The 144,179-nt window shown below is 45.6% G+C and overlaps 2 protein-coding genes across 2 annotated transcripts; one reads left to right on the forward strand and one right to left on the reverse strand.

The window, feature by feature from the left end:
* The first annotated feature begins 21,218 nt into the window (after positions 1-21,218).
* Positions 21,219-24,014, forward strand: LOC121835048. The gene is made up of 7 exons (XM_042288968.1): positions 21,219-21,258; positions 21,342-21,605; positions 22,161-22,226; positions 22,821-22,907; positions 23,438-23,517; positions 23,587-23,865; positions 23,982-24,014. The coding sequence occupies exons 2-7, from the start codon at positions 21,446-21,448 to the stop codon at positions 24,012-24,014; spliced, it is 705 nt and encodes a 234-aa protein (XP_042144902.1). The 5' UTR covers positions 21,219-21,258; positions 21,342-21,445.
* Positions 24,015-49,997: 25,983 nt separating this feature from the next.
* Positions 49,998-113,791, reverse strand: LOC8032685 (oxytocin receptor). Its single transcript, XM_029985581.3, has 2 exons — positions 112,825-113,791; positions 49,998-50,785 (listed from the first exon to the last, which is right to left on the reverse strand). The coding sequence occupies exons 1-2, from the start codon at positions 113,789-113,791 to the stop codon at positions 50,337-50,339; spliced, it is 1,416 nt and encodes a 471-aa protein (XP_029841441.2). The 3' UTR covers positions 49,998-50,336.
* Positions 113,792-144,179: the final 30,388 nt, after the last annotated feature.

Consider the following 144,179-nt stretch of genomic DNA (forward strand, 5'->3'; position numbering starts at 1 on the left):
ACTATTCCGTTGACCGCACACAGCCCCTGCTCCGTAGCAAAGTAGCGCAGGGTGCTGACTGGCATAATTGTTTATCCAACGCCCACTTCCCTCTCTCCCTCTCTCTCTGCTTCTCTCATCTGTTGGTAGAGCAAAATGTCTGAAGAGCGAGCGCTGGCGTGATACTCGTCTTGCGCGACATAAACAGTGGCGCAATCAAGATAATTTTACTCTGCGGTCAGGTTGTGTTGTTTCGCGTTTTAATTTTGCGGCCGGTTGCTGTTTCCTGTGCCCGAAAAAAAGAAAAGCAAGTGATAAGCAAGCGCTTTTCATATCTTTGGTCAAGGGCGGTTAGCTCTGTCAGCAGATAAGGAGCAGGGCTTTTATGCGGCAAACGGAATAGCGTAGCGGACGACGCTCGCGCAGTAAAGATCTCTGTGCACACGTGCCTAATCTCCCCCGTATCACCCCACCGCTCCGCGGCACGGCGCTGGCCGGCCCGGTGGTCGATGCTCGCGTGATATTAGGGATCTTTAGCAAACGTCGCCGTGCTCCGTGTGCCGCACTACCGGGAGCCTTTGAAGCTTGCTTTTAAGCGCGCGCCCCGCGGTCATGGTATCACCCTGGCGCGCGCTTAAACGCATGCTTCAAAGGTTGAGGTAGCGCGGTACGCGGAGCACGGCAACGGTTTGCTAAAGATCCCTATTATTAAAAACTTGAGCCACTGTACAGCCCATACAAAGGCAGCCACCACTGCCATCAGGTTCTTGCTCAGTCGACAGACTCCTCCTGTAACCCATCCCAAGTAGTTGATCCGATCCCAAAAAAGATCCCTACTCCGCTGCACCCCAGTCCGTTCAGGACGTTGCCTACCGTTATTCCGAGCTCCTCTATTTTCACAAGGATGTCTTCTTCTGGACTTTGAAGCTCTTGTTCGCAGATAGAACGCGTCTTCATTGGCGTCTATACCTCGTATATCTGGCAGTTGTGATCATTACGCAAAACTGCCTGCTCTCTGCGGTGCGATTGTTCCTTAGTCTTGCCACCGAACACTCTGACGGTCAGAACCTCCATCCCGGGATGCTTGGAACCAAGTACCCTCGAGAGCTCTTCCGCAATGAAGGAGCGCTGACTACCGCTGTTGAAAAGAATACGGTCCAACTTCCTTCTGGTCTTGCTTTGCACCCACGCGGTAGCCGTTTGTGGAAGGGCAGCCGGTTTAGCCTTTCTCGCTCACACGCAGACTGAGGGGTGTCTTGTCTTCCGCGTTTCATTCGATCCGTTGACAGCGCGTTCCGGCAAATAATCTGGATCACACATCGTGGGTACCCGCCTCCCTCAACACCTTTCACAACAGAGCGTACCGCGACACATTCTTGCCGTGTGGTTCGGCTTTGTTCACCAGAAGCACCTCTGGTCGGCCTGCAGCCTGCTCTTTCTTTTTACTTGGGTTCGATATTTGGGTTGCAGTCTGGTGTGATGTGCGCCTTTGATGTGCAAAGAAAACACTCCATGCAGTTCATCCTGCCATGAAAGACCGTAGCGGTAGCGTTTCGAGTCTTGGCATAGTTTGGATGCCTCTTCGGCAGTTCATGCATGGGAAAACAACGTGTACGTTTACCGCCGGCGTCTTCGGGTTGTTCCTTGGATGTTTTCTACCGGCTCTTCACCTCGATCTTGAGAAAGTTGAACTGAGCACGCACATTCTTAAGGGGTCCTGGCTCCATTGCTGAGTCGAAGCCAATGTCGCTTGCTGATGTCCCTCATGATCGAGGCGTTTTCGGCATTGCCCGAAGACATATTTTGATTGAACTCCAGCCTCATGTCGTCCGGAAGCCCCCGAAGCAGGACCGGGTAGAGCATGGCACAGTAGGAATGACCCGCCGCACCCAACGCCCGAAGGCCCCGAATATCTGCCTGGCTACTGTCGTAGTAACGTCGCAGAGCTCTGACGCTGCGCGATGACGGTACCTGATTGATGTCCATGAGCCTCTTCATTTTGCCCTGTATCAGCACCACCTGGTTCTCAAACCACTGCTGCAGGAGCTCAATGGCGTGGGCGGTTGGCTGCAGTCCTGCGATGGCGGCTGCTCATCCCCAGTAAGGGCTGAACTCAAGTAGTTTAATTTTTCTGATGACGAGAGTCCGGATTCTCATGGATGACGGTCTGAAATTGCTCCTAGAATGGCATCAAGTTTCTTTGGTGTCCATTAAACTTGATGAGCTCTAATTTTGGAAGCCTGGATTTTTCTGTCACTTTTCTTTCTCCCCGCTTTCGTTCGATTGTCCGCTTGTTCGTTGGTCGTCCTCCGGGCTCTTTACTTGCCTCTTGAGCTTCGCTAGGCACGTGACGATCTTGTCAGAATAATCTATCACTTCCATGAACTCTGCTTCTGCTTCTTTTTTCGGAAATCAAGGACTCGATCACGGCATCCACGTGGTTGAGTTGGTCCCGAGCGAGGCTTCAACGCTCGATCAAAATATCGAGATCATCGATGGTCGGCGTGATGAGCCTCGTTACCTGCGTTCGATGCGTTTTACGTTTTCTCTTGAGGACATCCATTGCCGTTCAGTCCTGGCTTGTCGTCCGGCTTGCTCGTGTCGGTCTATCGTAGATGTTGCCATCGATTAAAAGGGTTCGCTCGTTAAGTCGTCACGTTCCCTTCACCGGCTACCGGCGATGCGATCACACGTTGCTTGTCGTCTTTGTTTGTACTGCAGAAGTTTCATTCCGGGTTTTGGCTCAAAATGTTAGAATTGCCCCCCCCCCCCCCCCCCCCCCCATCTTTCGTTAACTTCCCTTTCAACACTCGATAGCTGCGGATAAACCAATAACCTTGTAATATTTGAAGACGTAAACATGGCAAAGAGAAACATTCAAATGCGACCGATCGCGCTCGTCCCAGCATTCCCACTATCCGTCTCGGCTCCCGGCTGGATGCTGCATCCGGCCGCTATTGTACAAAGTTCAGTCCACACCTTGCGGCCGATCGTCTCCGCAGAGGCAAGCCGATGCCGTTGTCTAAAGTTCCACCAATTCTATTGCCACGTGTATAAGTGAACTAAAGCATTATGAGTTTATGTTTTATTCGGCTCTGGGGTTCGACAGCCACAAAACGTTGTGGTTCACTCATTCCTGCGAATGTTAGGTGCCGTATCTGTCATAACAAATGAATTAAAACAAGCAACCGCATTTTGCACATTGTTACGTTTTTTACTTATAATAATAATAATAATAATAATAATAATAATAAATTTTTATTGGAACACGCATTTAACAAGGCAGATACACGGGCCTGTCAAAGCCAGAAGCGGCTTTTGGGACAGCACCCTACAATTCATGCTTGAAAGAGTCCCCACAAACAAGAAGTTCACAGCTCAAATTCAACTACAGATGCAGAACAATGTAGGTGATGATGGTCATTCCAACATATACAAACAGAAACATGCAGTCACAACTTCTCCCTAATACCTTGAAGTGATTCTTTCAATTTTTTTAATAATAATAATAATAATAATAATAATAATTTATTCCAGCATTTGATTTTTTTCATTATGTTAGACTCGGGTCTGTCGAAGCCAGGGTTGGCTTGTGTGACACGACCCAGCACTGATGTTAGCCAATGTGAGCGGTACACGGGCGTTCTTGGTATTGCTAATAACAGTCAGTTTAGAAGTTCAAAAATAGTTCACAAATGGCAGTCAGTATAGATATTTGAAAGAGTTCACAAATGTCAGTCAGTATAGATATTTGAAATAATTCACAAATGGCAAAATAAGAAGCACAGAGAATTACACTATACCATCCTTCATGACAAAGTAATATTTAAACACATGGATAAATCAATGTACACTTTCAAAAAGTAATAAAAAAAATAAATGTTTGCAAAAAAAAAAGCCGGATATGTGTATACAGGCATATATCACACAAAGATGCACAGAGACATATATATATACACAAATTTAGATCTACAGATGCGTTCACGGATACACAAATATACAGTACTCACAGCATAGACACGGATAAAGACACAAACAAATGCCTATGTGGATTCAGCACCAACTGAAGAAAGGTCCAAAAAGTTCAAAATGTTATTCGCAAAAAAAAAAATGCACACATGGTTTTTAGCACATTTTTTTCAGGTGCTTTTTTAAAGATCCTAGAGAATCGAGTTGATTAAAAACGTCTGGTAATTTGTTGAAGATGTCAGGCACGTAAAATGAACGTAGACTCTTTCCGTAGTTGGTGTATATTCGAGGAATTATAAAGCGTTCACTATTTCTTATAAAGCGCTGAACAAAATGAGGCGTTTTAAACGGGCTATTCCAAAAATGCTTTAAGATGACACATCGTTGAAAAAGAGGAAGAAAACGCGGTAGGCCCACTGATGCGAATACGTCACCATCCTGTATTAATTTGGGATCATAGGCAACGTTTTTGGCGATGCTCTTAAGAATGACACCTATTTTTGTTCTCCAAAGAGCTGAACAGTTTGCGAAGATTGTAATTCCGTATCGCAGAGCTCCATACGCGGTAGCATCAACGACCATTTTTCTGACGGAGATTGGGAGGAAGATTTTGATGAGATATAATAAACATGATATATTTCGTAGTCTCTTAGCCAAATAATCCAAGTGTGTATTCCATGTTAAATCGCTATCGAAATAAATGCCCAAGTATTTTACTGTATTTACGTATGGTATAGGCGTACAGCTGCAAGAGACACAAGACGATGAATGTAATATAAAAGGTATGTCTATGCATGTCCGCTTGAGTGGGTTACGGAAACAGACAAGTTTTTTGCACATTCACAGATATTCGATTTGCTTCAAACCAGTTCATGACTCTTGTAGAATTTATTTGTAGCATGTTGATTGCACAGCGCAGGCTGATATGAGTAGATAGCAACAATGTGTCATCTGCATATTGGTAAACTGTACATCCTGATGTTGATCGGGCGAGATCGTTCACGTAAAGATTAAACAGCAAGGGAGACAGGACCGAGCCTTGTGGTACTCCCTTCTGTAGGCATACTTTGGCGCTTGTTTTGTTGCAAACCAATACTTGTTGCGATCTGTCAGTCAGAAAGTTTTGAAGCAACGAAAAAAATGGACCCCGAAATCCGTAATTGCAAAGTTTCTCCAGCAGTATTTGGTGATTGATAGAATCAAACGCTTTTGACACACCAAGAAAGAGTGCGCACGTAAACTGATTATTATCAAATGAGGTGTGTAAAGTATCAGACATATCCTCAAGTGCCGAGATGGTGCTGCGGCCTGCGATAAAGCCCTATTGGTTAGGTGATAGAATATTGTATTTTTCAAGGAAGGCGGTCATTGTTTTAAAAATATGTTTTTCAAAAACCGATGCCAAACAAGGAAGAATAGATATGGGACGATAGTTTTTTACAATGTCACGTGCACCATTTTTATAAAGAGGTCTGACAATTGCGCTTTTGAAATTTTTGGGAAAAACTCCGGTGTCTATAATTCCGTTTAGTATGTGGAGGAGAACACGTTTTAAGACATTAAAATTGCGAATAATAATAATAATAATAATAATAATAATATCTATTCCGCCTCAGGGCAGCCGCGACGCCACAGAAAGACCGATAACCCATACCGTAGAGGTACGGGCATGAGAGTAAGACGTGTATCATCTTCACCATGTATTTATCAGACACGGCATACATCAGATGAGGGAATAAGCGTCACAATAAGTTGATTAATTAAATCAAATATGTTCATTAACTTTTTTTAATTATTGGCCTTAGGGATCAGGTTAGAATTGCAATATTTATGGCAATTACTCTTAGAGGCCAGACCAACTTAAAAGTTTCGCGAAAATCTGATGAATTTTTTTGGTATTATTTTATTAACTTTCGCGTTTTTGAGAGCGATTTAAGAATTGCGCGCAGCAAGAACGCTTCAAGCCCTGCCCACGATGAGGCTTAGAAAATTGACGTAGTCGATTACGTCGCGTCGCCCCTGGCGTCGTCGAACGCAACCACCAGGGACACGTTGCCGAGGTAGGGACGACAGGATCGAAACGACGGCGTCACTCTTCCCAGGGTCCCTCTGGGAAGAACTTACGACGCTCTTTCGAGGCGAAATTTACAAATCGGGAGAAAAAACGGGAAAATGCTTCTATTAATATCTCGGAAAGCATTACATTTTCACAACTTTTTTTTATATTATTAGTCTGCCGTCAACACTGCAATTCCAACATGACATCTGAAACCAATAATTAAAAAAAAGTTAAAATCTAAAAGCAATAATTAGAAAAGAAGTTAATGGAGGGATTTTAGTTAATTAGTCAACTTTCTGTAACGATGATCCTTTACTCCAATGTCCGCCGAGCCTGATAATCACGCGACAAAGAAACAACCTGACTAGCTTTCACCACCCATTTCTACACAAATATGTTCGAATTAAAATCAAGAGCCCTGGCCCCTGTATTAGCGGCGAGATGTTTCGGTGGCACCCTCGTTCGGTTACTTTTCGTGTCGTCATTACCTCGCGAACAATAAGTTCGATGGTGTTCGTGGAAGACTGAAATCATAGCGCTCTACACTGCCAACACCGTCAAAATTGAAGTTCTTACATTCCTCTTATTTCCGTCGATGAGACATCCTTTGCTGACGTCATAGTTAGCATTCGGCCAAATGTGGTGGGCCGAAAACAGCCATGCTTTCGATCGCTCACGTTGCCAAAACAGGGTATTCCATGTAATTTCAGCCAAAGCTTTAAAATATTTTGGTGCATTTTAGAAAACCAAAACCAAAGGAATAATTTTGTTTATTGCTTAGCGCACGTCACGCTATTTTTTGTGTTTTTAACTATTTAGAACAAACGTTCCAATGGCGAAGTTGTAGAGTGTCTTCAGAAACATCCAACAGACCTATTGCTGAATTACCCCAGCATCAAGGAGAATGCAGGGATTGGTGTTCCACGTGCCACACGTTGCAGGCCTTCCCCGTATACAAGATTCGAAATAAATAACCAAAATAAAGCGTTGCCGAACGCGCGTGCAAGATGCAATTTGTTTTAGGCATTTTCTTTCGAATACTTCTGCTGAGGGCAGCACGTGCGGCGTGGGGAACACCATTCCCTGCATTCTCCTTGATGCTTGGATAATATAGCAAGAGGTATATAGATCTATTCAGTGGTTTTTGTCAAGAAGTCCCTACAAGCTTCGATTTTCCGGGCTTCAAAAAAAGCGCGAATCATAAAAAAAAAGACAAAGAAAAACACGAAAAAACGTGAATCCATCAACGGCTCCTTGTCAACAGTGGTCTATTCAGCATGCCGGCCTAGTTTATTCAAGCCATGCCTGAGAGCGCAGCAATACAAGGCGCGCAAACGCAGTCACGTGTTTTCTTTTTTTTTTATTGCAATTCGTTTTTTTTTTAGTTTATAAAAATAATCATATTAAGGTTTCTTTATAAAAAAAAACACTCAATCGGATGTTTCTGAGGATGCTATACAGCATTGCCGTTAGAACTTTTGCACTAAATTGATTATATCAAAAGCTTAATAATTAATCAATATTTAATTTGGCAAAATTCAAAAATAGCCTAAGTTGCTCCAAGCAATGATCAAATGCATTTCTTTCGTTTCGTCTTTCTAAAATGCACTGAAATATTTTTAAACTTTGGCTAAAGTTACGTGGAACACCCTGTATATTCCAGCTAGAATAAGCATCAGCTGTTTAGAACGTTCTTTCTAAAAATATCTCATTGAGAGTCGAACGACAGAAAAACAGATTTACTTCAATCTTGAAAGATTTTTACATAAAGAAAGGAGTACGCTGTTCAATCTTTGTGATTAGTTTAGAATTTGTCTGTGCGCTGAGCCTGAAACAGTGCTGGATGAAAGGGGATGTCTTGGTTTTGTTTAAGACCCTGCGCTGCTTGATCAATTATCCCAGCCTAGGGTGCCTCAATGTCCTTCTGTAAAGGGTGATGCCACCCTTTGTAGTACCCGATGCCGACAGCACGCGCTCACGGGTAAAATACAAAGAAATCGACGAAAACAAAATGTCGCCGTAGCACAGTCAGCGCCACGAGCGCGTGCAGGGACACGTTCTTTCACGCGCTTCTGAACAAAAAATAAAAATAAAAGTGTGAGACAAAATGGCCAGATGTCTCCACCCTAAGCACATGAAGGCACCCTATCCCAGCCTGCTATCAAAAGTGAGTCTTACGTGTTCTGTCGAGACCGGTTATACCAAAGTCGGTTATAACAAAATAGCGGCTACAGCGAAGCGATCACGATTTCCCATTTCCGTTTGCACTTCTTCAATGTATTTGTGTGTGCTTAAAGCGAAGGAAATGGAGCGGCTCCCGCAAATATAAAAAAAAAAAAAATTCATTTCTTTATAACTAAAAAAAAGAATGAAATTCGGAAAGTTTACTAAGTTGCGGCCAAGATGCCACTCAGTACAGGCTGCAGAAGATGCTGGAAACCCCCCGGCGGCAGTCTCTCCAACGTCGTCTGCTTCCGGCTCCTTATCTGTGCAGCGGCTCAACCGTATCTCAGGCTGAGAAGTCGTCGTGGCATGCCGATAGGGCCGTTCGGAGCGCTAGCAACTAAAGCCCCTCTACTAGCAACAACGTACCGGCGGAGATGACGGAAAGAGCCTAGATCTAAGAGAGGGAGCAGTAAGTACGCCTGTATTCGATTTTAGCGTGGCCAGCGTGGCGACGAACTGGGCGGAAAGGCGGAAACGTTTGCAGAAGGTGAATGCTTTTGACTTTTGACTCCGAGTTCTTGCATATGCCGCAGCTCATTTTGCAAACGCAGTGTACAAACCATGTGACCTCAATCAAGCAGTTGCCCTGTCTCTGAAATCTAGGCTCTCTATACCGACGACCGACGAGCTTGAGCGCGAACTCCGGGCCGTGCGCGCCTCTTTGTTTGCTTCGTGATCCGTGTCGGCGTCTGGTCGGTGAGGTCACTCTTGCGCGAAAGTCTACTTCGCTCAAGCACCGATTCGGCGAATCATCGCCACTCAACGATGGAGAGTACCGGCACCGCCGGCACCTTGACGGGGAAGACGAAGCCAATCTTCTTAAATCAAAGGCTTGCCATCCTCGACGGAGTGCGCATGAATGCAAAGAATGACGTCTTCTGCCTGCGTCCTCCGCGGGGCCGTCGCAGCTGACGACATGGTCCGTACGTAGCAGGATCCTTTTTCCGATCGGAGCTTCTCGCAGTTGGCGAGATGCGGCTCCGATCTAGCGGAGGACGGGTGCCGGGAAGCCTCGACCGCTTTCTGCAGGCTCGATAAACATTTGGTTGTGGCAATCCGTGACTTTTTTTTTTGTCTTCATGTTATTTGCATGAGTTCATGTATAACGAAGAGGTGGATATAGTGAAGCGAATTCAGATCCCCGTTTACTTCGTTATAAGCGGTCTCGACAGTACTTACACTACTCCACGTCATCCTTTTATAATATCTTGTAGCACTAGGTATGATTACTCTGTTAAAAACTGCTCATGCTGGAAAAGATCCGAAACGTACATACCTGCGTGTCATTACGATAGCAAATTATTTTCCTTTTGCTTCGAACATGTACAGTGCCCCAAAAAAAAAAAAAAAAAAAACAGCGTTGTCTGTGGTTTCGTGAATATACAGTTCCATGAGAGATCCCTGGAGTAACTAAATGACGGAGACGTATAACGACTCTAGCGTCGAGTAACTGTTTAATTTAGCCGTATAGGCTAGAGTAACTGAATATGCATGCTCCTGGAGCTGAGCATACGCAGTTACTAGGTCACGTGCTGCAGTGTTCTATTTCGTTTCGCCGAGCACTGTACGCCATGGTCGTGTTCCTGTTTTGTGATTTTGGTTTGGCTTGAAGGTCTGACACTAACCCTCTGACTTTGTCTTTAGGTTAGCGTCAGACATGTGGACTGATTTCTGCTTCTGCCCTTGGGTTTGTTCGCGTGTGAGGTTTTTAATTAAGTTGTCCAGCGTGCGCACAAATGGGTTGTTCCCGAACGCTAATAAACACTGATTGATGGAGTTATTGCCTCTTTTTTATGCCATATATGTGGCCTCATAAGATATAAGTTTACATAACGACTACGTGTTGTTTAATTTCACAAATATATCTTAAAGTACTAAAGTACTCTCGTTTAAAACAAAATCACCTTGAACCAGTTTGTGAGAAAACATATAAACCTGCCATATTTTTAAGCTTTCATAATTCCTTATTTTCAAAAAGAACTATGCAAATAAAATATAAAAGCTCTCATTCCTAGTCTCATAAACGTATTGAAAAGCCTATCCCAGAGCGGCGTATTTAGCACGTTTAATCCAGTAAATATTAATTATCATCAAAGGTCTAGGCTGAGAATCTTTGGCTCTCAAAATGCTTTGTGAATATATTACTAAAGATAAATTGTCGAGCCGGCGCCGTATTTAAGGCTGCCAACTCCCCAGAACCTAAATTTGTTTCCCTCTTTTATTTAGGTGGAGATTTCAAAAGAAGAGGATAAAGCCAGTAGTAGCGGCGCCCTGCTTCATTGATTAATCTAAAACTGTTATCAGTCGGAAAATCTGATCTATTCTTGGAGATTTTTGTGTCCTTCGACGCTTAAAGTCGTCCAGACCCCGCCGATACCAAATTTTCCACGGTGGGTGGATATTTTGCCAGTTTTTCAAGAAACTTTTTGCTCGACCACGCCGCGGACGCAGTAAGTCTCACATCATAGGCCTACAATCTAAAAAAAAAAAAAAAATGGAGGAAAACGGTAGCAACGGCGCGTCTTCCTCCCTTCTACTGACGCACCCCCAAGCGGGCACGAGAAAAAGGGAGGAACGAAACGTTTCTCTCCTTCTCCGAGCAGACGGGACAAAGCGTTCGCCCTCCCGACTCATATTCTTTCGATTTCGTTTTTCGAGCAGGTCGCGCACGTTGTTTAGTAAATGCTGTTGAGTTGATTGAGCTTCAGCGGCAGCGAAGGCCGCCTGTACTTCCGTCTGGTACACTCTTAGAAAAAAGGGTATCGATAGTCCTCCCTAAGGGGAGGAACGGTCTTCTAACCTATGTTTCTTTAGAAAGAAAGAAACTGTCGTCCCTGAAGCAGGGGAGAAAATAGTTCCTCCGTCGCCCGCATCTCAGTATGGCGGCCCTGAATCGAGCATATCGAGCTCAATAAGTCTTAACGAGGACGCTACGTATCTTGCACGGGACGGGAGGAGCAGGAAATAAAAGCGTAACACGAGCTTTTCGCGAGCTGTGTTTATTTCCGAACCCCCGCAGGTACAGAAACTTCCGGTTCGAAAGCAGCTACTCAGTCTTCTTGTCGTCAGCACTGCGATGTTAAACAGAGACAACCAACACCCAGTTACTTCGCGCCCTTTACGTCTTAACTTTGCTCTTCCTCGAGTCACAATTCCTTCGTAAACCGCATATCACGGAGGAATGGAAAACCAATCCGCGAAACCAAAAGCCGCTCTCAAAAGAACATACTCGAAGCCGCTGTTGATCGCGTAGCGTGAAAGAAGGTTACATCGCTTGCCACCAGATGGCAAGGTCGAGCAGATTAATTGCAAGTAGCTAGGGTAGGTGGCACTAGGTACCGCCCATTTCATGTTTTACAAAAAATATTTTTATTTCCTAAGGCCATCATTACGCATCGGGATCTTCGCCAACCTCTACTATACACACATGTAGACATATTACGCATACTACAAGCATCATGTGAACATCCATTGAGCGTAAACATACACAACGGCACACTAACCCGAACACTACACCCGAGCTCTGCGTTTCCGTCTTTTATACTGGTCGTTTTGAACGTACGGAATATCTCCGTGACTCACTAAGCAATAAAAAATATTCCCAGCATGTTTTTTTTTTTTTTAGCAATGTCATATCTCTGAGAGCATATTAAATGGCTCAGGGGAAGAATATCTCATTAAAAAGTAAACGCTCGATCATGCCGTAATTATTTGAAAGCCAATAACCTGCTGTCTGCGCCCACAAGAGCAAAAAGCACGATACTGAAGGTCTTCTTGTAATTAAAATAAACGGATCCAGAGTTCGGAGGTTTGATAATTGTGACATGTTTTCCGTCCAGCGCTCCAACACATTGCGGAAACTGCCACCTTTTGTAAAAGTTCTTCATTACTGCAAGCCACTCACCTTTCGTCCGCGGGGACACCAGATATTTTGGTCCCAGCATTTTGTAAATGGCGTCACAAGTTTCAACGAGAAACCCGTTGACGGCGCTGTGGCTTATGCGGAACTGCCCGCTTAAGGAATGTTGACTTTCTTCTGAAAATTCGCAAGAAAACAAGAAACACGGCTAAGTCGAGCGTAGTTCTCAAATTTGCTGAAACAAGGACAAAAGTAAGAAGAATAACCACACACCTGAAGCAAGAAACCGCAGGGTCAGTTGAAGTTGTTTTTGACTGGGATGGCTGGACGGATTTCAGTGTCGAGTTTTTGGATGCATGGTGCAATTGACGAGAGAATATCAGCAAACTGGTCAGAGTTAACGCGCAGCAAGCGGCGGTACTCCACGGGGTCGCTCTCCAGAAGTTCTTGATAGTAGGTTTTGTATACCTAGTTTCTTCTTGGACATCCATGTTTTAATCAATGGCTTTTTTGCGTGGGTATCAGGTGCTTCTGCGACTTCCTGATCCGCCAATATGAGGGCACAAGCCACAACAACTTGTGAAGCCTTGTTGGCCTCCATGTTGGAATCGAAAACAATTTCCAGTCGTTTTCTTTCTTTTTCTTTTTGGCTCCTCTTTTCACTATGCGCAGGAACCCTCGAGCATCTTCCACAGCTGTAGCTCGTGCGTACTAATCGTACTGGAAAATGAGCAAAAGACCATTCGTGTACGAAAACCGTGAGAGGCATATACAAAAAAAAGAGAAAACCACTCGTGCAACTAAGTGTACCACAAGCACTTCCACGCCATCGGTTCCCGGGCTTGCCCGCGGAACACAGCGGAATTGTGTCGCGTTCAAAACCCCTATACTCCTGGCCCGGCAGGTCCGCAGACATATTCTGTGACGTTCGCCCACGTGATACGCAAGATACATCAGGTCCGAGGACAGGTTCTTCAGGTCCGTAGACATGTCTATTGATTTTGCTGCTGTTTTTGTCAGAAACATGGCCGATTTCATACCACAGAAGAAGTGACGTCACGCCTTTGGTAGGAACTAGTCCGCGGACAAAGCCCTTCGTGTGAATACACTTCAAAGGTCCCTATTATAAAAACTTGGGCCACTGTACAGCCCATACAAAGGCAGTCTCCACTGCCGTCAGGTTCTCACTCAGTCGACAGACTCCTCCCGTAACCCATCCCCAGTAGTGATCTGATCCCCAAAAAGATCCCTACTCCGCTGCACTCGAGTCCGTTTAGGACGCTGCCTACCGTTATCCCGAGCTCCTCTATTCTCACAAGGATGTCCTCTTCCGGACTTTGAACCTCTTGTTCGCAGATAGGACGCGTCTCATTGGCGTCTACCTTGTATGTCTGGCAGTTGTGATGATTACGCAAAATTACCTGACTTTGCGGTGCGATTGTTCCTCAGTCTTGCCACCAAACACTCTGACGGTCAGAACCTCCATCGCGGGATGCTTGGAACCAAGTACCCTCGAAAGCTCTTCTGTAATGAAGGAGCGCTGGCTATCGTTGTTAAAAAAAGAATACGGCCCAAGTTCCTTCTGTTCTTGCTTTCTACCCACGTGGTAGCCGTTTGTAGAAGAGCAGCCGGTTCAGCCTTTCTAGCTCACAAGCAGACTGAGGGACGTCTTGTCTTCCGCGTTTCATTCGATCCGCTCGCAGCGCGTCCCGGCAAATAATCTGGATCACACATCGTGGTACCCGCCTCCCTCAACACCTTTCACAACAGAGCGTACCGCGACGCATTCTTGCCGTGTGGTTCGGCCTTGTTCACCGGAAGCACCTCTGGTCGGCCTGCAGCCTGCGCTTTTTTTTTTTTACTTGGGTTCGATATTTGCGTTACAGTCTGGTGTGATGTGCGCCTTTGGTGTGCAAAGAAAACACTCCATGCTGTTTATCCTGTCATGCGAGACCGTAGCGGTAGCGTTCCGAGTCTTGGCGTAGTTTGGATGCCTCTTCGGCAGTTCATGCATAGGAAAACAACGTGTACGTTTACCGCCGGCGTCTTCGGGTTGTTCCTTGGATGTTTTCTCCCGGCTCTCCACCTCGATCTTGAGAAAGTTGAACTGAGCACGGACTTTCTTAAAGGGTCCTGGCTCCATTGCTGAGTCGTAGCCAATGTCGGTTGCTGATGTCCCCCTTGATCTCGGCGTTTTTGGCCTTCTCCAAAGACATCTTTTGGTTAAACCCCAGGCTCATGTCGTCCGGAAGCCCCCGAAGCAGGACCGGGTACAGCATGGCACAGAAGAGATTACCCGTCGCACCCAACGCCCGAAGGACCCGCATATCTGCTTGGGCACTGTCGTAGAAACGTCGCAGAGCTCTGTCGCTGCGCGATGAGGGCACCTGATTGATGTCCATGAGCCCCTTCATTCCGCCCTGGATCTGCAACGCCTGGTTCCCCATCCACTGCTGCAGCAGCTCGATGGCGTGGGCGTAGCATTCAGCGGTTGTCTGCAGTCCTGTGATGGCGGCTGCTCATGCAGTCAGGGTTGACCTCAAGTCGTTTGATTTTTCCGATGACGAGAGTCCGGATTCTCATGGATGACGGTCTGAAATTGCTCCTAGAATGGCATCCAATCTCTTTGGTGTCCATTAAACCTGATGGGCTCTAATTTTGGAAGCCTGGATTTTTCTGTCACTTTTCTTTCTCCCCGCTTTCGTTCGATTGCCCGCTTGTTAGTTGGTTGTCCTCCGGGCTCTTTACTTTCCTATTGAGCTTCGCTAGGCACGTGGCGATCTTGTCAGAATAATCTATCACTTTGATGAACTCGGCTTCTGCTTCTTTTTCGGAAATCAAAGACTCGATCACGGCATCTACGTGGTTGAGTTGGTCCCGAGCGAGGCTTCGACGCTCGATCAAAATATCGAGACCATCGATGGTCGGCGTGATGAGCCTCGTTACCCGCGTTCGATGCGTTTGACTTTTTTTCTTCAGGACATCTATTGCCGTTCAGTCCTGGCTTGTAGTCCGGCTTGCTCGTGTCGGTCTATCGTAGATGTTGCCATCGATTACCAGGGTTCGCTCGTTAAGTCGTCACGTTCCCTTCACCGGCTACCGGCGATGTGATCACACGTTGCTTGTCGTCTTTATTTGTAGTGCAGCAGTTTCATTCCTGGTTTTGGCTCAAAATGTTAGAGTTGCCATCTTTCGTTAAATCCCCTTTCAACACTCGATAACTGCGGATAAATCAATAACTTTGTAATATTTGAAGACATAAACATGGCAAGGAGAAACATTCAAATGCGACCGATCGCGCTCGTCCCAGCATTCCCACTATCCGTCTCGGCTCCCGGCTGCATGCTGCATCCGGCCGCTACTGTACAAAGTTCAGTTTACCCCTTACGCCCGATCGTCTCCGCAGAGGCAAGCCGATGCCGTTGTCTAAAGTTCCACCAATGCTATTGCCACGTGTATAAATGAACTAAAGCATTATGAGTTTATGTTTTATTCGACTCTAAGATTTGACAGTCACATAACATTGTGATTCACTCATTCATGCGAATTTCAGGTGCCGTATCTCGCATAACAAAGGAATCAAAACAAACGGCCGCATTTTGCACATTGTTTCGTTTTTTTACTTATAATAATAATAATGAATCAATCAATCAATCTTTATTATACAGTGCCCAGGAACAACCCTGAGGTGTTGGTGCTGGTACACTCGTGGATAAAAAAAAAACAAAAAAACAAAAAACAAAAAAACACACTATACACATCTCCGCAGAAAATAAGATACATTTTTAGCATAATACTAGGCAGTACTCGAGTAATTAGTACAATGAAATAAAAGCGAGGCAGTAACAGTAGAGACGGAACACAAGACCGAAGGACAACAAGTGCACCACCAGAAAACACGACATGGAGATGACGACATTCAGACATAACAAAGAAATTCAGCAATGCTCATCCTGCACGGGCAAGTTTTTAATAGAAAGGACAAACGTCCTGTAGCAAGGGTTGAAAATATCAAGTTTTTCAGAGTAATGATTTAAACGCTGAGCCATTCTCACAATTGGGTTTACCGGACTAAACGTTCTAGAAACATAAAAAAGATGACAGAAGACGAGTAGGCACACGTGGGACCCTAAGGCACAGTTCAGATAACAGGCTCGGAGAATTGATGAGTCCATGCAGCGTTTTAAACAAAAATAGTAAGTCCGCGTTCTCCCGACGCCGGTGCAAGCTAAGCAAACCAACACGCTCTAACGCACTCATATGTTAAACAGTGAACATCCTCCTTTATGTAGCGATGTTTAAAGATAGAAACAAACTTTTTTTGCACACGCTCGATCTCCAAGGAGTGACTTTTAGAAATTCCATTCCAAACAACTGAGGCATATTCTAACTGTGACCTGGATAGCGAGCAGTATAACGTGATAAAAGCCGTCGGGTTTTTGAACTCCCTGGTTAAGCGAGAGGCAACACCCAACATTCGCAAAGACGAGTTAACCAGCCTACCAACGTGATCAGAGAAACGCAACCCAGAATCAACAATGACTCCGAGATCTTTCATTACACTTACTCGAGACAAAGTCTCTCCTTGAATATTATATGCAAAAGAGATATTGTGAGTTTTCCGAGAGAGCGTCATGACCTTGGTTTTGGACGGGTTCAAGAAAAGGTCATTTTCAGAGCACCATCGGTAGAAAGAACATGCATCTTCCTGGAGCTTAGCACAATCACGTTCAGTAACTATTTCTCGATAAATTTTTATATCGTCAGCATATTGCAGGAATGAAGAATTTAAAACAGCAAAAGAGACGTCATTTACGAAAATTGTGAACAGAAGGGGTCCTAAAACAGATCCCTGAGGAACGCCAGAGCGAGTCCTGTACAACGAAGAGTTCATGTTGTTAACCCGGACATATGCCTCTCTCTCTGACAAGTAGCTTTTTAACCAGTCATGTACTGAGCCACATACTCCATAGGAGGAAAGTTTGGATAAAAGAATTATGTGATTGACTACGTCAAAAGCCTTACTTAAGTCAAAGTAGACAACGTCTAACTGACCTCTGTTACATATTACACGAGATGCAGCAGACATAAAGCTAACAAGATTGGTAATATAATAATAATAATCATAGTAATAATAATAATAATAATAATAATAATAATAATAATAATAATAATAATAATAATAATAATAATATATATTCCGCCTCAGGGCAGCCGCGACGCCACAGAAAGACCGATAACCCATACCGTAGAGGTATGGGCATAAGAGTAAGACGTGTATCATCTTCACCATGTATTTATCAGACACGGCATACATCAGATGAGGGAATAAGCGTCACAATAAGTTGATTAATTAAATCAAATATGTTCATTAACTTTTTTTAATTATTGGCCTTGGGGATCAGGTTAGAATTGCAATATTTATGGCAATTACTCTTCGAGGCCAGACCAACTTAAAAGTTTCACGAAAATGTGATGAATTTTTTAGATATTATTTTATTAACTTTCGCGTTTTCGAGACCGATGTAAAAATTGCGCGCAGAAAGAACGCTTCAAGCCCTGCCCACGATGAGGCTTAGAAGATTGACGTAGTCGATTAAGTCGCGTCGCCGCTGGCGTCGTCGAACGCAACCACCAGGGACACCTTGCCGAGATAGGGACGACATGATCGAAACGACGGCGTCACTCTTCCGAGGGTCCCTCTGGGCAGAACTTACGACGCTCTTTCGAGGCGAAATTTACAAATCGGGAGAAAAAACGGGAAAATGCTTCTATTAATATCTCGGAAAGCATTACATTTTCACGACTTCTTTATATTAGTCTGCCGTCAATATTGCAAAGGCCGTCAATACTGCAATTCCAACATGACCATCTAAAACCAATAATTAAAAAAAAGGTAATATCTAAAACCAATAATTAAAAAAAAGGTAATATCTAAAACCAATAATTAGAAAAGACGTTAATCGAGGGATTTTAGTTAATTAGTCAACTTTCCGTAACGATTATTCCTTACTCTAACGTCCGCCGAGCCTGATAATCACGCGACAAAAAAAGAACCTGACTAGCTTTCACCACCTATTTCTACACAAATATGTTTGAATTAAAATCAAAAGCCCTGGTCCCTGTATACAGGGTATTTCACGTAACTTTAGCCAAAGTTTTAAAATATTTTGGTGCAGTTCAGAAAAGCAAAAGCAAAGGAATAATTTTGTTTATTGCTTAGCGCACGTCAGGCTATTTTTTGTATTTTTCCCAATTAACTATTTAGAACAAACGTTCCAATGGCGAAGTTGTAGAGTGTCCTCAGAAACATCCAATAGACCTATTGCTGAATCACCCAAGCATCAAGGAGAATGCAGGGATTGCTGTTCCACGCGCCACACGTGCAGGCCTTCCCCATATAAAGGATTCGAAATAAATAACTGAAATAATGCGTTGACGAACGCGCGTGCAATATGAATTTTGTTTTAGGCTTTTGCTTCAGAACAGCTACCACTGCTGAGGCCAGCACGTGCGGCGCGTGGAACACCAATCCCTGCATTCTCCTTGATGCTTGGATAATATAGCAAGAGGTATATAGATCGATTCAGTGGTTTTTGTCAAGAAGTCCCTAACACGCTTCGATTTTCCGGAATTCAAAAAAGCGCGCGATTCATAAAAAAAAAAAAAAAAAAAAAAGACAAAGAAAAACACGAAAAAACGCGAATCCGTCAACGGGCTCCTTGTCAACAGTGGTCTATTCAGCATGCCGGCCTAGTTTCTTCAAGCCACGCCTGAGAGCGCCGCAATACAAGGCGCGCAAACGCGAAATCACGTTTTTTTTTTTTTTTGTAGTTTGATTTTTTTTTTTTAGTTTATAAGACATAACCATATTAGGTTTCTTTATAAAAAAGCCACTGAATTCGATGTTTCTGAGGACGCTTTACAGCATTGCCGTTGGAACTTTTGCTCTAAATGTATTACACCAAAATTTTATTAATTAATCAATATTTAATTGGGCGAAATACAAAAATAGCCTAAGTTTTTAAACTTTGGCTAAAGTTGCGTGGAACACCCTGTATATTCCAGCTAGAAAAAGCATCAGCTGTTTAGAACGATCTTTCTAAAGATATATCATTGAGAGTCGAACGACAGAAAAACAGATTTACTTCAATCTTGAAAGTTTGTTACATGAAGAAAGGAGTACGCTGTTCAATCTTTGTGATTAGTTCAGAATCTGTCAGTGCGCTGAGCCTGAAACAGTGCTGGATGAAAGGGGATGTCTTGGTTTTGTTTAAGAGCCTGCGCTGCTTGATTAATTATACCAGCCTGCTATCAAAAGTGAGTCTTACGTGTACTGTCGAGACCGGTTATACCGAAGTCGCTTATAACGAAATAGTTGCTACAGCGAAGCGATCACAATTTCCCATTTCCGTTTGCACTTCTTCAAAGTATTTGTGTCTGTTTTTAGCGAAGGAAATGGAGCGGCTCCCGCAGATATAGCAAAAAAAATTATAACTAAAAAAAAAAAAGAAAAGAAATTCGGAAACTATATTAAGTCTCGGACCGCCGCCCTTTGCTGCCGCGGCCAAGATGCCACTCAGGACAGGCTGCAGAAGATGCTGGAAAGCCCCCCGGCGGCAGTCTCTCCAACGTCGTCTGCTTCCGGCTCCTTGTCTGGGAAGCGGCTCTCCCGTATCTCACGCAGAGAAGTCGTCGTGGCATGCCGATAGGGGCGTTCGGAGCTCTGGCAACTAAAGGCCCGTTCACACTTTTGCGACCGAGTACGGTCGAGAGAGGCGAGACCTGTTGAAACCTCTTAACATTTCTTAGGACGAGGGAACACACTTAAAGTCCCTCGATGTTTTTTCACTGCGTCTTACAAGTACCGTCATTCTTTGCCGCGCCGACATCTGTTTCTATTGGAGGAGAGCGATGTCACGTGATTTCCGGAATCGTCGCCACTTCCGTCCGCCATTTGCTTCCAAGCTGCTCGGCTGCTCCGTCCGCTCGCGTGTTTCGTGATACTCGCCGACGACTTCAGCTCGACGTCCTGGTGTTTCTGGACCGTAATGAGGCAAGTGAAGTAGTAAGCATTTGTGTTAGATGACGGGGTGTTGCGCTTTTGGGTGCAGCCAGAGTTCTGGTAGTGGAAAAAAGTTGTTCGCCGTTCCGCTTCGGAAAGCCGATCTGAAGAGGCAGAAGGCATGGCTCCACATGATTGGGAGGAAAAACTTCGTCCTTACCAGAAGCAGCAAGCTTTGTGAGGTGAGCATTTCTGGGCTAGTTACCTCTTCCACACACGTTCACATAGGTACACATGCAATGTTTTTCCTGACGCGCCTGACTGCCGAACTCGGTCTCAGCTGAAGTGCGGCCTCGATGCTCTGCCGTTTTAGCCCGTTGTTTTTCACTCGAAAACCCGGTTGTTCGCCGGCAAAGTTTTTCGCGTAGTCTGAGTTTTTAAGGGACACGATATGAATAGATGACGCCGCCGATTGGCCGCTTCAGCTGTGAGTGTCTCCCAGTGAACCTCTAGGAAACACGAAAAGCTACTACCGAGGACCAACATGAGCCGAAAACGCCTTTCATGTTTCTTTAACTTACACCTGTTTTTGAGAGAGCTGTAGTCCGAACTAGGAATAGAAAGCGAAGTTGAGGAATAATGGAGCTTGTGGGAGTCGCAGAAAAAGGTTGGATCGGGTGCTCCAGCTCGTACTGTCCGCGCGCGTGGAGGGCGTACAATGCGCGGCACTGTTAGCGCGAACAGAGCATCGGTGTCTCTACGTATTTTACTTCCATGGAGTGTTGCTTTGCGCTAAATTTTACCGCTTAGGTTAGCGTCCCAAATTAGCCCTTCCCACCGCGCTAGCAGTTTTGATGACGAATTTTTATTCCGATAGAGAAAAAAAGCGGCGATCGCTCTTCTGTACTAACAGTGTGACGATCTCTACCTCCAAACAAAGTCGAATTTTTTAGTGTTCTCAGTGCACTGTCCCGTGAATTGCAAGTTAGCCCTGTTCATTCTCGACAGAACCATTTTTCACCGGATCAGTTTGAACCTCGGATCTGGCAGAGCCATGGCATCAAAAAACTTAAACCAGACACTGTCACAGCAACTTTAGCCATAGGCTGCCAAAGCCAGTTCGATGACCACCGCGAGAAAGGGAATTGGGAAACATCCAAGGTAAGTTGACACAGTCAGAGATGGGGAATTTGCAGTCACTTGGTTGCTAGATTTGGTATTAAAATGCTACCTATTTTAAGCAGGGGAGCCAATGTAGGAGGAAGACAGCATCCAGACGCTTCCATCTCTGCATTCAACTGCTGCTCTCACAGGTGTCGTATTTCCTCCTTCACAGATTATTGAGAATATGCTTGTCCAAGGTGATGAATTAATGCAAGTAGCATTGAACTGCATACTGACAAAGTTTACAATTTCAGCACAAGCCTTGCCCTCGCACACAGAGGCACAATCCAGCAAAGTGCAAAACTGCGACCAGGAGTCTGTGCCTCAGGCGGGCCCCCCGGTTGGTGAGTCACACGGAATTCCAGCATTTAGTAGCCGGGCACATGCAGCGACATGCAGTCAAAATCATCCTTAACTCGAGCGTGTGCCAGGCATATTCTGGGCTAATTCTTCTGTTCCTTCTTTTTCGGCTTGTACTTGCCCATCTCAAATGTGGTAAGTGCTTTCTTGGGCATTCCTGCAACAATTGACTATTCTGCCATGCGTATATGTGCAGTATGTACCGAGGACATCATAAACAAGTATTGGAATTTATGTCAGCATGCTCTTCTGTGCTTTGGGTAAGTGTTGATTTGCACCATGTATGCGTCCCTGCCAGGGGCGGATGCAGGAATTTCCTGAGGGGGGTTGGGGTCAGCGTACCATACGTTTAGGAGCCCCCTCCCCCTCGTTTCACGTCCTAAATTTTACACATGCAAAAATCGAGAGGGGGGTCAGGACATCCTGACCCCCCCTCTAAATCCGCCCCTGGTCCCTGCTGTAATGAACAGCGTGAGTGGAATTTACCTGCCTGCTGATGAAATTCGCGGCTTCAGCACGAGCCTTGCCCATACTCACAGCCGCCCACTCCAGCGAGATGCAAAGCTGCGACAGGGAGTTTGTGCCCAATGCGGATGCTGCAGTTGGTGAGTAACATGATGGCCAGACACAAATGCCGCATGACATTGTTAGTGCGAGTACAACTGCGGCGCTCTTTGCATTTTACTTTGAATTAGTAAATGCTGGCACCAAATAATAGGGTGCAACTTTGTGCCCGATATGAACATTTTTCATCCCTTGTTTTCATTAACAGTGTCGCACTATGTTAGGTCAGAACCATCCTTAACACCAGTGGGGTGAGGCGTACGGAATTCATGCCATGAACCGGTCTCACCAGCCAGTTTGACTACGCGCCACCGCTGTTGCAATGCATTGAGGGAACTTCAGTCTTTCTGCGCGTGCCCGAAACACTGGAACTCTGCGCGTGAGACAGCACAAGCCGTCTCGGGCACCACCGTCTACCTATTGTGAACTAAAGTTATGGCGGCTTCATGTATGCGCCGAACGCTTGGTGAGGTGGGTCTATTGGTGGCAGGACGAAAACAATTTCTTTCTTTTTGTCTCTATTGGTCCCTCTCAAAAGCAAATGCATTTCTGTGACCATTGACTACTCTGCCATACAAATGTCTGCTGCATGCACCATATTGTGGGCTTTCATTTTGTGCCTACAAAATTTACAGGTTCACTGCAAGTCTCGGTACAAAAATCGAAAATGGCAGGCTCCATCCTAATAAGAACTGTTGGTCAGCGCTCTGTGCTTAAACAAAGTAAGTCAATGCCAAAGGGTGCAATATTGCTTTCGCATGAAATTACACACAGAACATATAAGAGCTTTATGCCCATTCTCGATTAATGCTGCAGGGAGCAGCTCCCTTCACAATTATGAGCATTCCTTATAAAATTACAAATGACAGCCGTGTGTAGAAGTGAACGACAGGACTGATGCTGGCTGTTCCCTTTGCTCGATACTCCGGAGCGATCCCCTCATTCCTGGCAGCAGGCTTCTCCGTCCAGCCATGTACACCGCAGGGGACGACTGCCTCAAAGGGTGATACGTTTCCCTGATTGAATGACAGCCATGTGTAGAAGTGAACGACAGGACTGATGCTGGCTGTGCTCTTTTCTCGCTACTCAGGTGCGGTTCCCTCATCCCTGGCAGCAGGCTCCTTCATCCAGCCGTGTACACCGCAGGGGACGACTGCCTCGAAGGGTAAGACATTTCCCTGAACGAATGACAGTCGTGTGTAGAAGTGAATGACAGGACTTACGCTGGCTGTGCTCTTTGCTCGCTACTCAGGAGCGGTTCCCTCATTCCTGGCAGCAGGCTCCTTCTTCCAGCCAGGCACACCGCAGGGGACGAGTGCCTCGAACGGTAAGGTGCGGTTCCCTCATTCCTGGCAGCAGGCTCCTCCGTCCAGTCATGTACACCTTCCCTGGGTCCAATAGGTCAATCAATTCCTGGTGCTCCCCTTCTTCGTCATCGGTTGCCCAGATTCCTCGCCAGAAAGTAAGCACCTGATCAACATCAATGTTCTCGTCTATCTCCTTCTGGTCTTCGTCAAGTTTCCCGCAGAAGGCAGACCGATTGAGCTCGAACAGCTTGTTCGTTTTCCGATACTCAATCCGGTTTGCCGCAGTGATCGGTTTTTTGTGAAAGACTGCCCTTTCCTCTTCGATCTGGTCCTCAAGCTTCTTCAACTGGTCCCTGTTGTTAGAGTGGTACTGGTTGGCTTTGCAAATTCGTTTTAATGCTCTCGAGGGAGCTTTGTTCTGTTTGACTGGTGACAATTTGCAGCTGTTGACTAAGCTCCTTTATCTTCATTTTAATGGCCTCCTTTCAGTTCAACTTCCTTTTGTCACCTCCTCATATGTGAGCTGGCAAGCGCAGATCAAATCATTCAGCTCTGCTAGAATATTCACCTTCTTTTCCAGCTCAATCCCGATGACCTGATAGTTTACTTCCTGACTGTATACCTTTCTTGCTCTCTTTCGGTCAGTTTAGTGATTAAGGGCCAGCTCAATGTTACTGGCCAGCAGATTCTTTATATTGGTGTACAGTTGGCTGTTTGTTATGGTCGCTGGCAACGGCCATTCTCTTTCTTCGGCCACCTGACCACTGCCCGATTGAGTAGGCTGTTTCGACGTTTTGCACTGGGTATGCTTGTTTTTCATCGTTGTCGACGTTACATTCTGGTTATGCTTCCGATTATACTTGATTGTTATTTTTGGCCACCAACCATTGGGCATCCGTTCATGTGGTCCTTTACTTCGCTCGATCACCAGGGCCAACCATCTTTCTGGTGTTGTCTCCCTGTCGGCTCGCCTCACAATCGCTGGAAAAGCCACTTCTCTGTCACTGAAAATTTTCATCATCATCGCCATTCAGGTCGGTTGGTGGTCATCGCCGGTTGGATTGGCACCTTTGTTATCATCGGCAATGGCTGCTGGGGTTCGTGCTGAATGCGTCAGTGGCCGTTGCACTCGCGAGACGTCGTTGATTTCGGAGGAGTTTTCAGTTTCAACGCTCGGAGAATTTTTATTTAGCGTTTCCATCCCTGTTTGGCAGTGACACAGTCGTTGGTTTTCCGATAAACACCAGAAATCCAGTATCTCGGCACTCAAAAAATTGGAAATACAACCACCATGGACATCTTTATCTTTTTGAAGTGCTAATAGGAGAAAGGGAGGGCACACTTATGTGAAGAGAAAGACGAGGACTTGATCGCATGCAAGAAAAGCATTCATGGCGTCTTCTCTATTGTAAGAGTGCTGGTAGAGTGGGCTGGAGGGGTATGGTGTGCTCATTTTCTGCTTTGGCATAGAAGTGATGCTGTGGGTGCTCTTCTTCACACTTCCATCCTGGATCACTAAAATGAAGCGAAGTAGGCAATGAGCACACCTCCCCCTCTAGCTCACCCTAGTAGCTGTTTCTCTTTGTGTTATCTTTTATTTTAAGCATATTCTCCTGATCTCCTGTGGGATGACTTGTTCGACTGGAACATTGATCGCTTCCTAAAAAGATCTTCAATAAAAAAATTTTTAAAAATCTGCGTTGTCTTATCCAAGACACTTTCTTCATATCTTCACTACCATGAATACACAAACTGCATACATATCATAACATCTGGCAGTTCAATTAAATTGCAACAAAGTTGGGGTCTTCCCATATTTACTATTTATGTGCTTTGCATTTGCGTGAACCCAATTACATTAATTATATTTTACTGCACTGCTCATGAGTTTCAACACTTGTCTTTTGAGATATACAGTATATATAATCGCGCGACAAGAGCTGAAATAAACAAAAATGTCTGCACAATGCATGTGCTTCGTGTTGTGTTGTCCTTCCTTCCCCCACTCTCGGGGGTTTTGTCTAAAAAAATATCTACGTGGATGTTACAGTGGAAGCTAGGCAGAAAAAAGTAGACAGAGACATTAAACACGTTCATAACGAATTCCTTGAACGTGATCTAATAAAATTGGTCTTGGATTCACCGTTTAATGTTGCAAAATAATAAAAGTTGTATGCAACATTTCTTCACTGCACACTGAAGGTATGCTATCCAGCAATCAAAAACAGCGAAAGTTGCCAGCTAGAATCCTTCACAGGGTCATTTGAGACCAAACACGGCTCTGTAGTAGAGGTTCGAGGACGAGATTGCCCGTTATCGCATGTGGGGATAACACGTGCGATGGTGTAACTTCACCCGAAATATTGTTTGGATCTCGCACCGATCTCGCACCGTCCAAACTCGTCAAGGTCACTACTTTGCACGACGTTTGTTTTCCATCCAAACACTGCTACTAGTGCTTATAACAAAATGCGTGTTGAAGTCATGTAGATACACCCCAAAATAATGAGTTCGAGACGCGTTTGCGTCTACACCGTGCACACGTTTGCGTAGCATTACCAACGCTCGCCACAAGGGAGAATGGTTGCAAACAAAATAGAGTTCTCACAATAGCTTAACCATGCGGCTCTATCGACGACGGAATGAAATTTCACAAGGTATTTGTCTTTATTACAAATATAAATAGTTTATTGTAACGCAGGCGCGCACATATCTAGCATCGCCGAGAGCATTGCTCGCGAAAGCTCTCGCTGCGGTATGATAGGGATTACAGCAAAATATTGATATATAGATATATGTGCTTTTGCGGAAATAACCGCTTACCTTCGATTCACGTATGTAACCCGATGATATCCAAATTAATTTCATGCGCTGGAAATTACCAAAACAAGGAAGACTACGCTACTGCTAACCACGTAACAACACAGCGGAACCGCCCTCCCGTTTGACGTTAGGAAGCGAATGACGGCGCTAGAGAGGGAGAGGGGAAAATTTTTGGGGGAAAGAGGAATTGTAGATGGAAAGGAGGAAAGTTGTCGCTACCTGTAAAAACGCAAAAATATCCAGGGACGTTAAACACACTGGAATCCTGGCGCCATCTATGCGGTGACCCTGGAACTGCATTTCACAAGAGCGAAGGTTTTGCGGGATTTCCGAGGTCAAATGTGCGTAATACCTATAAGAAAGGCTCGTTTATAACGTTGACGAAAGTTTTTCGAACCAAGAAAGAAAGGATAATGCGCGAGAAATAGAAAATATGCCGGACCGCAAAGTTTACACGGCTACCCAATAGATGGCGCCAGTGTCTCCTTTCGTTGTAAGAGGTTTCAAGGCTACTAGTTCTAAGAGGTCGCAAAAGCGTGAACGGGCCTTAGAGCCCCTCTACTAGCAACAACGTACCGGCGGAGATGACTGAGAGAGCCCAGATTTAAGAGAAGGAGCTCTAAGTACGTTTGTATTTGATTGTCGCGTGGCCAGCGTGGCGACGAAACTGGGCAGAGAGGGGGACACGTTTGCAGAAGGTGAATGCTTTTGAGTTTTGACTTCTTGCATACGCTGCAGCTCATTTTGCAAACGCGGCGCACGAGCCATGTGACCTCGATCAAGCAGTTGCCCCGTCTCTTAAATCTAGGCTCTCGATACGGACGACCGACGAGCTTGAGCGCCAACTCCGGGCCGTGCGCGCCTCTCTGCTTCGTAATCCGTGTCGACGTCTGGTCGGTGAGGTCACTCTTGCGCGAAAGTCTACTTCGCTCAAGCACCGATTCGGCGAATCATCGCCACTCAATGATGGAGAGCACCGGCACCGCCGGCACCTTGACGGGGAAGACGAAGCCAATCTTCTTAAATCAAAGGCTTAATTGCCATCCTCGACGGAGTGTGCATGAATGCAAAGAATGACGTCTTCTGCCTGCGTCCTCCGCGGGGCCGTCGCAGCTGTCGACACGGTCCGTACGTAGCAGGATCCTTTTTCCGATCGGAGCTTCTCGCGGCTGACTAGACGTGGCTCCGATCTAGCAGAGGACGCGTGCAGGGAAGCCTCGACCGCTTTCCGCAGGCTCGATAAACATTTGCCCGTGACAATCCGTGACGTTTCTTTTTTCTTTATGTTACTTGTATGAGGTCATGTATAACGAAGAAGCGGATATAGCGAAGCGATTTTCGATTCCCGTTTACTTCGTTATAACCGGTCTCGACAGCACTTACATTACTCCATGTCATCCTTTTATAATATCTTGTAGCACTAGGTATGATCACTGTGTTAAAAACTGCTCATGCTGGAAAAGTGCCAAAACACATACCTGTGTGTCATTACGATAGCAAATTATTTTCTTTTTGCTTCGAATATGTACAGTGCCTAACGAGAAGAAAAATAAACCAGCGGATTCTGTGGCCTCATGAATATACAGTTCCATGAGAGATCCTAAATGACGGAGCCATATAACGACTCTAACTTCGAGTAACTGTTTAATTTAGCCGTATAGGCTAGAGTAACTGAATATGCATGCTCCTGAAGCTGAGCATACGCAGTTACTAGGTCACGTGCTGCAGTGTTCTATTTCGTTTCGTCGAGCACTGTACGCCTTGGCCGCGTTCCTGTTCTGTGCTTTTCGTTTGTCTTGAAGATCCGACACTAACCCTCTGACTTCGTCTTTAGGTTAGCGTCAGACATGTGGACTGAAAACTGCTTCTGCCCTTGGGTTTGTTCGCGTGTGAGGTTTTTAATTAAGTTGTCCAGCGTGCGCACAAATGGGTTGTTCCCGAACCCTAATAAACACTGATTGATGGAGTTATTGCCTCTTTTTTATGCCATATATGTGGCCTGATAAAATATAAGTTGACATAACGACTACATGTTGTTGAATTTCGCAAATATATCTTAAAATACTCTCGTTTTCAACAAAACAAAAATATCACCTTAAACCAATTTGTTAGAAGAGATTTAAGCCTGGATTTTTTTCTTTAAGCTTTCATAATTGCTTGTTTTAAAAGAGAGCGATAAAAATAAAATATAAAGGCTCTCATTCGTCGTCCACTACACGTATTGGAAAGCCTTTCCCAGGGCGGCGTATTTAGCAGATTTAAACCAGTAAAAATTAATCATCATCAAAAGGTCAAGGCTGAGAATATTTGGTTCTCAACATGCTTTGTAAATATATTACTAAACATAAATTCTGGAGCCGGCGCCGTATATAAAACTGTCAACTCTCCACAACCTCAATTTTTTTCTCTCTTTCATTTAGGTTTTTTTTTTTTTTTTCACTGGAGTCAATAATATATCCGACGTACTGCCAGATCTTCCTCGGATATTAATTATAATCGGTGACAGTTTAAGAGTGCAGTGGAAACTCCTCCCACCTCTTTCCACTTTAGCAGAGCGAGCGCTGGAGTGTACGCCGCCTCCATTCCAACGTTCGCTCTGCTAAAGGGCAAATAGGTGAGAGGACTTTCCGCTCCGCTCTTATCCTGGCACCGACTATGGACGCTTTGCAGCAGCCGTGCATGGGCGCCGCCATGGCCGACCTTCAGCTTTTGTTTACACTTGTTTCGTTTGCTTGACTACTTCATTACTATGGCAAGCCAGGTATTGCCATTTTAGATTCTTCTGTGTCCTTCTCCCCAGCTTTGGCCTTTGTGGAAGCTCGACAACGCCCGTTTCAATGGCTTGGTATCTCGGCGAGACAAGAGAAGGTCAGGCATGGCGGCTGTAATCTGGCGCGTGTGTGAAGCGTCTATAGAATGTTTTTTTTTGTTTTTTGTTTTTTTTCAACTCACCGACTATAAAATGTTTGCTTTTTTTCAACACCCGCTTTGACATGCACGTTCTTACAAACCGCGAAATATTGACTTCGAGCCCTTTCCTCTTCAATATTCGTGTACGATTACGAATCTTCTGCATGTCCGCAGCTGTTTTCTTATAGCTCTTTGCTTGAATGTCAGCGACACTTGAAATTGCCTTTCGAGCTTGTTCGCAGAAGCCTGCTTGTGGAATGAATTAATCAATATGCAGGAACCGAATCCGCGCTATTTAAATTAGTTGGGTTCTCTGTATCTGGGTATTCTCCCCCAAAAAAACTTGTGTTCGCAGACGCGACTCTTTTTTTTTTTTCTGTTGACAATACTTTTGGCATGGATGAAGAAAGAATAAACAATTAAAACAGGGACAACACAACCACATCTTTCAACTAGCAACAGACGAGTAAACTTTCAACAGCGAGCAGCCGACTATACCCAGTGGGAGTAGGGGAGAGAAGGGGAGAGAAGGGGAGAGAAGGAAAGATAAAACACGCGAAGTGCAAGTCAGAGTGGTAGGGTTATCTCGGATTTTAAAAATTCAACCTCAGTTTTCGTCAGCAGGAGGGATGGGTTTGACACGTTATTTTTTGCTGTGGTCATGGCGAATGGTTCTATGATTTCCCTGCCGAATCTACTGTCATGCCCCCCAAGGATTTTTGTGTCATCGATTTTAAAAATAACGTGTCAAACCCAACCCTCCTGCTGACGAAAACTGAGGTTGAATTTTTAAAATCCGAGATAACCCTACCACTCTGACTTGCACTTCGCGTGTTTTATCTTTCCTTCTCTCCCCTTCTCTCCCCTACTCCCACTGGGTATAGTCGGCTGCTCGCTGTTGAAAGTTTACTCGTCTGTTGCTAGTTGAAAGATGTGGTTGTGTTGTCCCTGTTTTAATTGTTTATTCTTTCTTCATCCATGACTTTAACCAACACGCTCTTCTACCAAGAATACTTTTGGGTTGTTATTAAAGCGGTACAGGGCGGCATTCGCTGGCGGCCATAGTTGAGCCCTTGGCTCCGTTTGCCCGAGTCGATTGGTATAGGCCGCTGGTTGCTTTCCAGCGTTTTGAAGCGCCAAAAAAAAAAAAAAAAAAACGAATGCTTGCTTAGTTAGTCGAGGTCGTGGGATCCAGGTATATTCGCGCGGTTCTTTCAAAGCGCTCTCAAATGGGCGGATCACGCCGTCTTCCGACTCGTATCACTGTGAGGCAAGGCTTGGCAGTATGGCGATAGTATTTCACAAATACATTTCGCATCCGCATTTCTGTATTGCAATACATTTTTTTTCATCAGTATCTGTATTTCTGTATCAAAATACATTTGGAATGTTTCTTTTTATCGCAATATAATCAAGATGAAATGTATTTCGTTACACTTACTGAAAAGTACCCCCCCCCCCCCCCCCCCGAAAAACAAAATATAAGTCCGAACGCCATTTTTTTTACTTTTGAGGACGCCAGGGTCAAGGAGATGCTGGGGCATGCATTGTTATACTATTCTGACCAAGGTTCCTTCCGATTCACCCAACTATTTTTCTCTTCCGAGAAGTGTTGCGTTGTCGTGGACTTGAACCAGGTAGCGTTCCAAGAGTGGAATCGGAGGTCCTTAGATAGAGATTTCATGAGCCATTATTTGCTGGCATCCAACGTTACTGAAACACTCAGTTGGGAAACTCGCCGTCGAAACCTGGGCCGCTGGCGTCCACCGAGACCGAGCTAAATGCGACAACAGCGCCACTCTTTATCGTTTCTCTGCACTGTGGTCATCTTGAGCTTTCTGAGAGCCTGTTTTTGCGTAAAAACAAACGGAAAACACTCTTTTTGTATGAAATTTATTGGAGTTCTGTACCAAATGAAGGGACTGTGATGTTTTTATAATCTTTAGTTTGCAAGGATTTGCGAAACAATTAATATTGTTTTTATACAACCATGCCTCAGCGGGCCTTTCAGGTAGCACGTCCCGCCCTAGGTGCATTTTAAGTTCGGTAGCTCACCGAGGCGCGTCCGCCGGGGAGACGGGGGTTCACCCCTGTCAAAGCCAAAAATAGAAGTCACGTGCAGTTTCTCGAGTGGCCGCTGCGGGAGAAATGGTGGCGTTGTGTTCGTCATTAGCTCGGTGCTCGGAGACAGTTTGGGGCCACTTTTTCAAAGCTGTCTCTATGGGAGTTTCCCAACTGAGTGTTTTAGTAACGTTGCTGGCATCCAATACCCTCTGCTTACCGTCTTTCTCGCCTTAGCGTTCACAGTACACCCAGCCGGCAAAGCTGAGTCACAGTTCGTTACAGCAAGAGCCTGGCGGAGGTTGACTTGAAATAGTAGGAAGACACACGCAGTGAGGTTCAACGGATATCCGAATGCGTCTGCGCCCGTAATCGTAGAGATCATACATACTAAATCTAGAGGAAACAATCCGCCATTTTCCCATGCATTCTGACTGACGCAAGCGGCGGAGCATGGAGGCAGACCTTCGGCGGTCCATGGTTACCAACTGCCTTCGATTTCACGAATATAATTCAGAGCAGTTTCATAAACTTCAACAATCCACGTACTTACCGGTGGAAAGATATTCGCGTTTCTTTCGAAGCTTTCTTTTGGCATAGCGCGCAGGTGTACTTTCTCCTGTCAACACTAAACTAAACCAGATAACCGGCTTCGCGGGTGGGGCGCGAGTGGGCGCGCCCCAGGAATACGAAACCGCGCAACCACCAGATATCCGAAATTTCGACAGAAGGAAAGTTAATGCAGCGTAATGAGCATATCGCTTTTTATAAGCGTTAGAGTAGTCCAGAATTTACCTTACAACATTAAATTATCACTGTTTATATTGCTGAGCATTTTCAGTTTTCGCGCGTCCTTCAGCTGGCAACATTGGTTTCTTTCTCTCGTGTTCTGTCGCTCTCTTTCGCGATCTTTCACGTGGGACTCCTGATGTCGGCGCACAGGATTTTCCGCTCCTCCTCCATCCACCTTTACCCCCCTGCCCGTAATTGCACGGCTCAAGGGTACGTCATCAGTCGTCGTAAACGTGGCCTGCTGCTGATCCTCGCTGTGCCGACCCAGACTTCGCACACCTGTGACTCGTCTAGAGCGTTCTGTTTCTTCGAAAGATAGCACCTGTGCCGGCAATCTCAGGTCGCAATCCACGAAGGTCTCTGTTTGGACGACGCTAGGCGAAACTTGGGGATTGCCACTCATGCGTCATAGCGTTGGCAGGTCGGCAGGAAGGACCGTCACAACAATGATGCCACCGTGTCATTTTTTCAAACGTAACAGAACAAATGTGTTCCAGGATGATTCAGGTGGTCCACTGTTCTCAAAAATTCCAAATGCAACTACCTGCACGATCTTCAACGAAGTCACCTACAACGAAATTACGTATTGCCCTTTCATACAGCAGCCTGGGTAAATGTTCATGTTCAAGGCCACACCTACAGATACAAAAATACCAGTTCATTCCACCGTGACGTCATGTGGTCACTGTTGACAGGAGCGCCCTTATTGAACTGGAGCGTGGTGACATATTGATGGAATTTAAGGTGGCATGGAATTTATTTAGAGGTCGAAGTCTTTTCGCATCACTCATCAGACAGACAGATTGTCCGGGAAGGGACCGCGCGGTCAATCCTTGATGGAACGTTTTAAGCCCATTGAAGACTCCTCTTCGCTTGAAACCGCAGTGGTTCCAAGCGAAGAGGAGAGAAGGTGAAGTTCCAAGCCTGTGGGAAAGTAATTTAGGAATAAAAAAAAAAACTTCTACTTTAGACTTCCAAGTTTAATCTCAGTTGGCGTCTCAAACGAATTTGTAAAAGGTATGGCAGTATCAGTATTTCAGTATTTGCATTTCTGCCCTCACTAAAATGTATTTCTGTATTTGTATTTCCGAAGCCTTTTAACCTATATTTAAAATATATTTCCGATACGTATCGCAATACATTTTTACAAATATATTTATGTATATCAGTATTTTTGCTCCAATTTTCATGTATCCCAGTATTCTTATTCGAAATACATTTTTGAGTATTTCTGCCCAACCCTGCTGTGAGGCGCTTTGGCTGCTGCTGTGACCGAGCGGGTATCCGGGACTTGGAGTACCGCAAGGAGTCGAGCCAGGGCAGGACCTCATAAGGAAGCAAGAATCGGGTAGGACCAGGGAGCAGGAGGAGTGTCTCATAAAACTCTGTTTATTCACATATTGACAGGTTCAACTTGAAAACACACTGAAGCAGCTGCCTGCTGATCTTTTTACAGTGCCGCATTTCCCCATATCCCAGCAGGGAATTTCCATGGTCAATGCCTCGACCAAAGCGGTGCAGCCATTGTTTCTAACGTCCAGGCATGCCTCTCCCCTCTCCTTGATGCACCGCCACTCGCGTCACGCACAACGATGGGCCAGACGTCATTAGTCACGGTGTCGCCGGTCAATCGCGGGTGGTCAACGGCGCCATCGTTGGAATAAAGTCTGGATGGAAGACGAGAGATAGTTCTTCCTAAGTGCGAGCGTCTCAGCTTCGGTGCAGTAGGAAAGTAATCCTGTAAACACTCCTCGCTGGAGAAAGGACGCGAAGCCCCTCCTTTGTCCATTAGCGGCCCAAGGCTTTCGGGGCGCCATGCGTCGCGGCCAGACAGAAGCAGCAGGAGAGGTGCCCGTTGGTAACGACATCTCGTGTTGACACTGCCGTCGATCAACTTCAAAACCAAGAATGGAGTCGTCTGGTGACTCAAGGTAATCCTTCGTTGAATTCCCCGCCATCTTTTCGTGCGACGAAACATGGCGCCTCACGCTTTGCTTCCGGGCAGAGCTCACCGGAACCACCCGGCGACGACGCTCAAGGCCGTGCACCTGTAGCGATCCGACTGGACGGGTGAAAATTGTCTCCGGGGTCTTTCACTCTGCGAAATGGGAGCGGTAGGAGAGCGCGCGAGAGCACCGGTCACGTGACTCCAGTCACACTTGCTGTTGGGTTAAAAAAGGAAGGAGCCGACAAGGCACAAAAGCAGCCGAGGACAGCGCCGCGCTTGAACACCGTATTGATCCCGTTTCGTTGTGCAGTCGGGAAGGGAAAAACTCTCCCTCTATTCTTTCTTTCCATTCGAGAACGAGGGAGACCAGTCCTCCTTTCTGCGGGCTTGGAGAACCCGCTCCTGTGGGGAGAGGAGGAGAGAAGAGTGCGAGAGACAATGGAGACAAGGAAAGAGGCAACTGGTTTTATTCCAGGCAGAAGACGATTCAGTAGGTCGGCCTTTAAAGGTCGGCCCTTAGAATTTTTTCTTTAAAGAGACACTGACAACCCCAAATATTTGTTTCTTGATTGTTTGCCAGGTGGTTTAATATGGTTGTCAGAAGACTACCCAATTAATATTTTGCTACAGAGTCACGTTTATTTTTAACAAAGCCAAAAAATGCAACTGCTCAAAACCGAAACCAAAACCTGCACTGGGAGGTCGGAGAAATATCGAGGAGGAGAAAGTGCCGGAAGTCACGTGGCTACACCCGATCATGCGCTTTTCTTTTCCCCTGCGTTTTTCTTTTTTATAGCTTTTACTGACCGTACGCAGCAGATGACATGCGTTGCGGGAACCGTTTACCTTGCGATTACTTTGCAGTTATGTCTGTACCACTCGTTGTTCTGCACTTCAAGATGAGTTGTTTATTTACATTTAAGAGTTGGGAATAAGTAGTGAGAGCCCGTGATCGGCATCCGAAGAGAATGCCCCCAAGATGTGGCGTGAAGAGCTGTCTCACAGGTTCTGCATCCCAAAGTGGCATTGTGCGGCAGAGTCTGCACACGTTTCCGAAAGATCAACAGGATCGGGACCAATGGCTGACTGCAATTCCTGTAGAGCATTTAAGGGCCCTTCTGAATGCGGACGCTACCCGATTCATATGCTCCTTGCATTTTGTGGAAAGTCACTACATTGAGTTCACAGGTGTCAAAAAGGGAATCCCACGCCATTTCGTTCAGCGACGTTTCGTCCACAGCATTTGTTTTTTTCAGTGATAATTGAAAAAAAAATTGAGTAACTATCGCAAAATGTTTGACAAGAAAAAAAAAACAAAAAACAGTGCACCCACACTTTGACTCGAACCTTGTTCCACTGCGTATGAGGCGGACACCTTTCCACTGAGCTACCGGAGGAACTCGTTTGTTCGTATACTTCGTTTCAGCTTCGGTCCAGACGCAGCCGATGCTACAAGCGCGAGCATGTGGCCCAGAACAGTGCTTGCACTGCACGAGCGCGCGTGCTTGGCAGGGATGCTGAAAGCCCGGAGCTCGCGCTTGTAGCTTTGGCTACGTCTGGACCGAAGCTGAAACGAAGTATAGTAATGCAGCCCGTCGACTGTAGGTCAGAAAGTTCGCTGCCGACTTCGCTCCACCAAGGGCACTCCCCATGCCCGAGGTCGGGCAGCACCACGCATTGGACAGATTGGCACCTAGTAAATAAATCGTACACGTGCATATTCAAACCGAAGTACGCACTTCCTGCTTGACGTTTGTGCGAGCGACGTCTTCAGCCACGAGAAGGGACGACGGCTCGGCGACGCCTTCGTGTAAATTGGCTTGGTGGTCGGGCGTGTCGTACGGAATGAATACCAATTTTTTTGATCGGTCCGAAATTTCTCTTTTGAGGGAAGACAGATTCGACTGTACCGCGAACGACAGCTCTGAAGCAGAGGTCCCACGCTCGTCGTCCGCTGCCATCGCCGCCCAGCCTGCAAGTCCCACGATACGCGATACGACGCCATGTTGAGAATTACGCAGTGAACGCACAGAATGCTTCCGGTTTTTTGTGTAACTTTTTCTTTTTCAATCAAAGTATTTGCAGCTTTTTAAAAGCCACAAAATATATGTTTCGTACTTTTCCTATTTTAATATTGAGTATATGCCTTCAATGACCCACGACTTTGCTTAAATTTGGTGGTTATGTCTAAACCGTAGAAAACGGCTTGTGACTACTGAGAAGAGAGTTAGCGCGACTCGAACCGGTCAGCTCTCGATCGGTGACTTTCGGGTGGAAAGAAACCGAATTTCGAGCCGCAAATTCTGTTCTGGGTAGTTGAGCTCTCATATTTCATGTACTATCGGGGAAAAATGAAATGCGAACAGAGGAACGCGTGGCTCGCGGTACAGGCTGCGCCGCCTGGAAGTGAACCTAGGGGCGAGGGTGCGTGGCCTACCTCGATGTGTTCACGCCCCTCGATTGGCGCTCCCCAAGCTTCAGCACTGCGCCTCGTAGTGCGCTGAAGGCTATCACCGCTATCTTTGCTGGCTCAGCGCGTGCGGTGCAAAGAAGCTCGCCGCACTCGCCGAGCAGGCAAAGATAGCGATGACAGCTTTCAGCGCACTGAGAGGCGCACTGCCGAAGCTGGGGGAGCGCCAATCGAGGGGCGTGAACACGTCGAAGTAGGCCACGCACCCTCGCCCCTAGGTTCACTTCCAGGCGGCGCAGCCTGTACCGCGAGCCACGCGCTCCTCTGTTCGCATTTCATTTTTCCCCGATAGTACAACTCAAAAACCTCGGCGAGCATAAATACCCCCCTCAGTGTCCCTTTAAGCACTGCCTGTTGTTGTTGTTGAAAACTTGCAATTAAACATCACAGGAAAAGACAGGGAAGGGAAGGGGGAATCAGAAGGATAGTGTTGTATAATAGTACCGAATAGCCGGTGTGGCGATCTGTTTGACTAAGAACCAGACTTGTGCCTATCTCCAATACTCTGCTCACGATACTGTATTTCAAACACTTCTTGAAGTATCTTGGTATCTTGCAAATACCTTCGATCGAGAGTATTTAATACCCTATTTTAATTACAATTCTGAGTATCTTGTACTCAATATCTTAAATACATTTTTGACATTCCGCCATTTTTCGGTGTGAACTGGCGAGGGCGTGGCACGAGCAAACGTGAACGTTCTTTCAAGCAACCAAATCCTGTTGCTATCTTTGCTTAGCTACGGTAACTTTGATTGAGCTCGTGAAAACATTGCTTTTTTGCCGATTGTGACTACTATTTCAGCCCCAATGAAGGTTCTCCCCTCGCCTTTCCAAAGGCGCCTTTTGTTTCCATAGAGTTTCCCCCCAAAAAATTTGCAAACAAAAGGTGTGGTCTTACGAAAGTAAAGATGCCACCCTGAGGCACAACGCAGACCGGGAAACGACCTATGACAACAAAGCAGACTTGAGTGTCAAGAAAATAACAAATAGAAGAAAATGAGAAGTGGCCACTCGCAGAAAAAAAGAAGACATTTTTGTTTTGCTTTTTGTATATTTGACCCCGCTAAAACAAAACATCAAGATTTTTTGCTTTGTTTTTCCTTTTCTTTGTGTCGTCATTCCGGCACTTATTGCTCTCGCGAACACTGTCTGTAAGCGAACATTGATAAGCAGAGAACAGAACAGGAAACGAACGTTGAGTGCCTTTCTGAACGCAACCTGCTTGAAGAAGGTGCGACCACTGCCGTGTCTATTATGAGGGTTCTCTTTCTTATCCATTCATTCTTATCCGTATCCCAGGTTCGTTTATAGTGAACTCCCCATATAGGGAATATGGATTGTGGTTAAACGATGCGTCTAAGGTGCGCCGTAGGACGTGATATTCTGGCCCGTTTCTCACCCCCACACCTCGGTGTTTACCCAACAAAAGGCCTGTGCACATGCCCACAGGCCTTGTGGGCATGTTTATGACAGCTTTTTTAATAAAGCGCGGGCACAGTATAATGAAAAAGTACCAACAATTAGTGAAAAGACGTTAAGTGCCAGATCTCTCTAGAAAGCAGTTGTCTGAAGATGCGAGCTTGACCCACTTGGGTTTTTGGGCTGAGCTGGGCATCGTGCATGCTGCATTGTTCATGCAGGCCGGAGTGGTAACAAAAGAGCCCCTTCTCCACCTCACCGGAGAAAACGAACTCCAGCCGAACGCTGACGCCGCGTTCGGTTAAGTCATCCGAGCGCAGAGCCATTGTATTTGTTGTTCGCATCCATCTATAGTCGATGATTGGTCAAGAACGAAGTGGAAGCTCGTCCCACCTCTTTCTCCTTTGGCAGAGCGAACGCTGGGGAGGAAGTATCCTCCTCTCCAGCATTCGCTCCGCTAAAGTGGATAGAGGTGGGAGGAGCTTCCGCTTCGTTCTTCACCTGCCACCAACTATAGTTCTAAAGTTAACCGTTTGGGGCGCCACGGTCTGATCTCCTCCCCAATAGCTAAAGCGACCTTTTTCTTGTTGTCCCAGAAATGTTTTGTAACATCTATCAGTGATATTGCCAGCGCGTTAAGGGGTGTCCAAACAGGGCACTACAATACACACGACTCCGACAAATCGTGAAAATTGAAGCGGACGCTTCTATTTTTTACGATTTGTCGGAGCCGTGAAAATTTTTCCAGGAGTCGTGAAAATGATCACGATCACGACTTCTCTCCTCGCCTGCTCCACTTTTCTCTGACGTCGGTGCTCGTCAGATTTGACGTCACACGCCACCTGCGTCTGGCTCACCTCGCCAACGCCCTCGCTACAGTCTGTACCCTCGCGTACCGCCGTCGCATAGGCTCGAAGGCCAAGGAGGTCCGGCTTCGGGTGGATTTGGGGCATTCCTGCGTCGAAGGGTGCGTTTCGGCCGCCCTGGCTCAGCTTTCTTTGTCAAAATCCACGTTCGTAGCTCGAACCAAATAAATAAAGTGCAGTGCGCAACAGTGAGACTTTTAGTTGTATGTAGAAACACTGAGAACTTAAGAATATATCATTTATTTTATTAAACTCCAAACCAACCAGGTTTGTTTGTCTATACGAAGTACGTTAGGAACAAGAGCCGCGGGAATCCAATCCAATCCACAGAACTGCTGGAAGATGACGCGACCTTGGATGAGGGGGCAAGCCAGGCGCGCTCGCCTGGCTTGCCCCCTCACACTCTAATCTTCCCTTTCCCGTTTTCGGGACTTCCAAAGCGGCGGAGGCCTTGAGCGATTGACCGACAGCCAACACCGGACCCACGTGATGAGCAGAGCAAGCCCGCCGTGGAGGAAGCGAGGGGGAGGTTTGACGGGGGGTTCCCCCCGACGGCCGGAAGCGGAGCGCTGCACGATTTGCCGAAGTCGTGAGTTTTGTGGTATCCTGTTTGGACAGGCCTTTACCCGGCGAGCGCGTGGCCGAAGGGAGTTCGCTTCCGGCTTTCATCGAAAGCGGACGGAAAATGCAGCGCTCCGATAACAGCGCGTTATCGGCTCCCGCGAGCCGAGGAATCACCGATGCTGCAACCGGCGTTACCGATAACTATCGTATTCTGCTCCCCGTTTTCCGGACGGAAAGATGCGCATGAATTCCGTGTTTCTGCATGCCGACCTCGCTGGCAGACCGCACAGAGCTGTCGACTTCCGTGACGGCCTCAAGGAAATCGTCGAGGGCAGCGACGTGGTGTCGTTGGTGGGCCAGTACCAAATGAGCCACGTATGGACGTTGACCCTGGTCGCAGTGACCTTCTCGTTCTGGGAAAGTTCGTCACAGACTTTTTTGTTATAGGGAGGGAGGGATCAAACTTGTCGCAGTTTCAAACTTGGCCTCTCCTTTTGCTCGTTTGCAGGGGGCGGTTGGGGTCGGCTTTTTGGTGTTATCTTTACTTACGACGTTCCTTTGTTATTAAACCCTTTTCGGAAGCTTTGCTAGGTCGGAACTTATTGTGCAATGACAAAGCAGAGGTGCGGTATGCAGACCTCCTCACCAGGATGCTAAGAAGTGTAGCAGTTGGGTTTCGTTCTTTGGGGGCGTCTTCTCTTTTTTTTATATCTACTCCAAAGGGGTTTTTCGTTCGAAGTGGCTTCGAATACCTATATATATAGGGGTGAAATGTGCAGACCTTCAGAGAGCACGACCGCATTTCGTATGATGAACCGAATTAAAACCCAGCGTGACGTTCCCATGCTGTGTGAAGGGTATTCTTACACACTTAGCCGAAAAGAACCCGACTCTGTGTACTTGGTCTGTAGAGATAAAAAGCACTGCAAAGGCCAAATCCATCACCCTCAGATGCACCATGACGACTTGCCCTACTTGATGTGTTTACTTATTTATGATGAGTTCGCTTGTGATCAGTTCTACTAGACCCAATATTTTCATGTTTCAGAGTCGTTACAGTCAATCATTAGCCACTGAGTTTGCCTCCCTTGATAGCATGAGCGCGCACGCCCAACCAAAGCACGGCGGAAGCTAACGTGCGCGTTCTTTACTTGTTCCCGACAATATACCATTCTCAGGTACGGCCCAGTGTGCGATATTTACAGCCCAGCACGCGCGTGTTTCTCGCTTCGGAAATCGAGCAAAGCACGCGCCATACGCACAAACTCTTCGGGATGGCAGCAGAAGCTCCTTTTGAGAAAAATATATACAAGACCACGTCGTGCTTTTATTTTATAGTTGTAAATTAACATTTGTCATCAGTTATCGACGCCGAATTGCAAACGCAAGATTGGCGAAAAAGGTAAACTGTGACGAAATGGACAAGTGCCCAGTTTCCCTCTGTTACGACTTCCCCGTGTACGAGATGCCCTATGCCGGCTTGCCCTATTTGACGAGTTTACCTAGGACGAGTTGGCTGCGACGAGTTGGCTTGTGACGAGTTCTCCTAGACCCGTGGCAGTCACGTTAGGAGTTCTTGTGAAACGCATGCACGCACGGTTTTTCAGCAAAAGCTACGAATTAAAACACTGCCACTTCGCTTGCTCTTCCACTTTTATTTACCGATATAATATAAAACCATGGCCTGCGCGTTCTGCATGCGAGCAGGGCCATGCGGCGCACTTCCAAGCAAGCAAGAGCGTTTCGGTTAAAGTCAAGATTTGATTGTTACAGCTTACCTGAATTGTTGAGTGCCTTAAAACGTGTATACGGGTTTCTGTGTGCCACAAGTAAAGCGAAAGGCTTCTGCGGACCCTGCTTCTGCTTGACGTGTAAAGCTATCCCTATAAGCCTATCCCACACACAGAAAGGCGACGAAACCGTCGCGCGTCAATCTCACAACTCCAGAATGCTCCAGCGTTCCGCAATAAGCGAAGAACAGTACACAACGTCAGGTATATATGCTAGTCGATAACAGCAGATGAGTTCGGTTCATCCACAGTGAGCCCGCCTAAGCCTTCCTGCCAGCGCCATTGCAAACCGCGCACTGATTCGCGCTTGAGGAGCAAGCTGACGTCACTTCCAAACATGCGCTTGATTGGCTCTGGCGGTACGTAGCTTTGGCTCGGGGTCCGACGTAAGGTGAAACGGAGTATGGTACCTGCTCAAAACGATCATGCACAACATTAAGCACGGGTGTGTGATCGGTTTAGCCGCGGCACGATCGAAACCGCACAAAAAAGCGACGGGCGTCGTAAGGCTTCTTGGTTCCGTCGGATCGTCGGCTGCGTTCCGACAATAGTGTGAAGCAGAGTATACGCCTTTTTAGAGCGCAGCTTTTAGGCGCCCGTTTCCGGCTTGAGGGGCGTCGGTGTCACCGTCGTCGTCGGCGTAACCGCGCGGTGCATTATGGGACACGTGACGTCACTAATGACGTCATCAGTGACGATAAAGATGGCAATGCCGATGCCGATGACGTCATCAGCGGTGGCGATGATGACGATGACGTCATCAGTGACGTCACTGGTTATGACGATGACGTCACCGTCATCGCCATCGTCATGTGACCTGACAGGGGCACGTAACCGCCATGAGGTCACGTGACCCCGGTGACGCCACGTGACCCCAGTGAGGTCACGTGCCCTCGTAAGGTGACGGCGTTCCGAGGGAGGAGTAGCAGACAGGATGAGGAAATGAGGAGAAGGGAGGAGGGGTATACCCTCCCCTCAGTACCCTTCCCTCCTCCTCCTGTAGAGTTGCGCTCTAATTCGGCGTTACAGGGAGTTGTCAACGGCTTTCATTTTTTACGACTGAAACGCAGTTAGGACCTTTGCAAAAATCGCCTTTTGCGCGCTGCCATCTTTGTCTGCTGGGTTGTGGAAAGCCCTCTGAGCATACGCTGTTGATCGAATGTGCGGTAGATCGGACGCTGCGCATGCATACACAGCTCAGTGACTCAGCATTTTTAGCACGGGTGATAAGCGATGCAAAGGTTTATAGACCCCCTTTTGAAAGTCATGTGACGATTATTAGAAGGTCGGAACCGCTACAAAATTGGGGAACGTCTGACATCACGGAACGCGCGAGTCATTCCATAATACAGCAAACGTCGGAGTGTAGCCAACACTACACTCTAAGAAAAAAGATGGTCTCAAAGGACTAACGGCAGCATTTGGTCCTCCGAACTCACATTTGCTCCCCGAAGAGACCACCTGGTTCGAGCTAGGTACCGTGCGCAAATGCTGGGGACTATCTGTATACTCGACCTGGGGCCCAAATCTGGACACTTGGCGAAAATGTCGGCGAGGAATCTGGCGGCCGTGATTGGCATACGCCGCACTTGACCTTGACGCCGGCCAATCAGAACCGCCGGATTTCTCGCCGACTTTTTCGCCAAGTGTCCAGATTAGGGACCCAGGACTAACCGAAAGGTGCGCGGGAGCAAAAGCAGCCGCGAGTGCAAAAGCGCAGGAGCAAAAGCAGCAAAAGGCGCGGGGGAGTAGAGCGCGGGAGCAAAAGACGCGCGGACAAGATGGCGGCGTCTCTTCATCGTGGCCAGCGTGAGCGACGCACTTACTGTTTCGAAACGTAGGAGGAGGTATCCCCAGGCAATCGTAGCATCAAAAATTGCAAGAGGGGGCATGTTTAAGGGTTGAAGCTGACTTTATGACGATCGCAGCCTCCGTACCAGCACGTCGTGGAAGCCGCCGCTGACTCAAGCGCAGCCATTGTTGATGCACTGGCCATGCCGGTTTTGAGCATTGTCCTGGCGTCCTTCCCCTTTGCATACTATTGAACGTGCTTTGAAAGCGTTTATATTTTCTTTTGGTTTAACTGGAATGTAGAAAAATATTTTTACCACTTAGCACGTGGTAAAAAACGTTTCCAAAGACAAAAGACATAAATTCTGGTTTCTTTCCTTTTTGTATTCTTTACAATCTTTTTTTTTTTTTTTTCGCAAGAGACGATGCGGTTGCCACGGAGACGCGCATGCGCAAAGTAGGGAAGTCTATGCGGGAAAGCGAGAACATGCCTGCCGGGAGCCTATGGGGACGCTGTTTTATGGACTGTCACAAATAATCACGGTGTGTACCGTTACTTCTTAGTAAGAGATGCACTCCTTGGAAAGTTCAGCAATAATATTGGGGGACAATATTGGTGCGAAAGCAGCACCATATTTGTACCGTCGTTCACGGTTGAGATGGTCACTGACAAAACGACTCCTCTCATATGATCAGTATAAAAGGCGCATGGGTCGGCCCTGGGGTGGCGATTGAAATAGCGTGTCGTCGCGTGTGTGTTGTGCGTGTGTTGTGTGTGTCATCTGTGTTCTAATTCTTTGTCCATGTTAAAATGTGTATAACGTGTCCAAATGTGAAATAAGCGTTGTTCGTATGCGAATGCAATGAGCGCGGAAAAGATCTACCCCAGGATGCTATATTTTTTACCAACTTTGAATTTGACGTTGTCTAGCGCAACCTGGGTGTATAAGCGCGCAATTTGGTACTAAATAAGGTAAAGGCGCAACATTTAGTCCCAGGGGGCTAAATGCAAGGGTGCAAAAGTTACTCCTGGGGGTTCAACCTTGAGGGACTAACGATAGGGGATCAAGGGTTGTTCCGGTCACCGTTGCGCCCCTAGGGGACCAATGGTTGTGTCAGCGCATTTGCTCCCTCGAGGGAGCAAGTCACGCTCCCTTTTTTCTTAGAGTGTTCGAGCCGACCAGCCAATCAAACTGCGTTGAAAGTGCATCTTCACCACGTTCATTTTCTTTCTTTGTGGGTCTATTGGGCCTTCTAATGCAATCAAATGCACGAAGTGTGCCGTGACCTTGCGATATTAGTCCGCCATTGTGCTGGGATTCCACACCTGCCAACAGAGGGTAGCATTTCGAACGGGATCTATTGTACGCAAAGTTTAGAGTTCGCTGAAAATGTCAACGAATATTTTTTACGCACTGCTGGATTTTTACTTTTATGCGACACAAATCAACAGCGCTAAACGAAGCTTTGTAACTGAAAGCCCGCCTACCGAGAAATTAACGATGAAAACTAAAACAAATATTATCTCGTAAAACCTTTCTGTGCGCATGAAAAAATTTCCGCTTCCCCATAACTAGGGTGTGCATTTTCCGGTTTTAACCGAAAAACACCGATAAACATCCGTCGGTGACGAAAATATAAAATCGGTTAAAACCGAAAAACACCGGTGGTTGGATATTTTCGCCCTGGTTAAAACCGAAAAACACCGGTGGTTGGATATTTTCGCCCTGGTTAAAACCGAAAAACACCGCTCGTTGCTAGTTTCCGACCTAGCGAAACCCCTTCCCCGTAGAGGTTCGTCAAACGTGTTATCTCGTGGATCCTGCATTCTTCCAGTGTTTATACATGGCTTGCAGGTGGTGTCAGTCCGCCCTCCTTTCTGGGGGTCAAAAGCGTCTAGTGAACGCAGTGGAAGCTAAGCTTTCATACGCCTTTCCCCTATTGTGTCTCCCAAGGCTCCCTTTCGTGGAAAAATTAACGCAGTAGCGGGTAGGCTCTCACGTGCCTTTTCCTCATTGTGTCTGGCCAAGTGATGTCGGTGCAAGCCATGTATTCAGAGGTTGCTGTGGTTCCTGGAAGACACTGCCAACGTCCGTGTCGTACAGGAGCGTGCGTTTTCATAATTGCGGGTTGCGAACCGCAAGGAACGTGCTGCCATGACGGCAGCACGTTCCTTGCGTGTAGATGCAAGCATCTACACGCAAGGCATGTATGCTTGCATATACTATAATGCTTTCATCTACTAGACCAAGTGTGAGAAATAGTTGCTGCCTAGAGAAGAAGTGTATGAACTATGTGAATAAACTTGGAACCCTCTGTCTGTGATCAATCGTTTTTTTTTCACCGATAATCACCGATTTTAGCCTCGCCGTGAGACGTTCTACCGAAATACACCGGTGTTTTGAAAATAAATAAACACCGAAAAACATCCGCCGATTTTTCTCACAAATAAACACTGGAAAGTACACACCCTACCCATAACCTATAAACATTAAGACCCTGTCTTGAGAATATATTAAATCAGTGGGAAATTCGTAGTGCGCTCAGGTTTCCGATTCGGCAAAAGCGAGCACGTCCAAAAACAACAACATAAAAACTTTTTTTTTCGCAAACGCACACGCATCCCAGGTAATGACCCGCTACAGAGCGCTGTACGCGGGCGATAACGTTTTTTTCACAAACGTTGCACCTGCAGAGAACCGTCGTAATTTTTTTTATTTATTCTTCATTTTGTCGCTTATAGGGATCTAGAAAAAAAGGTATAAAAACATTTACATCTTGCTAGGACCAATACGGATCCGCCAAGCCGCGCATTTCAGTAACGGGAAATCTCGCTGGTCTTTCCCAACGGCGTTTAATATGCCTAGCCCATTTAGAACACCTTTCTTCACGTCCGCCCAAAACCAGTCTTTCGCGCACATTGCGAACCGCACCGAACGGATTGTCTGTAAACGGGCGCTTGAACCGCCGACCGTTCCGCTTCGCAATGGAATCTGGCTTCCTGTCGCTACTGGGCCTGGCGCTTGAACCGCCGGCCGTCCCGCTGTGCAATGCAAACTGGCTTCCTGTCGCTACTGGGCCTGGCGCCAGCTCCTTTTTGCAGCCCCATTCCTCGGTCCTCCCTCATCACCCTGCGAGCTCCGTTGTCGCTCCCACCCCGCTTTGGTTGTGCACAAAACAACTCAAGCGAGAGTCTTGAATAATAATTGGGTTGTGTGTGTGTTTATACAGCCTAGAACTTGGTCTGCCTCACAGGGGCGACGAGTCTCCCAGCTGTAGATGAGAAATTTAGCCAGTGCGGTACAGCCGCTAGCCTGGGGTCTTTAACGTGCATCACGCAGTAGTGATACACGACCGCACGCCGGTACGATGCTCATCCAGATCGAAACGGGCAGGGGTGGGGCTCGAACCCAGGATCCCTGGGTTCTGCAGCGCGAGCTTTCGCTCCACGTGCTCCGAGCTGGTGTGCGCTAGACCACTCGGCCACCGATCCCCCCGAGAGTCTTGATAGCACGTGGAGTCTGCTTTGCTGCCGCCGGGTGCACGCCTAGTAAAGTGTCCACTCCAAGAGTAGTCGCCGATTTCCGCCGAGCATGAAATCGGCGACTGCGCGGTACGCGCTGCACGCTGCACGCTCTATCGGAGTTGCTCCTCGTACTCGGACACAAAATCCCTGGAGGATGGCCCGATAAATATTATGCGTTGAATAACATGTAGTCAAATATGTCGTTCTCTTTAATGTTTATTCCGGTGTCAATTCAAATCGATCGATTAAAACTGTCGTGATAAATATATGGTTCTTTGACTGTAAAGGCCCATTCACAAGGGAGCGTTTGCTTGTGTCTTGTTACTTAACGGTATAAGTCGCCGAAATATCCGTGCGTTTGAGGTCGCGTACAAGGCAACTCCTTGAACCGATTGCTACAGCACATATGTCCCGGTGACTCGTGACGTAAGCAGACGTGAGCTGCCGTAGCATAACGCAACGTAAGCAAACGGTTCTGAGAAGACTGGCCTTAAGAAATTAGCGCGTATCAGTACTTTTTTTTTTCTTAGCCGCTACTCAAGCCCAAACAATCAGTGTAACGGTGATTAAAAGAAGGAAGAAACAGTTCATGAAACCAAAACAAAACTGCAATAACATGGAAGATTATAGAATGTACTCACCCTCGCTTGGTTTTTTGGGCGTTGCTTCTATCGCACGTCCTAGAAAAGACAACTTTGCAGTGTCCAACGCCTGAATTAATACGATATATCGCGTATTTTAAGTATACCATTGAAAAAAATGAATACATAAAATAATTGATCACACTACAGGTGTCGATTTGTTTCCAAACCATAAATGAAACAAATGTTTGTGGTTCAGTTATTGGTTACGTTCTGGGTAAATACCCAGCATCAGAAATGCGAGTGGTAAGACCTTTATTATGCACAAAATTCGTCATCATAAAGTTTATACCAGATTTTCAATTATTTACAATACTGCATTTTAATACTATGTACACAAAGGGTGAAAGGAATTAAAGCAATGAATTTTTGACTCGGGGGCCACAGTGACACATTTTCCAATAATCTTGCACACTCTCCTGTAGAAACTTTAATAGCAAATTCTAGACACTCTTTTAAGGTCACGGCTATACGGTGGGAAGTAAAATTTGTAATGTTTTAAAATGATCATAAATATATTTACAATCAACTCACGAACGCGAATGTGTGTGAGACCCTGTTGTGTGTTTTGACCTGCATGTTTGTCGTCGTTTGATTAACTTTCACAAGCTGTGTTTTGCCCTCACATTTCTCCAATGAAATGTATCTCGAAGGCATATATCTATAATATTTGCTTGTCAGCTACTATGCTAAGCTTTTTTAGCATAGATAACCACCGCTTACATGCCATTTTCCGATAGTTCAAGAGCTTTAACTGATATAACGTGATCGTAAAAGCATCACAAACTTGTCATGCGGGTAAGTTATATTGTCCACATGTTGAGCCTTGTATTAGTTATCTGGACGCAAAAGTCTTCAATTACATGAACAGACAACAACTTCTTGCCTAACACACACACAAAAAAAACAAACAATGATGGGGTGATAAAATCTAGTGTGTGCCACATTCATTACATTCTTATAATGCAAGAATCTAGTCTTATTAATGGGCGCCACTTGCACGACTTCTGCTGGACGCTAATGCTTAGTTACAACACTGAGTGAGACACATACTTAAGTTACTGTCAATCCGAGAAAAAAAGTCAAAGGGATTTAAGGCTGGATCACACAGTTCCGTGTGACTTAGCTGCTAATTGCGTTGTGATTTCTTGTAACCGCTTTACACAGTGGCACACTGGTGACAGCTATCGGAAGGTCCTGAAATTCTGAACTGCGTGTATACCTTTAAAACTTTTCACTCATAATTATTTTACCGCGGGTTCGAAATAATATAGTGAATTTTATAACCGACTATTTCTCGTAATTAATGCATTAATTTGGTCTCGAAAAGCCTTCAAAACTCTCAGTCTGGCTGTACACAGGTTGAAAATTCTCTAGGTCTACCCGATAGGTGGCGCTAGTGTGCCACGGTGTTATGCGGTTACAAGGCACGGCAACGCACTCGGTCACTGTCAAATGCAAATGTGTGAAACAGCCTTTAATGCAAGCCAACTAAAATAACAAGATTGCGTTTAATATATGAGCAAACCTCCACAATTTGGAGTAAGAAGATGGCGAGTATATAGAGTAAGTGAACTCTAGGCCTGTTTCTCGAACCTCGAAAGTTGGTCAGTGTGAGGGTTCTGGGAAAGACGACTGGCTTCTCGATCGGACGGGCGACGGTCGTCTTGTCTGGCGGCGTGTATGCTGCTTCCCCTCGGTCACTTTGTGTGGTTTTGTTCATCTACGGAGGGACCGCGTAGGCTTTTCCGCCGACGCGGCCACCCTGGAAAGCGGCTTCTTGTGTCTCCCCCATCGGGATGACCCCTCGGGAACGGATGGTGTTTTTCTTTTGAATCTGGAGGATTGCGCATTCTACGGGGCTTCTTGGGTTCCAACCTGGGGGTTTCGGAGAGGCGCCGCCGCTGTGTCTACAACGGGATGCATGGACGAATTTATGGAGCTGCCGGCTGTAGACCGTCGGCAAGTTAACGAATGTCTATCGACGCCCTTGCCAACTATTGGACGGTGGATATCACGTGGCTCCAGCAAAACTTTGAAACGATTGGTTTATCCGCGCCGGAGAGTGAGGGGGTCAACGCCCTGAAAAGATCGCGACTGAGGAGAGAGAGGACCCTTTCTGGCTTGGACTTGGACTAATTTAGAGGACGGCGAATTTCCATTGCTTTGTATTTACGTTGTACAATAGCTCGTAACGTATAAATAAAATGTTTAAACAAAGTTTTCCCGCATCTGTCGCACTCTTCTGATCACCCACCGAACAAGGCTCATCAAACGATTGTCCCCGCGAGACACCGTAGGGCAGTCTACATCTATTCACCTAAGGGACGAACTTTTACTTTCAGGTTATAAATATAGGCTTAAAAACTTCATACACTAGCTGTACAAACGAACAAGCTAAACTGTAAATTAAAAGTAACAACAAAAGGGTCCAGTATTTTTTCTTGTTTTGTTAAGAGCTTATAATTACTTTTATGTTTTACAAAACCCGATTCATGAACCCTAAAAAAAAGTTCACAATTACAAACTTCAAATCCTGCTATACCAGTTTTACAAACAAACAAGCTAAGATTTAAATATAAAGTTAAAAAATGTGTAGGGCAGTTCTTCTCTCGCACGGTTCCTTTCAGCCCTAAGTTACTAATTACTTTCAAAGTTTTCTGAAATCCATTTTCCGAACCTTAACTACAGGTCACATTTTAAGACGTAAAATGCCCTTCATACAGTAGTTTTACTAAGAAACAGGCTAAACGAATATTCGAAAAATGTGCGGTGTGGTCCTTCCTCGTACAGATTTCTTGCAGCTTTAAGTTAGTAATTAAATTCAAGCTTCAACAGACCTCCTCTCCGAACCTCAAGGACAGTTCACAATTAAAGGCTTAAAATCTTGATATACGACTGTTAAGAACGAGCATGCTAAAGTGTAGATAAAAAAGTTGGAAATTATGTGGAGTAGTATCTTACCACGTACCGTTTTTCTCAACCCTAGGTTTCTCATTACTTTCAGTTATATTAATGTCAAGTCACAGTGCATTGTAGCCGCATTCATCTGCTGAAACCACAGTAATACATTAAAATCTCTCGTCAAGTTGCATGTCCAGACCAGAGCCGCTAGCTGAAAAAGAGAGCATAGTGACATCAAACAAGAACACCGCTTTAACAATTGAGCATTCGACTAAATCACCAAATACATAGGTCACCCTGCTCAACAGCCCAACCAATACGCCCGTTGCCCAACTTTCAAGAACACACGAAGTCCTGGTACGATGTAGTTTTCCTCACAAGCACAATTTGTTCGTGCCATGGAGCCGAATCTGCAGACTTGCAGACCACGGCCATCATCTCAATCTTGTCTTGGCCGTTGTCCCTTCCGGCTAGAAGCCTTGGCGGTTCCAGAAGCTTCTCTGGGACGATCGTGGGTGCAGTCCTGCGAACCGTTGATACGATGGGCGAGTTTAGGCGACTCAGGGTGTTCCCCGCGTCAGTGCCCTGCGTGGTCAGCTCCGCCACGATGCCCGTGGATGGGCAGCTGCTCGCGGTGCAGCTGGTCACTTTGGCGTTCTTTTCCGGGCATCTGCAAACCTGGTACCTTAGGGCATTGACCAGGCTGCGATTGAAGAAAAGGTAGATCCAGGGGTTGACGCAGCTGTTGAGGCTGTTGAGCAGCATCAGGATAGTTACAGTGGCATCTGCACAGAAAATACAAAGTCAGCACATAATTTGGCGTGGAAGCAGATCTTTGAATATGCTACTCGTTTTTAAATTGTCTACATTTTTTTAAAAATATGCAGAACTGTTCTGAATGTCTGTGGTGTGTAGAGGAAAAGGCAGTTCCTTCCCTTTGTGCCTACCGACCTAATCAATCCAACAAGACTTCGACGCTCTGCCGTCCCAGGGCGTTCTCATCTCCTCCTCTCACTCTGCGTCTATATGTATTGTCACATCTCACAACTATCTACAGCGCAAACAAAGACAGAGACTGATGAACCTAAATCGTACGAATAGGCACTTCCCAAAGCGTGCTCGCGCCCGTCCCTTTGTCTGCACTGCAGATGCCTGTGAGATTAATCATACATGTATTTGCGCTTTTTGCATGTATATATCTGTGCGTGACCGAAAAAGCAGCAGCCGAGTTTAAGGGTTAGAGGTTTTCAATCTTCCTCGCCCTGAATTCCATCGGTCAGAGGCATTCATAATAAAATCGAGTTTGGTTCTGCTCCGAAACATGTTCATTGTCAGTGACTGCATCTTCATTGAACCATTGCAAGTTGCAATCTACCTTGTTTTGTGAGGCTGAGGGGACAATGAAACGGTGGCAAAGCGGTACGTGTCAGAGCAATGAAGCCTGAATTACACGGACCTGAAGCACGCGCTGCCCAACCATGATCAAAATGTCGTCTTCTTTCGCACTGTCCGAACGCAAGCAGTGCCACATCTATAGTCACTGGCAGAGCAAGAACGGCAGGACGTGCCTTTCGAACGCTCGGCCTCCAGCACGCGCTCCACGCCTTCCGCCGTCCTCCCGCAGAGCGCACGTGCTCCCGCAGAGCACGTGCGCTCTGTGGGAAGGATGACTGCGCGAGCAGAATGCTCGCGCTGCAGGCGGTATGACTATTAAGATCCCTCCTGCCGTTTCCACCACGTCTTGTTCAGCACTATCTGAACAAAAGCATTTCCGAAGCTGTGTGGTCACTAAAGGCCGAGCCCCACCGTAGCGATAAACATGAAACAGAAATAACACGATTGCACCCACAGCGCCAACGACCCTTATATTGGCTAGGAACGCTTTCAGTACGAACCTTTTTAAGAAACACTCAACCCCAGGGGCACCAAACCGTTTTCGAGCCCAGTCACTGGGTTTGAGGCCAGACTCTCACCGGCGTCCCTGCTAACCCTAACCGAGTGGATTGTGATTTCGACACGCGCAGCCAATGTAGGCGCAGTTTCAAACACTGCTGGCAGCTAAATTCTCGTCTTCTCGCGCTGCATTCTGTGTTTCATGGTGTATGTATTTTCCAGATGACATTGAGAAAGCATTGTAACACTTAAAAAAAACAGGAAAAAAAAATACTGTAAACTATTTTTGTTGGGTACGCGGTCGACTGAACGAATGCGTTTGAAATGTTAGTTGTTATTTTTTTTTTACGGTAAGTTTTGACGGCGCCACCGATTAGCCGCGTGTCAAACGACAAAGTGCGTATTTGTCGAAAATAAGTTACAACAGAAGATAGCCGAAAAGCATGCATTTGTCACGCTCACAAATAGCGTGTTTATCGATGAACAGGACGCGGATATACTATTTAGCCAGATTTAACATTCGAACAATATATTGTACGTACCACACGATGCAGTGTTAATTTATATTTATATAATAATTTATTTAAGAAATATCTCAAATAACACAGTTACAGTCGACGTCAGTCACATCTTGACGATCGGACGGAATCCAAGAAGACTTCGGTTTGGGGCACGTTTTGGGGAGAGCTTCCTCCTTCCACACCAGCACCGAGGCCACGGTGTAGGACCGAGGCGAAGGAACGGGCGCGACTGACTGCAACCGGAACAACTATTTCTGGCAATGAATGAGAAGGACTCTACGAGGATTATCTCTGGTACAGGGGAGAACAGTTGTCATTGTTCGCAAAATCGCGTCAAGGGCCGTTCGACGTCCTTCCCCTTTTTCCTGTCCCGTGAATGTCGAGCAGAAACGCTCGAATGGCCCAGTGGCGGATCCAAGGGGAGGGGGGGGGGGCGGTGGGGGCGATCGCCACCCCCCCCCCCCCAAACGCCTCGCCAGGCAACCGCCCCCCCCCCCCCCCCTCCCCGGGGTTCTTCGTCAGCTCGAAGAAGAAACGTGGGCAATCGACGCGAGAAACAAAAGATTAAAACAGCGGTGGGTGGACGCGGCTGCTGGGCGCTTCCAAAGTGGAGTTTATCTCCGTCAAGGTCACGGTACGTCTTCCCGACAGGGACGGCGCCAGGAGTTTCGAAGTGGAGAGACAGTGGGGAGGCGCACCAAATATCAGGATCCTCGACTGCAGACACACTTCCAAACAAGGCCAGCACGTCGAGCACGGGGGGAAAATACCTTCAACATATCTAGTCCCCTTTCTCTCTCTCTCTCTCTGTCTCCCTCTCTCTCTTTGGGGGTTGTCTGCAAAAAATTTGTGCCCTGAAAGCTCCCAAACACAGACGCCAAGCAGCCTTCCTCAAGGGTAGCGGATTATCCTTCCTCTCTAGCGGCCGCCTTTTCATCACTTCTCGTTTGATAGTTTCTCTGTGGTTCTGGGCTTGTCTTTTGGCATGTCTTTTTTGGCTTGCTTTGAGATGCTGTCGCCCACTGGCTCACTAAAGGTATCTTATTGGCACGGTGTGCTCATTGCGAAGGGAAGTGCGGAGGGGACGTACCGGGAGGAGACATTCCAGGGGGGGGGGGGATGCAGCTTGTACAACCAGGTGACCAATTGCTTTTCTTCTAAACTGAGAGAAGAAGCAAATGCTCTGGGTACAGTGTAGTCTGGGTCTGAGCTTCTTTTGAAGACGCTCCGGACTTCCCCACGACTTTGCCTTAAACATTAGCCCACCTTCGTCCTCGCCTCCATCCCTCACTGGGGATCAGCGCTGCAGCGCGGAATACAGAAAGAAGCCGCCGAGTGCCAGAAGGGGAGATGTTTCCTCTAATGGGCTTCTTACTGCCTGCGGTACGACTTCTCGTGGCGGGAAGCTAATAAAATAAATATAAACGGTACGAGCACTCTAAATGCTGGAGGCTGCTTACACGGTGTCCTCAAGCCGACGCCGTAGGCATTTATTTGCATACAATGCCGTTTCAACTTAGGGTGGTGGGACATATTTTAGGAAAGGCGCCCGCTACCCCTTGTCTCCCCTTGGCGCCGTCTTTTCCAGTTAAACGCGGCTTCTGTGGATTGACGGCAGAGTTTTCGCGCGGCTTTGCAGGAGCGAATATGTGTGTGTCGAACGGACTTGGGGAAAACGAGCTCTTTCAAAGATGTGACTATACATAAATTAAATAGACAGTGCCTGTCTATTCGAGTGAACACCGACTCCCAAATATCCATGCTGCAGTCGTGATCGGCCTTTAGCCCAGTTGAGATTCGCCGACCTTACAACCGCTCCGCCCTATCATATCTCTGCACCTGTCCTCTCGACCCTGACGAATGAGCTAACTACCCAGAAACAAGTAAGTGTTCCTTTGATACAAAAAATATCCAGACGAAATGCAATTGAACATAATTAGGAAGGATCCATTGCTGGTTTAAGGTCTTGTCTAAGTTCAAAAGTTACAGTTGTCGAACTATAACATTATGCTTCCAGAATTCTGCGCTCTGGATATTCCAAATATACGGCGAACAACCGACGAACTTGCATGGCAGCGTTCGTTTCGCTCGCTGAGTCAACAGTGTTTTGACGCCGCGAGCAGCGTCGAAGCCGCCGGGCCATTTTTGTCGCTTGTTTGCAACGTACTCGCTCCGCTGATTTAAGCCGCTCTTCCCGTTGCCGCAGCAGTTGAACACTAGCTCCAACCAGAATGTCTGCCAAGGCAATGTCTTTAAGCTGCCCTAAATCGACTGCTCACGTAGTGTCGGTCTGAAACCCATGTTTCAGAAAGGATAGTGTCACCACAATTTTCGAGATACTTACCTCTAGCGTGGTCACCCGAAAGGTTTTAATTCAAAGAGTTCATCCCCGACAGGTAAACTGATACAAAAGCTCTCAAGATCTATATTATGTTATCCGAGCTTAGTAAAAACGATAACTCCACAAAAAATATAAACACCCCCCCCCCCCCCCCCCCGCCGTTTTACACCAAGGAACCGCCCCCCCTAAAATGGAGGTCTGGATCCGCCCCTGGAATAGCCAGGCACTTACCAGCCCTATTTCTCACAGTGGAAGATAACGCAAAAAGGGTACGCAGTATTCATTAGAAAAATTAGGTGGAAAGTTTCAAGAGGGGCCAGAAAACGTCGAATGCAAAACCGCAAAACATATATAAAATCGCGCTGAGCGGGTTTTCACAGTCCAAGAGAATGGCAGAAAATTTCTAGCTGGTGGAGGGCGCGCGATTCGCACCAGCCGCATCAGCATCAGCAACATGGCGGCGGCCTAGGAGATGTCAGCCACGAACTCCGTGAAAAGACACGGAGTCTATCCGCAGATATGATGACAGAATTGTCGGCAAACACGCCTCAAGCATCTTCAAAGCATGTTTGCTTCATACATATATGTGCTCTTCGAACATGTCTCTAGACGGTTTTTACATGAGCATGAGCAAGAAAGAAACACATTGCAGACGGTGTCTGCACGCTGCCTTCCGTACGACGTATTAGCCGTGTCACCGCGGCTTTAGACAACATATTCCGAAATTTCGTACGAATTACAAAATTACGACCACTACAACACAGACTACCATTTCCCTTTAAACGACACGAAAATATAGACTGCTTCACTTTTAAGCGGGTCATGAACGACATCGGGTTGGAATGTCCATGACTATACAGAGGGGTACTGATCCTATTCTGGCCAAAGTATTCTCGCACTGGTTTCCACTGATTCAGAAGCTTCTTGGTCGCGGTGAAATTGTGGGGATAAAAGGGGACTATTTCTTTCAGGCTTGCCTTCGCAAAGCTTGATGACATAATTGCGGGATCGGAACCACCCGCCTGACAGTCGAGCGCGGCTTATGGATTGGACACTGGAACTATACTGCGTTCCGCCTTCGCTCGCTGGCTTCCGCAGTGCTTTAGTTGCCCTTTGGCCTGCGCGTTCACGCTTGTGTTAGCAAGGGTGGAAAGCTCGCACTGAAAGCGGAGCTTCTGGGAACAGAGTATATATATATATATATAGCGTGAGCACTCGACTTCGGCTTGTACCAATCAATGCCTCAGCGGACACTCGGGTAGTGGGTCGTGTCCAACCACTGCGGTGATGAGAGTAGCCGAACTCTAAAAATACCTGGAGCTCAGTAGACCTTTACTACTCTGAAGACCCCGGCTCTTGGCTATGATTAACTTGGCAACATAGGATAGGCACCAGGCAATGTGGCCGCTTGTTCTGGCTCCGAGTTGTGGGGATGAACGATGCTCATATAATTTATTCGCTGACTGCTATTGCTTAGAAAGGAAACCTATAGGGCAAGTTTATTCCGCTGTTACCGTTATGGAGTGGTTCTGTGTAGTATGTAGCGAAGGTAAAAAAACGTGGCCCCCTTAAGAAATTGAAAATGTATTTTATGAACAGAGAGAGATATGCTCAGATTTGTGTCTTTGATTCTTAGAAGTGTTTTCTAAATGCATGTGCATTTTCTCTTTTCTACTATCTTATTGTCTTGTTATCAGAATCCTAGATTTATTCACTTTGTGTAAATATTGTGTTGTTATATGGTACCAAATGTATTATTGTTATTCATGTAGTATTTTTCAATTTATTTCTTAGTATCATAAAAAAATACGTTCATGACTTAAAACTGTGACTGCCATAAGCAGACGTTTATGGGCCTGGTCAAGATATTAATACAGCTTTTAGATAATAGCTCTTTCCAGGATGTTTTCTATAAAATGAATTGAATTGACTTGAATTGAGTATGCAGCGCGCTACGACTGCTTTAATATACGCTTTGTGTTTCCGGAGGATATAGAGGAGAAGGCAGACTAACTGTAGATAATTTACTAGACTATTGCCTACACCTACGTACAATTACAATTACAATCACTCGCAGTGCAAGACGATATACTTAAAAAACAAGGTAAGATAGAAAGGCAGATGCAACAGTTCGAGCAAGGAAACCGAAAGTAAATCACTCTCGCTTCAAGGCACAACAAGGGTTTCTTCGGGAAAAAAAACGAACAAATAAACCTTTGGAAACATACAAAGGGTAAGAAAAAACGTACCGTCGATGTTATTATAAAAAGAGTAAAAACATACAAAGAGTTTATGAAATAATGAAATACAACAATAAAGAAAGCAGAAAGAAAATACAGGGCATATGTATAAAAAAGTATAGATTTACATGATCTAGACGCTGGCTAAGAGAGTAAGACACGCACGACCTACTGAAAATAAAAACGGCTTCCAACTTACTAAGGAGGCCATCAAAGAGACGTTTCTACAAAATAGGGCAGATGTGGCGGAATTCATTTTTGTAGCGCGGGCCGGAAGCAATTTGTACCGAGTGGACCGAATGGGAGTGAGTCGCACAAAAGCGTCCGGACGACAAGCAGAATGACGTGGCGAGAGTTGTCAGGAGCATTGAAAAGGTCAAATGACCAACTAGTCAAAGGGCAACAAGGCGTGAAGTTGGGCTAGTTGGTTCATGATGCAGACTTGGAAACAGCGCAGAAAAGACAAGGGACAAGAACGACAAGTGAACGAACACAACGCTGCTTTGTGTTCGTTCACTTCTCGTTCTTGTCCCTTGTCTTTTTTGCGCAGTTTCCAAGTTTGTAGTCAAAGGGACAGACGAAATTCCAATGGCGATGATCAAAAGACTTGGAGAATGAGGAAAAGAAAAAGAAGATTTAACGAAATAAATCAACCTAATAAAATTTCAGGAGAATGAAAGGTATCAAGAATGAACCTGTCGTACAAGGGAACGGAATGAACCGACTTCTCAATAGCAGCCCAGTATAAGCTACATAATTTCCATGAAGGTCATGAAGCAAAAGATTGAACGACAGGCAGAAATAAAGTAAAAATTTGAAGAACTTCAGATTGGTTTCAAGGAAGGAAGAGTGCTGGAGGACATTTTTTAGTGCTCCAAAATATGGAAAACACAGAAGTGTTGTAAGTTGGGCGAGTTGGTACGATGACATGGTGAACAGAACAGCGCACAAAAAGACGAGGACAGAGAAAAGGAACATGCACTTGTGTATGTTCCTTTTCGTCTTTTTGTGCGCTGTTCTGTTCATCATGGAAAACATCACGTTAAATTACACAATCCGGTTAGCAGGTCTCCTAGACGTATGAAGAAAACGTACGATTGATTAAATTATAAAGTCTTGGCAGAGGGATTGAAGCCGCACAAGATATTGTGATAGGTCTACTAAAATAAAGCACACAGAGATTCGAGGGTGATGAATGAACGGCAAGAACACAAATCGAAAAAAGTGGAGATGGGCAGAAACCTTCGAGAGGCTGCCCTTGTCACCGCCGCCTTTTAAGCCACTGTCAGTCTGATAATAAGGAGTTCTAAAGAACCGTGTTTGCACATCTGATACGAAACGATGGGCCGTCCGGTATACGAACTGCGCATATGAGAGTCTTCTGTAGTAGCTCATGCACAGTGCACGCCGGAATGCCCATCGTAACGTATCCGACGTTCAAAAACGGTTCGCTAAAACTACGAAACCGTGTTTGCATATCCGATACGGTACGATGGGCTCTCCGGTACGGAACTGCGCATGCCCTACACCAGAAGACCCACATATACACAGTTCGTACCGGAGGGCCCATCGTGGCGTATCGGACGTGCAAAAACGGTTCCCTAAAACTCTATTGGCGAGTTTTAGGGAACCGTGTTTGCACATCCGATGCGGTACGATGGGCCTTACGGTACGAACTGCGCATGCGCTACCGTAGAACACTCGCATATGCCCAGTTTGTACAGGAGAGCCCATCGTACCGTGTCGTATGTGCAAAAACGGTTCCCTAAACCTCTCTAATACATCATACAAACGACGGTCTGCATACACAGGCGTGTTTCTCCCTCGTATGACGGTCACATTGGGCATACAAAGACTGTGCACAGACACGTTCGAAGCACACACGCGCACGAAGCAAACATGTTTTGAACATGCGCGAGGCGTTTCCGCAGATTTATCTGCCATCGTGCCTGCAGAGAAATTCCGTGTCATTTGAATAAGGTGTGAGCAGTGTCCGGGGCTTTATGGTCCCCATTAGAAAACTTGAACCAGAGCTACAAAAGGAGCAATTAAGGTCTCTTTTCACGCATACACAAAGATAGGGCAGTAGATTAAAGAAACAAATACATAGCGCTGGTTTTGCACGGACGACTTCATACTGTCATGCCGACGCCCGAGATGAACTTCGTGGAACTCGTGGAAGTGTCTGGAAAAAAAGTCGTCAGAAGTCGGGCTTGACTTCAACCGTGACAAACGTGTGGTAATGGGAAGGGGGAACGTCTATGGCTCTAGGTATAAGAGTGGGTAAGTGCGTTGTTTGTAGGTTTTTATGGCCGGCATCGGCGTACCGGTGTGCGGTCGTGTATCACTACTACATCCACGTTAAAGACCCCAGGCTAGCAGGTTGCGCTGCATTGGCTACATTTCTCATCTACAGCTGAGACACAAGTCGCCCGTTGAGGCAGATTAAATTCTAGGCTCTATAAATATACACACACCCTTTTTTTATGGCGGGGAGTAATAAAGAATTTCGCTCGCAGATCTCTAGAGCTCCAAAAGCGCGCGCTAATCGCTCGCACATCTGGCTCAAATTGGTAATCTTCCGCTCGTAAATCTCTGGCAACGCTGGCCCCTTGGAGCCCCGCAAATCGTGCCACAACCGCTCCGTGGAATCAACCAGATCTTGGCGGAAGTTGTCTAAGGCGCGCTGCATCATTTTCTTTAACTCGGCTGTGCGCGTGCGCGGCGAGGTTGACGAGATCGCCGTGATCGCCGTACCGGCCGGGCCGTCAAGTTGAATCTGTTCGGATGCGTCGGTTGTGTGTGGGATTCTGACGGTTCGAACGTTTCTACCTAGCGTAAATAAGGGATGCAAAGCCGGGAATGGAGCGTGGCAAATCTCATGCGCTGACATCTGGGATCGTGAGAAAAAGCACGATAAAAAGAATGACAGAAAATCCGAAGGAAGCAGGCGAAAGGTTAGGCCTGTTCATTTTGCCTCCACTCAGTGTTTACCACTTCTCCATGCCGCCGGCATTATCTCAAGCAATAAAGCAAGAACAAATCAAACAACGACCGTGCAAGTGACGGTTGTTACCTCTTTGTGTTTATTAAAATCTTATTAGCAACCTGAACTCCACCGATGGCAATCGCTGTGCGTGCCCCGCCGCTTCGAGGCGGCCGAAAGGTATGTGACGGTGCCGAATGCGGACGTCTTCATCGTTATTTGTGACATGGGCTCCATGGCACGGATATTCTCGCCCAGCTTGTGTCGCGTGTTTTTTCTGCAGCTAAGCAGTGACAGTTGTCACTGATCGTCGGAATGTTCAGTCGGCTGAGGCGTTGGTCGGCTTGTCAAGTTCGAGCAGCGGCCATTTGGAACGGCCGACCGGGTCGGTAGGTCGCTCCAAAAATGCGAGTCCATATTCCGATGGTCGATTGGGAGCGGGTCCCAGGAATCGGAATTTTGCCTCTCCTGCGGATTTTGTAAAGCGCTCCGAATCAACCAGTGGAATTCACCAATTAATAGTCACCTCCGATGGGTGTCGGGTATCTCTTTGTCGTAGCTGGGAAAATTTGCCAGTGCACTACCCCCCACAGCCAGGGGTCTTTAACGCGCACCACGCAGTAGTGGTACATGACCGCCAAACCAGAACGATGCTCTCTCAGATCGAAGTGGGCGGAGGCTCCATTATGTGTTTGGTAGCCTAGCAAGTGGCGCTAAATGCGCCAGTGCCCAAGGCCAGGCCTCGTGCGGCCCTTGAAAGCAAAAAGCGGCGCAGAACTGAATCGATCGGACAAGCTCAAGTACACTGTGGCCGAACGGCCCTTCGAAGCGAATGGAGGCGGAGCAGTCGGGCCGTCGAGCGTTTGCACAGCATTGGTTGTCGGTACTCGTAGAAACGCGAAGCGTTAATTTTATCGAGGGGCAACTCCCTTCAAAGCTTCCGTAATTTCATTAAAAAAAGGTTTAAGAGAAAAAAAAAAAAAAGAAAACGCCTCTCTTCTATTTTTGGATTTCATTTAACAATCTCTCTTTCAACCTTGCTCCCCCCCCCCCCCCCCCCCCCCTTTCATTAGACTAGAATGATAGAAAAAAGTTAGAACCTCCAAGGTTGGCGCAGCTGATCACCCTTTTTCAATAAGCGTTGCTTCGCTCCCTTTTTTCCTCGAGACAAAGCCTCTCGACAAAACGTCGACCCCTTTTTGTTTTTATCTTTTTAAGATGATATCTTTTGTTAACCGAGCTCCCCACTTGAAAAGAAAATGAAAGCAGGGTCCTGGAGGTTTCAACGCCGACGCGTAAATTCTATGCGCCCTTTTGGAAGGACTCTATAAGTGGACAACAAACATTGGAAGCTCGTCGAGCATCTCATGCAGACACTCCAAGTCGAAGCTTGGCATACTGTCTTGCGGAAGCATTGTCACAAATGCTTGCGGAACGCGTCAGGGATAACTCCGTCCCCTGCACTGGCGTTGTCGAGGATGGCGTAATTTTCACGATGCTTCCGTGCCGCAATGCTGCTCATCACTTATTCTTGCATCACATTCACCTGCACACGAAGCTCTTTTGGACAGCTCTGCGGAAACTATGCTAGTCTTTCCAATGTCGCATAAAGATAGTTGACGCCAAGTATTGAGTCCCGTACGTTCGGCCATAAAGATAGTTGACGCCAAGTATTGAGTCCCATACTTTTGGCCATAAAATGTTTGTCACTTTGGTTTCATCCCAAAAACTACAATATTTAAGATTACGTTAACCAATACAGAATTCATGATTCCCTGCCTTGTCTCGAACTGCGACGGCCCCCGAATCGCTCCATACTCCCCGGCACGCAGGCAATCACGCTGCCCCAGGGGCAGAACTCATGAAATGCACTTGGGAGCAGCCACGGGAGCAGCTAAAACAGCTGTTTTGGAGCAGGTTGGGAGCAGCTAAAACTACATTCTGAAGCAGTCTAGGAGCAGCTCAAATCAGTTTTCATTGCACTTCAGCATGTGTCTTAGACAAGCACGGGAAAAATTTCAATTGTGCTTAGCAGCACAGATGAACACGAGCGATTAGGAACCTAGGTAGATGGGATAACAGTGTACCAAATGCGAAAACTTGAAACGTTGTCAGCATTAAAGAGAACCAAAAGCAAGTACCATAAGTTTCTAAAGATAGTGTCCTTGACACTTTCTGAGTGGCTTTCAACTGTTTAAAATGCAAACCAGCACTGCTTATTGCACAACCCACACGTGCTCGACATAATAATTATATGCGCGAACCATGTGACGTGCGCAAGCAACGGACAAGCAGTTGCGCGGAGGAGAGCAACAAATTTTGAGTTTATCCTATTGTGCAACTCAATATCGAAGCAGCAGACTATGAAAAACGGAGTTATCGCATTCGAATCGATAAGCAGGAGCAGAGTCGAAATACGCCGAGCAAATCTACCGCTCACGTGAGCGCTGCTGGCCGGCAAGGTTTCGGATCGGACCGCGTTTCAGTTCTATCAAATCACGATCTATCTTGCGGGAATGCGGTTACAACTTCAAAAGATGAAGTACTCAAAGGAATATTTCGCTCATTTTTTTTCAACTGGCTGACGTCCGGATCCCGGGCCGCAGAGCCTCGGGCAATCTGGCGCTTAAAGACTCGATCTCACCTCGGCCGACTTGTTCAACCGCATATAGTTGAAGAATAACAATCCAGTCGTAGGTGGTGTAATGCATGGAATCCGACCCCCGAGTTTTTTCGCGCACTTTCAAGTCGGGATACACAGGGAGAATAAACAGAAGAAAGGATTGCAAGGCCGATCAAGCGAAACACACTCATTGTTGCCAGTCGAGTCGATAAAAACTGAAACCAAGACAAACTAATTTTTTTTTTTTTTTTGTGCACGTTTTGCGGTTTGGTGCATAATGGCGCGAAGTATTGGCTGTGGCGCAGTTTCCGCAAAATGGTGCAAGATGGCGGCGACAAATGCGTCCGGCGCAAAATGGCGCAAATGGCGCAGCCGTTCCACCTCTTCCCGCTAACCATGACGTCACTACACTTAACGTGGTGGCCTCACGTATCGTGGCATTACGATGTCACGCGTAATGTCCCGTGACGTAACAATGTCACATGACGTCATTTTCTCTAGCACTGAAAATCGCTCCACTAGACTTAGTAAAGGCATTTTTCCAGCTATGCTTAGCGGATAAATTTGTCCGCTAAATTTAACGGAGCAATTTTGCCGCTGCATTTATCCGAAAGCTTTTCCCACCAAATTAACTGAGGAATTTTAATGATGTGGCGTGACCGGTACATCACGAGACACTGTGACGTCATGCCACGGCGTACACGAAACGCACCCCGGGGTCCGCGGAACAACCACACCAACAACGTGTGTCGTAGTAAAAAGGCCAAGGAGACGTCACACTATTTCCTCAAAGCGATGAATAGGAGGCGCCCCGGGCGACTGCTTGTCTGCGTAGCCGGTAGCCAAAAGGGGCAAATTTTGGGAAGGACTAGTCATTGAACGATGGAGACACGAAAGCTGCTTCACAGTTCGGAAAGAAGCTCGGACATTCGAGCTCGAAACCGGTTTGAATTATTGCGGCCGCGGGCCGTCTCAGAGTTGCAAGACGGTTGCAAAGATGGCGCCACCTGTCAAGCCAAACTGCATTGCCCGGTGGATATACGACGAGCAAGTGTTCTATAATGCGTCTTTGGTGCATCGGAGGCCAAGAAAGGGCCATAGGTGGGGCATGCCAATCAAAGGGCAACATAGAGGGCGCACAGGGAACGCGAGATTACGGTGCCTCCGGTGGCTAAACGAACGCACGGGATGTGTAAGGAGCAGACGAACTTGCAAACTTTACAGTAACCGACGTCGTAAGAAACGCAGAGCGTGCTTTTTTACGTTCGTGGTTGTGCGTCCTGATTGGTACTCTGGCGTTCTTATCGGCTAATAGTACAGCCTGATTGGCTGGTGAACAATGATAAGACGTCCTGTGTTCTTAATTTGTCGGCGGCTCTAAAAAATGGGCGCAGGGTGATCGGTGGTCACCCTGCGCCCCTTCAGAAAAGTCGCTCCAGTCGCCTTTCTGCCGTCGGACGAATAAGCACTCACGGCTTATACGTCTGTTCAAAATAGCTGGCCAGTGTTGCCGTATCTTTGGGTCACGACAGAAAGAAATTATGGAACTCTGCTAGCCACTGCTCCTGATTCAAGTTTAGTAACTTTGTCAGTACGTGCTTCCCTCAGGAAAAGACGATATCTTTTTGTATGTCCTAAGAGCAAAGTTCAGAACCAAATCCTCGGGGAGAACAATAATATGAATTCTCGGTTCACCTTTCTGGCGTAGCGCTCGGCTGACAGAACCGAACGCTGCGCAAGCGTTCGGCTGGGGCTGGTGTACAATCAGTGAACCACGAACTTGACGCAACTGCCAGTCGAACGCTGTCACAGCACTACCGCGCTAGCCTCCGGCTGGCGGCATAGAAAATCCAGTAGTAAGGTCTTGTTAGCTAAGAGGCGCTGTATGAGAGTGCCTGGGAAACTAAAAAGCGAGCCCCACTCCCCATTAAGAGAAAGTTTGCCACGATCAAAGCGAAAAAAAAAGCAGCGGCACTCCCCATTAAGATAAAGTTTGCTGGGATCAAAGCGAAAAAAAAGCAGCGGCACGATATAGTTTATTCGCTCCACGCTCGTGCACGCGTGTGTATGCCTACCTCTTCTTGTACCCTATACGTTCGTTGGTGGATTCCGCGCGCGACGACGTAATCACCGGGAGTCTCCGTCTCGTGTGTCCGTACTTGGGCGCGTGTTGGATGACAGCGCGTTTGTTCTTCGTCTCGTGTCTACCCTGCACCCTCTAATTCGGTGCGCAAACGCGAGGAAGGACCGTCCCTAAGTGGTTCCGACAACAATCTCGGCGAGCGGAGCGGACGAGGAGAGGGCGGCGGGGGTGGATTTGGAATGAGGAAATCGCTTTCGACGTTCACGCTATTAAACATTAACCAACTCGCTCAACCACGACGCTGAATAGCCGGAGACTGTGGCAAGAAATCCAGATTCCTTCCACCGGTCTCGGGTTATTTAACGTAGTGGTAAACTTGCGTCAGCTCGCTTGCCCACCCTCGCCATGTTTTTTTCTTTCGTTTGTTTTAATTTTTGTTTTCGTCGGAATTTATTTTGTGCGACCGCCGGGATGTGACTGGATGTATGCCTGTTCATGCCCCCGCCAGACTCTGTAAGGAGAGTTTGGTATAGTTTCCACGTGCACTTAACCCTACCTTCAACACAATATCGCCGAGGAGCAGTTTGGTTAAGGGCACAGGGTAAAGTAAAATTGAAAAAAAATTCGATTTTAGTTTTTTTCGCAATTTGAAAAGTTTAGTTCTTTCTGCACATTTTCCATTGTCCCAGTGTTTTTAGAAAGCTATATTTCGGGCTGAAAATCACTTCTTCCGAAAGCAAGTAGCAGGTGACCACGCCTCCTTTTGGGATACACTCCCTGTTTATCGATGAATTCTCCAACAAAACAAAATCAACACAAGACCTAAAAGCTTGTCCAGTAACAGATAATCTAAAAAAATTATTTCGCAACTATTGTATAGCTTTTTTTCTACCAAGACAATGACGAGACGCTGTGCACGTTTTTCCCAGGAGTGTACCGTGTGTACATTCAAGCGTTTGTGTTTTCGTAACGACAAAATGGCGCCATTGAATGCTGTTCCTTTATTCAATGGTGGCAGCATTGCACAAGCCAATGTTTTGAAGTTTTGTGGATGGAACCCTGTTTGGAAAGCCATCAAGTGGCTGAGGGAAGTTGACGTCACTCGAATATACTTTACGGACCAAGCGACATGGCAGGTCACAAAAGAGGCCCGGCAAGCAAGGCGATAAGCCTAAAGGCGAAGACATGACTTTAGCAATGCCTTTCAAAGCTGGCGGCTATTGAAAAAATGACTCTGAGGCTGGTGGTGCCAATAGAAATTCGTTATTCACCAGTTTTTTTACTTTAATCTCAATTATCTCAAAACGGTGTTTTTTAGTACATAGGTACCATTTTTTCCTTAACCTGACATTATAGAGGGTTGATTTTTTATTCCTACCACATACATGGGTATTCAAAAATACTGAACTAAAATTAAAAACGTGCACCTAGCAGTTTTTGAGTTACGAAGTTTTTAATAGATGAAAACAACTAAAATTTCAGTACTAGAATAAAAAAATATAAAAAAAAACTTATTTTAGATTGGTTCAAATAATTCTAGTTCAGTGGATAAAACACAATATTTCGAACAAAATGATATTTACATGACAGGAATACTCCTAATAGTCACCGAGAAAAATGTTCCTCAACATGGCCTCAAATGCATGGGGGTATAGGACTTTCCCTGTGCCCTTAAGTTGCTGTCGCACTGTTCCAAACATTATACAAAGGTCACAGAGTTTCTCTGCAGAAAGGATGCCAGAAATAATTCCGGACACACCCGAAGCGTGCTCGAAGCGCGTTTGCCTCGTACTTTTATTCGCTTCGAACATGTCTCAAGACTGTGTTTTCTCATTGATGTCCGGAATAGGTTCCACATTTCTCTTCTCAAATATGCGGGTTTTTTTTTTTTTTTTTTTTTTTTTTTTTTGCCAGTAAGAGAAGAAAAAGACGCTCAATTGGGACGTTCTCTTATGGTCGTCTCTTTCTTGGAATCGAACGGTTGTGCATTTCTGTCCGCACCAAAGTCTTACGGGTGTTGTATTACGATTAATTATCACCAGCTCGCCTGCACATCCCCCGTCACGTGCACGTTCGGAGCACGTACCAGGACGGTCGTGCGACGAAGGAACACGACCGTCCTGCATACTCACAAAGCCTGGAAGTTCGATGACGGAGTCATAAAGTGCCCGCTCGCAGATTTGGAGCGCGAGCATCTGGTAGCACAGAGCATTTCTCAGAAAGTCTGGTATTGAGCGCACAGCTTATTGCGATGGTTGCCTCCCCTTGGTAAAAAGTAACACGCCTCAAATATACTAAATTTCCAATTCTATAAAACATCTTTAGAGAGTATGTTACATGTACTTTTTGGCTCGCCCATAATATGTTAAAAATGGACTCCTAGTATGGACACTTAATGTGTCTAGTCTGGGTCAACACATGAACCACACCACCAAAAACAAGCAATACACAAGAAGTAAATAATTGAAAAATATGTTCTGTGCATGCTGCTCCGTCCTATTTGTTTATTCTTTCTTGTGTTATATTGGCACTAAAAGTACCGGGCGTTTCCGAGAAATAGAACTCTTTTTTTTTTTTTTCGACTCGCGTAAAAAAATTTACTCATCGTAGAAAACTGAGACTCCTCGGGAATGTGACGCTAGCGGTTGCGAGTCAGGACAGAGCGCGAAGCTTTGAGAAAAATACTTTACCTGGGTCAAAAGATAATTGAGAAAGATCAAATTTCGCTATAAGCTAATGTCCACCTAAGACTAATATTGTCACGAATGTCAATCGATGAGGCGACGAATAACTGAAGGAAAAACTCAAGAAATGACATTGTTAAACCCTGTAGCATAAATTTCGGAAGGAAAAAAAACAAGTGTCAAAAAGAAATAAAACGATATTATCTTTCTTGCTGACAGGTGTTTTTCACTGATATATAGTCCACACGCGTTCGCAGTGTCAGCGTCAGATTCTCACTGAGTTTCAGCTTTCGGCGACGCGTATTTTACGTGTCGTGTAAATAAAATATAAATATACTTGGGGAACCCCCAGTATAATAGAAGCAGACTTTAGATAACGAAAGTACGATCAAATATTTTAAGTTAAATTTTGTTCGCTAGAATTGCATTATATATTATATATGTTTCAGTATTGCTTTTTACCAACGGTCCGACGTATTTTGAACAGTCCTGCGGACAGAACACCACGGTTATTAGCATCCTCAAATAACGCTTTGTGTAACCGAAAAAAAAGAAAAAAAAAAGGTTTCTAAGTTTAACAAAAGAAAAAAAAAAAGATTTCTGACTATTAATAGACACGTTTCACTCTTATATTTTATTTCGCTGCGATTATTTTTTTTTTTGTATTTTGGTTTGTTGTAATTTTTTGTACGCACATATACGGTCGAATCACCGGGAAAAGTTTACTTCTTTTTATGCACGTTCACCTTCACGCTAATTGATTAAACAAATTTAGCACAATGCGTAATTTTGTCACCGCTGGAAACCAATCCGAGCGAGAACTTGCAGGTATAATCTTTCTAATAAAACTCAGCATAAAAAAAATTAAAAAAAAACAAAGGAACTGTGATATAACGTTAAGGAAAAAGTTACCATGATGAGATCGTCAAGTTTTGAGAAATGAATTTATATTCAGCCGGTGAGTTTTTTTTTTTTAATGTGTGGTCTCGCGATTTTTTTCATTCCTTAATTCTGGGGTTTCACGTAATTGTCGTTTAGCGGCTACTTAACCGTAACCAACATTCTCAAAACTAATTAATAAATCGGATCGATAAAAAGAAATAGGTTGTTCAGTGCAGCATTCAGTTACGTCATAAGATTTAAGAAGACGAGACTGAGCACTGCCCGAAAAAATTAAAGTGATTACGTCATTGCTTGTTTTTTCATTCCTTCTGAGCCTCCATTTTACTAGAAACAAGTCGGATGTATATTAACAGACAACGGGTAATTGGTGGATCGGTACGTGATAACTAATATTAATGTTGGTAGATTCTGTTTTATTATTCTATTAGAACAACTCAAATAATAACGAAACGAAACATTTCGTTGATTCCTTCTCTAGGTACAATTTCTAATTAGGGCGTCAGAATGAATGTCGATGTCTTCGTGCTTTTGCTTTTTGAGTTCTGCCTCATTGTTTGTTTCTTCATTAGTGCGCCTATTGTTGTGACCACATTTCGCGCTTATCGGGCAACACACTGTTTACAAACAAGCCCGCGGTTGCCCACACACCGGGTGAGGGCACTGCGCTTCCGCGAAAACCAGGTTCGCTTGAGGCATCTGCGCGTGCGCAATGACGACAGCAGCGCCACCGCAGTGACGTGCCGTCAAGAAGTAAAGTTATACTATTGTCCCCGATGGACACAAGATGCAAATTATTATGCTCCCATTTTTTTTTTTGCCTCGTTATTGGCTTTTTGACGCTCTTATTGGCTCATGACGCAATCTCATGAACCACGGAGAGATGATAACATGCTCAAAACTTCTCACGCACACTGCTTCTTAAAAAAAAATTGTAAGCGATTATACATTTTTAGTTTAGTGCTACCAACTAACTCACACTGAAATAAAAAAGAAAAAGTAAACCGAAGGGATAGCTTACACCCGAGACACAACAAAGTTCGCCGTGTCCTCGTCCTCGTCATCCCCTTGTCATCTCTATATCAACGAACTGTATACTTCCCAATCCTCTCTTTACACAATATATGTATCCATAAAAAACAAAAAAAGAAGACCCGGAAGTCCTCTGGAAAATGACACGACCTGCACCAATCGCCTGCGGCCCAATTATGTTCCCTGGTATTGTATTGTAACATGAACTGTCGATGGAAGCCCCCCCCCCCCCCCCCCCTTTCCCTCCTCTTCAGGCTTAGAGAACAAATAAAACATACAAAAAGCGTGAACATGATAATTGGTTTATCATAATCAGGCATTTTGTATTTTTTGGCGCCTTTCGTTTCTGAAATTGTCGTTTACTATAAATCATACTGGAATATATCAACAACAAAAAAATAAAGCAACTACCGGATTCAGATATATCCACGAGAAGATCAGCGTGTCCTCGTCAGCCCTTCGTCATCTCTATATCAACAAACTTATACTTCCCGTGTCTCTCTGTACAGAGCCTATAAACCGTTACAACAAATAGGAGACAAACGTCCTTTGAAAGTTGGGCACGTCATGCACACATCGCATTCGTCCCCCAACTATGACTCCCGGCACTCCTGTGTAACGTCAATGCTTACAGCGAACACGCCATCCGCGGAAGCACCCAACCTAGCACGACATCCACCTGCGTTTCGTCTTTATTTCGCCGGCAAAAACATACCGCGTCTCGTTGGGTAAACGTTCCTCCTAGCCTTCGTGCTGATTGGATGTTGTGTAAATTCTGTTTACGCTGCGTCGTGATCTCATTTTGTGGAATGTTGATCTTACACCGAACTGTCCGGCTTAAGTCCTTTTCTGCTGTGCTGGCACGTTTACTTGCTTCTTTTTTTGTGGTTTTCCGCGTGTGTGGTTAAGTTCGATATTCGTATTCGATCATGTTCATCCGGCGTGGTCTAGTGGCTCGGATACCAAACTTTCGCCCAGATGGCCCGTGTTCAATTCCCGGCGACGCAACATGTTGAATCAGTGGCAGATTTGCCGCCAGCTAATCGACTTTTACGCGCAAGACGTGATGTTTCCCTCAGAGCCACATAGCCGTGACAAGTTTTATCACAGAAAAGTTTGGGTAACCGAAAATTGCCGGCCCATTTGCTGTTCCTTTTTAGATGGCATCAAAATTTGCCGTGAAAAGTAGACCTTAGCGGACCGTTTGCCTTCCCTTTTAAAGTGGACCCAAAATTCGACGTGACACGTTGAATCTTCCCGGCCGGTTTGCCGTCCCCTTTTAGGTGGCCCCAAAATTTCCCGTGACAAGTTCGAGCTTGCCGGCCCGTTTGCCTCCCCTTTTCAGGTCCCCCCGAAATTTGACGTGACAAGTTGAATTTTGCCGGCCCGTTTGCCATTCCGTTTTAGGTGGTTCCAAATTTTGCCATGACAAGTTGAATCTTGCCGGCCCCTTTGCCGCCCCTTTTAGGTAGCCCAAAAATTTACCGTGACAAGTTGGATCTAACTCGTCAAGGTTATAGGTGGCCCGTTGCCTAGCTGCTTTTCAAATCGTCCTGTCGTCGACTTCCCCGCAGAGTACTCGAAAGGTCGATCACTGTGATCGACGAAGAAACCAGGCGAGTGAGAAGTACAGAAACATTCGAGCTTAAAAATGAAGCCTGAAATATGGCATTAAGCTGACGTCTGTCTTGAGTCATCATGTTGATAGTCACATCGCAACTTTAATGTTAAGTCGCAAAATAGTTTGAAACTCTACATTACCATGCTCCATTTGTAGACTGTAGCGAATGACTACCCGAGGGCTCGGGGTAAAGCAAATATACAAGAATTTGTTAAAGGGCAGGAACGAGGAATTACAAACATGTAAAAGAACAGTGCGTCCGCAGGTTAACAACCGATCTATTTGTTTTAATTAGATGCACAGCTCAAGATACAGGCGGTGCCTTGTTCTAATAAATACCGGATTATAACAATAACATCGAAACGTATATACAAACTGGTGTGCTTTTAAACAGCTATCACAAATTAACAAAATTTAAAAGGATAATTAGTTTTGAAGCGATATTAGTCATGCCGGTTATACATGAAAAGTGCAAATTTTATGGTCGCCCTGATGAGGGGCGGGGTAGTTAACAGAGGAAAAGTAAAGAGCGGTTGTAGCACAAGATAATATAAACGATAGAGCACTCAAAGTATATCCGTTGCACAGTAAGACACACAAAAAATGCATTTACGTCAGTACTTATGAAAAACCATACATGCGAAAGAGTCCTGCATGTTCTGTCCGCGCTCTGCAGTTTTCAATCAATCAACAGAAGTGAAATCATGACACTAAACTGACGCACATTTAGTTATTTCTGCAGGGCTCCTGCCCCGAGTCAGGCAGTTACTTAAGATTTTTTTTGTGTGTGTTTACACTGAAAGCAAATATAAAGTTAAATTGGAATATGTCCTGCAAAAAAAAAAATCCTATTAACATCTTAAGAAGCAAGAACACTGGAGCTAAAATTGCCACAAAATGGAAGGTTACAATATGTGAAAGAAAGATAATAAGTGTATTTTGGAGATATTGGGTGGTCATTTGGAAAAGACGCCGTCTACTCCATACAAGAAAGAGGAAGAGAGACATAGAAAAAGAGAGGGAAGGAGCGGGAGAGATAAAGAGAGCGAGAGAGAAAAAAGGGAAAAATGGGGCGAGACTGAACGTATGGAGAATATTGTACATAATAACTAAAGGTACATAAAATAAGGAACACTGAGATATAGAACAAGGACATACTAGTGTGGCACGAAACGTCCCTGTCCGAGCACGATTTACCGAGCACACCACATCACATTTAGATGCTGTTAGACTGACGCATACATATACCTACATTCATTCACTCTTGCAGCTAAACTTATCAAAAACACTTATAAGCTGTATATAATTCCAGTGTCTTTCAGAACGTCACAAACGACGTTATGTGCGCGTTCGCGCATCTTTCGCGTTGGCCAGGGTCCCAACAATTTCGTCAGAGACGTGGGTCTGCCATCTATCACTTGAAGGCAAACCTCCATCCTGCGTCTCTCATGTTTAAAGTGTTCACAATCCAGGAGAATGTGCTACACGTATTGAAAGGGGTCACCACATTCACATCTTAGAGAATTACGTTGCTTGATTCGAAATAAAAAGCAGTTGGTATAAGCCTCCTCTAGTCAAAGCCGATGGATGAGTGCATCACATTTTCTTTTCATTCCGGTGTAAAGTGGAAGTTTGAGGTCTGGATCGATCGAAAGTAGGAGAGCTTCCGTTGAAGTTTAATTTAAACAATATTGTCGGGAGCGTTGCTCACGCAGATGACGAAGGAGTGTCTTGGCGTCTTCAGGTGTAAAGGCTGCCAGTTCCATGGCGTTTCCATCGTGAGGATTTACATCACGCATTCGACACCGTTTCCATTATTTTATCATCCGTACTAATAAAACATATTGAATGGACACATAATCGATTAAAAAAAATTGTTTGCCGGGATGTGTTGACTGTTTTGTTCGGGGTAGTGATGTCATCTGCTTTGCAGTTAATTGTTGTTACCGCGCCTGTTTTTGATTCTGCGACTGTCGCCGCCTGCGGAACGCGCGCCGCTTTTGAGTCGGAACGATCATCTGCTAATGATGCCAGCCCTCGGCGCCGTATGCTCGTTCGTTGGCGGCAGTTGGCATCGCGACCTCATGCGCCATCTTTTGTCTCTCGTGGGAAGCGGAGCCGTATCGCTTGAAGACCGGTGGCTTCGCTGCGTTTCCATAGGAGCTAAGCCTTTTTCTTGCTTTACTTTTTCCTCGGAGAAGCTTGCTCTTTGCAAATATTACAAAAAAAAAATGCACCATCAGTGGGCAACTGCTGCACAAAATCGTAGCGCGATAGGTTAAGAGACCGAATTCTGCGGTCGATTTTAATAACCTGACCGCTTCATGGGGGGCGGGGGGGGGGGGGGGGGGGGGGAGGGGGGGACACCCAGTAGAATTGGTTCGTCAGAGGGCAGCTCTGCGAGTACTGCGGGGAAAGCGTCCCACCGGACTGCGTTGACAGTACGTTTGGAGAGAGCCGCGGATCTCGCGCCAAGGTTGATGATTATCGGGAAGTGATCGCTTCCTCAGGTGTCGTCGAGCACCTGCCACGTGCATCGCATTCTTGGCGTATAGACCTTTTCTTTAACGGCGCTGCCATCTTGAGAATTGTGGCGCCGACGACGCCGTCTAGCGGCTTAGAAAAAGAAATACCGGCTAGTTCTGGAAGCACAGCTATCTGGGTAGGCAACGGTGTAGGTATGGGGAGAACTTGGCTAGACTTGGCTATGGTGGGCTGCAATAACTTGGTTGGAGCTTGTGCGGTTGAATCCAGCTGGCTACTCACAGGCCATCATCACCTTGCCTCCTCTAGAGAACGAGGACGAAGACGGTGGGGTGTTTTGATTGAGTTTCCACAGCGAAGTATATATGAGCAGTTTATTGTAGTCTATGCAGGTAAGCTCTCGGCATTTGATAGCTCCATCTCGAGTGGTGGCATGTAGACTTTTTCATACCTTTCAGATACCACGCGGCTTGCAGTGATAAACTAATTGGACCACCTGCGCCGGGAATTAAAATCGGTCCTCTTTTCGTAGACGAAGTGGTCGTCAGCTTAAACGTGACGTTGAGTCTGATACGAATCTCTCGCGATTCAAGCTCGCAATCGATTGACTTCATAAATAAGAATTCTCGGGGAAAATGCGAAGCTCAATAACATATTGCACCCACACTCGCGCTGCAGCTTCTTGTGCTCATGGCACACTTTCTGTTATTGTTCTTATGCTTTTTAAAATTATTTATCCATGCGATGACCACGCAGTGGTAGCCAGACAACCGTAGATTTTCGGAAATTGCAGCACGGTAGAAAGGAGCACTCGGAACTAACTCATGCACGACGTCCGTTTTTAAGCCTTTTCGCCCATACCCTTGGCGGTTGCGTACCCTGTGTCAGCGGGCAATCCAAAAATGCACCAGGTCGAGGGTACGTCGGTTACTGGCTGGTTTGAGGTTATGCGAAAGAGGTCTATACTACATTACGTCTTGCGACGTACAGTCCTGACCCTGATTGTCAGCCCGACGGGTCACCGCTTCAGGCGAATTGGCAAGAATGAGGCCGGTCGCAAGTGCGTGATCTGCGACGCTACGGCAACGTCCAGTATTTGATTTCGACACCCACGACGCGTGATGTGCGTTGAAGTGTCCACCGATCAGCACAGGCAGAGGGTGAATTGTGTTAGTACACATACATATGTTGAAGCCATTCAGTATCTTGGTCGCCGGTGGTACCCTTCGGCCTCCAGTACACACAGGCCACTGCGATGTCTTTTTCATGGAAGTGCACCGATACCGCCGTCACTTCGCGCTGTTCAGGAAAGTAGCTAGACGTGTCAAGCTGGGCAGCGGGGATAGATTTCTTGACTAGCACGTGAGTATGGGCCTGTGGAGTAGGAAGGGCTCCCCGTGCTTTTCTTTTTCCACGTGGACCCTTCTAGGCGACGACGATTGATTAAAAGCTCTGCATCAGGCGATGTGAGGTTCGGGCACTAGGACTTTCTGTACATTCTAAAAAAAAAAAAATGAAGGAAATAGGTAGCAACGGCGCGTCTTCCTGCCTTCTACTGACGCGCCCCCAAGCGGTCACAAGAACAAGGGAGGAACGAGACGCTTTTCTTCTTCTCCAGGCAGACGGGGGAAAGCTTTCGCCCTCCCGACTCAACTTCTTTCGGTTTCGTTTTTCGAGCACGTCGCGCATGTTGTTTAATAAATGTCGTTGAATTGATTGAGCTTCAGCAGCAGCAAAAACCGCCTGTAATTCCGTCTTCTAGTCGAAACGTGCAGAACATTTCGGTTACATTGACGTTTTTTACCACTAATTTTATCAAACGAGCGAACGAAGCCGCTAGAAACAACAAAGTTCCGTAGCAGTGCCAGCAGCGCTACATACACTGGGTAAGATGGCCGTCTCCGGATTGCGGAACCCACGCGGAACCACGCGGAACTGTGGCGACGTTTTCGACGTTATGGAAATCGCAGGAACTGCGTCCAAGACAGGCAGGTTTTGCTGCCGGCTGTGGGTGCCTTCCGCGCTGAGCTTGGTTCTGTTTTCCGATGCCGAGTGTCAACCGGGAATCAACGTGGTTTTGTATTTCCGCGTGTCAGCAACATAGCAGCAACGTCGTGATGGCAGTGTTGTGCGTTGTGAACAGAAGACTGGAATTATCGCCGATGTGACCGTGTGTTCGCGTATCAGTGGTGTAACAACAAGATGAGATGACGTAAAGTTTCGGGCATTGATGCCGCTGGTCGGGCCGTGATCGGAGGGGGCGGGGTGTCGCAGGTTGACATTCCGCCTTTTATTAAAGAGTTTAAGACCGCTTGAGGGATTGGGTGCAATCGATGGACGTGCGTGTAATCATGTTGGAACGCTGGTCTGAACAGTAAGCTCCTATCGTACAGTGGCCAATGTGACTCTTGGTTGTCTCCTCCTCGAGAGTGATTGCGCTCTGGGGAAAGGACTGAACAGTACGGAAATATGACGGAAAGTACGTATATTTACATTGTGGAATTTTAGCATTAAAAATAATAAGTAAAATCGAAAAAAGAAAAAAAAAGCTATCTTTTATTTTGCTGTTTAAATATATATGCGCTTGTTTCCGGCTTGAGCGGTGTCGGCGTCGGCGTAACCGCGCGGTGCATTATGGGTAAATTTCCCCGCTAAATTTACAGAAAATTTCGACGCTAACTTTAGCTGAAAAAATTCCCCGCTACATTTGGCGGAAAATTTTCCTCGCTAAATTTAGCGAAACAATTTTCGCGCTAAATTTAGCGGAAAGAACTCCCCGCTAAATTTAGCGGAAAAATTTCCCTGCCAAATTTAACGGAAAAAATCTCCCCGAAAATTCCGAAAATTTTCCGATAAATTTAGCGGAAAATGCTCCCCTAAATGGGAGGCGAGCAGAAGAGGAAGGGGGGGGGGGCATAGCCTCCTCTCCGTACCCTCGCCTCCTCCTCCTCAAGAGCAGCGCTCTAATTCCGCGTTACAGGGAGTTGTAAACGGCTTTCATTTTTTGTTTGTTTGTAGCTTACATGAAAGCTGTAAGGTTTAACGCGCTCATCCGGGGCTTTAGCTTAGCGACAAAGTTTTGTGTTCGTCAATATTATGCCTAAGAATAACATTAAAAAGCGCCGACATCGCGGTATACCTCTGCATGAAAATTTAGTTTTATGAGCTCCAATTTATTTATATTATCTTTAAAAGTTCACAGCTCCCCTATTTGATATACCTATCCTGTTTTGATGCCCTTCGGGGTATGCAATACCGATACATAAAGTTACCTAGCCCCTTTCAGATACCCCCCCCCCCCCCCCCCCCCCCCAAACCCTTTTACAAAAACGCCGAACGTCTTCCGGTTTTTGATTATCATTATTTGACGCGCATTCTTTTGTTTCTAGTCGTACTCATGGCGATTGGAGCTTTCGTAATCCTTTTATATTTTCAATTTTACCAAACCATAACTCGTTTCACAATAGTCATGCGCTGCGGAACCGCAACTTCCTGCTAGGTGTTCGAGGCCTGCTCGGGCGCCATGTGCAGCCTCGTAGTCACTGACAGGACTAGAACGGCGGGAAAGCCTAAGATAACTCGCCGGCGTCTCCCGAGTTTCCCGCCTGCACGAGCAGCCAAGGTCCGGCGAAAGGCAACGAAGGCGTATACCGGAAGCCGGGCATCAGTGAGAGACGCCCCTCCGTCCTCGTCCCGTCGGCGGCATTTCACCGTTTTAGTGTTTACAATATCACAGTTCAGCGTGGGATCGTTGTCGCCCAGCACACGCCTGGTCGTGTCTTCGCAGAGTGAGTGAAGCACGCGCCATACGCACAATCAGAAAAGAAAACGAGGGTTGGGCGTCGGTTAAAATTTGCCACCCCAAGAATCGAAATATTTTATTTAATTAATAAATCGATTTGTCTGTTGTGTCCACACCCAGACGTAATGTCTCAAAAAGTATAAATACTCCACATTTTTCTTTTAACTATTTTCATTAAATGTGTTTCGTTATTAATCTAGCCTCGCAATCAATCTGGTTCACAGTCATTTGGAATTCTAAAGAGATGTATCGTAGAAGATAGCGGCGCTGCCTCCTAAAATAAAAATGTGAGCGTAAACTAAGGAAACACATTTTTTCTTTCCCCACAACTTTTTGCAACACCTGCTCAACTGATTAGCCGGTTAAAACATATTATCGGGATTAAAGTAATAATCGATTTATCGGTAAGTTATTTGACCAACTGCTCAGTCCTATACTCCGCGACAACTTTTCTTGGCAATGCAGTGGAGGGTACAGGCCCGCGTCCCCTCTCCCATTTTGAGTGTACGCAGGCTCTCCTCCTCTCCCCGGAAATGGGAGAGAAGAGCCTGCGTACACTGAAAATGGGAGAGGGGACGCGGGCCTGTACCCTCCACTGCATTGCCAAGAAAAGTTGTCGCGGAGTATAGTAAAATTGGTACCAATCAAAAGCCCGCTTTGGTGTTCTAAGTTGAACACTCAGTATGAAAGCCGACGAGATCGGCGACCGTCGCGATTGGCCAGCGTCCAGGTCCAGCGCGGCGCTGGCCAATCGTCAGCGATCTCGCTAACTTTCTTGCCGAGTGTCCAACTTAGAGCTTCTGGAATAGTCTATAGTTTCGTCGACTCACACCCAACAACGCGAATAACTTTGGTGGCTAACCTAGAGAGTTTTCGGGGAGCCCCCGAGCTTTGGGGGCCCCGAAGCTCGGGGGCCCCCAAGAAGTAGGGGTTCACCACTGCGCATGCGCTGAACCCAAACTCCCTTTGAGGTTTCGGGGTGGCGCTCACCCCGCCAACATGGCGGCGCCCTTTCCGCTCGCTTCAGAGCAAATTCCTCATGGTCGGTGCTTTATTAGTCAAGTTCGTTGCCAATGAATGGTGCAACCGGCTTTCGCTTTGCTTTATCTCGCTCAAGTCGCAAAGAATTAGCGCTGGGCTCGCTCCATTTTAAAAATCATCCCTGATTCTGGTCGTTCCTAAGCCTATAGAGGCGCGGTAACCTTTGACATGGCAACGTATTGCTACTCTGTGGCTCCGAGTGGATTTCGTTCGTGGCACAATACCTGCAGCTTGAAAACGAGCATTTAAAGACTTCAAAGTCGCTCCAGCTCAGATCTAACTAGAGAGGCTGCTCGCCGAGTCTGCTCGCTCGCGTCCGTCTCAGTTTCGGCATAGTTGAAGGCCTAAACCTTCGGCGACAGACAATCAAAGCGCACACGAACGCCCAAAAAATCTGAGAACGAGCGCCAAATTAGAACGTGATACGGATTGGATTGTTTTGGCTGAATACAACCAACAACATTTATACTGAGTTTCGATTCTCTCTTGTTTTAACCCTTGATTGGGATTTACGTTAACTATTGTTTGTAAACAAAAAGTACTTACTAAGCGCATATGTTTTACGTTTATTAATATTTTTCTTTTTTTGATTATTACGCTTGTTAGGCCGATTGGCGCTGCAAGCGGGAAACGTAAACGCGCTGCGCTGCTTTGCGAAACCCCTATTCCATATAAGCCGTTGACAACAACCTAGCTAGTTGTGTTCAACGTTACTGGAGCAAGCTCAGTTTCGCAGCCCCCTATTCTCGCCTGCAGCTACGAGTGGCCCAGGTGGCGGTCACGAGAACTAGCGGCGCTGCAGTCGGATCTTGCTTCCCTCTCTTGCGCGTCGTCTACTACCACCGCGTTGAGAGCTTCCTTTTCTTTTTCTTTTCTTCCTTTCTTTTACCTCCATGTGTATAATAGCCAAAACAAAAAAAAAACAAAAAAAAAAGATGATGAAGATAAAGTGTAATGCACCACAGAGTTCAGAGTCAGCGCATTATGAGTGTTCTTTCTTTAAGTGTTTGAAATGTATTTTTGTGTGCGTCTGTTTCCTTGCGCTGTGAAGTGTTCGTATGAATTGCCAACTCGCCCAAGCTCAAGTAGTGCTATTCAGACTTGGAGAGCTAGACAATCCGGAAGCAAGGCTCGACTGCAGCGCTGCTAGTTCTCGTGACCGCCAGTGAGCCCAGGTCGCAGGCGAAGCTGTGAAACTGAGCTTGCTCCAGTAACGTTGGTTATGTTTGGGTCCCCTAATTTTTTAGGGGAACCCAAACCCTGGACCCCCTTATTCTAAAACTCTCTAATTACTCGATCGGCTCGTGGTGGACTTTTCCTTTTTCAAATCTTTATTCGAATACCTCATCCGATTGCCGTCCATTATCCAGCTCCAGAAACACATTTATGCCTTATTTTTGCCCTTGCTTCAAATCCCCAAGCGGGACAAAATCAATTTTTTTTTGTTTATTTGGACGCCTATATCGGTTCGATAGGCATTCGGTAAGTCAACAAAAAAAGAATAACATCATCAAACAACCTGGACCAAAACGGGTGACAGCGGTCTTACAGTGAGGATGACAGTTGAGATCATGGATCGCGGAACGAATGAGATAATGGGAGCAATTAGACTTCGCGTTGCGACAAATAAGAAAAAACACAACTGCGCGAAGGTTTTTCGCTTGTTGCGCTTCGTAATGGGCGGTCACTGTAACCCTTCCACTTGCTAATGGCCTTTGGTCGCGGTCCCCGCACGCCGTAACAAAGTCCGGTGCGCCTATGCTCCTACTCACCATCACTTGGCAAACGGCGAAGGCTACGGTGCGAGTGGGCCACTCAGCGGGTCCCAGAAGGCACGTGACCGTATCTACCTCACTAACTGTGCGCAGTGCTCTCAAAGCCGGGGGTGGGAGAAAGAAGGAAGCCGCCTCTGTACGAATTTCGATTGACAGGCTAATTTCCCAGGGGGACAAAAGAGAAATCCAGAGCGCACAAAAGAGGGCGATCTCCGACGGCTTGTGGTTCGCTCTCGCCCATGCACTTATGGGAAGGGCTGTCACGTGATCCGCCTCCGTCGCTCTTACTGGTTCCACGGTGCCGTAGTGTTTCGCTCTTTGCCAAGTTACGGTGGAACGAAGGAGGACAGCCTGAGAGTCAGGAAACCGAGTGGGCCGAATTTTCGGTCCGCTTACTTAGGCAGCTACTGGATATTGGAAGGCTTTGTGTGCGGACCCTGTTGTCCCCTCAGAGACCGAGACGTGACTGTCCGCTCGGGAAAAAGAAAACAGTAATGTGTGTGTGTGTGTGTGTGTTTGTGTGTGCGTGCGCGCGCGTGTGTGTGTGTGTGTGTGTGTGTGTGTGTTTTTGTAGAGGGAACCGACACTATACGAGGCTTTGGAGATGAACAGGAAAACAGTTGCAATGGAGAATAGACAAACCGAGAAAAAAAAAATGAAACAAGAAAGAAACACAGATATAATGTTTCTCTTTTTTTCTCTTTCACTTTCTGTTCTTTATTTTATTTTTTCTCGTTCTCTGAAGCAGAGGCTGAGGATTCTCCCGCGTCCCAAGGATAATTTGTTGCACCCCGTACTCATGTTTAATGCAATGCAGTTCTAGGGTCATCAAACAGTGAGATCGCGTTTGCGTCCGTCCCTCGCAGCTCGATAGCCAAGTTCAACGGGAAAACTTGTATTTGGGCACATTTCACGCAGTCATAAGCTATGTCACACTGCGTCACATGATGTCACGTCCCGTGGCACTGTAACTCAAGTGACACAGTCACATGACGTGACCCTCCTACGCCATGTGTTGACGCCATGTGACGTTGTAGCGTCACAGCGTCACCTTCGGTCACAGCGTCACACGAGGCAATGTCCCGTGACACCGCGACGTCATGTTGTGACGTCATCTGATGTCAGAGTGGCATTAGATCTCTACCCGGTGAACATAAAAGGGTACAGATGGTGATCCCTACACCACAATAAAATAAACAAAATATAACACAACAGTGTACACGTCAGCGTACTCAACAGGGAAACAAATGAATAATTCAGCAGTGAATGCATGCCAAATGTTAACGCATTATATATTTCTTCAAAATAGGCAGATATAATGCGTATTTATTCTTCAGTAAGGGAGCGAGAACTGGTTAAGGCGAGCGTGTTGTGATTATGAATGCTTGAAGTCGAAAGAGTAAAACCACGGAGGACTTTTACAGGCAAGCACAATCTTTCGTTTAGCAACGACGAATGTTTATTTCCGGACGCGCCCGGAAACAAACATTCGCGCCCGGAAATAAACATTCGTAGCTGCTAAATGAAAGAATGCGGCTTTCTGTGACAGTCCTCCGCGTTTTTATTCCTTCTATTTTTAAGTATTGAACGAGAAATTTGCGAAAACATATTTATACTATTCGTTCTCAGTAGGAATTGGTGGAATAAATGAAGTACTAATGGCAAAAAGGGAAAGTATGCAGGTGGGCTGGACGCTATGTCCGTGTTGTCCGTTATTTTATTTCTCAGTGTCTCCGAGTTTAGATTAGGATAGTAATGACAATGGGTGTTGTGTGTATGTTTATACAGTCTAGAACTTGGTCTGCCTCAATGGCGACGAGTCTCCCAGCTGTAGATGAGCAATTTAGCCAGTGCAGTACAACCGCAAGCGTTGGGTATTTATCGTGCATCGCGCAGTAGTGATACACGACCGCACGACGGTACGATGCTCACCCAGTTTGAAACGGTCAGGGGTGGGGATTTAACATAGTAATGAGAATGTGCTGTTAAAGGGAAACTCCGCTCAATTCCGAAAATGGTGGGATGATTGATTTCACATTAAAAAGCACTACTAAAAGACACTACGTCATTTGCTTCGCGAAAAAAGGGACATACATTGTTAAATCTTACTTTATAAATGAGCAGAAACTGAAACCGAAACTTCGGCTCCGTCCGGCCACATTGACCTCGGGCCGGCAATAACATGGCCCTCACATGGTACAAGGTGTACGTTATCCTCTACATAACGACGGGCGGGATTGGTGAGGGCCGGCGGGCCACCATTGAGGCGGTCGTGTGTCACGCTCAAATGTCGGCCTGGATCATCTTCTCCTCCAATGGGCTTTTTTAATTATCCGTGAACCAGGAGGGTCGTGCTGCACTCTGGAGTGGTATCCAGACCGCTACCCTCTTTAAAAAAAAAAAAGAAAGGTGCGCAAAGGGACCAATCGCCATCTTTCATCCCCACGACCCTAGCGCCCTCTGTTCAGGAGCGGTAAGTCGAGCAGTTCGTCCCGCGGGCATTTTGTTGCTCCCACTGGAGTTGCTCCCCTAATGAATACTTTAGTCCCCTCGTCAATAATGGCTGCCGCAAGCCTTCGATGAAGTGGACGAAGCATCACTCGAGTAGCTATTTTGGAAAGAAGCTTTGGCAAAACGAGATTTTGGCCCCGGGATTTAGAAATTGTGACTACACGCGAATATTTGGTGAATTTTTCCGACCGCGAAACACATGAGAACGGAATCCGAGCGACGCGGAGGCGCCGGCAACGAGGCTACCAACTCTCCAACTGCCGCTCACGCGCCCGACTTTGAACTAGAGGTGACGGTTGACCCAGTTGACCTGTGGTGGTGCGGTGGATTCATCGTCGGATGCAGTCGGAGTGGCGACCGATTGAACGGTGAGTTTTGATTGCTTTGGCTACTTGTAGAGCAGCAGATATGTTATAGGCATTTCAGAACGTGCGTCATAAAGTAGCAGGATTACGCTGTACGATAGGCGCCCGCTCTCTGACGCGGTCGGGCGCGTACTCGGCCATGTTAGCGTGCAAACGAGGCCTAGCACTTGAAGACTATGCCCGGCGGCAATCAGTTCATCAAAGAAACGATGTTACACCGGCAGGTCGTTTCGTCGACGCAGCAGCGTTTTAATGGTTCATCGAAAAGTTCCCGTGTCCGCTTCATCGACCAACCTTGCGAAGCTGCATCGAAAGCGTCTTTCCGCACATATCGCCTCGGTCGGCGACCAAGGCGATGCGAGCTTGACGAAACCGTTGCGGTTCGTATGAGGCGTGGTGCGAGTTCGCGCCTCGAGAGTCAAGTTTCGCCCTTACGCTCTTAGGCGAAAGGTATGGTCGGAACCGGTATGCGTAAATAAACATGTTCTCATTCAATATTAAAGTTTCCCCGAGCGGAGCGAGCGGTTTCAGCGCGTAGTGCGGACTGTTTGAAAGCGGCGATGGCGAATTCATTTGTGGCGTATCAGAGTCGCCTGGGCAAGTCCGCTTTAGTTCAAGTAGGCTTGCGGCGAACGAAATTAAACCAGTAATGCAATACCCGTAGTGAACAAACAAACAGGTCGTGCACGCGAGCGTTTAGTTAAGCATTACTTTATGTTTTTACTTTCTCTGTGGGTTTCCGAGTGTCTTTCTGCCCTCTATGTTTCGGCCGATGCTGGTCGGCTCCGCGGCATGGTTTATAGTTTCAACCTTGCTCGGGAATCACCAAATTGGAATTGAACTTGAACGCTGTAACGATACACTTGTTTATAGAGCTCAGCGTGGAGGTGTTTTGTCTTGTAATAATTTGCTTTTGAGATCTTCACTTCGGAGTTTGGTTTCGCCCTGTTTATAACTTATTTTGCGCTCGTGTCTTCGAAATGTGCTTTGTATTGTTCAAAGCCTTGTGAACTTCGTTTGAATGTTTTTTTTTTTTTTTTTTGTACACTTGTTGTCATTTGATAGTAGTGTTTCCTTTGGGTTCTGTTATTTTCATTGCTTTTGGGCTCTAAACATCTTCAAACAATCTAATTAAAAACACGCGTGCCAAAAAAAAAAAAGATTTACGCGAAAAAAAAATTAGAGCAATATTTATTTACTTATTGAAAGTACACTGAGGGCCCGAAGGCATTACAGAGGGGGAGAGGCACATAGATAAAATAAAGATAGTAATGTAGTAACAAATCAAAAGTATGAAATGTGCAACAAACAAAGAAAAACAACAGGTCATGAGTCACTGCTAAAATAGTTAGTGATTGCGCGAGACGCGATTTAGTCTGTAATCACGTTCTTTCCACTTGTTTTCTCGGCATTTCGGGTGCGGGGAGGAGAGATGGATTGCCTTGGCCATCGTGTTGAGGCGGAGAAATGAATGGTAATTTTTATTTTTTTTTTTCAAATAAAAAACAAAAACAAAAAAACGCATTTCCACGTGGTGAATGTTGTTGATTGGTGCGAAGCTCTGGTGGTGCTTGTCTGCGTAGACGCTGAGCCGCAGCGTGCCGAGCCTTTCGTTCGTTTTCATCTATGTCAGAAAGAAAATTTGTGGTATGGAACGTAGTTATATACGCATAATGAGCATTTGACCGCAGCGCCCTCTCCTGTATAGACGTTCAGCGGCTACATGCAACGTTTCATCCATGACATCCCCAGCTTTTGAGTTACTACCATATCTCAGAGCCCCCTACTCGTCCCGCAGTCGTTGCTGAGTGGTTAAGCCGATGGACTAGAAATCCATTGGGGTCTCCCCGCACAGTTTCGAATCCTGCCGACTGCGCAAACATTAAAAACAAATTTTTTTTTTTGCCCTACACGAGCACGTGAGTTTACGAGCACGAGCACCAGCAAGATCGATGTGATTTTGCAAGAAGGCTATTGTTGCATAAGTCTCCTTTGCACTAAACACTCAAAGACGCTCGGTTTGGCTAAAGGTGTGGCGGAGTATAGTAAGAAATGGCGACGAGACCAGAAAAAGGCCGGAGCCGGAGGAGCACGTGCCGCGATCGTACTGCTAGGACGTATTTTTTAGCTCTCCTGGGAGATTAACCTAGCCCCTACTCCACTGTAAAGCCCCTCGATATTTACTCCACTGGCCTGCGGACCCTCTGCAGCCCTGGCCTCCGTCAAGACCTGCTCGGGTGGTGACCAATTACCATCTCCGCTGGAGGCCTCCAGCACAGAAATGTCCAGCCTCACTCAGAAAACACCACTCCCCGTAGCCCACTACATTCACAATGACAGATCTCTATACGTGTTATAGCTTATGCAAGCAGAGTTATAACGGCAACGTACACCTTTAATGGAGGCAATCGTTCTTCAACGCCCATGGCTGGTTGCCGATGATCGAACCACAGGAGCACGGGCTCAGCTCGCGCACCTCAGAGTTCACGCGCCGGTCACGCCTGCCGGCCATGCAACCACGGCATTGTTGTATTATGCAACGATGATCACTATATTACAATAGGGAACCTTCCACCCGCTGCAAGTAAGCCTCCCACCATCTCAAGAACAACCACAGAGACCATCACCACCAGGTCTCAAAAATACATGCAGTGAATTAACGTCAATCATTCAGCGGAACCCCGCAGTCCTCGAGGCATAGAACCATTTTATGGCGCAGTCTATACCGCCTCCGCAAGCTGAGCGCTGCCCACCTTAATAAGTGCGGCAACAAGAACCAAGTCACCGACGTATATCGAGACTTAGTGATGCAAGATCTCGCTCGCCTACAAACGAAACAAATACGCAAGATGGCGCGACGCTTTCAGAAGAGCGCCGGCATATTCCGGATAGTTACCATTCTTATACAGAACGCTCGTTGACGCAAGATGGCAGCCAGCTTTCACCAGTCACCGCGAAACAGTGCCATGGCGGCCTTACAAAAGAACGCTACACCGAAGTGTTCTCGCCACGCACAACGGCACCGCAAGCTGCGTCACAGAATACGGAGGGGGATGACGACCAAGAGTGATCGCTCCTGGGCGCAACACCACTAAAGAGAAAAGGAAACCCGTTGACTCCGGAGAATGCGGGAGCGTCAAAACCGATTCCACAACTAACACAGACTGTGGTACTCCTGTTCATTGGAAGGAAAGAGGTGAGTGCTTCCAGAGGACATTTTTGACGCTGTCAAACACGCAGGCATTCAGAGTAGTCAGCGGTACACCAGTCATCGTAATAAAAAGGCAAATGCAATAGTCATAAAAACACGCCACTCCCTAACGTTGGAAAAGCTTCTCAAGGTGAAGGATGTACAATAGGGCACAGAAGTACACCCCCTGTAGCCCTAAAAAGCTACGACAGGGAACGAATGCCGGGGAGTACTCTACCTACCGAGCGAGGGAAACAAGGTGACCCCCGCTTCTCAACAGGTAGGCATTGTTTGCAATAGCCACGAAGTCGTAGCAGCGAGACCCATGGGACCTAAAGGAAACACCATCCCCGTGACATTCGAAGGCAGAGTCCTCCTGGAGGAAGTCAGCTGCATGTGCGAGGTCCTTAATGTACAGTAGTACTTCCTGCGTCCTCTGGTATGTTTTCGCTCCCAGACGATCGGACACAAGATGGATCTGTGCCCTAGGGACGGTGATCGCTGTGGAACGTGCGGCTCCGAGTACGACGGCATGGAAAGATTAGCGCAAACCCCAAAGCGCAGGAACTGCAGCGGTGCTTATGTCGCCACAAACACGGGCTGCCCGCAACTAGCGATCCCAACACGGCGCAACAACCAGCGACCAACAGCAGAAAAAGAACTTGGACAGGTACAGCCTCGCCTCTGCTAACAGCTCCAGCACCACCGGCACACATAAGCAGCAAAACCTTATATGCAGCGAGGACCGCGGGATCGATTCAGCCGAAGACACTACCAGCACATCAGTCACAACAGCCCGGTATGATAATGCAAATTCTGCAAGCTCAGAAGGCAGGCTTAGCGCAGCTGGAAAAACAGATGACCGCGGTCACGGCGGCCATATACATGCCCATTAACACATATGATGCCAAGCATTAATCAACCCAAAACAAACAGGAACCGCAGAAATCCCCCCCCCCCCCCCCCCCCGGTAAACACTCCCCGTAAACACACCGCGCGGCGTTTCAACCCCTGCCCGTGGATACATCAGTGGAACTGCAGAGGGTTGCAACCAAAGCTACCGGATCGTAAAATTACTTTGCAAGCATTAAATGACCGTGCACTAGAAGTTATCCTTCAAGAAGCTAATCTTGACGAAATAAAAATTTGAGGATATAACACATATAAACTCCGAGCATTCAAGGCCACCAAATAACTGCAGTGGGCACGGCAACAACGTTTCAGCGATGACGGCTAACATCCCACTACTATTCACTGTGCAGGTTAGTAAGAAAGAAAGTTCCTGTTCAGTTAGAAGTGACTGCGTTTGTCTCATAGTGTTGCCGTGCCTACGGTCGTGTTTCAAACGTTTTCTCGACTTACTGTTGCTACTCAGTGGTGACGTTGAGCGTAACCCTGGCCCCATGTCTAAGACGGAGGCAGAATCATTGTCCAAGATAGAAGCAATTGTGATCCAGTCACACGCCGGCCAGGGAAGCGTTTTAAATGAACTAAAAGAAATAAGAGAAGAACAGAGGCGTACGAGTGAAACGATATCCGCTCCAAAAACGCGTGTCGGGAGTATTGAAGGTGATCTTGCCGTTTATAAATCAAAAATTAACGCAACAACAGAGATTGAGGCAAGGGTAGAATCCGTTCTCTCGGACATAGCACTTCTTCAGCGTCGTTCGGACGGTGCCGAAAGTCGTTCCCGTCGATCTAACCTACTTTTCCTTGGGCTAGAAGACGCGGCCAGGGATACATGGGCCGAGTCGTAGAAACTTGTTTTGGACGTGTGTAACGATAAACTTGGCATACAGATTAACCCAGATACAATAGACAGGACTCATCGGAATGGCAGGTTTAACCCAGATAAGAAAAGACCTATTGTCGTAAAGTTTGCTTTCTTTAAGCATAAAGAAGCTGTGCTAAGGTCATCCTACAAGCTAAAAAATACAAACATTTCTGTTGGCGAAGATTTCCCGCGAAATGTACAGCTTGCGAGAAAGAAACTGCTAGACTTCGCTCGTACAAAGAAAGGTACTTGAAAACTTCGCTTTGACAAACTGTTCGTAGGTGATAAACAATATTTTCTTTTTAATTATGAAACTTGCCAAGTCTATGAAGCTACCACCTAACTAGCCAGACATAGCTCCGATGAAACCGAAACTTCGAAGTTAAATAAAATCAATGATAACGAAATACCAAGTTCACTGTCAGATTTGTTTACTAATATAAGAAGCGTTATCCGCAATCGCGATGAGCTATCATCAGTTATTGATGCGTCATCTAGTGATGTTGTTGCTCTAACTGAAACATGGCTTTCCAGTGCTGTCCGCGATTATGAAATTTTTGATTGTACTGAAAGTTATAGGTTTTTTCGTTCTGATCGAATTGGTAGACGTGTTGGCGGGGTTTTAATCGCAATAAAAAGTAACCTTGAATGCTATCATGTAGATATTGCTACATCACTAGAACTGCTATGCGTGCGTTTGCAGTGTGTTTATAGAAATGTTATTGTGTGCGCGTGCCATCGTCCTCCCAACGCGACAGCAGACTTTTGCTCCAAGTTACACGATACTTTAAATACAATTTGGTCTAGATTTCCTCTTGGGCCCATTTTAGTGCTGGCTGATTTTAACCTACCCCTTATTGATTGGACTGGTGCTTTCCCAACAACTACATGCCATTCGCCCGCTTACTCCAATTTTCTTCAATCGTCAGGCAGTGGCCTGACGACTTCCCACCCTTCGCTAGGTAAAAAAACAAAAACACAAAAAGAAACACCGGAATACAGGAAAATCTAAGGCCTGGCATCTATGATCCAATAAGAGTCATCGACGTCGCCAAGAATGTCATCAAGAAAAGGCTTGCACACACGAAGAAAGAAATGGAGTACGGAATGCCATCAGGATTCAAAAGGTATAAAACGGTTAGTCTAAGAAGGCTTCAAGCAGGATCACCGATCACTCTGTCGGTCCTCAAGATGGAAAGACAAGAGGAAAGCTCGTAAAAATCCAGATTTTGTTCCGGAGTCATACCAGTGCAAACACTGTAAGGAGCACACTCCTGCCGACATCCAACACCTCATGTGGGAGTGTAAACACCACGATGAGGCAAGACACGCAACACTCGAACAACTCAAACCACAAGACCGACCACCCATGCTTCAAATTTGGCTCAACCCGGTTGGGGAGACTGCAAGAAGAAAAATCATCCTGAGCAGTGTCCTCACCTACCTAGAGAAGACCGGCCTGGGAGACGACATATAATTATATTCTACCCTATAACCCAACATCCCTGCCCCCTATAGCTGTACCTTAGCGTAACTGACAGTTGTACCTTTGTCCAATAAACGTTTCTCATACATACATACATGAAGTCCGACTACAGTAAAAGTCACCAAGGAGGTTTTCCTAAATAATCGAACTCTTTTCTGGATAAGGTAATCGACAGGGAACTAACACATAATCCATCTAGCAGGTCTATGCTAGTGGCTTCGATAATTTCTCTATTCAGTTGGTTCTAGCTTCGTTCCAGTATCGTGCAATTCTTTAGAAGGGGGGAGCATCCACAATCTCTGCAATGAATGCTCAGGTGACCTGAGTTAGCGTATTAGCATGATTCACCAACTCGCCCAAGCTGAAGTATTGAGAAAGGAGGTCTTTCTTAGTTCCTGGATTATAGCTCCAGTACAAATGATCCTTGGTTAAAAAAAGAGCTGCAAGTCTAGAAACTGAATACTGCCATCATTTTATTAAATCATTTGGAACTTGGCACCTGTCCGTGTCGTACGTGTCTTTTTTCGTCCCGTTTTGTTCGCGCCTTTTCATCTTTTAATCGGTATGTACGAACTAGCCCCAACCAAAGTTTTAGTGAGAATGGCATTTGGCCTAAGAAATGTAGCTTAGACGTTTCAGGCTTTTGTCAACCCCCTAACTCAAGTCCTTCTTTTTTGTTATGCATATCTTGACGTCCTCCTCTCCAGCCTCGACCATAAGAAACACTTGGAACATCTCGAAATTATTTTCTACAGCTTTGATGAATATGGCCTCACAATTAATAAGGCCGAGTGCGAATCCGGTGTCGCCGAAACTAACTTTCTCGGCTACCACCTCGAGCAGCATAGACTTTGACTTCTCGATGAAAAAGTCAAGGCTACTCACGATATCCCCCGTTTTACCTCTCATCCGGAAACTTCGGGAATTCCAGGGTTTTATTAATATCTATCGGCGTTTTATTCCTAAATGCGCTGAGATACCCAAGCCGTTAACTGACATCCTCAAAGGCGCCCACACATCCTCGACAACGCTTCACCCTGACCCTCAAATCATCGAAACGTCGGCTCGCCTATGACAAACTGAAGTGCATAGGCCACGTGAATAGCAACGAAGGCATTCGCCCAGACCCAGAGAAGACTGACTCGTGCCGTCGCGGCGTTTCCAACGCCGACAGATAAGAAAGCCGTACGAAGATTTTTTGGACTGTGTGCTTACTATCGGCCCTTATTTTGAGATTTCGCAAGGATTTCCTTGCTGCTCACAAATCTCACAAAAGACGCAGAGAAGTTCGGATGGACCGTGGAGCAGCAGCAAGCGTTCGTCGGGCTGAAGCGAAGGTTCCAGGCTCCTCCTGATCTTGGACACTTTGATCAGGATACGGAAACCGAGGTTCACACGCACGCTATACTCCGCGACAACTTTTCTTGGCAATGCAGTGGAAGGTACAGGCCCGCGTCCCCTCTCCCATTTTGAGTGTGCGCGGGCTCTCCTCCTCTCCCCGGAAATGGGGGAGGAGGAGAGCCTGCGTACACTCAAAATGGGAGAGGGGACGCGGGCCCGTACGTTCCACTGCATTGCCAAGAAAAGTTGTCGCGGAGTATAGTAAGGCAGGGCTCGGCGCGGTACTGGTTCAAGTGCAAGAAGGCACGGAGCGAGTCATCGCCTATACGCACGTTGGACACTGTCCAAGGCGGAGAGAAATTAATCCACAACTGAAAAAGAATCTCCTGCGGTTGTTTGGGCGATCACGAAGCTTCGGCTGTACTTGTACGGGAGGCCGTTCCGCGTAGTCACAGACCGCCACTTGGTCTGCTGGCTTGCGAACGTCAAGGAACTTCAAGGTGCCCCGCTCGATGGAGCCCACGACCACAAGAGTTTGACATGACTGTGGTCTACAAGTCTGGCTGTACGCACAAAGACGCCGACTGCTTGTCCAGAGTCCCTGTCGAAGCAACTTCTGGCATCTATGACGTCGATGACGACGAGCGCTTTCTTGGCGCAGTGAACACCGACGACATGGCACGACGTCAACGAGACGATCCTGAGCTACGCACACTAATCGAGCACCTGGAAGGGCGCGGCAGTGCCGTTCCAGTTTCTTCTCACGATCCCTGCCGAACTTCGCCATTTGGCAAGGTGTACTCTGTAAACAGAACGCCGGGGACAACTTGCCGTGGCTACTCGTAATCCTGAGCGACTTCGAGAGGAGATCCTCCAAGCCTGCCACGACGAACTCGACGTCCGGACACCTTGGTTACAGCTGGACACTGGCCCGTATTCGGGAGAAGTATTACTGGCCCAAGTTTCCCAAAACAGTCCACCTGGGGCCCTAAACTCGTCGAGCACAAAGTTGGTGCCCAAAGTTAGCGGAGCGCGCCGATTGGACGCCACCGAAAAAAGCGCCAAGTCATCGTCGGGATCGTCCAATAGGTGCGTTCCGTGAACTTCGGCCCAAACTTTGTGTTCGACGAGTTTAACACCCCTGGGCCCCTAAACTCGTCAAACACAAAGTTGGGGCCGAAGTTTACGGAGCGCACCGATTGGTCTATCACGACGATGACTTCGCGCTTTTTTCGCGAACGTCCAATCAGCGCGCTCTGCGAACTTTCGGCTCCAACTTTGTGTTTGACGAGTTTAGGGCCCCTGGGGCACTAAACTCGTCAAACACAAAGTTGGAGCCGAAAGTTCGTGGAGCGCGCCAATTGGACGTCGGCGACAAAAGCGCTAAGTCATTGTCGCGATCGTCCAATCGGTGCGCTCCGTCAACTTCGGCCCCAACTTTGTGTTTGACGAGTTTAGAGCCCCTGTTATGTTGTTGTTTTGTCGGTCTCGCTTACCGACGCTAGAGAGGGCGTCGCCGTCAACTTGCTGCGTCAGCGAAGCTTGCTGCGATGATTGAACCGATAAAAGCGGCTGCACCTAGTAGCTCAACGCTCTTGTTCTTTCTGCTGCCAAATTGCAAAAAACGCAGTCATACCATCTTCAGTCTTCGTCTCAGTGGGCTGCCCGAAAAATTAACAGCTGGTTGCAGCAGTGAGATCGACGGCACCGGGGTACCTGCGGACTCGGTCGGTGAGCACCTGAGGCGTTGTCTTAAGAAATTACAATTATGTGTGATCATATTTCCCATTAAAAAAACGCTGCAAAACATTTAAACAAGCCACGCTTCTGCGATGTTTCAGATAAGGGGTCGTGTCACGCTGTTTCGTTGTGTTTATGATTAAAAAAAAAAAGCCACGCATGTGTATAGTTTTGGGTTCCAAACCCTAAAGCAAAAAAGAAAAACAAAAAAATCTAACAGAAGCAAAAGGTCGGATCCGGAAATCCGAGAGGGGAAATGGGATCCCGAATTTCGAAAGCCGTATACTACCGCTCTTCCCTATTGAAACCGCTAAGTTCCTCTTTCAACGAACAAATAGAATTACCCCAGAACAGTTGAAGTCAATGGAATCGTATAGTGTTCTTGAAATGGAAAAACAAAAAACCAAAAAAGATAAAAAAGAATATCGAACGACACACTAGTATCAGATAAAAACTTACCTTGAAAAACAGATATACTTTCCTTTTGGGGGTCCAAAGTAACCGGTATGTCGGTTTTTGCAATAAAAGAATGGGACTTCTTTTGTTGTTGTTGGCAGTAACTAAAATAAGAAAAACGTGCACGCTATTTTTTTTTGGTACAGCTTGACCAGCTTAACGCTCAAACCGTTAAACTAACAAAAAAAAATTAATATTGATTGAGCCTCGTTTTGTTGAAGGGTTACGCAAATATGAATTTGAAGGTATCCCCGGGAGTTGGATAACCCGGAAACGATTGCACGCTTTGACGAAGGAAATATGTTCAAAGTTCAAGCGCGTGATTCTATGTTATTGCAGGCGAATGCATCGTGTTTGCCGCATAGAGTTGCCCCGATGCAGGGGCTAGTCAAGATGTAACTTTTTTCCTGTATCCCTCTCCACAACTATGAGATCAAGAAACTGAATTGAATTGAGTCCCGGGCTTCCTTGTCTACGAGCATACATTGCGCCTTCACATACCTGCGGACGCAATGTATACCCGATTGTAAAAAGATTAAGAATTATTACTAGTTAGACGCGAACGCCATCTTTCCTGAAATGTTCATCCTGACTAGGGTGTTCGTGACGGCATATCTATGGCGCTTTATGCTATTTTCCCTATGCGTTTGCACGTAGTCGATTTTTTATAAAGCGTTGTCTCTGGGTAAAAGCAAACAGATGAATCCCTCGACGGCAGGATCCAAGTAGTACGAGACGAATCGTATTTGGGACGCTTAAAACAAAGTTTGCATCGTTTCACCACTCTTCGAAGTCGCCCCGCGGCGTCTGTCGCGGCAATGTTTCGCGTCGACAATCTCAATTTACGAGCGCCAGCGCGTATCAAGTCAAAATAAAAGTAGAGATATGTGTCAGAATCGATCACCAACCGATTTTAGTTTATCTTCGCGACTACCCTTGCTGGCGCAGTCGATCACGACGTGAAAGAACTCGAGTGATCTGGAAAGCACTGCCTCGGCGCATAAAAAGATTTCGAACAAAAGCAGACCAAAGTCACCGACATGAATCCTGTTGAAAATTTAGATCCGGAAGTAACTTTGCATCATTGTCTCGTGCAAGTACCCTACAGCTAGCATTCACTGGCGGTCATAGCTAACGTTGGCCACAGCTAGGGTGCCTTCATGTGCGCTTTGCTTAGGGTGATGACAACCTTTGTAGTACCTGATGCCGACAGCACGCGCTCTGGAGAAAAATGCAAAAATAAGCCGGTAAAAATAATGCCGCCATAGCAATGCCGATTCCAATAGCTCGTGCTGGGAGACGCGCCTGTTCGCGCCAAGAAACAAAAGAAACAAAACCGTCAAGAACAAAATTATCCGATGCCAACTTAGCAATGCCCAGATGAAGCTACCCTACTCATAGGTGAGTCCGCCGCCGCTGAGGCACGTGCCGACGGCGAGCTTTCACAGTTTTTAGCCACCTGCATTCCACTTGAACAAAACTGCCGGTCTTAGCAACGTACATATGTGAGACTGTTTTGATTAGGCGCACTCAAATATAGAAAAGCGCTCTGGAGTTGGCAACAACACGCGGCTGCCGCACGGAGGAACGTGGTTCGAACCCCGCTCGGCCTGGTTCTTTTCTTACATCAACTAAATGTTCTTCAGGAAAGTCCCAGCTCATTCTCGGCTGTCATTGTGTGTTACGACTCAGAAAATTCCTGAAGGCAAAATGTCTATAAGAGCCTGCGATAACGCGCTGCTTTAGCAGAAGTCGCCCTCCCGTCTCGGACGTAGCATGCAGGTATACCTTTCTCTTTATGTTTGTAGAGAAAGATTAAATTCAGCACATGCTTATTTTCTGTTTCACATTCATCTCCGATAATTTTATTCGTGACAATGTGTCGCCCAGTGAATATCCCGGAAACCCTGAGTAAACTACCAGATGAGGGTCCCATCACACGTGGGCGTCACGTCGGATGCTTGAACGTAAGTACCACTCCATCAGCAGCCCTATATGCGCCTCAAATGTCTCTGCGGGTGTAAAACAAGAACAGGGGGACCGCACCTCGGCACTCACGTTCCAGGTTACGACTGCTGGAAGCTCTGTACGAGTTCCTGGACGGCCTCCACTCGACATGCAATGTTCGTAATGGTCGAGGCTCAGGGGCCAAAGGAGTTCCTCCCCGTCATTATGATTGAGCGCGTACCGGGCCATCGGCTTGATTGAGGTCTTGAAGAGTGCCCAAGCCCCGAGGGCGCGACAACGACTGACACGGCACCTGCGCCGCGAGGCACGGTCGACACACCCTGCGTTTTTACGGGGTACGAGGGTGGGTTCGCTGTTTTCGCACCGTTAAATTAGGGAGCCTAGGTTTCAGAGAGGGGGCAAATTGAACCAAGGCGAGCGTGTGCACCTTAAGGCTGCGGTCCCACGGCAGCCATCTTGAACAAGGCGTTAGTTCAACCAATAGATGGCGACACGCACCCGTGGGGTGGCCGAAACATTGGTTCACAGTGGGATGGCTCGAGCACCATCACGTTCCCCTCGTGGGCTTCTTCGTGCCGCTGCCAGCTGTGCTCAGCTAGCTCAAGTAGCGTGGCCCAGCAAACGAATGTATGCGAGAATGTCAGGCTGGGTATAAATTGTTCACTGATATAGGGAGATGCGGTTCCGCCGTTGTAACGGGCTTTCGCAATAAATCTTACCAAGAAGGAATCAAATGTTGATTGACGTGTCAATATTCTATCAATGAAAATTTCTTCTGTAGGAATGCACTCTCAGTAGACTCAACCTTCCAAGACACCAGTGGAAGCGGACGTCTAGTAAACTGCTTCGCGATTTACGATACTTACCTCACCATTTTATTGACGACTAAAATAACGTGACGAAATATTGTGTTTCACGGGGTCCGGAAGATGTTGTAAAGGTATTATAGTTCCCAGAAAACAAACACCGTTGCAATATTTTCGGAAGTACCGACACACATGATGTTTTAAGTACAGCTTAGGAGGAATATGATGAAAACTATCAGAAGAAATAGGAAGACGTTTATTTGCAATGAAGACACTATGAATGAACGGCGTTTAGCGACGGCAAGTTATGAGCGTTCGGGAATTTATAAGTTCACGTGATTGCTAACTATGGACATACGGACATTGAAGACCAGTTTCGTCGGGAGATGGTGTTGCGGTGATGACCTGATATCGGACGACTCGTGGCAGACGAACAAGCAAGTTTCTTCTCAGCGAATGGTAAGTGTCCACTGTCAGGCACAACACGTGGCTACCGACTTTGTCAACGTTTCGAACACTTACCGCTTTCGACAAAAGTCCTGGCACCTGGGCTAACTTTCTGGAAAGACTCGAAGTCTTCCCCTAGTCCAACGCCATCATGAACAGTAACTGAAAACGATCCACTATTCAGTTGGTGGGTGGCGAAACGTATCCACATCTGCAGAGTCATGGTCGCTGCGTACTCTAAGTGGCTGGAAGTTTACACGATGCCTGCCACGACGTCCAAACACGTCATTGACGTTCTACGGTCTCTTTTACCTACTTTTGCCCTACGGAATATACTTTTCTCTGAAAACGCGCCAAATCTTGCTTCAAATAAAATAAACAAGTTTTTGAAGAAAAAAAAAAAAAAACGGCATCCGGCATCACAATAGTGCACCATAGCATCCTGCAACTAAATGGCAAGCAGAACAGATGGTGTGCGAAACGAAAAAAAGCCCTTTTGAAGCTTACGGAAGAAGCAGTTCAGTGAAGAATCGCCAGGTTCTTGTTCTAGCAGCACGCCGACGGTCTCATCTTACACGGTAAAAACACCCGCCGAAGCAATACTCGGCGGACGAAGAGCCACACCACTCGATCTCATGATACTATGGCCTACGAACGAAGATCGAGAGATTCCCAGATCGGGAGTAATGGCAGTTTATTCGGTCGGACAACTCGTCTACGTGAGGAATTTCAGCGGAAGTCGGGCCTCCCATGTAAAACTTGAGGGGAAAAGGTTCTATATTGGTTGACAAGAAGGTGTCATCCCTCTGAATACGTTGGATATCAATGCCCTTGAGTGTAAATATAGCTAAATCACAAAACTCTCTTTGTATATTGTGTAACTGCCCTTGTATTTGATAGTAGAAGCCGTGGTGGTGATTTGGACCTTTTACACCAGGCTCCTTTTTCTTATTTTTCGCCTCATACTCCTTTGCGGTTTAAGTATGCATCAAGAATCTTTTGAAACGGGGACACTTTACGTCAACGAGGCCATTTGTTCCAAGTAGTCAATCAGGGAATGCTGCTAGAAATCCGTCCCTCATATTAACGAATAAGCCGCACATCTGCACAGTGCAGTTTTCCTGTTTCACGTACAGCTGTAAAGCAGCATCCTCAGTGATTCTATACCGTATTCTGTTGCGGGTGAGGAGAGTCTTTGGGTACTTGAAACAAGTCTGGCACTGTACGTTGTGGTTCGACACCCACTAATGTCGTCGTCCTTACAGAGCCTCATCATTTAATCATTACCTCGTCACTTCATATTGCTCTTCATCAACAGTAGGTACAATAGGCTACCGCCATATTACAATCCAAGAATTGAAAAATTGTGTCGTTCAGTCCTTCAGCAAGTTTAATATTTATATAATGTTATTACGTTACATTACTTCGAGACGATCGACGTCCGTCGTCGATCTTCAAATACTTATATCTGTATATAAATTAGACGCACAAAGGGGGGGGGGGGGGGGGGGGTCGGTGGCCGAGTGCATGGTCTAGCGCACACCAGCTTGGAGCACGTGGAATGAAAGCTCGCGCTGCAGAACCCACCCCGCCCCTGCCCGCTTCGATCTGGAAGAGCATCGTACCGGCGTGCGGTCGTGTATCACTACTGCGTGGTGCACGTTAAAGACCCCAGATTTGCGCTTGTACCGCACTGGCTAAATTGCTCATCTACAGCTAAGACACCAGACGCCCACTAAGGCAGACTAACTTCCGGCTGTATAAACATACGCACAACAATTTGCAATTAGACGCTTAATAACAAAGAACACAGCGTGCCGCCTCTTTCCTTTGGATGCCTTTTTTTTTTTTTTAAACCAGCGCAAGCTTGCGCGTTCTCTCTTTTGAGACGGTTAGAACGGGCGCACATAAAACCCACGTTTCTCCTACCCGGCAGCTGCCTCCTCTCGTTATGTTACGTTATCTTACAACAGAAAATAAGCTATAATAATGGAGTATTATTCATATTTACTTTCAGTTTCAGTCAGGGAAAAGGAGTTTCGCGCGAACTAGAGCCAATAAATAAGCTGCGCTTAGAGTATCGGCACTCTCTTCCCCGACAGTGTTGTGAACGCCGCCATTTTGGTGCTTGTGCAGAGCAGGCGCAACTGCTGATCGTCATGATTCAAAAGTGCGGCATCCTCAGCATTAGATTCGGTGTTAGGAAGCTTATGTAATGTTGCTTTGCTTTGTCGCAAACTGTTTAAAGTGGAGGACGGAAAAGCGTTTCTTTTGATTTCAGATAAAGCTTCAAATAACTGGCAACCATGATTTTAAGCCACAATATGGCCAAGTGTCGCTACTCTGAAGTGTAGCTTATTTAATGACTCTATTCATGCTCTTGTTCAAGAGGCTTGTAGTACCTATAGGGGCCATGAGGTAAGCCCCGTGGATTCCACAAGCCACTACCTTTTGACACCTGCCTCTTCCTCATTGTTCCCGCTTGTGCCAGTAAATTTTCTACGGTTCAGAGTAACGACACTTGGCCATATTGTGGCTTAAAATCATGGGTGCCAGTTATCTGGAGCTTTATCTAAAATCTCAGAAAATGCTTTTCCGTCCCCCACAAATGTTTAAACAACCCGCGACAGAGCATTGCAATAGTGCATCAGCTTCCTAGCACCGCATCTAATGCTGACGAAGTCGCACTTTTGGATCACGACGATCGGCAGTTTGCGTTTGCTCTGAACAAGACCCAAAATAGCGGCGCCCAAAACAATTTTTGGGAACGTAGCGCCGATACGTTAAAGCTAATTTATTGACTCTATACTCTGTTTCACCTTATGATGTACCGTAGGAAAAGCTACAAGCGCGAGCTCCTTGCTCTAGGGCACATCTCAGCGGCACAAGCTCTCGTGCGTTAAAAGCAGCTCCCAACGCTATAAGCACGCGCTTCTAGCCTTCTCTGCGGTACAACATAACGTGAAACGGAGTATAGGCATGAAGTGAACTCGGGTGTATTCTTTTCCTCTTTGTCTTTATTGTTTATTGATTCCAACCATATCGAATAATGAACACATTGTATCACGCTACGCTTGTGTAATTATTCGTCTTAGATTTATTAACCTGACCAGTACTTGAACCATTCATTTATCGATAGTAAATCTTTCAATATGTTTTTTAAATGTGAAGGTAAAAAGACACGGAGATTGATGATGATACAAACGCCAACGCCGCCCTCGGAAATTTTTGTGAACATTAGAAATCAGCAGTTTTTCTGCCATCCGCCAGGTAGCGCAACAAAACACCCAAAAAGTTTTTAATTGTTTTTAGAATTAGCTAAGCTCTACACCTAATAAGAAACCAAAGCAAAATCATTGTGAAAATGTAATACATCGCAATGTATGTCTATTTCAACCAATAAATGTTATTAGATGCCAATAAATCTGTTTGACGTCCAAAAAGATATGCGTCAAAATCAGGTAAGTTTGAAGAGCTCCTGGAGCGTTATGACTTTGAAAATCAAAAAAAGCCATCGTCCACCTCTTGGGCAACCATTGTAGCTCTGAATGTTATAAACAATTTTATCATAGTATAATTATTTCCTCAGCGGCATTTGAAGTACCATGACTCGAAGCACAAAAAAGCGCTACGTTTGATATAAAATATCTAAACAAAAAAATTTTACACAACATTAAATTTTTTTCTGCATATTACCAATTATAAGCACTACATCTGCAGCTAATTTCATTACCCTAGCACTTGTCATTAAAAACATATTTGTGCTGTAAAATGTCAATTTTAGGGCAATATTTGGAGGGATCAAAAAAACAAAGTAGTGGAAATACCAAAAAAGTGTATCGTTACATTCTGCTCCGACATCATCTTAACAAAACTGCTATATTGGAACCGTGCTATATTTAATGGATCGTTCATAAAACATGAACTAGCGGAGCAAGTGAGGGTCCGCGCCATAATATTCGCAACGCCACAAATGCGCATGTACAGCAAAAATCAACACATACATAATATAAAATGGAGGAGGATTGCATTGCCTTTCGAATGACATCAATCCCACAAAACAGTATTTAAAAAGAGATGAGTAATGACCTGCCAAAAATTACCTAAACAGCCACATTCAGTGGGACCGTGGCCTTAATGGCGGACACTCGGTAAACGGCGAAGGTATACGGTCCAAAGCTCCATTTCACTTTAAAGGGATGCTGAACCAAACATTTCACTGCCCATAATAACTGGAGCACGATCTTTCCAAGAGCCAGCAGCCGCCGGTGTGCACGAGCCCACGCAATGAAAATTGACGTCATAGTCCCCCATTCACACTTAAGATGACAGTAAAATATGTGGGCTACGGGGCAGACGAGTATAAAAACAGGCTTCTTATCTCCGCAGTGGGGTCTGGTGATAAAAGATAGCCGATTAATTGGCGTAACTAACACGTCGCGTTCACTTGTAGAGATGAAAATCCTGTCTTTATTCTGGTTTTGCCCGGAGCCCGTACATTTCACTGTCATCTTAAGCGCAAGTGGGGGACTATGGCGTCCATTTCTTTCCGTGCGCTCGCGCACATCGGTGGCTACTGTCTCCTGGAAAGATCGCGCCTCTTATTATGGACACTAAAATGTTTGGTTCAGCATCCCTCTAAGCCCGAACTGAGCCGACACTGTCATCCTGTAGAGCCGATAATCATGCATGTACCAAAAACGGAGGATCATTGGGCATTCTCTGTGCGCGATTGGTTGAGCAGCGGATAGCAAACGAACAAAAACGACGGGGGTTGTGGCGGCGCACTTTTGGCGCTGTTTAATTGGCCCTTCTGGATTATAGCGTTGGCTGCGGTCGGAGTGAAAGGGAACCAATCAGTGCTTCGAAGGGGACACGCGACCACACTTCATCTCACTCGCGAAGGTTAGAAGACATAGAGAGGGCGTGACGTCTTTCGTTTGGAATTTTAGTCATAAAAATGTTACGCGTCAACAATTTTTTTTTTTTTTAGTTGGGAGGCACTTGGGCGACGAAACAAAAGTGTGTGGTGTCGCGCGTTGCCGTGATGGGGCTTCGCTGCGTGAGCGGCTGCAAAAATTGCCCCCGTACACTCTTAGAAAAAAGGGTATGGATAGTCCTCCCTTAGGGGAGGAACGGTCTTGTAACCTATGTTCCTTTAGAAAGGGAGAAACTTTCGTCCCTGAAGCAGGGGAGCAAAGTTCCTCCGTCGCTTGCATCTCAATATGGCGGCCCCAAATCGAGCAAATCGAGCCCAATAAGGCTTGACGAGGACGCTACGTCTCTTGTACGGGACGAGAGCAGCAGCAAATAAAAGCGTAACACGAGCTCCCCGCAAACTGTGTTTATTTCCGAAGCCAGATTCCCCCCACAGGTACAGAAACTTGCGTTTCGAAAGCAGTTACTCAGTCTTCTCGTCGACAGCACTGCGATGTTAAACAGAGACAACCGATACCCAGTTACTTTGCGCACTTTGCGTCTTACCTTTGGTGTTCCTCGAGTCACAATTCCTTCGTCAACCGCACATCACGGAGAAGGGCAAACTCAATCCGCGAAAGCAAACGCCGCTCTCGAAAGAACAAACTCGAAGCCGCTGTCTATCGCGTAGCGTGAAAGAAGGTTAAATCGCTAGCCACCAGATGGCGGGGTCAAGCAGAGCAATTGCAAGTAGCTAGGCTAGGTGGCGCTAGGTACCGCCCAATTCATGTTCTACAAAAAAATAATTTGCTTCTCTCAGGCCTCTCGGGCAACTACTCCGCTTGAGATCCTCTACTACACACACATTACGCTTATTACAAGCATCAGGTGATCAGACATTGAGCACATACACGGCGCACACAAATATCAATACAATGGAACACCACACTATCCCGAACACTACACCCGTGCTCAGAGTTTCCGCCTTTTATACTGGTCGTTTTGAACGTACGGAACTTTTCGGTGACTCCCTAAGCAATTAAAAAAATATTGCCAGCATGTTGATTTTTTCCCCGCAATGTCGTACCTCTGAGAGTATTTTAAATGGCTCAGGGGATGAATCTCTTATTAAAAAGTAAACGCTCGATCATGCCGTAATTACTTGAAAGCCAATAAATCAAGCCGCTCCAATGCGGTTCGAAGCCATGAGTTTGTTTCCCCACACGGCACGTCGTAGCCTGTATTTCTATTTGTTTTTCTATTTGTGCTGTTCGCGCAAAGCTGCAATTGCCGTCTTGAATTAATCTCTGTAGAGCGGATATTCACTCAGCTGGAAGTGATGCTTCCCGGGCTGAGAAATCGCTTTTCGATCAACTTGAATGCAGTCAAAGCCGCGACTTACGGCAGGTACGGAGCTACGCCGTGGCGAGCCCGAAAACTTCTAGCGCTCATCCCAGCGCGCCACTTGGAGGGCAGTTCCTCCAGGAACCGTAGTATATTTAAACAGCAAAATAAAGGGTAGCTTTTTTTTTTTTCGATTTTACTTACTATTGTTTTTTTAATGCCGAAATTCCACGCTGTAAATATACGTACTTTCCGTCACGATTTCGTACTGTTCAGTCCTTGCCCCAGAGCGCAATCGCTCTCGGGGACGAGACAATTCCGACAGTCACATTGGCCACTGTACGATAGGAGCCTCTACTGCTCAGACCAGCGTTCCAACATGACTATCCGCACGTTGATAGATTGCACGTAATCCCTCAAGTGGTATTAAACTTTTTAATATAAAGCGGAATGTCAACCTGCGCCACCCCGCCCCCTCCGATCACGGCCCGACCAGCGGCATCAATGCCCAACAGTTTACGATTTCATCTTGTTGTTACACCACTGATACGCGAACACACGGTCACATCGGCGATAATTCCAGTCTTCTGTTCACAACCCACAACACTGCCATCACGATGTTGCAGCTATGTTGCTGACACGCACAAACACAAAACCACGTTGAACGCCGGTTGCACTCGGCATCGGAAAACAGAACCGAACTCAGCAGGGAAGGCACCCAGGCAGCCGGCAGCAAAACCTGCCTGTCTTGGAAGCAGTTCCTGCGGTTTCCATAACGTCGGAAACGTCGACACAGTTCAGCGTGGTTTCGCTACTGTAGTTCCGTGCCGCGCGAGTCCCGAAATCCGGAGACGGCCATCCCCCAGTGTACGTGGCGCTGCTGGCGCTGCTGGCACTGCTCCGGAACTTCGCTGTTTCTAGCGGCTTCGTTTGCTCGTTTGATAAAATTAGTGATAAAAACGTCAATGCAACCGAAATGTTCTGCACGTTTAGACTAGAAGACGGAATTACAGGTGGCCTTCGCTGCCGCTGGAGCTCAATCAACTCAACAGCTATTTATTAAACAACGTGCGCGACCTGCACGAGAAACGAAACCGAAAGAAGATGAGTCGGGAGGGCGAAAGCTTTCTCCCGTCTGCCTGGAGAAGGAGAAAAACGTTTCGTTCCTCCCCTTTTCTCGTGTCCGCTTGGGGGCGCGTCAGTAGAAGGGAGGAAGACGCGCCGTTGCTACTTTTTTGCTCCATTTTTTTCTTAGAGTGTAGTCCTTCCGCGGGGAGTTCATTGCACGGGTAAGGCTCGTGTGCACTACATTTGGATTTTTTCAGTAACGTGAAATAGCTAGTGATTCTCCGACGCTCACCGAAATGAGAAAGTGATGAGTTTCGTTTTTCAGCCACCGTCGCGGGAATGACGGCCCCATCAAAGAGGATCCGAGTGCTCGGAAGGTGCGATTCTGTGCTATTCAAAGCAGATGACAAAAGCGTGTCGAGAATGTGTAGAGCTGCACTGCTCCAGTTAGAGTTCATACGTTGGCTTCTACTCCGGAACGCTTCACCTGCCCGCTTGTGAAGAAAAACACATCTGGGGCGTTCGAGTGATGGAGACAGGTTTAATTGTTGCTTACAAAAATACATCAGGTGTGTAAACGAGATACGCGCGCTGCCCAGTCAACACGACACATGTACTGTGCAAAAATGTACATGAAAAGGAAAAAAATAAAAAAAGTAAATTAGAACAGAAAAGAATCTGACGCGCAGTCGTCGGTCGGCTTCACGTCTCAAAATGAGTCGTCAACACGCCCAAGGTGTGAAACCGATGTTATGTATTTTCCGCCAGTTACAATATCTTTATACAACCACATGCTTTTTCTGCTCCGACTTCGGAACATCTATTAAGCTCAATGGAACATACGTGAGGTCACACGGAATCGGCGCTCGATGTTTTTCTTCAGTTTCGATGTGCACTAAAGAGAACACCGGCCGATGTACACGAGTCTCGCGATCATGCTTTGTGTGAGTGTCCAACACCGCAACTATCAACTTTCTGACTTGCCCCGTTCACCAAGAACATCAAGACAATCGCCGATAATCACCGCGTTTCTAGCGAGGACGAGAACCGAACGCTACGCATTCTCGCACTCGTCGAGCGCCCCTGTTGTTCGATGCGAAAATTTATTGTGTCGTTGCGTTATACACCGCGTTTTCTCGCGACATTTCTTGATTGGCTGTACAACTATCAACAACCGCGAGCATTACAGAAATTGGGCCTCCAGTTAAGGAGGTTTGCCTTAAGACCCACTCGGAGCGCTCGGCCACGCGCTCCGAGTGGGTCTTTCATAGTGCAGCGCACTGTACGTTTCCGACGGGGCACCTGCTAATATTAAAAATAAATTTCAACCCTACGAGTTCCAACGAGCGTGTCATCTTCAGGGGATGTGGCTATTTTCTGCGTCCGGATATGGCAAGAATTCATGCGATGGAGGTGGTGGCCTGTTGAAACATCACGCGACAGTACACAACCTCCGTCAGAGGAGAATGCGGCAATCCGGACGTCCATTGACTTCTTGGACAAGGTTGAAATACGTGTGAGAAACGTGGCACTTCGAAACTTGACTGAGGAAGCAGTGGCTGTGTTCCGAAAAATCAAGAGAGAAGAGTGGGACTGCGTGCCCGTTCGGAAAGCCATCAGCGTTTCACACGTCTGGAAGCATGGTAACGGAAGCGTGGAGTTGGAGCGAACTGACCTTTCTCAACTTTAGTGCATATCTGGTGCTCAACAACTTCAGTAGTGCAAATGCGGAATTTCGTTAACGCTGTAAGTTAAGCGACAAAAAAAACGGGGAAATATTTCGAGGGATACTTAACGTTTTGTGAATAATTATATACCGTTTCTTTTTTTTATTCTTGAAAATTTGTTTAAAACAAAAAACACGAAAGCTACACTGATGCGGTTTGTGCGAGTGAGTTATACGCCCATGGGTACAGCATGTGGGTGGCTAATTTAGCCCCAGCCTTGTACCTGCTCCACGAGTGGTAACTTTAGCGCACTACAGCGCTTCTTACGCGCTCAAAGTCTTTCTAAAAATGACTGTTTTAGGGGTTTGGACGACGCTCAGCAAGTTTATAATTGGAACAAAATGTCTATTTTCATTAATTAAAAAGTTAATTAGTGTATTTGAATTAATTACCAGACTTATCGCAAAGATTAGCCACCCACATAATGTCCCGCTGGGCGTATAACTTACTCGCACAAACCGCATAAGTGTAGCTTTCATGGCTTTTTTTCTTAAACAAATTTGTAAAAATAAAAAGACACCCGGTATGTTCATTGTATGTGTGCTTATCTAAGCTATAATCAGTACTCGTAAAGTGAAGTAGTTTGCAAAAAACTGTACCTACGGTTTTTTGTTTTGTTTTGTTTTTGCACATATTGTCAACAGTAGAACCATCACCGCTTTTTTGCAAGTCCCTGCACCACTTGCAACATACACTGTATACAAACAAAACGCGAAGGTGGTCGATGCGGGTCAGGAATAGAAGAAAAAAATGCCTCCTTTTCAACAATATTACGCATTTGCCCCCCCCCCCCCCCATCTCTCTCTCTCTCCCAGGTCACGTTTCTAGAATTCTGAACTCACTGCCCAACAGCACATAATTTATGGTATTCTTTATCTCCCCGTGGACCAGTAACTCGTATCCACGAAATCACGCACTCACGAATTACATAGTAATTCGTTTTTGCTGCGTCAGGATGCTCTTATGATTCAGCTGGGCTGAGTAGACCCGGCAGGTATTCAAACTCTACGGTCGGCCACAAGTGCCCGCACGGATCAACAGGGCAGCGCCACCGAGCCCTTGAGACATGGTCTAGCCGCCCTCCCCTGATGGCCGTCTATGCAAGATCGGGTTCCCGTTTCCTGCTGAACGACCGCAGCTTGGAGCCTAAACGTATACATCGGCGCATCGGAACTCCGGAGAGAACGCAGGGGAAAGGGAAGAGCTAAACAACAAGGCCTTTGGAATACATTTTAGCGCTCAAAAAACAGGGACAAAGAGGCGAGAAACAGACAGCACAGTGCGCACTGTGCTGTCTGTTTCTCGCCTCTTTGTCCCTGTTTTTTGAGCGCTAAAATGTATTCCAAATTCCAAAACCAACTAGCCCAACAATCTACTCTACTGAAACAAGGCCTTCTCTTTTTTGAAAGGGAAGAGAAAAGAGGGACAGTCGAGCACCGAAAAGCGAGTGGTGCGGTTGTGTCGAATACGGGAAGACCTCGTAAAAGAATAACGGCGATCACGACACACGGAGAGTAGACCTGCTGGGGAAACCTGCCAGTCAGCATCGAACGACGGGATGATCCCTCTTCGCCCGCCCAGCCTACAAGACGACCGGAATCTTGAGCCAGCACACCAACGCCCATTATGAATATAAAATGTTCAACAAGCAGCCTGGTCTGTGTGCTTCGAAATGTTATACTCAGGGTGAACCCATAGTATCAGTAATCTGTTACACAACTAACAAGATATACCACTACTTGAGTTCAGAAGAGCGTTATTTCTCGTTTTGAAGTTCAATCTCCGATAAATTTAAACAATTCATCGTGATTTAGGGAGGCAAAACTTTAATTTTTCGTGTGTGTGTGTGTGTGTGTGTGTGTGTGTGTGTGTGTGTGTGTGTGTGTGTGTGTGTGTGTGTGTGTGTGTGTGTGTGTGTGTGTGTGTGTGTGTGTGTGTGTGTGTGTGTGTGTGTGTGTGTGTGTGTGTGTGTGTGTGTGTGTGTGTGTGTGTGTGTGTGTGTGTGTGTGTGTGTGTGTGTGTGTGTGTGTGTGTGTGTGTGTGTGTGTGTGTGTGTGTGTGTGTGTGTGTGTGTGTGTGTGTGTGTGTGTGTGTGTGTGTGTGTGTGTGTGTGTGTGTGTGTGTGTGTGTGTGTGTGTGTGTGTGTGTGTGTGTGTGTGTGTGTGTGTGTGTGTGTGTGTGTGTGTGTGTGTGTGTGTGTGTGTGTGTGTGTGTGTGTGTGTGTGTGTGTGTGTGTGTGTGTGTGTGTGTGTGTGTGTGTGTGTGTGTGTGTGTGTGTGTGTGTGTGTGTGTGTGTGTGTGTGTGTGTGTGTGTGTGTGTGTGTGTGTGTGTGTGTGTGTGTGTGTGTGTGTGTGTGTGTGTGTGTGTGTGTGTGTGTGTGTGTGTGTGTGTGTGTGTGTGTGTGTGTGTGTGTGTGTGTGTGTGTGTGTGTGTGTGTGTGTGTGTGTGTGTGTGTGTGTGTGTGTGTGTGTGTGTGTGTGTGTGTGTGTGTGTGTGTGTGTGTGTGTGTGTGTGTGTGTGTGTGTGTGTGTGTGTGTGTGTGTGTGTGTGTGTGTGTGTGTGTGTGTGTGTGTGTGCGTGTGTGTGCGTGTGTGCGCGCGCGCGCGCACGCGCACGCACACACACACATGACCCGGGGGGGGAGAGGGGGGGTCGTGAATAGAAATAGGGGCGATATTTTATAGTTTGAGTTTGATTTGAAACATTATTGAGGTTTGCGCTGACATTGCGTGGAAGCAACCATATTGGAACCACAATTTCAAAACTCCCAAAATGGGCATATTTTGTTGACCGTCCTGATAATTCAACATAAAAGGTCAACTATTAAGTTTTCCCCGTTGCTACCGCATTAGTGGCAATCTATAAAAAAAAATTATAAACAAAACAAAAAATTGACTTTTTGCAAAAAAAAAAAAAAAAAAATCAAATATATAAAACGTAAAGGTTTTCAATTAATTTAGAGCAAGATAAAATTTATTCGTAAATTTCACTTGCATAAAACACACGTCCCCAGATTTCTGATGTTATTAGCTACGCACCGATAATATTTTTATGTCGCTAGTGTTAATGGTTCGTCTGCTACAGCAATCCAAATTTCATGCCAACTTGCTTGGAGTAGCAAGTTTAGAATTTTTTTGATAAACAAATCTATCAGCGATATATGGAGTTCGAACATTTCGTGAATACGGCCTGCTATCTTGTCTTCTATATAAAAAAGATATTAGCGGCCTAAGTAAGCTAAATAAGTTATTAAAAAAAATAAACAAACTCGACAGATATTGAAATTGAGGTTTTAACGTGTTTCCATTGCACTGCACTTCAAATACTGTTTTCTATTGAACAGCTAGCTTTTATTATTGTAAGGGCCATTTTATTACTCCAATGAACAGAGCTATGGCATATATTCGTCTCAAATTGTTCCAAATTAAATGAAACCAAACAATTGTAAGTTATTTTAGGGTAACATATGATATCTGCGCTTGCTTGGAATAGTTCGCAGTTATTCCTGCAGTTATTCCTTTCTTTCCTCTTGTTATTTCTTACAATATAAGCCCTTCATTTGTTTTAATATGCCCGTACACATATCTAACCATTTAGTTCCAACGCGTTCACATACACTAATATTATCATCATGATAATTATTAAACTCTATTAATCACATATTGGTTAACTAATTCTTATCAGTTTCATCGCTTGTTAAAAAGTTATACTTTAAATTTGTCCCTTACAAACATTAAAAAACAAATCAAGCGCTGAGAAAGCCCTGTTTGAAACTATTTCCTTTGCTTCGGAATGTTCACGTAACACGTGACTCTAACCGGAGACGACAGACGATAAAGAGGACAAGGGACAAACACACACGTCTCGATGTTTAGGCGCGTGTGTTTGTTTATTGTCCCCTTTGGTTGTCCGTCGTCTCCGGTTAGTATCATCTGCAAAGCTAACCAGGTCGTCTGCTTAACAACCGTTGTTCGCGTGCTGTTTCCATCAACGATAAACAAGTCAGCAGCGGGCTTCAGTTGGGAATAGTTTTAGAATATAAGTTACAAAAGGAGAAAGATACTCGTGGGCCGAAGTTTGAGACAACATACATTGAAATTAAGCGAACCGCTACAAGTCTGGGAGCCTCTTCATCAATATTCTAGTTTAAAACCTTGTTTCACATCCTGACGGCTGTTCGAGAGACATACACATCCTAGAGTTGTTTACACAGGACTGCCCTGATGCGAGGATCACGCTCGGAAGCACCTCAAACGGAAGCGGCTGTCAACGCCGACCGGTAGCTGAGCTTGTCCGGTTACACTGTTTGCTGAATTGTAAGCAGCGAGGGAGTTTGTTTGCACTAGTTCCTCTTTGCTGATTTGAACTGTTGTGTGTGGGCGTGTTGAACGGCGAGACGGTCGGTGTGGGTCTGAATAATAAAAAGAAAAATAGGAAACGACTGTGTTTTTAAATTTTGAATTTCGCTCTTCAGCCAATTTGAAGAAGTATACCAAGAATCGCAACCTGAAGCAACTGAAAAAATAAGGTATAAAAAGTACACACGCCTTTAGGATACTTGAAAGATTGTATCAATGGCTGTTTATGGTAAATAAACGAGAAAACCAGGTCTCGCTTGCCAGGACAGCGTGAAACGAAGCATCGCCAAGGCTCACTCATGAGAAGAATATCATTTCGAGAGCGCAGCCTCCAAGCTTTTGTCGCAGTGCTTTTTCTATGAGTATTTCAGGCAATAAAGCTGCCCGGTGTTTAAATTTCAGAGAATATCGCTGCTGGATGTTTGCTTCGAAGATGGAAGCGGCACTGAAAGGCATACTAAAGGAGAAGACGCATATCTTGTCAGCTTCTGCGGATTCCTCGGTATCTCGGTCTTAGTTTTTTGCTTTCCTCTTAAGGTGAAGTTTGCTTTTCGAATGATTATCGGAGATTCAAACAAGGTACTCTTATACGAGTCGAGATGGCTTCAAATACTGGCGCGGCGAAAATCGTATAGCTGAAGGAAGTAAACAACTCAGTGAGCGGAGACGAAGAAAAGACAGCCACGACAGGACAAAGCGGACAAAGTAAATACACAAGCACGACAGGGCAGCCCGGCTTTGTCCGGCAGTGGTTGTGTCTTTCCTTCGTCTGTTTTTTTACTGAGCTGCTCATCCCCATCGTGCAAAACGTTCAGCCATCTGGCCCGATTTGTTACCATAGTAAAACCTATAAAAGCCGTGTCCAAATTTCGGGACTCATGGAGGCGATTGTATGTGCCTTCTATAAAAGCTGTATCCCACGGTACAACGAAAATATAAACTGTAACGCCTTTCTATGCCTTTGCCTACTAAAACTGCGATATGGGAACGTTTCCGAAAGCCCCACGAAAGGATTCAAACAGGTAATGCTATAGGTTCCGTAAACAAATTGCGGCGCGTAACCTATCTTTTTTGCGAAATCGTGGGCTGTACTGAAACAACTCAGTGTTTCGATTAAAATCTATTATCATCACCCGAGAGACTAAAAAAAAAAAAAAACTCAGAATATGGCTAGTCCCAATCGTCATTTGATCACTCCCCACCCCACATAAAACCGCATAGTCACACTGCTCGTACATCACACACAAGAGACGCGGAGTTTCTCCGCGGACACGATGACAGAGAATTATCTGCGGATACACCTCACACATGTTTGTTCCCTAGATACGTACGCTTCAAACATATCTGCAAACACTCTGTGTATGACTTGCGTGGCGGGACCTGTCGTATACGAGGAAGAAACACGCATCAGACAATGTTCGCAGACACTTGTCCGAGGCGTAATCGGGGTCACAACACGCATGGTCTCAGATGTTCTGCCTGTACCGTATTTTTTTTTTAGAATCCAACTGGTCTTTGTCATTGAGTAGTGCTGCTTCCGGCTGATACAGATAGCGCCGCGGTGATAAAGATACCTGAGGCATGAATTTACGGGTTCTCGGGTATAGAAGTTCTTCGGAGCTAAAATTAGACCATTTGTCTGGGGAATTTGTGTCCTTAAAAATGCCCGAAGTGAAAGCAGAGGCAAACTTTACCTTCCTTGGCTAGAGTCTGGGTGTATAAATGGCCCGAATTCGCCAAACAAGCACCGAAGTTAGGCTCCGCTGGTGGTAGTGTGGCTGTCATCTAGCATATTCGTCCCCGAATTGCCACACAAGTGCCAGAGTTGTGCTTCCTCTTCTGGTTGTTCGTTTTTTTATGGGGCAACTTGGGCAAACATTGCAAAACAAGTGCCAGGTTTAGGCTTCGCTGCTGGTTCTCCGGCTCATACGTGACACATCTTTGGCTCGAGTCTGGCACTTTGGCGATTGTGTGGCGAGCCAAAAAAGAAGAAAAGTTCAAGAGACGCCACAGAAAAGTACTCTGGCACTAACTAACAACGCCTTGAAGCAAAAAATTGTATTAGGCCCAAGGTAGGCTCTGAAGATTGCCATGGGGACGCTTTCGTCCCCACGCTCTCGTCTCCTGAGAAAAGCAAGCAATGCCCACACCTCTCCTTCTAGCGTCCATCACAACATTGCCATTCGGGACAGCCCGAAATCCGATCGAAGCTCCTTTCTCCCTCCGGAGCGGGGGGAAACCGTGTATGTCCCCCTCCATATCGCTTCCTCCCCCTCTCCCCCATCAAAAGGCCGGAAGGGGCCTGTGGCGCCGCATAGGGGTAATCGATTCAACCAGCTTCGAGACGATGTCATCTGGGAAGGTTCCGGCGTAACCGCCTCTCTTTTTCTCCCACGTGCACCTATGGCATGAGTCGCTATATACAGGAAGGCTGCCGGCAAAGGGAAGCAAATTAATAGGCAGGACTCGGGAGAAAGCTCCATCCCTTTTGACTGGCGGGCGCAAGAGGAACGGGGACGGATCGGTATGTTGCGTCATGTTCGGGTATTACGAGAGCGCCAGTTACTGTATACACGTTTCTTTTTTCAGCTTTTCGCACACTCCTATAGAAGCACGTCAATGCATGGGTAAAAAAAGGAATAGCTGTTGAAGCACATTTTTATTCTTCATTCCAATATAGTCTTTAAATATCTCTAGGCTACAAACAAGGCAGGCTTGTTTTTCTGTTTGTATCAATAACATCTTTCACTTCGAAATGACATGTTCACATATCGCTTCACTCTATGCTTTGGCAGCTCGCTAAAGCAATCTTTACAAAAAGAAAGAAAGAAGAATAGAGCAATTTGAGGGAATACTACACCCCAGTGTTCTAGGAACACCAACTATTGATTTTTGTTTTATCGGATTTAATAGGAAGGGCGATCGGTATTGTGCTGCATTGTCCATGCAGTCTAATCTGCAGAAAGGCGGCTATATATATTTTTGTCACCAATTTTGGAGCTTGATTCCGATCACCTTTGCCACTGGTTAATCCAATAAAAGCAAAGTAACTTATGCATGTTCTGAGTTAATCGTAAAGTGTAGTTATCTTAAGAGACGCGGGGTATGGCTCATTATCTGCTCACCTCTCGCTTTCTGAGTTTTTCTCATCGGCTTTTTCCTCAGATTGATTGAATCTCGTGCGTTAATAAGATGTTCAGTAGTCACCACGCCCTGTGCTTTTTGAGCTCACAGGTACGTCCAAGAGTATAGTATAAAAGATCCAAATTGTTGTACAGAAAGAAGCGTGCATCACTCACTTATCCAGGGATTCGCCATGTCGACATGGGGACTCCAGTACATCCACATTTGGACGCAGATAAAAGGCGACGAGCAGACGACGTACAGGGCGATCACAACCACCGTAATCTTGACCGTCTTGATCTTGGCTCTGGACAATCCTCTCACCGAGTGACTCCGAGGTCCCACGAAGCTGGAATCCTGTTTGGTGCCGTTATGTGCGAGGCCTCTGAAGCGGTACGCCCGTTCTCCCTTCCAGGACTCGGCGTCCGAACTCTTCCTCTTGAGGTACAGGTTCCGCCATATTGATCGACAGATGCAGACGTACGTGAAGGTGAGGACCATCAGCGGCACGAAAAAGACGGACATGCCGTACCACGTAACATAAGCCCGGAGACCCCACGACTCCACATAAGTGCCCCAGCAGTCAAACACTTCCGGGGAAACCTCCTGGTAACTGAAAATGAAGACCTGCGGCACGCAGCACAGCAACGCAGCCACCCAGGCCGCGCATATTAGCAGTTTCGACTTGGTCGGTGTCCAAGAACAGTTGGAGAGGGGGAAACAGATGGCCTGGTAACGGTCCACGGCAGTCACCACGAGCACGTACGAGGACAGGTACGGTCCCAAAAGCTGTCCGAACTTGACGGCCTTGCAGGCGAGGTTTCCGCCCTGGAAACGGTACGTTGCGTCCCAGCCAAGTTGAGGCAGGACCGTGAGGAACGCTGTGATTAGGTCGGAAACGCACAGGTGGAGAAGGAAGTAGTACATTCGGGTCATCTTGGACCGTCGGGTGGCTAAGGCTAGCAAAACGGTTGAATTGCCCATGACGGTGAAAGCGAAGATGAGGGTGAGTACGGCTAGCTCGACCAAAGCCAAAGATTCATCCCGCGTCTCTGTCGACGCGGTGAGGTTGGTTGAGGCAAAGTTGAGAACTGTGGGGACGCTTGCAGCGAACTCGGGCTTCTGGTTGGACGGAACATCCATGGCTCTATCTTGTATAATCCGTGTTTCTGTTGAAGAAATAGTATGGATCGTATTAGTGTACTCTTGCAGCTTTCATATTCTGGAATATTATGGTCAGTCTTAGGTGGTGTACCTCATGTTGCAGATACCCTATACGAGCAGCTTCAAGTAGTGCAACAACCTAACATTGCCCAGGAGAAAAGAATGGTATGTCTCATGATGCAGTTCTTGGAACCACGTAGTTCATTTCCCTGTTTAAATAACGCGCTATGTAATAAAATGTGAAACGCATGTCACCGGAAACAGGTGACGAGGAAACATTTAAGCACAAACGGCCGGCCGGTCTTCAACTTCTAACAATAAGGCCAAACTCGCCATTTTCAGCAAAGCAAAAAATATATTTTTATACATTTGGTCGGCGTTGATCACCTGAACTCTCTCATAATTTTATTCGTACATTTGTTCCTCTTAACAGTTATAAAGTATCCGGCATGTCATCAAATATTTGTTTAATAGCTTCGCCAAAGCACGCGTATATCATAAAACAGTTAAAATATAAAAAAATGTTTGCAAACGCAAACCATTTCACTGCCTTGTTCCGCAGAAATATTTTTGTCATCTTTGTGTGCGTGTGCGAGCCGTTTCAGGTCATGATTTAAGACAACCCTGAGAGAGGGGAAACAAGGACAAACACGACGATGTCTCAAATTCTCTTTTTGAGATTTCGTCGTGTTTGTTCTTCCTGTTACCCCTGTCTCAGAGTTTTCTTAAATTATGAACGTTAACCAGCTCGCCTTCGCCTTACCACTCATTTCCGTTTCAGGAAAAGCTTTTTTTTTATGTATTTTTTTACTCTGACTTTACGACAGTTTTAGTGGAATGGTGCTGATCTGACAAGGTACAGCATTGATATGTATAGTTGATTGATTGATTGACATATTTTATTTTGAGACAGGTGTCAAGGCGGTGGGGACAAAAGGCGAATAAAATCACCTGACGAGGCGATTTTAAGCTAAGACTAGTGCCTAGCGCAAAACAAAACGAAAAACGAAAAATTTTAGTTATGTTCGTTTTCGTCAAAGTTACCTTTCAACATGGGTTAATAAGTCGTTTACACATAACAATAATTTACTTACTTTGAGTTGGAGCCTGGCAATCACCTAACCCCCCCCCCCCCCCCCCCCTCTCCTGTTCCCGTTCCACAACAAAATTATTTTGGATGATTCACGTATTACTAAAACAAACTACTACCGCACCCTTACCCCCCCCCCCCCCCCCCAAAAAAAAAAAAAAATCCTAATCCAGACAAACCCATTTCACCAACAATCACCACAAGAAACAAAACTTCTACCATAAAACAAATTAAAAGTCAACACAAACTTACCACTGCTTCAGATTATCCAGTCCCTCCTTCACATGACAAAATCTCGAGCGCCGAGAAAAACCTTTACTTTTCCGAGATAATTCAATCCTGGTGCCGGCTCTCACTGGCATTCAGTCCATTCTTGGCGTTGCCGGGTTGCCGGGCTGCCAAGAACTCTGTTCGAAATGAGCTCACATATCCGCGGTGAAGAGAAACCTGTAGCGGCACTGGAAGCGCCTGAACGGAGCGCGACTGCCGATAGAAGTGAGGCCGTTGAGCGCATCTCCTTCGCTCCTCCGTCCGTCGACCAACGCCCTCTCCATTTCTTTCTCCCCCGCCAGCTGACGTCACCAGTCTTCCAGAATATGTCACGTGACGTCGCCTTTCTACTCTTGAGGAGTCGGCGGTGAGCGCGGACGGGAGTGAGCGCGGCATAGACGACTGTTCTGCACTGACCTCATCTAGTAACGCAAAAAAGTGACGTGAAAAGTAATCAATTACTTTCTGGTTATTTTTCAGTTACTTTTGTGATGCTGTAATTGATTTCTGTAATCAGTAACATTTTTAATAAAGTAATTGTAGTTGTAACCGTTTCTATTTTTCAGGAACGCGTACAAGATTGTATATAACTCGCTCCGTGTAAGAAGTCATCGTCTTTTACTTTGGTGATGCAGTAATTGATTACTGTAATCAGTTACATGTTTTTTCCGGAACGCGTTCAAGACTATATAAGTTGCTCCGTGTAAGAACTGATCGTTTTTTACTTTTCTGATGCAGTAATTGATTACTGTAATCAGTTACATTTTTTTTTAGGAACGCGTACAAGACTGCATACACAACTTGCTCTGTGTAAGAACTGATCGTCCTTTACTTTTGTGATGCAGTAATTGATTACTGTAATCAGTTACATTCTTTTTTCACGAACGCGTACCAGACTGTGTATAACTCGCTCCACGAGTGTAAGAACTGATCGTCCGTATACACTGTACCGCCAAGTAACGTATTAGTCTTAAACTTTTCGTAACCGCCATACTGAAATTTTAAGTGGAACTTGTAGCATTACTAAATAAAGATATAAAGAAATGAGTAAAGCAATATACAGGCATTAATAGACTTTACTAGCAAAGGAAACACATCTATAAAACTGAAGAAAGTATTAATTTTTTTTGTTTTGTTTTGTTTAGCAGAGATTGGAAAAAAAGGTCGTTCGAAACCATTGAAATATTATTACTTGGTAGCTAGTGGGTTTCATTCTTCAGCTATGCGTGCTGAGAACAAGTATTTTAAAGCAGTTTGTATGATCACAAAAAGCCCAAAAAACTAAATTATTTTTTTATTATTATTGACGTTTATTGTTTTGTGAGTTTCTTAAGCTGTAGCTAAAACTATGGAAAAAATCTGCTCTTTCCTCACTCCTACACCACAAGAAACTAAAACTTCAATTGTAAAAAAAAAAAAAAAAAAAATACAGATTATATTATTGTGACCAAGAACGGAGTGTGCCAAAATGATTTCTTTTTCCTTAAAGTTTCGTGTCCTTTTAATTTTCTCTGCAATTCGTTTTCATTCTATTTTCATTTCCATTCGTTTCTTTGACGCCTTCAAGGTTGCTTCAGTGTCAGCAAAGGAGCAAGGCTATAACTAGCACCAAGCTTCAGAAAGTACTAGAATGGCCATCTGACTTGTTTAAAAATAATTTATTCAATTTTTCATTTCATTTATTGGTACCCTCAGGGCTCGAATGCATTACAGAGGGGGTGGGATTCTAACGGACAAGTTAATAGAACACTCATAGCACGAATCAAGTTCTAGTAGTACGGACAGAGCATTTTTAAAATCATCAGGATTAACAATTGTGGCGAAGGATGTGGAAAGGTGATTCCAGTCAGCAGACGTACAAGGTATGAATGATCTTTAGTAGTTATTAGTGTGGTGCTGTGGAATTTCGACTTTATGCATGTGATCATTGTGTAATGATCCCGCAATGATCAGTCAGTTCAGTCTTAAGAACTGGGTTGTGAAAAAAAAATATTTTCTGAAAGAAACATAAACGATAAAACTTTCGGTGTAAAGAAAGAGTAGGCAAGGGTAGGCATTTTTTCATAGAGGTTACGATTGATGTACGATGGTAATTAGAAGGAATGAAACGCACAGACCTATCGCGGACAGCTTCCAAGGCGCCGACAGGACTCTCGGTGTTAAGATCCCAAACAGCAGAAGCGTACTCTAGTTTTGGCCGGACTAGTGTTTTACGCAAGAAGATTTTCAAAGGCAAAGGAGTCTGCGAAAAATTACGTTTTAGATAACCAAGCATGCAGTGTTGGCATTGGAAGTGACGTGGTGAACACGCGATTCTCATGAGAGGTTAGATGTAATGCGAACGCCCATGTATTTGGAAGTGTCCACCTGCTCTAAAGTCACATTATTAAGATTATAGGAAGGAGGATTGTTTACTCACCTGGAAATTATCATATGTTCACATTTCTTAACATTTAATGACATGTGCCAAGTGTTACACCAACTTGATATGGAATTTAGATTAGATGTAATACAATCGGTGCTAATATGTCAAGTTGTTAGTATTCTACTTGAGTGATTGTCAATAAATAGTGAACTCTCTCAATTCTTTATTGTCAATCGAGTGTGCGTGTTCAGTTTAATAACTATTTGCAGATATCATCATTCACGTTTTCTCGACATCTCAACCTTTTATTTCAGCGTTCAGCGCATTTCGTCGGACCTTTTACAGGTCCACATTATTGTTGAATACGGGAAAATGTCTTACACTTGAAAACTCAGTTAGCTAACAAACGCTCTGGCAAAGGTAACACACATCTAGGTGTGCCTTTTTTATCGACGTCATTCATCCTGGATCACATCTCGATAGAATAAATTAGATGCCTTCACTGGAATAGATAGATATTTATTGAAGCACGGAGAGGTAAGCCGGAGTTCGTGCTTTCTCTGGCTGGCTACTCCGTGGGGAAGGGTAGAGGGAAATAAGGACGATTAGAAGAAGAGTAAGTCACGCGCACGTAAACACAACACACACACGCACACACTCGCACGCACACACTCAAAGTTGTTCGATCAGTCCGGTGTCTTCGACAGACTTCCGTAGAGCTTTTAAGACGATGCTTTGATGACGCTTGTTCTTCTATGGGCCTAGGATTTTTTTTACATTGAATGATCTGGGGTTTAGCTGGTGAAGTATTCTTTTCACGCATTCACGTTGAGTTTGGTACTTAGCGCATGCCACTGGAATGCATAGTTCCCCGCTGCAGTACCGATACATAAAGTTATTGTTTGCATTCATAAAAAACGACTGGAGTTACTGTGCATGAGAAATTTCCCAGAGTGCAATTTATGTTGAATGTATGAAACTCGCTGTCGCAATATATGTGTGGTGGGCGCGTTCTTATATTCTCATATCCTACTCAGTGCAATACAATGAAAACTTCAGTTGCGAGTTAGCGTTCGTCCTGTTTGCGTGTTACAACTTCATACAGCTCCGTTCGTCTCTTTCGCGCTGTTTCTACATTTTGATCTACGAATACTTGCTTTGATCATGTTCACTTGCGAGAGGCGCAACGAAGCAAATCAAGAGTGTACAGTACGTATCCTGTCGCAGTTATGCAACTTCTATTTAAAATATGCCCATTCATTATAAAGTTTATTTATTTATTTATTATTTAAATATTGATACTGTAGGTACGTTGAAGACCACAACAAGTGTGGGTCGAAGTTCAACTTCATTTTTCTTTACTTATTTTTAACCGAGTAACGGTTTATTGTTTTCTTTTTTCAAGGAGAAACAAAGTATTAAGCTTTAGCGAAATAACAGATTTTATTTGAAATTTAAGTTATAGAATGCAATTTTACATATTACCGCCTAAATCGCAACGTCAATGAAAGGACCCGCTCTTACTCTAATTAAGGTTTTTTGTTTTTATGCCTTTAGTGACTGCACAAATCCCGGCATGTACAAGTAAAAATATATAACTTGGTACTATAATCCCATTTAAAATGCAATTACAAAAGGAGACCATATACGCCCACGCAAATGCCATTCGCCTCGAAAATAACATATATTTTATTCAAGGTACCTCTCGACTTAATTCCTTATTTCTTTTTTTTTTTTTAACCCGAATTTTTGTATCAAATTGCTTGCTCTTATGTTCTCAATTATGCTACACTGATGCGCCTAAAGAGAAATTTGGCAGTACCCGGACTCGATCAAGCCGTGAACGTATATTTACGGGCATTCGAAAAGAGCTTAAAGACTACCTCCCTAATTGAAACGCATTTGATTACTCCATATGTCTAATACATCGAATTGAAAGTAACTTTCTTATTGCAGCAACCGGAAGTAATTATGTCAAGACAAACCCCAATTCTTGTGTGTGAAAGGACCGTGCTTAGGCAACTTTTGGAGGTCTTGCACGCGAGCATCTGCCATGTTTCGTGCTTTTCACGGGTGTATACTCGAGTAAAAGATCACCAGAAATGTCTACACAAAAGTTTTCCGCTTAATCTCTATGATTTACTTTCTTAAAGATAAATATATTATGAATATTATCAAGTCATCACTACCCATCTTGGCCGCTTTTTTTTAAACACTTTTTAGTAACATCCAAAAGTTTTCAGAACTGAAAACTAACATAATCTAGTATTAACAATTTAACTAATCCAATGCAAAATCTAGATGCGTGTTTTGTTTTCTTCGTCACATAAGTTGTTCATTACGGCTCCTCATAATTTCGACCAAATCGCATGCCTCAATTTGTACTAATGATCCGATGTCAGAGTGCCCTTGAGTACTCGTGCAGGGTTTTATCTTAGATTTGCGATGAACGACCGGAAGTACTTGACGAGAGAAATAGTAGTAGTAAAAAATAACTCACTGTCTTAATAGATGTTTTAATTTTTGAGGATTAGCCGTCCTTCCAGATGGATTTCTGGAGTCGATAAAAGGGGAGTCGGATCGCTGCAGCAGAGTTTTACATGTTACTTCTTTCTTGTCTGCCTGAAGGATACAGCCTATAGTGACAAGGGTATCGGTGACCGAGTTGGTTAAATTCATCGCAGCTCGGAGCGTGTGGAGCAAACACTCGCGCTGCAAAACCTATGGATCCTGGGTTTAAACCCCACACCCGCTCGTTTCGGTCTGGATGTACAAAGTACCGGCGTACGATCATGTACCACTGCTGCATGATGCACGTCGAAGACCCCAGGCGGGCAGTTCTGCACCGGCACTAGTTTTCTCATCTACAGCGCAGACACGAAACGCTCAATTGGGGCTGACCGACTTCCAGCCGTCCAACTGTACACATGACACAATTAGTTTTATTTAGCGACAACGATCTCCCCAGAACAATGGCTTGCCCATATGCTCTCGTCGCTTCCGAGACTTGCAGCTCTTGAAGGCTTTGCTCGGATAATATCATACACGCAAGTTCGGACGCATTTTTTACGTTTTCATACGTTGCTCATCAAAGTGTGTAGCGAACGTAATAAAAAAAAAAAGAAGGTTTTGCAAAAACCTACTTTTTGAAGAGAAAAAACAAACATTAGTGCGCTAGAACGACATGTTCGATCTTTGAAGTTAATTTTATGTTTTGTGAAACCCACTACGCAATCTATAAATTTCTGATACCTGAAATAATTTGCACTTATAATTAGATCATGAGAAGTATTGATTTAAACATGTACCACACTATGGAGGTAACACATTTCTCGTCAAAAATGCGGAAACACGGCCCCTTTAACGTTTTGTCACTAGATTTCTGCCCCGTGATCTAAACAAATTGAGTAGCTACAATATTAAAACTCATATATATATTTTTATTAGAAAGTTCTATAGAATATTATATAAATAATAGTTTTATCTCTACAATTTAAATTTTAATGTCGCTCCAAATTTGTCCTAAAGTGCAAAGACAGGACATTTCAATGGGCAATTAAAAAAAATATCGATTTTTTAAAAATTAATGGTGACCGTTCTCCACCATACTCTTGTGTTTCGTCATAAAAAAATATCATGTTGCCTCATTTTGTTTTCTTCAAAGTTACAGAGCTGCAAAGTGCATCTTTTACGCCAGTATTTTGCCCCCTGCCACCGACGAAGTTATCTTTAGATTCCATGTATTTTATGACGAGATAAATATTTTTGCTGTATCCGGGTATTGAGCTCAAGTTCAAGTATTTCGCTAATTAATACAATACCTGCGTTGATTCCTGCTTTTATTAATGTAACCGGTAAGCCTGTTTTGCCCTTTTAGAATTACAACTCCTAGGAGCTTTAGTCGAAGTTTTTCCAGAAATGCGGGACGAAAACAAATATGATTGCTACAACATTTTTTTTACAGCAAGCAGTAGAAAAGTAAGTACAGCGGTGCAAATTAAATGCTAATATTTATACATATATTCCCGATGAAGTGGGAATATTCGATCCCAAGCTTGTTATCCTGCTACTCATGACGGTTGCAGATCCGGCTGACTAAAATAAACCTTCGACTTCGCTTGCAGACTTTCACTAAGGCGTCCGTTAAGATGCAATATATGTGGAATCATTTATTCTAATATTATTTCAGAAAAAACATGAAATTAAGAAAAAAAACTGCTGAGTAAAGAAATTAAGCGTACTCGTTGCCCGCGTTGGCAAGAAGGCGTCTTGAGAAGTCCGTGTTTTGACCCTCCTTAAACCAGATCGACGAATTTTGCGAAGCACTCACCTGTGCTCCAATCATTCTAACGAGTGTGAGAAAATCGGCCACCTCTGAATATGACTATAAATAAGAAATGCAGGAACTGGAGTATTTTGCCCTACCCTCTTCGGAAAATTGACATCTATATCTTACACTCTGCGAAAATGTCTCTGCTTTGCTGTTTGCCTTTTAGTGTGTTTACTGAGACAGTCAGCACAGAATACGCTACAGACGCTGTAAGTCACTGCCACGGCTGGAAACGTTCTCTCAAAACACAGCTACACAAGACTGGCACCCACTTTGTTTGTTTATGACCTCAGCGCGCGTGTTGTATTGTCTCGCGATAACAAGACTCCGCAACTTCCCGAAAGCATGTCAGGATGAAGAAATGAGGAAAGATCATGCGTTATTAACTTTTCTGTGAAGCAATGTACAGAGTAAGTTTAAGCATCAGTCAATCAGTTTCTCCGGAAATAAAAGTGCCCCAGGAAAAAACAGGCGATTATGGCGTGTGCTCTGCGGCCCATGCCGTCTCTGCTTCCCGTCAAGCTCATTTTTTAGGCTCACCAGGGTTTGTGGAATTTGATTTCTGTCTGAGGCGTTGCCTTTCTGATTTAGCGCTGATTAAGTCGGTGCCGCTAGTAATGCGCGCGCAGATTTTTGGGGCTCGCGGCATTTCGCTTTTGACGCCGACGCTGGCTCGGTTCACTGTCACTAACACGGATAATAGCATTAGGGCTAAGTGTGTAATAGGACGGATAATTGCATTCGAACTACGCGGGGGATGCAACGATAATCACATTACGACGGACTAACGCAGCAGGACTAAGTGTGCAGGGCAATTGAGTGTCACGTCGTGACTAAGCGAGCCGTCGCGGCACGGCGGGTTCTCGCGGGACGACTAAACATGCATTAGGACAAATCGGTCCTCCGCGAACCTAGAAGTGACACGGTCCAGAGGGTTCATTGCGCTGTGCCACGAATGTGTTAAACATATGAGGTAAGGAAAGAAAAACACTCACATATTTGGCATCCTATTTTCTGATTGTTTGTCCTCTAGCAGCAGGAGACCAGACTCGTGTTAATTGTAATATTCTACTCAAGATACTGTATTTAAAATACTTTTTGTAGGATTAAGGTATTTCGCAAATACATTTCCTCTAGAGTAATTAGTTAATTACATTTCTTACTATCCTGTACTCAGTACCTCAAATATATTTTTCAACCTTCGAAAATATTTGTCGCCGGAACAATCTACAGAACTAAGGATCGTAAACTTTAGGGCAAAGATGAACCTATTGCAAACTTGGAGCCAAGCGACCAAACACAGGACAGGAAGCAAGGCACGAGGAAAACGAAGTCTCCGAATTACAGTAAAAGAGCAAATGAATAGCCCCAAGTACACCCACCTTTATGTGTCCTCCTGTCTGCTTTTCTTTTTCCCTTTTTTTTTTTGTCAAGTGCCATTGGGATTTTACACGTTTTGTCTGAAGCTGGAGGGGTTCTTTCAGCGAAAGAGTGTGACACCAACGCTTGGTATGGTTACAATGGGCCATTTTCAGAAATCGCCGGTTCAAGGACTTCTGGTATGGAAATGCGCTAACACGTCTTCAAGTTAGCGTGTACACTTCTTCGGCTAAAAAGGCTAGATCCTGCTGGTTTTATTGGGCTGCAGTGGCCTAAAGTTTGCTTGCCCAAAGCCCGTTATGTGCCTATTGTGGCGTTACTTTGAATCCCAAGTACCTTCAAAGCGTTTCTTTTACCTCCTTCCACATGTGCACATTGTTTTATTCTCAGAATCCTCCAACACCGTTCCCCCCTTTTAAAGCCAGGGATTGCAAGCGGCTTCGTGTAAACTTTTTTTGTGTTACTTGTGTTTCTCTCTTGACGTTCCAAATATATGTTTTGCTAGTTTGAAGGTACAGGCGCCTTTCCTCGGTCTTGGCTGGAGATACAAAATACTCGCTCTTGGTTGTTGATCAGCAACAGAGGCTGCTGTCCTCCAGCCGCTGTTTCTGCAGTGCGTGCACGTTTGTCATTCACTCGCGTCCTCATCCTCAAGTCTGGCTGCCTGATCAACTTATAGTTCGGCTGTTAGGGGAATGCATTGCCAGGGAATATGTCAAGTCTACCGAATCGCGTCAAGGCATATTACAACCTTATTGCCGAATACGTCATGAGCCGAGCCTACCGCCAAACTCAAGTACGCCAATTGCCACACCTAAAATACGTGATTTCCCATGTTCCTAAAGTGTTTCGCTGCCCATTATGTTGCCTATACTGAATTATTTCAAAGTAAACTTTGATTGCAGCAGCTAAGTCACTTTTTGAAAGTCATAAAGATCACAACAGAATGTGATTTTGAGCGAAGTCATCACAAGTAGAGCATTTCCAAAGAGGTGGAACACCCTCTTTTAACTTTTTTTAATATATCGCCAGCTTGCAACCTACTTGCCGAGAATCATCAGATTTAATTCAATTAATTTTTTAAAGTATCTGCACCCCAATCAAGATAGTTCGTACAGTAAAAGTAACTTAAATAATACATTAAATACATTTTTAATTTGGTATTTAGTATCTTATCTTAAATAATTTTGCTGAGTATTTTGCACAACACTGTAGGAGACACACCACAATACTGAGTGAACTTGACCGGCGCGACAAGGCCATGTGACGCATTTCAGAAATAGCGCACCACCAGATTGTGGCGTCGTGCAATACAGTTCTGTTCAGAGAGACATATTTCGTTGAGGTGGCGCCAATTTACTGGAATGAGAAAACAGTGCGCTGCTCATTCCTTCCTTTACACACGTTTGATCTCGTATTTACCGCGAGGACCGAGCTGGTTTCCAATGGCAAATGATTTTAAAGCGATAGCTTTGCGGTCGACACTGTCCAGAAATGTCGGCCTCGCCCTTTGTCGTAGCCGCTACGGAAAAACCCTTATCTCCGCTTTTGGCGCGTGGCAAGGGAAGTCGGGTTTTCCCGACTTCCCTTGCGCGACGAAAGAAGTTTTCCGTGTCGTCTACTTGAAATACATGTTTTCAGACATTACTCGCGTTATGCGAAATCCCACTTTGGCAGTATCCAGTTGCTAGGCGTATTGTTGGATGATTTTAGAAACTTTCCCCACTTCCCGGATCAAGGAGCACTGGTGACGCCGTCAGCGGCATCCACGGCGCACGTGAAGCCACCATTTTGCCGGCATTGCGCGACCTTGCCACAACTATAACTTTGGTTTCTTCGCACATTGTCGGCGAAAAGTTCTACTTCTTGTTTAATCCTGACAACGAAAATTTGATTGCTCAAGAAATTAAGATCGAAATATTACAATATGTAGGACGTTTTTTTTTTGTTTTGTTTTTTACCGTCTTTTTATAATGAATATTGCCAACAACCATGCGTGTTATACCATGTTGAGATCATAAACGAACTTCTTATTTCTTGTATATTGCAGGATTAGTCTAATTATGCATTCATGATTGTATGATGTTATAGGAGAGGAAGTTGGAGAACCCCAGCATTCCTGGACACGGTTTCCTTGCGCCCTCTCTTGGCTATTCTCAGCAAAACGCAGAAAAATGATAATTTCAAACAAACTACTTCAGACTCCTTAAGTTCCCCGAGATATTTACAGAGGGCACTAATACACTCTTAGTTAATACCTACTTGAACCTCAGGATTGAATACTTTTTATTCCTGGGCCCGATATAATATTGTTGCATTGGGTCCTATGGGCCAATTTGACAAACTTTTAAATTTATTCTCACTGAAATGAGGAATCGTAAAGTTCTCCAGGAATATAATAGCTGCCGACACATAGTACACACCACAGTTAAAATTTTGGAATTTTAATTAATACTTTTTATTCCTCGAGACTTTCAAATTCGGCCCGCTTTTTGCCCCTGTAAAGTTAGCTCTCTGCCGTGCACCAAGAAGCTTGCGGCCAAGCTACCTTTACTTAGGCTTATCGAGAGAGAGAGAGAAGAAACTTTATAAAAGCCTAATAAGATCCAGAACGTAGGGTTCCTTCTCCTACTGCTGGCGTGGTGCCTCCCCTGCAGAGTAGCCGGGCGGACTAAGCCGGGCGGCGACTTGCTCGGCTCTTGTGACCGCAGCATAGAGTAATATACACAAGGTAAAGAGCGGACACTGCCATAGGCCCCAGCGGCCCAGATAGACCAGTGACAGGGAGCGCTCCTAGCGGGCGGTATTAAGTATAATCTGATTCCGTTTCCGGTCAAGTTAGTTTCGGTTTCGGTTTGGGCGTTTTTGCTCCGGTTCTCCGGTACCCTTCTCTCTCTCTCTTTCCTCCCCTTCCCGCTCAGCTCTGGGGAGTTCCTTGACTCCCGAAGCCGCTGGTTTTTTTTTTAGTTTTTTTTTTTAATACTGACGCCCTTTTACTTTTTTTTTTACGATGGAGTCCGTGCAAAATGTGTCAAACAATAGTTCAACTTACTTCACAAAGCAGAAGTATATATATTTCTTTTTTTTTCTATTGTAAAGCATTGAAGTTACACAATCGCCGCATTGACTCCTGGAAGGTGGAGCATTTTGGAGTCAACAACAGTAAGTGGTTCGAACATATTTTATTGGACCACATTCATGTATACATGATTTACTTCAGAAGCTCTGTATGTTTTATACGAAAGAGATCGATACTCACAAAAATAAATGAATGTAAAGGACTTCGGCTTTTCGTACACTTCGTAATAGATTCTTAGCGGAACCAAGTTAACAAAACCTTTCCACGGAGAACATGCTGTATGATACATTCACTTTCACGCCGACTCGTGTACGGGAAGTAAGTGCAAAAATAAATAGGACATCGCTATCATTACCAGTCATAAGAGTATAATAACAGTGCGATGCACACGCCGGATAGTACAAATTCCCGATTTCCAGCAAATATAAAAAACACCAATTTGCATAGCCTCAAACTCACTGCGGGCAAGCCATTACCAAACAATGAGAACTCTATTCGAAATCTGACAAGATTCAACGCCCCTAAACATTCCCCCAAATTGTTCAGAAAAGAAATATGGCTTCAGAAAAAAGCGGCTAAAAAACTATGGACAGTGGATACAAAAGTGGATACATTTTCTTTCAAATACTTTTAGCCTCTTTACACTATTTTCTATCGAAATTTTTTAGAAAGTGGACAAGTATTTCTGTTGGGGAGCCGTGATACACATTCGCTGGAAAAAGGGGAAACAAATATTTGGAGAGCAAGCTGCACCGCCCACTTAATAAGCACTTTTTGTTTTTGGTTTGGCAACCGCCTCTGTTAATACACTATTAACAGTTAAACCTGTCTCGTTCTTACTAGCCACTGAAGAGTGCAACCGAACTTCGTCTAAATTCCGGTTAACAAATCAAACATGTCAACACAAGCGCATTCTGCAAAACAAGTTTAAAAACCCTTTGTTGTACTCCTCTGGGCAAAGGCTAAAACCACCCAGACCTCAAAGTGTGCTATACAGGGCGGCACACACTCCTCGAACATGTGTCACACTCTCTATTATGGGAAGAAAGTGATTTTCTAGTTGCTGAATGAAATGAAAGGCAGCCTGTGATGGTACTTCTAAGTTCCCGAAGAATTTTCCAGGCACGTGGTATGCTTTAGGAACAAGACAGTACTGGTGAGGACTGGTCAAGTTATTAGACTCATCTGATAGCAGCTGAGAACAGCCACAGCTGTAAGTTGTCTGTTCAAGCAAAAGCTTGATCAAATAGCCCCAAACGTAATAAAAAAGTGGATGAGTCATCAATTATGTTAGACCTGATGTCTGATGCCAGCTCAGAAATATCCTCTAGTAGCGGGAAGTTATCAATTGGAAGACATTCCACAATGTCTGAAATCAAACTTCCATGGTGCGAAGATATTTGTAACTCCTTTAGGAGGTCAGCCTTGTCATCCTCTATGTTTTTCATTGTCCGGCAGTTTGAAAAGTTTCTTTATTCAGAGATGTTTTAGTCCTGAGTTGAACTGATGCACCTTTGGGTTTGTGTTGCAGCCCAGCATGTGTCGTATATAGCTCTAAAAACGTTCTCAAGTGTGTCTTGCTGCAGGCGTCGTGTAAGTAAGAACTCAAAGTTATGGCTGCTTGAAAGCTCATCCCAGAGCATGAGGACACTTTTTATAGTAACTTGCCACCCAATGATGGCTTATGGCTGCTTCCTACTTTAAAACTGCCATGCTGAAATCCATCCGAGTTATCGGTGGAGAAAATCAAGTATTTCAGATTCTCCCTTCAGAATGGCATGAGGCAACTTCTGCCATGTCCGCTTGAATTTTTTAGCTATTTAGACAATCAAAAAGTATGCACATCCTATCACAAAAATAGGCTGTAGTCATGGCTGCCTCAGAAAGTTCCTTGGCATAAATAAGGGATATGATTGCAAGAAAGAGTAAGGCACTCAGTACCTGTGGGGCACAATTTCCTTCCATGTTACATAAAGGTTCTTGAAAAAGTGTGTCCCTCAGTAAGTTTTGGAGCCAAATGCAATCTCATCTCATGGATAGAATAATAAAGTTCAACAATAGAAGACCACTCAATGACCTAATTTCCAATGCAAAGTTTGTGGGCTTGGAGATTGCTCTTGGTTGTTTTGGGAAGGTGCGGAACATCAAAGACAAAGTAAACGTGTTCGTTGTCAACTTAAAAAAATGGCTTATCACCACACACACCAAGCTTACGTTTGAAGCTCCCTAACCACAGACTTTACTGTGAAGCCAACAGTATTGAAGGGGCGATGCACTGGTACTTGTATTTTGCGCAAATACCGCTTAAAACGAATCCCCGACGTTAATGATCTGTGAAATACCCGTTCGTTTTCACCATACGCAATCGAAGTCGCAGAAAAAAATGAAAAAAAACAAAAAAACGAGCAGAGTTCACCTTCCTCAACTCGCAGCCAGAACAAGCGGCCCCGTGATCTGGAGCCGCCGATTATATGCCGCCAATGTTGATCATAGCCATGCGCTGGGGTTGGCAAAGCACAGGACACGCGCTGAGTTCCAGACATTGTTATGGTTCGGCTGTTGTCGTCATTGCAGCGATTGGACACAGTACACTACCCGAATGTTTCTCGAGCTATCGATTATCACGAGCCCAAATCGAGTGTCCACGCCATGCTCGGGTCCAATCTATGAGCCGTATTCAAATATCGTCACTGGGCGGTACTGCTACCGCTTAGCTACGTCATCAGGTTTTTCGAAGGAGAGATTGAATGAAAACACTCGGTTTTGTCCTCGAAATTACAGCGCAACAAAGGAGTTTCTTGATCAGTGGCGTTGCGTGCGAGTATCCTTGAGTCCCACTAGTGCCAGTAAGCTTGTGTAAAGTGAAAAACATTCCAATTGAATATCGTTGCACTGCCCCTTTAAGCTCCCGAATGAGAGAAATGAGGAGACTGCGTTAAACCGAAGACGTTATTGGAGTGTGCACAGCAGTGTATGCAAGGGGCTAAACGCACCTCCTGTAAATTTCAGACAGCATAACAACCAAGGCTCTATCTGCAATGTTGAGGTTGGTTCAACACCGTCATCTGCAAACCCACGGATAACGTCGTGTGCAGGGTCGTAAGTTAAATTCTTTTTTAAAACAATCTCATCGAAAATCAACATGCACATACGTTCAAGTGCAGCCAGACAGCCCGGCAGAAACAACAGCGCGAGAAGCTCGAACCGATCGGCTCCACGAATTCACGCCGAGCATGCGAGCACGCGGGCGGTCATGCGTCACCTTGATTGATGATGCAAAGTCGACCGAACATGATGCAGCAGAAAGCACAGATGGAAGGCACGCACGGCACAGACGAACGACGCAGGGACGAGCAGAGGCCATGCAGAATGATGCAGAGGTGACGGCGTGCAGGCAGGCAGGCCATGGCAGGCGCCATTCATCACGTGGTTTTTGTGATGTATTTGATTTAAACTATTTAGTCGTTTTAAGTACTTTAAACAATATTGAAGCATTGTCATTTAAAATATAAATACTTTTCACAGAAAGAGTTTTAATTTACTTTAACCAGATTGTAGAAAAGCGCCACGTAGCGGAGGGTATGAAACGCACTATCTGGGCCGCGAATCGGCTCCTGTGTCCTCTCTTTACGTTTACTATATTACTCTATGACCGCAGCGAGTTGGATAACGCAGTCGGAGCTCTGAGCAGCAGGGTCGTCCACTGTGTCTCGTTGTTTCAAGTGTCGAGTGAGGGAAGAGGGTGGGGGATCGGCCGGGCAGGACCAGAATATATGTTCGATCGTGGCCTTGATGAGTTCGTCGGCGTCCTTTGTTGGATCGTAGCACTTGTGCATCGGGCCTTGTATAGGTTCGGGAGGTAGTGTCTGAGTATCGCGGGGTTGGGAAGGGTATTCATCTGAAGTTGGCGCAATAGTACTTTTTGGCGTCTGTTGAGTGGCTTATGTGGTGGTGGGTATACATGGCGCTGTAATCTGTAGTGTTGTGTAATGTTATGGAAACCACTAAGTGGTTCCTTATGCCATGGTAGATCCCTCGGCTCGTTAGCAATCGGAATGGCTACGCCGACCGCCCGCATGTCCTGGCCCGGCGAGTCGCATCTCAGGCCGCGGCGTCGGCTGCCTCGTTACCGCCGACCCCTTCGTGAGCCGGATACCAGATTAATGTGATTGGGAGTGTAATTGGAAGGATGATGGAAGATTTGAATGTTAGGAGCTTTGTTGCCGATCGAGAGACGCGACCTGAGCTGAAGCTGGGAATGGCCGTCTTGGAGTCACAGATTATGGTGCGTAACGACTCGGACGCGTAGTTGGGGGCCAGGCCGATTGCAGCTTCCTCCGCTCTGGTGGGGTAATCCTCCTTGCCAGGGCATAGCGGTCCCGGTGTTCGCTGTAGTTAGCCGCGTCTACGAAGTATACGTCGGGACCCCCAGCGTACAGCTTGTGAAGGGCCTCCGCTCGGGCTTTCCGGCGTTGAATACGGAAAGTCGGTTTCATGTCCCTGGGTAAGGGTGGGATCCTGAGCCGAGATCTAATTTCGGTTGATATCGGCACGATTAGAGATGCGGTATTTAGAGGTGGGGGTATGGCGAGCCTTTTGAGAACCGCTCGTCCGGTTCTGGTGCCCACCAGGCGCAGCATCTGAGCAGAGCGGTGCGCCTCAAGCAGCTCGTGTACTGTGTTGTGTAGTCCTAGAGCCATAAGGCGGAGAGTTGGTGTTTGGGGGGACAGGCCCAGTGTCGACTTGTACACCGACCGGAGAAACAGATCGCATTTGTGCCTTTCGGTCTTTCGTAATTGCAGATATGGCAAGGAGTATAGGAAGCGGGACACCACGAAAGCTTTGATGAGTCTCACAATGTCTGCTTCCTTTACTGCTCCGCGCCAGTTGGATATGCGTCTGATGAGTCGAACAGTCTGGTGGGTGATCGAGTGTAATTTTAGCATTGCGTTCCTGTTTGGTTTGAAGCTATGAAAGATTAAGCCCCGTATTCGAATGATTCTGACCCCCGGTATGGGTTGGTCGCCTACCCTCAGGTCCAATCGCTGTACTGAGCCTTCTTTGTTCGTGAGACGTGTGCTCTCGTCCTTGATTGGCTGTTTCGATTTATGCGATGTCGAGCCCTAAATTCGCGACATATTCATATGTGACGTCTATGGCTGTCTGAAGCGTCTCCTTCATGTCGGCGTCACTGCCCATGTTGGTTTATAGCATCATGTCGTCTGCGTAAATAGAGTGACCGAATCTGGTTCTTGTGGCCAGCTTACTCCGGAGGTACAGCATAGCTATGCTGGAGAGGATAGGGGACAGGACCGCTCCTTGCAGAGTGCCTCTGTCCCCTGTGAGTATGGGGTCCGACGTGTGTCCCGCGACCGAAATTTCGATCGTGCGGTTTTCAAGGAACGACTGCACGTACGCAAAAAAATGTTCGCCCAGCCCCAAATTGTTTATGTTGAACAGGACTGCCGTGTGCCGTATTTTGTCAAAGGCTCTGTGCAAGTCAAGCTCCACCACAACCCTTTTGTTTCGGCGCGGCTCGATTACCTCCGACTTGAGTTGGGGAAGGATGTCCTGCGTCGAGAGGTGTTGGCGGAAGCCAAACATGGAGTCTGGGAACAAGCCCTGATCCTCCATGTAGTCCCGAAGACGATTGAGCACTACGTGCTCCTTCACCTTGCCGACGTAGGACGTGAGCGAAATGGGTCTCAAATTATCGACGTTGAGAGGTTTACCAGGTTTGGGTATAAAAAGCATTTTAGCCCGTTTTCACTCTGGCGGGACTGTGCCGCTGTGCCATATCTCGTTAATGAAACGCGTGAGATCCGTCATAGATTTAGCGTCTAGGTTGCGTAGGGTCTTGTTGGTGACCCCATCGGGGCCCTTTGCCGAATTCGGATTGAGTTGAGTGGTGGCGTGACGGACCTCGGCCTCGAGGATATCCGCATCTAGTGCGGGGTTCCCGATTCCCGAATACGATGGCGATTCCGCGCAGTCCTTCTTTGGGTTAACGTAATTGTCCCTCAGGGCCTCTATGAGTACCCTGGCATCTCCCGGGAACGTGCTGGCTACCTTCGTTAGTGTGTTACGCTATACCGTCTTTCAACCCTGGGGGTCCATCAGGTGACGAAGGATGCCCCACGTGTCGCGGAGCCCCAATTTACCGTTGATCTGGTCACATATCTGCCCCTAGTGTTGACTGTCTAGCTCAATCGCGTACGTTTCGATGTCCCTCTCTAGGCGCGAGATACATTTCCGGAGCGAGCGGTTCTGTTTTGTTTTTTTTTGTTTTTTTTTAGACCAGCGAGCGCGGAGTCTCCCCAAAGCCTGCCACATATGTGGCAGTTTGGCGTCCGCCCTCCCTGCGGGTGAGGCGGCGGGGACCGGGTCCGTGGCCTGCCTGACACTGTCCTGTAAGGATCGCGTCCAGCTGCCCAGGTCAACAGCCCCCTCCTCCTTGCGAAGGGCCCGGAAATGGTCCCAATTAACTAAACTTTTTCCGGGTGTCTCTCGTCTTTTGTGCGTGTTGTCGGGGACCGTTATTTCCAGAATAAAGTGATCGCTGCCGAGCGTGTTTCGAGTGTTCGACCATGTGGCTAGCGGGATGTTGCGCGTGATGGAAAGATCCGGGGTCGTATCCGGAGACACCCTGTTTCCTTCGCGAATTGTATAATCCGGGTCGGTTATGAGTGTGAGATGGTTCGTCTGAAGCGTGTTCCATATGGCTACGCCTTTGGGTAGTGAGCGCGGATATCCCAATGCCTGGTGGAGCGCGTTAACGGTCCCCCACAATTAATAACGGTGCTGCGCCTGCCATGATCGCGGCTTTGTGAATGAGTGCAGCTGCCTGCTTGGAACTATCTTTGGGCGAGCTGTAAGCGTTAAGCACATATATACTGGGCCTGCCCTTCTTGTGCGGATGGATCTCAAGGAACGCGTGTGGAATTAGCGTGTCCTCGATTTCGTGTTCTGTGACTGCAAGATTGCGTTGTGTGAATGTGATTACCGTCGACGTTTGTTGGTGTTGTCGTTTGGAAGTGGATGTGTGGGAGAAGTGTATGCGAACATTGCGTAACCCGCCATTTTAAGTGGTGGCGTCGCTTCTTGTAACGCTAGAATGCCTGTGTTGGTTGTTGATTGATGTGGAGCGACAGGTTACTCCGCTTTTGGGGGAGTCCCCTGCAGTTCCATTGCCACACAGTAATTCTTCTTTTGAGGTTGGCCACGGTTAATGCTTATGTCTAATTTGACCGCTATTAGGGCGATGATGGGTAAGATACTGTCGAGGCTCTGTTATATTGCCACGACCTTCTGTTCCAGATTATCCAGGCGCTCCTCTAGTTAATCGAAATATATTAATATTTATTATCGAAAAAAAGATTTCTACGACGCGTTTGTGACAGCATATTGACTAAGAATGTGGCGGTTATAATATGACTACTATATAATAATTAGATGTTTACAATCAAAATGTGTGCCCTCAATTTAAAATATAAGCAATATGTATGTAGGGTCAAAACCACTTGAATTGTATATATTTTGCTTTGAATTTGCCTGTGTACGTAAAGTGTTAGCTCGGTTACAGACACGAACTGAACAAAATTCTTTCAGGCGTGTATAATTAGAAATAACTAGGAATGACTACAAATATAACAATAACGGTGCGCCGCTGACAATTCGATTGTGTGTCTTTTTATCTATTTTATTGGATTTATACATATATACGCATATAAATAAAGAACAAAAAGACGACGACGTTGAGAGGATGACACACCGGGCGACGGCGGTGCCTCAATCTGAGCTCTGGTTCCTTGGAAGCGGCAGCTTCTACTTTGACTGGGCTACCTCCTTGGAGTTTGATGCGTCGACCCCAGTGGACCCCAGTGAGCAACAGCGCCATCATGTTCCTAGAGCTCCTTCATGCCCCGATCGAACGGCGTGCCAGATCCCCATAGCTCGCTGCTGACCCGCCCAACCTACCTCTATGAAATCGGGACTTCTGCGAATCGGACTGCCATCCTCCCCAATACCAACAATCCATGTCGTCGTCATCATGCATGTATATACTCATCACATTATCATGTTCACTAGACGCGGCACCGCGGGTCTCCATGGTACGGGCTGCTGCCTTTCTGCGGTGCCGCGGCTCTCTAGACCCAAATAAATAAAGACTAAAAACTAAGGACTAAAGACAAACTGCTTTGGTGACCAACAAACGCTAGCGCCTTAAAAGAGAAAACTATAGTGTTTCCTCGTTTAGAGGATACAAATTCCAACACTACACCATACTAGTGGCGCACATCACTGAAATAGCATACGCAGTACAGAAAATAACAGATTGTCTCTTGAACGCAAAACGGCAAAATACACATAATTGGGGAGATTTTTTGTTTCTAAAAGTTAAATTCAGAAACCTAAACTAAACTAATGTTTGCTGAAACTCAGATAATATAGTGTGCATCGTTTCGAAAAAGTATCAAACGAAAACACCACGCAACACATTTGACGTTTTTTCACACCTCGAGACACTGGCTTGCATTGGCGCACCGACCGCCGGCGTAGCATAGCGCGTAGTCGTGAAATGTCTGCGACTAATGATGATGACAGCTTACTTGCCCCCCCCCCCCCCCCCCCTCCAAGAAAAACAAATAAATAAAGAAGACTCTGCGCGGATTTCCTTTCGGCCAGGGCTGGATTCGGCGCTGTAGGCATTATGTCTAATGAAAATGAGAGCAGTGGAATTTATTCCCCCTCGTAAAGTATTTGGCGAGACGCAAACGGTGAAAACGGTGGGAAGCCGGAGAGATGCACAGGAGAGGAGGTTCACATAGCGGTAGCGCGGTTGGAGTTTTCCGTTCATCTTTCTCGAGGGTGCCGACATGTTTGTCTTTCTGAGGGTGAAGACATCCATTGTTGCGCTGACTGTGCCAGCGCGTGCAAGCAAAAGCGCGCGTGTGTATGAAGGCACTCTATCTTTATCTTGCTCAAGGTTGATACGCCGCGTGTTGTGAGAATGGGAAACTAAAACAGCGTGTCTCAGAAAGCTGGCCATGAACGTGTCGTAAAAGCTTTAATTTGGCCTGAATATTTTACGGAATAACAGTTTTCACTTGCCATCTAAAGCGTACTTTTGAACGATACAATACGCTATCTCGAAAGCGTTAGGGCTAATGCATTCTGATTATGTAGATGCATTTAAGACAGCACGAGGGTTGAGCAGTCAATTACTTATGATAAAGCAGGTTTGCCGAGGGATGGCGGCCGAACAAGCTCCGCAAAGAATATTTGCGATTGCGAATTCAGGATATTAAAAAAGGCGGCAAAGACTGAAAACATAAGTAATCACTATGCGTGTTTCTTGAAAGCATCGTGCTCTGACTCCTACCACATCGAAAATATTTGCGGTGCAAAAATTTGCTAGATCGGTTTAGTTATATATTTAAAGACAATATGCACGGTACTTGGTTCCATGTCTGTTGTCACTCAAGTTCTTTAATTATATTTTTAAGATAGCAGTTCACGCCATTTATTTAGATACGAATGCAGGGGCACCCTTAGCGAAAAGTCGTTCAAAATCAGTATACTGAAAGTATACTAATAGTGAAATTGGGGTATGTACTGAAATCGTACTAGTTTCACACTTTTATGAAACAAAATAGAATAGTTTTAGTACACCCCAAGTACATGTATAGTAAACCATAAGCGCACCTCGAGTGTACTTTTAGCGTACTATAAGTGCACGCTTAGTACACTACATGTATGCTTTTAGTGTACTAAATGTACACTACCAGTACATATATGCGGAGTGTCCCAAATAACTTGCACCAAACCTTAAAAAAAAAAAAAAAAACGGAGCGTTTTGCGGGAGTGAAACCAACTGTACGCTGTTAGAAAGCCTCTTTCGAAAGTGCGCGAAATTGTTTTAGTGTGCCCATTTATATAAACAAGAATAACAAGCTAACGTTTGAAATCTTCGTTTAAAATCCGAGGTCTGAAATGGCAAGTTGTAGAGCACTTTAAGAAACACCGAAATAAACCATTTTCAACAAGGTGCACTTTGCATGCTGGTTTTTGCTAGCCTTCAAAAATGCGCCCGCGAAATACAAAAAATTACCGCGTGACAAATCGCTTCCCCAATCAGGGCGTGCAAGCGCGCCGCGAATGTGCGTTGTTTGAAGGCCGGAAAAAAGCACGAAAACGTGTTATGTTTCAAGCACTTTAATTGGGTATTTCTTAACGCGCCCTGCAACTTTACAACTGACATCTTGGCCCTTAAAAGAATACTTGAAAGGTTAGCTCATTAATCTTAGTTATTTACATAACCAGGCGCATTAAAAAAAGCTGTGCACTTTCTCAAGACGCTTGCTAACGACAGTTGATTCCTGCAAAGCCCTCCGTTTTCTTCTTTTTCTTTTTTTTAAGTATGGGACGCCGTGTACGTTGGGCGTTCTGAATGGACAGAACGGTCTCAAATTGGCCAGAAAAGTCGGCGCCTGCATTTAAAAAGCTGTCTTTTCAAAGGTGTTTCATTGAACGGCTGTATTCCAACCTGTGAAATTTCATGTCATATAGCTCCATTCTCGTGAAATTTTAAGAAACGCCGTTGACAACTCAATTGATGATGATAATGCAGAGGCGCCACCATAGGGAGATGCACTCTTAAAAATGAGTCAGGAAATTAACGAGGAAATCTTTGGCAGCTCTATTCCTCGTGAGAATGACGTTACCGCCGTCTTCTGAAACTGTGTGAGAAAAGCCATAAAGAAGAGGTGCATTGCAGTTTTCAACTGACAGTATGTATGTGTAGCATACAAACATTATAATCAGTGTTCTTCACGTAATTGATAAGACAGAAATTGAAATCCTACTTATCACTTTATTCAAGTTTCCGAGCCTGCCTCACTGTACACTCCCCTTTGTGATGATGGTATGCCATTACATCCTGCGTAAAAAGAGAAGAGACAATTGCCCTATGCCACTCTATGATATAACATCACATAATTCGCTCAAAGGACCACTATGTGAGGAAGGCAAGATAGTAACAACTTCATCCTGACAAAAAGGTGAGGAAAATCAGACAATATCGTTACTGAAAGCCTGATATATCAGACATTGGTGGTGTGCCTTCTTTGCATGCCCAGGGCTATGCAACAGGTAATAGTGTTCATTGCAGGGCACAACATTTATTACCTCAAATCTTAGGCAACATAAAGAAAAAAAAATTCAAGGTTGCAGCTTCTACATTTTAAGCACATGGATTGATGAAGGCCACAACGAAAACATCTGAGAATGGCCAATTTCAGGGCTGTGTGTGCTAATAATAAAATTGTATTTTAGAAGTCTAGTATAATATGGTATTCGATATTGGTTTCAAGATTAATTGTACCCCTGTAAACGACCTCATTTTCGCGAAGCCTTAGTTTTTCCGAGTTTCTCGAAATTTCTCAAAATTGGTCATGCAAAAAAGTAACCCCATGGATACAAATGCATTGAACATTACTCCTGATTGCAAAATTTTGTGCCTGGAAAGTATTCTCAACACTAACACTTCATACAATGAATGAAATATTGAGCTCGCGCTAACAAAGTCGTTTATGCCATTCAAACCTTTTAAAGCGCTCGCAGAGTCACCATTGCGAAAGATGTGCTTTGTTCAGTGCGCTTCTCCGCATGTGCCAGTGCGCTGCAGAAATTAGTTCTGGATGAAATCCCAAGAATAGGCGGACATACACACTTTTTGGTAAAACAGGATCTAAAAATGTTCACGTCGAATGGCTTCCCAGGAGACTTCTCGGGTCCGGATGCACTGCTACTCCGCAACAAGCAGGCTCTTTTGGGATGACAAGAAAAAACCCAGCGCCCTGAACACTGTTCGAACCAGCACTCGGGAGAGTTAAAAAGCCTGTCAAGCGCTCGCTATCGGGACAGGCCGCTCACTTACGGTGGCTTCAAACCTGTCTGCTCGATGCATCATCCAGCCACCTATAATAGAGATCAGCGGGTGGACGTCACTGTAACTCTTGTGATGCAGGTCCCTGCAGGTTCCCATAGGTTGCAACCTGCTAGCCCAACTGAGTCAGGCCTGGAGCCCTGCGGGGAATGTCAATTACACTTTTTTAGATGTAGACACCCACATTTTGCGTGTACCTGAAAGAAGCTCTAACACTGAGCAAACAAAATGATTGGCCTTTTTATAATGCCTACTTTTCTTTTGCTGAGAACACACATACAAGTCATACGCTTTTACACATTTAGTGGTGCGGCTTAATTTATGATAAGCACTTTTTTATATATAACTTCGAGCTTTTAGAGAAAAGATTCAATATAATGGTCGGACATATATGGTTGTTATGAACTATCCTATATATTTACACATTATCTGACATCATAAAAGCATCAGAGCAGGGTAGGGCTGTACTGCATCGATTATGAATTTCTAACCAATTAAAAGTTGGCATTTATTTAATTTATTAGTATTGGCTATTATTCTTTGACAAAGAACTGGGCGAGTTGGTACGTTGGTAGACTTTCAACTCCATCGAATATTCAGGTCCTTTTAACATTTTTTCATGCTTTTGCTTTTTCTAACTGCTCTGCCTTTTGTAGCGGCTTTCGCCGCCACTAAAAAACGTGACATCCAAACTCACTTTATTCACAACACACAATCGCAAACTTGGAAAGTGTGCCGCTTCGGCATGCGCAAAGAGATCGTCCGTCTCTACGGCACAGGCATCATCACGGGCAAGAAATCATGCTGCTCGCTCTTGTAATGTTTTTCTCGCTCCCGCTTTATGAAACAAATCGTTGGCGAGAGACTGTTGGGACCACACGTCAGAACTAGCATGACCTATGATTGCTTGAACTCCCGTCAGACTGTACTTGAACGCTCCGCAAAAGCGTCGTCGGGTGACCGTCGTAGGGACGGCGCCCAGGACAGGCCCTCGGCTGGCCCTCGGTTCCGCCGCACGCGAATCTTTCTCACTCTGCGGAGAGAGCCATAAATTTTGAAAATACGCTCTTCTCAAATAATGAAATAATACCGGGTTGAGCATAGTGAGGGTCAAGCATAGCTTAGCAAGCACACGGTACACGACAAAGTTTGGAGCAGCGGCGCACTTCGCAGAAACAAAAGAAACTTCCTCACCTTCGCTTGCACCAGTCGGCCATGACTGTCCGCCACTTACGACGCTGCGTCTCCCAGCTCTCAGTAATCGCCTGCTATTATTGAACACGGTATTCGTAAGTAAGCTATCTAAAATATCCGCTAAAACGGCTAAAACGTAAAAAGGAAGCGATGCTCGAACTCTCCGGAACTCGAACGGCGGCCGAACGGAAGCTGATTGCAATAGCGATGGTCTTGCGCAGTTTTCAAAAGTCTGTTGTTTTTTTTGTTTTTTTTTAAAGACAAAACTACGCAAATCAATATATTAATAATAATAATGTCACTTTATTATATTTGTAAAAAATTAACAAACCGTTTAGTCTATCTTAGGTTTTATCTAAACTTTCGGTTTCCTTTTCAGTGTAAAACCGAAACTATCTCAAGCAATTTCTCCCTTGTCGCTAAGGCTATTTTTATTCATCAGCGCATGCTGACCCCGCTGGGATTTCGGCTTTTCTGGAAGGATCGGCTCTCGCGACACGTAAATAATGAGGGCAACCTCGTGTTCTGAAACAATGAGCGTGCCCGTTTTTTTTGACGGGGGAAAGACACGTTAAATTTACGTAGATTTTTTACAGTGTGGAACTCTGGATCGACGGTGTTCTTCGTTGTTGCAATTCTCAATCTCTTTTCACGTGAATTGAGATGTCTTAGAGTTTCGCAAGAGAAATCTACACCATGAAACACTTTCGGTGAAAGCTTGAGGTTGTTACATGAAGGCGCCGATTTCTCCAGCCAATTTCAGAGCGAGCTTCCATTCATAACACCACTTCGCATACGCGGTTCAGAAGTTGATTTGCGCTGCATGCGACTATGCAAGGTGGAGCATCTTATGTCCCCATTTTTAGCCGTGGTTTCTTTTGCCTCCCGTCTTTTTGATTTCTGTGGATGCAGATATCTGAAACAGCGTAGAGTGCGCTGAGACCTGCATTACAAAAACACCGGATTATCCTGCAAACGTAATTTGTCTACTAGCCAATGAGGCAGCACGCAAGTGGCGGTGCACTTTGAAAACAAAGTCATGTGTATGCTTTTTCATCAGCAGCATTAAACACTTGGTGCGATTGCCCTTCATCGCCTAGCTTCCGAATAGTGCTAACAGTTTTTTTACAGTAAACTTTGATTCTTCAATGAAGGTAACACATACAGCTCAGGGAAAATAAAAGCTATCTTTGCAATAAAAGTAGACTTTTCAATTGCTAAATTTATAGAAATGACTAGCTAAAATAATTATTGACAAGTTAGATAGCGCTACTTTCCGTGGCGTACAATGAAGCTAATTTTTCTATTTGTGCTTTTTTTTTAGGTGTAAGTCCATGTTGCATTTGCGACGTAAGTATGCTGACGGGGCCGGTCGTTTCCCCGGGGAACTTTTGGACCACGTGGTCTGCAGTGAAATGAGAAATGAAGCATCCCTTTGTCACATTATGTCAGCTATACCCGGTGATAATTTTTAATCAACTGGTTTTAGGAAAATTGGGGGCCTCGAGTGCGAAGCGTGTCAGCCGGGAGATCACCTAAACAGTTTGCGTGAAAATCACTCGAGTGCAGTGTTGTCGATGCCGGATTTACCTTCAAAGATGCTGATAGTAAAAAGTGCATCTTTACATACAAGAAAGTAAATGTCTACACAGATTTCCGAAGTGGTGTCTGACATTCGACTTCAGCTACCCTTAGCGAAAAGTCGTTCAAAATCAGTACACTCGAAGTGTACTGAAGTATACTAAAAGTATACTTTCAGTGCTGTCTTTGTACTGATTGTATACTTTAAGTGTACTTAAAGTATACTTCCAGTAACAATGGCGGTGGACTGAAAGTATACTCGTCCGTACAAAACTAGTACATGTAGTAGAATTGTAGTGCCCGCGGTAAAAAGTAGTTCAAAATCAGTATACAGAAAGTGCGCTCAAGTATACTAAAGGTCTACTTTCAGTGCTTGCAGTGGGTGTACTGAAATTATAATAACGGGTATATATATATATATACATATATATAGTGCAATTTTTAACATCAACACACTAAAAACCCGATAGGCCGATGCCGTTTTCACAGAATATTTGTGGGGCTCGGGGGACATTAGATGAGTAAATAAACGTTACAGTACGTTGTCTAATTAGCTTTTCTAATTGACAGTGTAACTGACCATGTTGAATTTTCAATTTTAAAGGGGCTATGAATAAGCTTTAGCCCAACTGAAACAATTTGCGAAGAGGTGACGAGTTTTGGATTATTCATAGCTAAAACTCTGCCTTTCGTCGCCTGATTAAAAACAGCGCGCTGGACAGAGCGCAGGATGCTATTCTTACGTATTCCCTTCAGTCGAACCGTTGGAAGCATGATACTGGAGCATCCACCAAAGGCACGCTGTCAAAAGTGTGCAACTTCGTTTATGCTGAATCCGACAGCTCTTTATGAGGGTTGTAACTTCACTAGAAAATTAAATAATGCATAGAACTTCAGTTTGAGAAGTTCTCGCTAACACAAACAAACATGCCATCACCGATATGCCAGTCAAAACCGCTAAGTCACTCTCCACTTTGCCCGCCCCTGCCGCGCGTGGTTCTTGAATCGAAGGAAAAAAGTGCGAAATTCGATAAATAAATATCTGAAAGCCCCTTGGCTGTTTCGTGAATAGCTTTGATTGTGTTAGGCTCTAATAACGACTGCCTCTAAAACAGCAATAATAAAAAAAAGTCAATTTACGAATTTGAGTTACTTAAAAAAATGTTGCCACGGTTATTCACCCATGTAATGTCCGCCGAGTCGCACGACACACATGAAGAGTGCATCAACATGACAGTGAGCCCCCAATTTTCCTGAAACCAGTTGATTAAAAAATATCACCGGGTATAGCTGACATAATGTGACAAAGGGATGCTTCATTTCTCATTTCACTGCAGACCACGTGGTCCAAAAGTTCCCCGGGGAAACGACCGGCACTGTCATAGCATACTTACGTCGCAGATGCAACATGGACTTACACCTAAAAAAAAGCACAAATACAAAAATTTGCTACATTGTACGCCACGGAAAATGGCGTTATCTAACTTGTCAATAATTATTTTAGCTAGTCATCTCTACTATGTTTATCAATTAAAAAGTCTACTTTTATTGGAAAGATAGCTTTTATTTTCCCTGAGCTGTATTTGTTACCTTTATTGAAGAATAAAAGTTTACTGTAAAAAAACTGTTAGCACTATTCGGAAGCTAGGCGTTCGAGGGCAATCGCACCAAGTGTTTAACGCTGCTGAAGAAAAGCATGCATATGACTTTGTTTTCAAAGTGCACCGCCACTTGCGTGCTGCCTCATAGGCTATACTCCGCGACAACTTTTCTTGGCAATGCAGTGGAAGGTACAGGCCGGCGTCCCCTTTCCCATTTTAAGTGTACGCAGGCTCTCCTCCTCCCCCATTTCCGGGGAGAGGAGGAGAGCCCGCGCACACTCAAAATGGGAGAGGGGACGCGGGCCTGTGCCTTCCACTGCATTGCCAAGAAAAGTTGTCGCCGAGTATAGTAGACAAATTACGTTAGCAGGATAATCCGGTGTTTTTGTAATGCAGGTCTCAGCGCACTATACGCTGTTTCAGATATCTGCAGCCACAGCAATCAAAAGGACAGGAGGAAAAAGAAACCACGGCTAATAATGGGGACATAAGATGCTCCACCTTGCATAGTCGCATGCAGCGCAAATCAACTTCTGAACCGCGTAAGCGAAGTGGTGTTATGAAAGGAAGGTCGCTCTGAAATTGGCTGGAGAAATCGGCGCCTTCATGTAACAACCTCAAGCTTTCACCGAAAGTGTTTCATGATGTAGATTTATCTTGCAAAACTCTAAGACATCTCAATTCACGTGAAAAGAGATTGACAATTGCAACAACGAACAACACCGTCGATAGAGAGTTTCAGACAGCAAAAAATCTACGTAAATTTAACGTGTCTTTCCTCGTCAAAAAAGACGGGCACGCTCACTGCTTCAAAACACAAGGTTGCCCTCATTATTTATGTGCCGCGAGAGCCGATCCTTCCAGAAAAGCCGAAATCCCAGCGGTGCAAGCATGCGCTGATGAATCAAAATAGCCTTGGCGACAAGGGAAAAATTGCTTGAGATACTTTCGGTTTTACGCTGAAAAAGAAAACCGAAAGTTTAGATAAAACCTAAGATAGACTAAACGTTTTGTTAAATTTTTATAATAATAATAAGGTGACATTATTATTATTAATATACTGATTTCCTTAGTTTTGTCCTGAAAAAAACATAGAACAAAAAGAAGAGACTTTTGAAAAAATCCCTTAGCGAAAAGTCGTTCAAAATCAGTATACTGAAAGTATACTAATAGTGAACTTAGTGTATGTACTGAAATTGTACTAGTTTCACACTTTTATGAAACAAAATAGTACACCTTTAGTACACCCCAAGCACGTACGTAGTATACCATAGGTGCACCACGAGTGTACTTTTAGCATACTTTAGGTGCACGTTTAGTACACTACACGTATGCTTTTAGTGTACTAAATGTACACTATTAGTGCATATATGCGGAGTGTCCCAGATAACTTGCACCAAACTTTAAAAAAACAAAAACGGAGCGTTCTGCGGGAGTGAAACCATCTGTACACTGTTAGAAAGTCTCTTGCGAAAGTGCACGTAATTGTTTTAGTGCGCCTATTTATTTAATTAACAGTAAGAAGCTAAC

The sequence above is a fragment of the Ixodes scapularis genome, unplaced genomic scaffold, assembly GCF_016920785.2.
Source record: "Ixodes scapularis isolate PalLabHiFi unplaced genomic scaffold, ASM1692078v2 PGA_scaffold11__112_contigs__length_91849675, whole genome shotgun sequence".
Classification (NCBI taxonomy): domain Eukaryota; kingdom Metazoa; phylum Arthropoda; class Arachnida; order Ixodida; family Ixodidae; genus Ixodes; species Ixodes scapularis.

Coding starts and splice junctions, on each gene's coding strand:
- LOC121835048 (XM_042288968.1), top strand. CDS start 21,446: ATGCTTGTCCAAGGTGATGAATTAATGCAAGTAGCATTGAACTGCATA. Junction 21,606..22,160: donor TCAGGCGGGCCCCCCGGTTG/GTGAGTCACACG, acceptor CCATACTCACAG/CCGCCCACTCCAGCGAGATG. Junction 23,866..23,981: donor CTGTTGTTAGAGTGGTACTG/GTTGGCTTTGCA, acceptor GCCTCCTTTCAG/TTCAACTTCCTTTTGTCACC.
- LOC8032685 (XM_029985581.3), bottom strand. CDS start 113,791: ATGGATGTTCCGTCCAACCAGAAGCCCGAGTTCGCTGCAAGCGTCCCC. Junction 50,786..112,824: donor CATGGCGAATCCCTGGATAA/GTGAGTGATGCA, acceptor TTTTCTGTGCAG/ATGCCACTGTAACTATCCTG.